The 144179-nt window shown below is 36.8% G+C and overlaps 1 protein-coding gene across 2 annotated transcripts; it reads left to right on the top strand.

Annotated features, from left to right (window-relative positions):
- Positions 1-55019: 55019 nt before the first annotated feature.
- Positions 55020-142526, top strand: TNPO1 (transportin 1). 2 transcript variants are annotated; one of them, XM_032848712.1, is made up of 25 exons: positions 55020-55143; positions 93174-93287; positions 95993-96068; positions 100047-100196; positions 103431-103537; positions 105030-105163; positions 109275-109356; positions 112449-112571; positions 114888-115006; positions 117902-117962; positions 118469-118637; positions 120509-120661; positions 121908-122133; positions 124390-124561; positions 125799-125885; positions 127003-127110; positions 127246-127404; positions 127485-127572; positions 130360-130458; positions 130671-130766; positions 133636-133711; positions 134592-134691; positions 137531-137605; positions 138445-138587; positions 141001-142526. In XM_032848712.1, the coding sequence occupies exons 1-24, from the start codon at positions 55129-55131 to the stop codon at positions 138550-138552; spliced, it is 2697 nt and encodes an 898-aa protein (XP_032704603.1). In that variant the 5' UTR covers positions 55020-55128; the 3' UTR covers positions 138553-138587; positions 141001-142526. The 2 variants fall into 2 exon arrangements, with proteins under 2 accessions (XP_032704603.1, XP_032704611.1); XM_032848720.1 differs by lacking the exon at positions 55020-55143 and adding an exon at positions 92906-93040.
- Positions 142527-144179: the final 1653 nt, after the last annotated feature.

The raw sequence follows: 144179 nt of genomic DNA, 5'->3' as shown, positions 1-144179 counted from the left end.
TGTGAGTGTCTCTACATAGTAAGTTGAATTTTGCTTATTTAGTAACACAGTGGAATACTATCTGTGTTTTTCTGTGCCTGCCTTTTTCTCTTAAAATTGTTTCTAAGATCTATACCCATTGATATCTATAGCTCTAGTTCGTTCTTTTCATTCTTGGGCTGTATCATATTCCTAGTATGGATATACCTGTTTGTTTTTCCATCCTCTCTTGATGGACGTGTTGCTTTCAGTTTTTCCTATTACTACAATGCTGCTATAATGATGACTTCCAACAACAGCTAAGACAAATAGAGCATTTGCTATAAGCCCAGCATTTTACATAGATTAACTTATTGAATCCCTACAGCCTTATGATAATTTAATAATTCTCCCCTCCTATAGATGAGGAAAATGAGGCACAGAGAAATAAGCAACTTGTCTGTCCTCACATGCCTGTGTCAGTGGTGGAGCTGAGATCTGACCAGGTTAACGGCATCCACTGTGGGCACGTATTGTCTCTTGTGAGCATTGTTGGACATGTATCCTCTGGTACAAATGCGCCAACATTTCTCTAGGTAAAATACCTAACTGTGGAATTGCTGGGTCATTACTCGATTTAGTAGATATTACTGGGCTAAAGTGTTTGTGCCAACTGACATTTGCAGTCAATGAGCGCATTTTGGATTCTTTTGGTTACGAGGAACATAAAACTTATATTTCTTCAAGAAAAGGGGATTTCTTGTATGTAAATATGAGGATGGGAACTGAAACTATTCTAGGTGTCTCACTCTTAGGACCCACTCTGTTTCTTCTGGGTTGCTCCCTTCTAACTGCTTCCTTCTCAGAGTTGCCGACAAGTCCATTAGATTCCACTTCCAGGAATACCACAGATTTTACCACAATAAAAAATAAAAAATTTTAGTGGGTATTTTATATACATGCATTGATATAGTCAGACTTGAAACTACCTTATTTAAGTTGGGCCCAGACAGAGGTTGCCAGCCATGCTAACGATTGACTGACCATGATTATATAGTTGCCCACCACACTGCCGTGGGTTGGCCCAAAAAGGACCTCAAAGGTCTACTAGGGTTCAGTGAATTACAGCCATTGGGTCAAATTTGGAAACAGCTCTTTTTTGTATGGTCCCACAAGCCGATAAGGTTTTTAAACTTTTATAGGGATATTTTAAAAGAAAAAAACAAGGATATTCAACAAGCCTAATGTGACCCACAAAGCCTTAAATATTTATTGTCTGGCTCTTTACAGAATAAGTCTCCACCTGTGGTCTGTCCAGTGCTGCTGCTTCTGCAGAGTTTGTGACGAAGCAAGTTTTCTAAAGCTTTTCTTCGGACACACATGTTCTGTATAAAATGCTTACAAAGGTGAAAAGTTCATAGTGGGCTTTTCGAATCATGGCAGAATGGGTAGTACCTAACAAATGTACTCAACAATTGGGGCAGCAGACTAACCATTCACAAAAACAGTCTTATTATAAATTGAGGTGTTACAGATGTATTAAGGGAACTAGAAGTTTCTTTATATGTTATTCTCTCTACTTCTGTTTTTGAAATATTTTAATAGAATTTCAAAATAGGATCAAGATTCTTGGTAAAAACTCTCTGGCATCGGTTTTGAGTCTGATTATAGAAATGTGTGTATGTAAAACTACCCACATTTTCAAAAGTTTTAACCATTTTTTTTATTGTGGTCAAATCTCTATAATATAAAACTTGCCATTTTAGCTACTTTTAAGTACATGGTCACAATAAGTCCATTTACATTATCAGGCGGCCAGCACCACCAGGCATCTCTAGTACTTCTTCATCTTCCCAAACTGAAACTTCATAAACATTAAACAATAAGTCCATATACACCCCTTCCCCTGTCCCTTGCAAGTACCATTCTGCCAGCTCTCTCCAAGAATTTAATGACTCCAGGAACTTAGTCTAATTGGAATTCAACAGTATCTCTCCTTTTGTGACTGGCTTCTTTCACTTAGCACAATATCTTCAAGGTTCATCCATTGTAACACAAGTCAGGATTGCCTTTCTTTTACGACTGAATAATATTCCAATGTATGTGTTTATCACATTTTGTTTATCTATTCATCCATTGGTAATCACTTGGGTTGCTTCTGCCTTTTAGCTACTGAAAATAATGCCACTATGAACATGGGTGTACACATGTCTCTTCAAGTCCCTGCTTTCAGTTCTTTCAGGTATATCCCCAGAGTTTCAGGTATATAACTCAGATGTGGAATTGCTAGATCATGTGGTAATTCTATTTTTAACTTTTTTGAGAAGCCACCATACCATTTTCCTATGATGACTGCTTCATTTTATAGTCTCACCAGCAACGCACAAGAGCTCCAACATTCCACAACCTCACCAAAATTTGTTATTTTCTGTTTACTGTTTTATATATGTATTGTGTATTGTAGTCATCCTAATGGTTATAAAGTGTTTTTGATTTTCATTTCCTTAATGATGAGTGATGTTGAGCATATCTTCATGTGCTTACTGGTCATTTGTACTTTTTCTTTTTTTTTTTTTTTAAGGTTTTATTTATTAGAGAGCACATGCATGTGCAGTGGGGAGAGGGGCAGAGGGAGAAGGAGAAGCAGGATCCCCACTTAGCAGGGAGCCCAGCATAGGGCTCCATCCCAGGACCCTGAGATCATGACCTGAGCCAAAGGCAGAGGCTTAACCACCTAAGCAACCCAGGTGCCCTGTACTTTTTCTTTATATAAATGTCTTTTGCCCATATTTAAATAGACTTTTGTTGTTGTTGAGTTGAAGGAGTTCTTTCTATATTCTGGTTATTAATCCTTTCCTAGATATAGGATTTGTAAATATTTTTCTCCCATTCTATGGGTTGTCTCTTCAGTCTGTTGATAGTATCCTTTGACACGCAGAAGTTTTATTAAATCTGCTTTGCCCACTTCTTCATTTTTCATTTTGTGTTATATGCCACTTAATATTTTTACTGCTCCTTTATGAGAAATTATTTGCAACATTTACATATATATATTTTTAATTTTGGAGTCAATTCATAAAGTCAACATAGCTTCTAAAATTTGAAAATAGTCTCACACTAGCTAACACATTAAGAAAGGGTAAAAAATATTTCAGTGCATAATTTTGACATTAATAGGACCATTTCACCCTTTTTTCAGTCTTGGACCTAGTTACCTGAGACATTTAAATGACAGGAAGACAAAAAGTAGTACACACTGTTAGTAGTCCCCCAGTATCCTTCTTCTCAGAAATAAGACCCCAATTTTTAGTTTGAGCTCATGGCTCCTAGGACAAAGTCTTCATTTCTAACCCTTCCTTTGACTAGTTGTGTCCATGAGACCAAGTGCAGATGAATGGGAAGGTATTTACAACTTCTGAAAAGTTTCCTTAAATACCAGCAGAGTTCTCTTTTCCCTTTTCCTCTTCTGCTAATTGGACTGAGGCTGTGAAAGTTGGAGTTGGTGTAGCCACCTTCAAGTAGGAGTTAAAACCTTTGTATTGAGGATGATAGAGCAGCAAAGTAAAAGAGCTTGGGCCTCTGATGACTGAGCTGCCATGCAGCCCAGGACTGCCTGTGTTTACATGAGAGAGAAATAAATTTCTAACTTGTTTCAGCCCATATTATTTTGGGTTTCTATCATTCATAGTCAAATCTAATTCTAATGTAGACATCCAGAAGATTACTGATGGCTAAACGATGTGGTTGGTCTCAAAATGATTCTACACTTATTAAATAAAAACGTAATAATCTATAAATGGAGGATGATGAATGTCTCATGTATTTACCAGAAGACATTTTTGTGAAATGAAATCTCATGCTATTTAGCAACCCTTTCTCAGAGATGGCTAACGCAGATGGCCAGAGCTTGCTAGCTTGCTAGTCTCTCGGACTCCTGTTGGATTTTGAAACACTACTTAAAATACAAAAATAGTAAGAGATTGAAAGAAAACAGGAAAGAGAATTTCCAACTAGGCCAGCATACCAACATACCAGTTCTATGGTAATTTGAAGATAGTGATCTATACAGTATCATAAAAGATGACTTACACCACCAGGAAAGAATAGTGCCAGTTTTATAATACAAATCATCCAAACAATAAAATTCTAGCAAACTTAGATTATCTTTCTAGGTTATTCTTAGATGTCCTTATCATTAGATAAGATACCTAAACTTATTTCTGAGTTTAGAAACCTTGTCTTGGAATTGAATAATGTAATCTCATATAAACATATGCTGTCACTATAATTATAAATATAAAGTCTTGCTGGGCACACTGCTAGCTTGTTTCTGTATGAACTAAATATGTTGGAAATTACTGCAAATTGAAAAGTACCATTAAGTATAATACTTTGCATATGGCACTTAGAGTTCACTTATATGTTCTCAGAAATGCCTCCTTCACAATAGATGCTGAGAAAACAGAGACAAGGTCCAAGCCTTTAAAAGCTTGGAATTGTATGGAACAACAAACTGAAACTAAAATAAATTATTGGGAACAGCTGACAGCATTAAGTCTAGGCTCTGAGTTAGGCATTATTTTAAGTACTCCATATATACCTCCTCAATACATAAAGCCCAAGATAACCACATGAGGCACCATTAACATTTTATAGTTAGGAAAACTAAGGCATTAAATGGGCTAAGAAACTTGCCAGAGGTCACAGAGCTAGTAATAAATGTGATTAAACCCACTTACTCTGGCTCTAGAACCTGTAACTTAAAGCACAATGCCTGCTACATCTCACGTGGAGAAAGACGGGTAGAAGACCCACGTGGCACATGGGAAGGGCATCTAACCCAGAATAGAAAGGGGTCTTACAGGAGATGACACCTGCCCTAGGTCTTGAAGTATGAGTAGGAAATGCACATAAGGCAGAGGGATAATGTTTGCAAAAGCATAGGGCATTAAACAGTATAAATTTAAGATAATTGCAACTTGAACGGCTGCCAACAAGCACAGGAGGAGGAGGGATGGTGGAAACGAGGTCAGAGAGGCAGGCAACCATCTGTGGGCTGTCTTATAACTTGAATATGATTCCAGAACCTGTGAGAAGGCCCATGAAGGGACTTGAGGCAGGAGAGGGGTTATCCCAGCAGCAGAGATGAGGGTGAGTTAAAACAGGGGACGACAAGTTTGTATATTGATTTCAGCAATCCATGAAATACATGAAGAATCAGTGGTGGTGGAAATAAGAAGGAACAGGTGGAAGTGGAAGGTACCTAGGAGGCAGAATTCCCAGAAGATAGGTGGGATTCCCAGGGCCCTGGGCCAGGCTACGTGACAAAGCCAAGACACGAAGCTCGGTTAATTTAGCACTTACACATAAAATGTCTAGACAATATGCAAGTGCCTGCTGTAAATGGTGCCCTGTGTGGGGCATCACAAGGATGCTCAAAGTGCAGAGGATCTGGTAAAAGTCAAAACAACCTTGGGATGGATGGTTAACCCTTGTTTAAAGCTGAGCTAGAAGAGGACAGCATAAATTTTTAATACTTGTGATCAGTTCTTATCACTGCCTTGTGCTATGCTGCGCATCATGTGTTGACAGATTTGCTTAGCTCTGACAGCTGATTTTGGGGAAGACATTTGGCAAGATAGGGAGAACCCAGCAGACTATGTAAATCACGGGCGAAGTAGCAGCCTATAAATACCAGGTGGAAGGTTAGTTATATTCAAGACGCAGAGCACTGAAAAAGAAAACTGCTGCGTGTCCTTGTGTGTTCTTGGGGGTGAGTTACTCTGAAGCAAAGAGAACCTGTTTTCATGAAAGACTCTGTGCTGGTCAGAGGGACATGCTGTGCGGCTTCAGGGTCCTGGCAACTCAGTGGGACACGAGAGGCGGACCTGGGACCGCAATCCCCAAGTGGAGGCTGCAGAGAGGGCCTCCAGGAAGCTGGTGGGGAGGACGGAGAAAAAAGCAGGGTCCTGTGAAGTTTATTCCCATCGGGCTGGCTTGTGGGCTTGTGTGAAGCCGGGCCTCCTAGGGAGAATCACAGACATTTCCGTGGGGAACTTTGCCAGAAGGGTGAGTTCCAGAAACTTGGAATTACTGGGTTTTAACTGGAGAGAACTTAAGGTTTTACCCCACATTTATAAGTCTTTCCAATGAACAGCTCTTTTATTTATTTATTTATTTATTTATTTATGGTCTTCATCTTGTGGTTTCTGCAGAGAAGGCAGAAAAATCATTTGACATCAAATTAATCTTTACAGGGGGTGCCTTTGCCGGGGCATGGTTCAGTAGGTTAAGCACCTGCCTTTGACTCAGGTCAGGATCTCAGGGTCCTGGGATCTAGCCCCACAGTTGGCTCCCTGCTCTGCCGGGAGGCTGCTTCTCCCTCTCCCTTTGCCCCTCCCCATGCTTGTGCTCTTGCTCTCTCTCTCTGTCAAAATGAATACATAAAATCTTAAAAAACCTAATCTTTGCAGAGTTGCATGCTGATCCCCAATCAAGTCAGCCTTTTAGAATATTATGTTTAAAGCGAGTCTGACATATTTTCATTTGGGCTACTCCACAGTTAAAAGGCTTTCAAGAAAAATAAACAATATTACCTAATGTGGCAGTCAGTCTCCAGAATGGCTCCTTACTGGTTCTCTTCTGGTGTGCATGCTCTGGGTTGTCCCCTCCCACAATATTACGGTTGGTCTGAGTCACCAATAGAATACAGTACAAGTGACAGTGTGTGACTTTCAAGGCTCCCCCATAAAAAAAAAAAAAAAAAATTTTTAAAAGAAAAGAAAAAAACAGTGCTACTTCCATGTTTTCTCTTGGATTACTCACTCTGTGGAAACCAGCCACACAGTCATGATGATATGAAAGCAGCCCCATGGAAAGAGGCAAGTGGTGAGGAACTCAGGTCTCCTGCCAACATCCAGCATTGACTTGCCAGCCGTCTGCGCTAGCTGCCTTGGAAGTGAGTCTTCCAGCTCCAGTCCAGCCTTCTGAGGACAGCAACCGTGGCCAACATCTTAACTGAAAACTTCCAAGAGACTCTGAGGCAGAACCTCTCAACCAAGTTACTCCTGAATTCCTGAACCTCAAAAATATTATGAAATAAAAATCAGCAGGATTGTTTCAAGTTTGGGATAATTTGTTAAGTGGCAATATTTAACTCATACACTTAATTTAGAGCCACAAGAACAAAACAACTCACTAACGTAATGCCCCCAAAACAAAGAGATTGCCCCATAACAGGTTTTGTTGTCTACCTTTAGTCAACTCAAGCAAATTTCTGGCACTTTTCAAATTCACATTTTTGTCCTCACTTAAAGACAATAATGTTCAGAAATATTAAAACCTAAGTCCATAACACCCATTAGAGTACCATGTAGGTAGCTAGCTGGGCTGCGGAGTCTGCTAAATTAATTTCAAAAAAGCAGGCAAAAAATTAGTCTAGACAGTATCTATGGGTAAACAACATCATTACATTCAATTATCTGACTGGAGAGGGAAGGCAAAAATAAAATTCTGACAGTAATTTGATTTTAGGAAAAGAGAACTATGATAAAATGCTTTTATTAAAGAAAAACTGAACGTGAATGCTATATATTCCAAAGCAAAATGCCTACAGCAACAGGAACACATTCAAAATCTGTTATTGAAATCCCAGGGAAAATGCTGGCCTCTGCATAAGGTGAGGAGCTTGAATAGATCTCAGAGGACTAAGAGCAATGTTATAAGCAAATTCAAGCAAAAATTCAAGCAAAGAAACCAGGATGTTTCAATTGGCACAAAAAAATAATAATAACCAGAACTGGAGACAACACCCCAAGTTTGGGAGGATCTTGAAGATGAGGCTATGTGTTGTCATCGGGCATAGCTTTGTACTGTGGTTCATGCTTTTGTGTGTCTGTCTCTTGGCCTAAATCGAAAGCTCCTAAAAGGTAGGGACTCAGCATCTGTCTCAAGTCACTGCCCGTAATTAGTGTGTTCGTCTGAGTTCCCTAGGAAAGATGATTCTGAAGCAAGACTTTCTTGGCTGGTGCAGTCCCAGGGCAGCAAGAGTGAAAGGAAAGACTGAGTCAGAGGAGGGTGGGAAGAACATGGACAATAACGCACTGACCGTGCTGGTTACTCTTCTAGAATAAGCAATTGCCTGATCAGAGTTGTAATTTGACCATTCAGGGTATGCCTGGAAAAACCATGACTCGCAACAATCTATGGTAGGGGGGAAAAATGGAGAAGAAATTCATCTGCTAGCTCCATCCTGCCTTCTACTTTTCACTAATCAAAGTTTGTTCCATGAGGAGGCTATTTCCCTAAACACCCAGCTAGTGGCCCCTTCAGCAACCACTAGGGAAACTACAAATCTGGAAAGGTAAGAGGGACCAGAGATCTTGGGCATTCGTCTAGGGTAAAAGAAATGCAAGGACCCACAGAGAGTCCTTCACTACAGTGGCTATGGCAAAGATATAAAAGCCTAAGGCCTTAGGGGTTAGGTGAGTTGGAAAAACGCATTCGGTATAGCCAGTGTTGGTTGACATTAGTGGTTAGAACCTTCTTGTAGGAATAGCAGTAACAACCACAAGAATACTAGTATTTATCATTTTGGGAGTACCAGCTACTGGCTTAGAGTCTCCATATACATTACTTCCTGCAATTTTCACAACAGCCTTGCAAGGCGATAGTATTATTTCCCCTTTTTATGGATAAGAAAACTGAGGCTCAGACATATTAACTAATTGAGCCAAAATTACACAGCTAGTAAGTGCACCCTTAGTTCTGGACCCAGAGTTCTTTCCACTGTCCCAAACTCCCTTGTATTGGTAAAGTACGTTAAAGCTAAAATGTGTATATAAAGTGTTTATGTTCACATGTTTATTAGCTCTTTTCATCTTGATCATGACTTACTTTATAGATAAGGAAAATGAGGCTCAAAAAGTTTAGGTATCTTTTCCAAGTTCATACAGCTATTAATAGAGCTGGGAGTCAAAGCTTAGCTGGAGTTTTTGTTTGTTTGTTTGTTTTCAATCTTAGCTTCTCACCAGAAACTATCAAATGTTTGGTTGAAATCACAACTATCTGTGTTCAACTCAGTGTTTGCCAATCTATCATCATAGACACACCATCTAAAAATTAGTTTCCACAAATCCTATTAGAAAAAAAAATCACTCAGAGCAATTGTTTTCATAAGTTCCTACCCTCTGAATTAGTGAGAAACTTCTGTGTTCATTGATGTAAGTGTGATTTTATGCTGGGAACTCATGAGGATTTCAGAGGAGATAAGAATGGAAGAAATTATAAGACCCTCACAGAGACACTGAAAATAGGAGTATAGCAATAAGGACCCTCAAAGCAGCCGACATCTTAACAGGAAGCCTAAAAGATTATTGAGGGAGGGACTACAGGACTAAAAAGCTGGAGACGAACGGTAACAAAACACCACATCATGGAAGTACTTTAATACACTGAGGAAAATACAGAGAAAGTTTTTTTGGAAAGTTTCTGTTACTTTCTTCAAATATTTCTTAGAATGGGGCTTGGCTATGTAAAAACAGAAAGATCCACACTGACAGTGGAAGTAAGATGGAAGTTTGCATCTCTTTCATGTAATGACCAGATATTGGCCATTCAAGGATGGAGACCACTATGTGGTGTCCATCCAGTGTCAGAGACCCAGTATCTTCCCTTGTAGTCGCTTTGTGCTTAACAGCTTCCATATGCTAAGTCACCTCATGGCCCAAGCTAGCTGCTGGAGCTCCAACCATTATATTCACACTTCAGGCAACAGGAAGAAAGAAGAGGAAAGAAGGGTCTACGTCCTCCCTTTTATTGAGATTTTTCCAGAAATAACTCACAACACCTCCACTTAGGTATCATTGAGCAGAATTTCATTACAGGAGCCCATGGACACCTAGTTGCAAAGAAGACTAACTTTCAACTGAGTATATTGTCCCCATCTGAATGTAGGGTTATGTTACTGAGGAAGAGAGGGAATGGCTATTAAGGTGTACAGCTAGCAGATTCTGCCACAATGGGTAAAAGATTAATAATAATAATAATAATAGTAACAATAAAAATAATAAAACGTGTTCAACCTACCGACCTAGTTCCTCAAAGACATCCACAACAGCATATCCCAATGCCATCCATAAATTCTTAACACAGGACCATTTTTTATAGGATTTTTAAAGTGAAGTCAATTTAGAGACTTTTGTCACAAGATCATGGGAATGGATTGATGATAAAGCCAGATGTGAAAAAACTTGAATTTTGTATTTTGCTAAAATCGCAATATTTCTCTAACATGGCAGTTGGCTTTTGTCCTCAGGCTGCGGTGGCTGGCAGCATACGATAAGAAACTCTCTTACATTCCATGTCATCTGTATTCTCCCGTTGTTATGCTGCAGATCGCTTAAATTGAACTTGCAGAAGCCCTCTTTTCTACTTAACTGTATTCATATTTCAGGCAAACACAGCTCACATTTCAAGGGAAAACTCTATCAAAAATGATATTTAACTCCTTTGCATTCAAAACACTGCGCAGAAGCTAAAATTTTCCCCTCATTCTAAAACGGTAGAGAAGTAAGCAATCAAAAGAAAGGAAATCGTGGGGAAAAATAAGGTGCCTGATGCATTCCTGTGCAAAAATAAGTGTTCTTTTAAATGTATTTTTATTTCCAATGATGGTAATAATAGCTAACATTTATTGAACAGGTATTATGTGCCAAGAGCAGAGGGGACCACACTATTGTATTCATTCAGAAACTGTAAGAAGAACCTCAATTGTGTTTAGTTAAACTTTTGCTCCCTAGGCTCTGTCATTCATTCATCCTTCCGTAAACATTTGCCAAACATTTATTATGTACCTAGCACTATGCTAAAAGATAGGGAGACAGAAATTTTAAAAAAGCAAGGTACTAGCCTAAGGAAATTTGCGTTTTTCTTGAACGAACAAAGGGAAAAATAGGAGTACATTTTAATCCCTGCTTCCATGGGTTCTGGGAAGGGCCATCCGGGTTCGCATCCTGACCCTGTGAACGCTTAGCCATGGAACTTGAGGCAAATCACATAACTTCTCTAAGTTTCAGTTTCCCTATCTGAAAAATGGGAATATCAAAGTACTGAACAAAAGAAGCCATTTAGGCCCTTAACTCACTGTTTGGCACCACGTAAGCACTCAATAAATGTTAGTTATTTTAATTTATTTGTGTATTGGCACCCAGGGTGCTAAAGGAACACTAAGAAAGATGCTGAACCAGACTCTAGGCTGACGGGCCTAATGAAGATACCCGAGTTGAGCATTTAAGACTGTACAACTCAGATATTCACCTAAATTCTCTGGTCCTCAGGGGTCAGCCTTCTCTTCTATGCCCAAATAACCCTGACTGCACATGCCTATGAAAGTAGAGAGTCTCATCTTTCACTGGGTCACCCCTCAAGGAGAGCAGTGAAAACTTGAGGAATAGAGACCTGTTTCACAGATCCTCGGACTCCCCCAGCCAGACGCTCTCTCTAGATGATTCGTCTACTTAGTGCACAGGCTCTCTGCTCACACTCTCCACCTGGCCCCTCAAGCTGTTTCTGCTTTCCCAGGTTCACTCTTCCTCAAGCATGAGCAGAGCTGCCTCCATTGGATACTTCGAGGCACAGCTCAGAAGAAGCAGTCCCTTGAGAACAGAAACAGAGAAGGTAGCCCACAATGAGCGCTACAGGCTTTTGCTCTGAGAGTCACAGCCCAAACACAAGTTAACTATCCCTGTCCAGCCCACACAGATCTTTTCCTGGTGGGGATCAGAGCCAGCTGCTCCCCACCCAGAGGAATCTTCAGGCACTGTCATATTCCGGCATCCAAACTCAATCCCCTTTTTGCCGCCAGGGAAGATGGAAAGACTCCCCTCAGGTTGAAGCCCCTCTCTTTGCCACCTCACGATGGTGGCTGCATGCGCGCCCATTTCCTTCAGGGTGCCGCGGCCCTCTGCTCCAAGTCACCCCTGGTACAAATAGGTGAATCCTCAAAACCTAAATCAGGGTTATCCATCTGGATATCCTCCTGGACAGGAAACCCAGAGCCCAGTCTGTCTGGTGCTGCTTCAAGTTAATATATATCCACATCACAGGCTTCCCTTGGCCCCGAGACGAAAGGAGGTCCAGGCCTGCGTGACTTTGGTGGTTCCTGGTCTTGTATGGACACTGCTCGGACAAAAATCCACCTAACTCTACCAAACACATCGTTTCCAGGCAAAAAGCACAGTCTAAATCCAGATTTAGGAAATTTTGTTTACATTAACTTGCTAATATACTACATTTATATTATTAAACAGTACAATAGGTTACTTGAAGGTTTTGCATGTGGAGTTATTATTCCTACTTTCTAGGCTTCCCTGAGAAAAATGAATAGGTGTTTGCCTTATGGATACATTACCAAAAGGATTCATTCAAGTGGTCTGTTCTCAAACAAAGGGAAGTCTCACCCCCGAAGACAAATGTTTACCTGTCAAATGTCTCATTTCCTCAGAGCTCCGCTCTCAACCAGATTTTGTGTTAGATATACTTTGCTTTTCCATAAGTGTATGCCTCAGCTGTTTAGAATGGAAAATAGCCCACAGCACTTTATAAGACGTGGAGAGTTTTTTTATTAAAAGGCATTTTAGTATTCTATTGTTATTGAACACAATTAATACCTCTTGGCCAGAAACTCTTTCAGGGATATTTGACATATAAGGAAAAATCCCTCTCTAGAAATCAAGGAGAAGCACTTCCTAAACAGCAAGAATCATTTGTCATTTGAACATGTACCCAAACAGATTTTTATTAATACTAGTAATATTAATACTACTCATGCCTATTATTACTACTCGAGCAATCATTTAAAAGTTAGTGACTCTTACATTCCTAGAATCATGGAGCTAGAATGTATTATGCTAAGCTCAACAAATCAGTCAGAGAAAGGCAGATAGCAAATGACTTCGCTCATATGTGGAATTAAGAAACAGAACGGATGAACATTAGGGAAGGGGGGAAAAAAGAGAGAGGGGGAGAGAAGCAAACCATAAGAGACCCTTCACTACAGAGAACAAACTGAGGGTTGATGGAAGGGAATTGGGTGGGGGATGGGCTAGATGGGTGATGGGGATAAAGGAGGGCACTTGTGATGAGCACTGGGTGTTGTACGGAAGTGATGAATCACTAAATTTTACTTCTGAAATGAACATTACACTGTATGTCAACTAGAATTTGAATAAAAACTTGAAATAAATAAAAAAACCATCCACCATCATCTGTTCCCTGATATCTCTCCTCTGCTTTACGTGAGCAAGTTTAGACAAGTTTAGACTCTCCCATCAAAATGTCAAGTGTTTTCTTTCCTCTCGGCAGTAGGGAACTTTTAAAAATATTTCGTTACCATTAAGTGTTACTTAATGTTTAACTGAAATTTTAAAAATAGTATTTTGCCAGGAATTTCAATGGACCATTGGAAAGATCATTTGAGGTAATAGGGTAATGAATGCATAAAACAATTTTTAACACACTGTAGACTGTGTATAAATTACTATCGTTATTCCTTTGTTAAGGTCAGAGCAGGGTAGATAACCCTTAATTGGACAAATAGCATTTCATACATTGGCTTGGAGAGCTGGAAGGAAGAGGAACTAATTCCTATTGAGACCAAATCTGTAATCACTTAGTCTTTCTTAATCCTTACAACCAATCTACGAATGAAATATTTCCATTTTACTAGAAAGGAAACTGAAGATAGGAGGGGTCAATGACTTGTCCTATGGCCACATAATTAATAAGAGCCTGAATGGGAGCTATACTCAAAAGGGAGGGCTCACAAAGTATTAGGAGAAGAGCAGCAAGAATGGAACTGTCTAACCTGCATCTCACTGTGGCCTGGGCCAGCCTCACTTGGTTCCCCTGGCAAGTGGGAAATGTGAGGACTCTCCTCCTCCAGCCCTTCCTGCTTGGCCTCAGCCCCTAAGTTCACCCAGCCAGGCTGGACCCTGGCCAATCAACAGTGAGAAGAGGACCAGCACACAGATTTGGTGTTTGGAGTGCTTAGTGGACCTGCTCTTCTGCCCTGAGCGCCCACAGATTCATGGAGGTACAGCTCTCTCCTGCTTTTACTATATTGTCCAGGTTATAAAACTGGGCTTCTTCCAGGCTGTCTAACCTTCCCATTTCCCTGCTGAGGTCTGAGACTTACCCTGAGTTTCAGTACCCTAAATTCTCACAAGTGGTGGAACTTGTCCCATGGATTCTAAGACAAGCAGATGGGCCATCTTGAACCCAGGCATGGCCCCTTATCTGATTTGTATCTTGCCACCAACCAGAAACTCCTGTTGTGCCGCCCTATCCATTAGATGATCTCTTTGGGCAAGGATTCCTGGCTACGTCAGTTCTGCATTATTTGCTTTGGCTTTTCAGTTGTTGCATGTTGGCTAACAGCTAACGCCTTTGGGTCCAGGCCAACCTTGCCCTTCCTTTACTCTCTTCCCAAGTTCATGAAGTTTCAGTGTGCTTCATGGCTAAGGCATCCGAGTCAGGGCAAGATGAGGCCCTATAAGGGTTACCATAAGTGGAAAATGCCCATGCGGAAAATAGGCACCCCACCACAAACACCCAAGAGGGTCACAGTTTACCAAAATATAGCGTGACTGCAGAGTCACAGATTAAGAACAGAAGTTTGAGAAGAGGTAGGTATGAGGAGCTTGTTCCACTGGCTAGCTCTGTGATCTGTAGCCAGTGTCATTAAGGTCTCTGTGCCTGCTCTGCTTATCTGTGACATAAGCTCAAGGATACCCTTGTCACTAAGTCTTTATAAGGATTAATTGAGATAATGTTTGTCAAGGATCAGGAACAGACCTGGTAATAGTAGACACTTAGTGCCATATATAATTGATTCTAAAATGCACGTTCAGGGGAGCCGGGGTGGCTCAGTGGGTTAAGCCGCTGCCTTCAGCTCAGGTCATGATCTCAGGGTCCTGGGATCGAGCCCCACATCGGGCTCTCTGCTCAGCAGGGAGCCTGCTCCCCCCCCCCCCCCCCGCCTGCCTCTCTGCCTACTTGTGATCTCTCTCGGTCAAATAAATAAATAAATAAATCTTTAAAAAAAATAAAAAATAAAAAATAAATAAAATGCACGTTCATTTTTGCATTGCAACACTCTAAAATTGGAATGGATCTCCTATCATGTCACAGTTTAACCAACCATGATTTTTTTTCTTCTTTTTTAATGGACATAAAATAATGGTAGATCTTAGAATCAGTGACACATGAAGATTGATAAAATGCTGTCCAGATGGTCCCCAACTTACAACAGTTCAACTTATAATTCTTTTACTTCATAATGGTGTGAGAGCAATATGCATTCAGAAACTGTACTTCAAATTCTGAATTCTGATCTTTTCCCCAGCTGGAGACACACAGGAGATACTCTCCGGTGCTACTGGGCGGCAGCAGCTCCATCAGCCACACAAGCACAAGGGTAAACCACCCCCACACTGACAGTCACTCAGTTTCTCACTTTCCGTACAGCGTTCAGTGAATTATATGAGATCATCAATACTTTATTATAAAATGAGCTTGGGGCCCCTGGGTGGCTCAGTTGAGTGCCAGAGTCTTGGTTTCTTCTCAGGACATGAGCTCATGGGTCGTGGGATTGAGCCTTGTGTGGGGACTCCGTGCTCAGTGGGGAGTCTGCTTAGGAGTCTCTCTCTCTCTGTCTCCCTCTGCCCCTCACCCCACTCTTGCATTCATGCTCTCTCTCGAATGAATAAATGAATAAATAGAGCTTTAAAATCATAAGTAAGTAAGTAAGTAAAATAGGCTTTCATTCCAAGCATGTTTACAGCAGGCCAGGTTAAGCTATGATGTTCCATAGGTTAAATGTATTAAATGCGTTTTCAACTTAGGAGATCTCCAACTTATATTGAGTTTATCAGGATGTAATGCTAACCCAAGTCAAGGAAGATGTGTAATATCTCTCTCTTACCACAGTATCCAGGACCACACTTTACTCCCTCCCAAACCCTATGAGTCCCACAGCAAAACTAAAAACAGCGTTGTAATGGGTGGTGCCTTATAACCATGTAGAACGATTGAGAACAATTTTTCCCCATTTCGTCTGACAATTCCACATCTAAGGCTGAGAAAAGACCACTGAGACTTCTGTGAAATAACAGGATCTTTAGAGAGGGCTCTTCATTTTTGCATTTTCCACAGACAGGCCTTGTTTTTCCAAAAAAAATTAATTGCTAACTCTAAATAACACAACTCTACGAGAGGAAATATGTTCTCCTTATTTAAAAATGTTGCACAGAGACCATACTGGTTGGTTCTGTGAAATCATCAAACATTTCCAAACAGATTGAATTGTTTGGGTCCCCATCCTGAATTTAAAACTGATTCATATGAGGACAACCATGAGTGAATGAGCCCCACAAACACACTTACTCTCTTATTGGTCACTGGTCCCTTTTTTTCTGGGATGCCCTTTCTCCTCACCTCTCCATCTGCTGAATTCTTACTCAAGAGTAACAATGAAACAAGAAACCATAGAATCTTAGAGCTAGACTGAAGCATTCCCAGATATCCCCAACTCAAAACCAACTGTTTCTCTCCTGGGTTTCTATAACCCCTCGGCCTGATTTCCATTCTAGTATTTACCTGCCACAGTTGTAGTTTCAGGATATCTGTGTCTCTTTTCACTTCTCCTTCGCTTTAAAAGTCATGAAGGGCAGGGTCATATCTTTTCATCAATCTGTATCTCCACAGTGCTTTATGAAGTATCTTAAATATATTCATTTTTCTTTTTTAGCTGAAATGAACTTATGTACAAGTGCTTTTCACGAAATACAATAGACTTTTGTCAGTGCTGTTGTAGTATAAATAACATCAGAGAATCCGCATAATAACAAACGACTATGTATCCTGATTAAGGAATTGGACCTTCCCTGAAACTTGGTTGGTCTCGCCCACAGACTATTCCCAGAAAACCCTAGATCCTCCATAAATATTGAATGAAGGAATATCTACTCTGCCTTTCACTTCACTATCATCCAATTTTTCCAAATATTCTTCCAACTAGTTATAACATTTTCCTTTGTCTACTCAAGCAAGAAACAGCCAACTTTCAGGGTGCGTAGGTGGCTCAGTCATTTGGGTGTCTGCCTTTAGCTTAGGTCATGATCCCAGGGTCCTGGGATTGAGTCCCACATCAGGTTCCCTGCTCAGCCGTGAGCCTGCTTCTCCCTCTGCCTCTGCCTGACGTTCTGCCTACTTCTGTGCTTTCTCTCTCTCTCTCTCTGACAAATCAATAATTAAAATCTTAAAAAGGAAAAAAAAAAGCAGCCAACTTTCTTTAATCTCCACATCATGACCACTGTTGCTGTGACTGTCAGAGCCTGACACCTGTCAGAGCCTGACACCTGTCCGCAGCCCTCCTCTTCTCCTCTCACCCCACCCCCTGGTTCTACAGCTTCAGATTGTCACAGCTACTTACAAATTTTGCTAATGACCATGACCAAGCTACATATAGTAGATGATAGATAGATTGATATATAGAAAAATATATATATACATATATATATATCTTTTAAAATATTATAATAACTAGGGGAAAAATGGAATTATGAACCCAAAACTACAATTTAAAAAAAAAATTATCTGTGGGAAAAGGAGGAAATAGGCTAGAGACAGAGGCAAAAGTTACACTACTCAAAATACATTTTATTTTGTATGTTGGAATTTGAGGCCAAATTTTATGTAATTATAAAACAAAAGTAAATTTAGGGGCACCTGGGTGGCTCAGTTGGTTAAGCATTCAACTCTTGATTTCAGCTCAGGTCATGATCTCAGGGTCCTGGGAGAGAGCCCCACATCAAGCTCTGTGCCTAGCAGGGAGTCTGCTTGAGATTCTGTCTCTCCCTCTGCCCCTTCCCCAACTCTCGCATGCATGTGTACTCTCTCTTTTTCTCTCTCTAAAATAAGTAAATCTTTTTAAAAAATTAAATTTAAAAATTCCACAAAACAGACAAAAATCAAAAAATTAAAATTAAAAAGTATTTCAAGTGATTTCACAGCAAATAATTTGATTGTATAATCCTTGTAGGATAAAATGACCTATACAAACAACTGTAAAATTGTTTTCAGTAAATACATTGTGGGTATAGTGTTGATACTGTTATTGTGCTAGGTATGTTTTGTGGGACAAAACAAACGAGTAATGCTGCTGGTGTCACTGGGAACTAATTAATTGTGGGGTGGAAGAAAAGAGATGAAGGTGATATAAGATTGACGATGTTAAACAAGAATTCTGTATTCCTGAGTTTGAATTGGAAGTATCAGTATGAATTCATCATGTATTTTACCTTTACTTTATTTTATTTTATTTTATTTTATTTCTTTTCAGTGTTCCAATATTCATTATTAATGCATCATATCCAGTATTTTATCTCAAAAATTTTTTTGCCTAGCTCCGACCACTCAAAAAGCCTAGAAAGCAGATTGTATTTCCAAAATAACATTTTTACATTAAAAACACAGAGCTTCTTGAAGAAATGGCTGATTCCAGGTCTGGGGGGAGAAAATGTGCCAGATGAAGCTGAACTATTACACTGTTCCACAAGCAAGGAAGCTATAGAAGAGTGATAGGGTCCTGTCTAAAGGTCTCAGAGCCAACTTGAAGGTGCTCCCACTGGCCAAAGATGGGACAATTGAAGCAACAGTAAGGATGAAAAGTTTGAATCCAGAAATCCATAATGATACTGAAGAAAACAAACAAACAAACAACCTTCACTGGTCACACTTGAAGGATGCTGTCTAAACAATTCATGTTTTGAAAACCATCAAATACAGGGAAAGACTTAAGCATACATTTTGTCTATTTTATGCCTATCATACCTCAGACTACAACAATCATCTTTAGAGAGAGAAGTTTCTCCTTATAGAAATAGCCCAGGTAATAAGTGAAGAATGATACAATTCAAATATAACCATTTCATAAACCCTCATGAAATAATGGGCCTGAGAAAAGATTACTAATGGGGGCTAACACCACACAAAAAAGCGACATTACTTCCAGATGGAAGTACCCACAGCTGCTTATGAAGTAGATGCAACCAAATAGTCAGACTTGAATCTCTTAAGCCTCAAGGTTTAAATACCAAGTTATAGGAATAGGAGGAACAGCAGAACATGCTAACTCTTGGGCATGCAAGTAGCAAAATCCAGACCATGAGTCATTCTGCAGGACAGAAAGACCCAATTTCTTCAAGAAATCAATTGCAAAGGAGAAAAGGGGAGGCAGGGCAATTAGCCATGGAAAGAGACTTCAGAGGCATAACAGCTAATAAACAGTGAGGGGACATTGTTTGGGTGGAGATTCAAACAAATTCTAAAAAAAAAAAAAAATAACTATTTTATAATGCTAAAAACTGTTGCTAAATTTTTAGGCAAAAGAATGGTACCTAATCTTTTAAAGACACATATTGACACATTTGCAGATAAAGTGATATAGTGTCTGAGATTTGTTTCAAAAGAATCTAGGACTGAGGAGAGTGGGTGGAGGTACAGATAAAACTCAGCAGTGAAATTATTGAAGCTGAGTAATACGTACATAAGGAGAGGTTCATTATACTGTTCTCTCCACTTTCATATCAGTTTGAAATTCTCCATAAAAAAAAAATTTGTAACATACCACTGTAAAAAGTACTACATCTTATTTCACACTGAGGATGAGTGACTCCTGTAGAATCTTCAAGAAGTACTAGAGATGGCATGTGTGCCTATGAGTAAAGTCCTGTCTCTTCAAGGTGGTCAGATATTTCAAGATGAAGGACACCATAACCTGAAGGAAGTACCATTTAGGTTCACATAAACTCATTCTGCTCTACTTTTTATCCAAAAATGCACCTTTGGATAGATTGGCTCCAAACACACCAAATTTTTATGCCTCATCACTTGCAGAAGACTATCAGTTATCTCTTATACCAGCTATGTCATTGAAACATCTCAGAAACAACCGTGGGTCCCCTGGCACTACTAATGTTTTTCCTGGGTATCAGTAGCTTTGTCTGGGCCCCTTGATTTTATTTTATTTTATTTTAAAGATTTTATTTATTTATTTATTTATTTATTTATTTATTTGACAGAGAGAGATCACAAGTAGGCAGAGAGACAGGCAGAGAGATGGGGGGAAGCAGGCTACCCACTGAGCAGAGAGCCCGATGCGGAGCTCGATCCCAGGACCATGACCAGAGCTGAAGGCAGAGGCGTAACCCACTGAGCCACCCAGGCGCCCCTTGATTTTAGACTTACTGGTGCTAGCATCAGCTACCCAGTTCCCTCACATTTGGGGCCACAGACATCCCTTACATAATCTTCTCAAGAAGATAAATATCCCTGGATCCTCTTCTTCAGTATTTTGCTCATCTCTGCAAGTCCGTAGGCACACAAAATTATTCTATTGGTCTGACCAAGTCCGCTTGGCTGGTACAGACCCAAACTGGCAGCAGTGATGGGGACAGGACAGAAGCAGGGGGATCGCCCCTGTGGTGGCTGCCATGAAAGGAGGGGCTCTCCAGGTGGCCACCATGGAGACCCCGGGTGGGAGGCCGGCTTGCCCATCGGTCCCTGGAGCCTGGACTTGGCGTTTGCACAAATATTAACTCTGGCCAGAGGATGGGCAGGAAGTGCAGGAACCCAGCCAGTAAACTTCATCAGTAAATTATTACAAAATGAAAGTCTACACATTGACACTGCGAGAAAACATGTCAAGGAGTCCTTATAATCCTTTGAAGAGTTTAGAATCTCAGTTTTTAAAACTGCTTCAACATTGTAAAGCACATATCCACAGACTGAGAAACAGAAAAGAAACGTAAAGATTCAGAAACAGAAAAGGAATTTAAGGATGTTTGACCGTAAAGCAGACAGTGTTCATCTTCCCACTTATTAATAAGGAATAATAATTTTAAAATCCCTGTTTCCTTGCAGCTGGAGATGCGCTGATAGAATGTATGAACCAGAGTTTTGAATTCTACACAAATCGTGAAGCCACATTTGATTTCTTGTACAGCCTCCCCAAGTTACAGGAAATGTCACAGGAAACATTAAAATACCATTGCATAAATTTACATGTAAAATTAAATTTTAACTTACACAAAACAGATTTGTATGAAGTATGAAGTATTTTTAGAAAAATTGTTCCATGAGAATTATCAACTCTATAAGTATTAAAATTTTTATTTCAAAATAATTTATCAGAAATGTATCTGAGGGGCTCCTGGGTGGCTCAGTGAGTTAAGCTGCTGCCTTCGTCTCAGTCATGGTCTCAGGGTCCTGAGATCGAGCCCCGCATCGGGCTCTCTGCTCAGCAGGGAGCCTGCTTCCTCCTTTCTCTCTGCCTGCCTCTCTGCCTACTTATGATCTCTTGTCTGTCAAATAAAGAAATAAAATCTTAAAAAAAAAGAAATGTATCTGAAATGTTGTCACAGCCTATAAAATACTCTTAATAGTGTCAATAATAATTGCCTCAGCAGAAAAATCCTTGTCAGAATTTTTTTTGAAGAATTTATTTATTTGTTTGAGAGAAACAGTGAGAGAGAGAGAGAGCATCAGCAGAGGGGAGAGAGGAAGAGGGAGAAGCAGACTCCCAGCTGAGCAGAGAGCTCGATGTGGGGCTCGATCCCAGGACGCTGAGATCACAACCTGAGAGACACCCAGGCGCCCCTCCTTGTCAGAATTTAAAATGATCAAAAACTATTTGCAATCTTTCATGTTTCAAGAGCAACTGTCTCAACTCTATGAACTAAAAATAAAATTGCTAAAAGTATATATTTTAGTGATCTAGTACATAAATTTACAGAAAAGCAAGTCACAGAATAGTGATTAATCAAAATATCACATTAATAAAGTATTATTTATTATATTATATAAAATTATGACATCAAAAATATTTTTACACTTTCTGAGCTATATTGTTACTCATAAGTCACTATTATCTCTGTTGTATTTTATAAGGAAAATATTTTTATCTCTTCTCGTTATAAGCAAAACATTTTTAAAGGAAAAGCTTTATTTCTAATTTTTTTAAAAGATTTTATCCATCCATCTGACAGAGAGAGAGTATAAGCAAGGGGAGTAGGGGAGAAGCAGGCTCTGGCTGGCTGAGCAGGGAGCCCAATGTGGGACCCGATCCCAGGACCCCAGGATCATGAACTGGAGACAGACACTCAACTGACTGAACCACCCAGGCGCCCCTTTATTCCTAATACTTTAAATGGCATTTTTTCTCCTGCTTTTTCAACAAGGGCCCTGCATTTTCATTTTGCACTGGTCTCATCAAATTATGAAGCCTGCCCTATTCATAAAAAACAGGTGTTTTTATATGTTTCATCTGCTTAGGGGAACAGCTAGATTTCTAAATGTAATCATGGCCTTTAAGGTCATTTCTAAGCACTGTTACATGGGAGAAGGGAAGGATTATGATATGATATGACCAATTCTTCAAGCCCAGTATGACAGAAGGTGCTGGTTGGTTGGGGCGGGGGGTGGGGGGAGAGGAATCATTAAAGATCAACAATTCCATTATATCTAGCAAAACTGAGGCACCCAGGGGCACCTGATTGGCGTCATGATCACGTCATGATCTCAGGGTCCTGGGATTGAGCTCCACATTGGGCTCTCCACTCAGCAGGGAGTCTGCCACTCCCCCTGCTTGTGCTCTCTCTCCCTCTCCCTCCTTCTCTCTCTCTCAACCACTAGTAAATAAAAAAATTAAGAAAAATAAAAAACTGAGGCACCAAACTGTGATTGTTTTGAGGTCATAAGTGGTGTCGAATCAAACTTGGAACTAAATCTCAAATCTCTCCAGTCTGCCAAGTGCAATTTGTACCACCAGATCTTTCTGATTCTATCATGAAGGATTCAGGAAATCACAGTGCATTCTGGGTATTTCAACAGAATAACATGAGTGGTGACCCCCAAGAAGGAGGGTGTGTTCAAAGGGGATGGGGAAAGGAAGGTTGGAGACACAATTATTGCTGGAGCCACCTCCAGAAGCAGAAACGGAAGAGACACTCCGCCTTCTCCCTTCCTCTCTCCTTTCATCTTTCCCTGCACGTTCCCATGAGCAGAACTGAGCTGGAAGCCAGCTTTCAGAAGAACCTGGAAAATTCAGTCCGTAGGAGTCAGCCCCCTGCGATATTTAGCAGAGAAGGGCAAGGGTGAGAAGTGGATTTGAAAGCAAACCAGCAAATGACTGGCACTCCAAAGAAACCAGGAACAGAAACTTCTTCAGGCCTGAAGGCTACCTGCAAATCTAACAGGTGCCGGTAGCTGGATGTCCTTGGCCAACCTCAGTGATGACCATAATGCCGGTGAAGCCCTTAGCACAGAGCCCAGTAGAAGGCAAGTGGAAAATCATCACCATCGTCATCATCATCACCATGACTGTCACTATTAGTACTATTACATGGGAAGAAGTGTTAAAAATGAGAAAACGGATCAGGAAAGTTTGTCAAATGGTAATGAGACCGCAATTCAGCATGTGAAATAGAAGGACAAAGCCGGGTTTCTTGATGACCACGGAGGGGAGGCGCACTGCTGGCCCGACCCAGCCTCTCCACGCAGAGCCACCTGCTGACCTGATGAAAGGTCTCCGTAAGAGGAGAGCGAGGCATGCAGGGCGGTGTAAGTGGAATGACATCACCTGTTGCCCGTGGTTACTCAGGTGAGACAGCTGCTGATCAGTGGACACTCGCAGGTGTGTTTACTGGAGTGAGTCCACCCTGATTTGCTAACGTGCCTGAGGGGCTTACTGAGGCAGGATCCTCCATCAATGGAACGGGGTTTAAGACGGATTCTTCTGGTTACTTGTTGCCTTCACTAGAGCAAAAATCAGGTTCCCCACCCCCCTGAGTTTACAGGAACCTCTTTATTTCCATTTTTTCCTTCTGGTTCTTATCCAGGTAAAGCTGCAGGAGAGGCCTTCAAAGACCGTGCAGATCTTCACCGCCATCCATTTTCCTTGCAGGTGAGCTTTTATTGGGGAAGACTTTAAGTTTTCATGTCCATTGGCATGATTTTGCTGGGTTTGTTTTTTGTTTGCTTGTTTCTGGGGGTTTTGTCCTTGAATTATTTGTTGAATCGTCTATCAGGACAGGGCTGCACAAAAGCGATTAAGACTCGGGAAAATATTATAACAACTGTGAGATAAATAAGTGTAACTGGAAGGAACTAGAAGACGTTTTAAAACGCTGATCCAAAACTTCCCCAACGTGGTAGTGAAAACAAGTCTCAGAGATTCTCTAAGTCTTTTTTTGATAGCTAGGTCACCTTTTCTTTTAGCTTAGGTATAGATTATCCCAATTCACTTGTAATGTGTAGGTATAATACATAGTGTTAGCCGTGGTTCAGAATCCCCCCTGGTTAACAACAACAACAACAACAACAACAACAAAATAATAATAATAATAAAATAAAAATAAATCCAGGGCCAATCTACTATCCATAACTGCTTGGTTTAAGGACTTGTAACTGATTTGTTGTACACCAGATTTTAAGCTGTATTGTTTACAACATCAATCAAAGTAATGGAACAAATTTTTAATGAATGCCTCTTGTAATTTAACTCCTATGGGTAGGATCATTTTTCAGAAGGATTTTCTCCCCATCAAAGGTTTACACTTTTGGTTGCTGGGGGGAGGGGGGTAGGGAGAGGGTGGTTGGGTTATGGACATTGGGGAAGGTATGTGCTATGGTGAGTGCTGTGAAGTGTGTAAACCTGGTGATTCAAAGACCTGTACCCCTGGGGCTAATAATACATTATATGTTAATAAAAAAATTTTTAAAAATTTTTAAAAGGTTTTCACTTTTGTACTCTTTAAAAGGAGCTCTAACCCATTTAGTATGTTGGGGAATTGTATTAGTTATCTGTCCTTTGTAACAAATTATCTCCAACTGGGCAGGTTGAAAACAAGAATATTCAGTATCTCCCATTGTTTCTGAGGGGCAGGAATCTCGGAGTAGCTTGTACAGTGGTTTGGGGTCAGTATTTCTCTCGAGGTTGCAGTCAAGATGTCAGCTGAGGCTGCAGGGCTCTGAAGTCTTGACTGGGGGTATAGCATCTGCTCCCAAGAAGGCTCACTCACACGGTTGTTGACTGCATGCTTCAGTTTCTCACTGGCTGTTGGCAGGCTGTCTCAGCTTCTCACCACTTGGCCTCTCCATGGGGTTTTTCACAACATGGCAGCTAACTTCCCCTAGAGTGAATGATATGAGAACAAGACAGAAATCACAGTGTCTTTTATAACCTAACCTTGGAAGTGACATGGTGTCACTATTGCTATATCTTCTGTTGGTCACACAGATCTACCCTGATAAAATGTGGGTGGGGTATTGTGTAAAAGAGTATCAATTCCAAGAGGCAAGAATTACTAGGGACCTTCTTGAAGACCGCTAGTCATTCAACAGAATAATTCACCTTGGTCCTAGATTGACATTGAAGATCCTGATTCCTTTAGAGGAAAAGAGCAAAAAGCCATATATGAGATAATTCAATTTTGGTGGACTGCAAATATATTGTCTCTGAGTATCATGTGACAAACCATTACTGTTTGCATTTTGTAAGAACCCCGGTGCCAAGATATTTTCCTTCATTAATGGATGGTATGCAAATAGTATCATTCCTGGTAAAGTTTTCGCCAGATCTTACTTTCATGGATCCCATAATAGATCATTCCCAGTGTTTCTTTTAAGAATTTAAGGATCCAGATTTTTCTGTATCCATCACAGAATTCTTGACCTTCCCCCTGGACTTGTTATTTTGTTGTTGTTGTTTATATGAGGTCCCTATATAAGGACTTTAGTCAGTCTGTTCAGTGTGCATTTTGTGAAAATATTTCAATAGTATTTCTAAAGTATATCTATTGTATCTATTGCATGATGTGCTTGCTTCTGTAAGACTTCTTTTACTGTGAGTCTCTACTTTTAATATAGCAATTATTTTAGATATCATGAAGCCCTCTCATAATTAATGTATTTATTGCTTATTTGTTGTTTACTTTTAAAGAGTACCTAAGTAAGATTTTAAAACCTGTTTTTTATAGCAAATTTTTAAAAAGTAAACTATTTTAAAAGAATACCAAGTAGTGGGGTGCCTGGGTGGCTCAGTCCCTTAAGCATCTGCCTTTGGCTCAGGTTGTGATCCCAGAGTGCTGGGATCGAGTCCTGCATGGGGCTTCCTGCTCAGCAAGGAGTCTGCTTCTCCCTCTCCTTCTGCTGCTCCCCCTGCTTGTGTTCTCTCTCTTTCTCTCTGTGTCAAATAAGTAAATAAAATCTTTTAAAAAAATAAAATAAATAACATAATACCAATATTGATTTATATACTTATTATTTTACTTTAGTAATTTGAAATGCCCAGGAAAGACCACAGTTCAGTCATTCGCACAATTTGAACAATTGGTAAGGAATGGGATTTTGTAAGAGAAAATGGTCTATGTATTGTGAAGGAAGCCTGGTCTTTTTTTTTGTGGTAAAAACACATAACATATAATTTACCATCTTAACCATTTTTAAATGGATAGTTCAGTAGTCTTAAGTGTATTCACGTTGTTGTGAAACAGATCTTTACAACTTTCTCATGTTGCAAGTCTGAAACTCTATCCCATTAAACAACAATTCCCTTCTTGCCTTTCTCCGTGGCTCCTAGTAACCACCATTCTACTTTCTGTTTCTATGAATTTGACTACTTTAGATGTCATATAAGTGTAATCATACAGTATTTATCTTTTTGTGACTGGCTTATTTCATTTAGCATAATGTCCTCAAGGTTCATCCATGTTGTAGCACACAATAGGATTTACTTCCTCTTTGGGGCTGAGTAATATTTCTTTGTTTGTACATACTGCATTTTGCTTATTCATTCATCTGTCAGAGGACTCTTGGGTTGTTTCCACCTTTTGGCTCTTGTAAATAATGCTACTGTGAACATGAGGAAGCAAATATCTCTGCAAATACCCGGAAATGGGATTGCTGGATCATGTGGTAGTTCTATTTTTAATTAATCTATTTTTCCTTTTCTGGGAAATCTCCATACTGTTTTCCTTAGCTTTGTATCATTTTGCAATCCCAGCAGTACGGCACAAAGGTTTCAATTTCTTCACATTCCTACCAACACTTGTCTCTTTCTTTCATATATAGCTATACATATATATATGTACGTAATTTATATATATCATATATATTTACTATCATATATTATCATAATGGATGTGAGGTGGTAGCACATTGTGATTTTGATTTGCATTTCTCTGTGATGATTGTAATTAGTGATGCTAAACATCTTTTCATATGCTTGTTGGCCATTTGTGTATCATCTTTGGAGAAGTGTCTGTTTGAGTCCTTTGCCCGTTTTTTAATCAGGATATTTTATTTTTTTGTTGTCAAGTTGGAATTCTTTATATATTCTGGATATTAACTCCTTATCAGATATACAATTCGCAAGTATTTTCTCCCTGTTCTTTGGTGCATGGAAGTTTTTAAGTTTGATGTAGTTCATTTGTCTATTTTCTCTTTTGTTGCCTGTGCTTTTTCTTGTGTCGTATCCAAGAAACCATTGCCAAATCCAACATCATGAGGACTCTCCCTGTGTTTTCTTCTAAGACTTTTATAGTTTTAGGTCTTACAATAAAATTGTTAATCCATTTTGTATTAATTTTTGTATATGGTTTTAGACTTCATTTTTTTGCATGTGGATAGTCAGTTTTCCCATCACAATTTGTTGAAGAGACTGTACTTTCCCTATTGAGTGGTCATGGCACCCTTGTTGAGCATCATTTGACCATATACATGAAGGCTTATTTCTGGGGTCTCCATTCTAGTCCATTGGTCTGTTTGCTGGTCTTCTTTTTTAGGCCCATCAACAAACAATATTGTCAGCACTTACTAGTAGAGCAACAAAAATATTAAGTCAGCAGTTAGTACTTGAGGGTCCAAATATTCTATTCTAAGCCTGAAATTAATTATCCTCTATTGGATAAGGGTCATAGAAGTGCCAAAATGAGATTATTCCACTAGTAGATGATAATAGGAGAAAAAAGAAAGCATCCATATTTTATAATTAGTTAATTGACTAGCATAAAAATGCTGAGAGTTTTTCATTATCAATAAGAACTTACTATATATAATATGAGATATAAAGGTGATCACAGTATAAGGGCTGAAGATTTTTTCCAAAGATTGGTTGATTGATTTGTTTGTTTATTTATTTGAGAGCAAGAGTGTGCACCAGTGTGGGGCGGGGGGGTGCGGTAAGTGGGGGTAGGGAAAAAGCAGATGTCGCACTGAACAGAACCCCTACACAGGGTTCAATCTCACCAACCCAACACCATGACCTAAACCAAAATCAAGAGTCAGACATTAACTGACTGAGCCACCCAGGCGCCCGTATCTGAAGATGTTTTAACTTATTTGGTTGAGGTCCATAACTGTTGGAGGCAACTAAGTGAAAGGTTGGTTACTGAATTAAGGGACCAGCTTTAATAGGCAATAGGTCTTAACTGCCATGTAGGTGAGTTAAGACCTTTGGAGCATGCCTTTTCTCTATTTGTACAAAAAATGAAGAGTTTATATAATCCAGGAATACTTTGAAGAACTCTGTTCTAGTTACTCTGCCTGCATTCATAGAATGTGTTGCCCATTGGAATTCTGGATACTAGTTATTCCTTGAGTGATTTTTCAAACCATGCATAGTATAGCTATATTATTAGTCACATCAGCTATAATTTTATTGTGTAAGAAGTTTTCTGACTTTTAAAAAAATTGGCTTTTTGCAATACATTTTATATAGGCAGATCCATTTGCAAAGAAATCCCTAGCCATTACATTTGTAGGAATTGTTTCACAAAGATGAAAGGAACGTCCTGTTGATAATTTTTAAGTGTCAGTTACAGGTTGGGACCTGGGAAACAACTTGGGATTTTTAGAAATTTTCATATTTTAGTGCTTCCAGGAAACTAAGGGGGAAAAAAAGCTTGTTTTTGCTGACACCATCTGCAATGTACTGTATACCCTCAAATTTATCTTTTATTATCTTCTTTTACCATCCGGCACAACCAGTCATTTTTACTTGAAGATAAAATTTCTGTCTTCTTTCTTATTGAAAGTCTTTCTCAGTTTTTAAACAACTTTAAAATTTTGCTCTAACAGATCTGATGTTCTACAGGAAAGAGATCAATGGTCGATGAGTGACCTCCATAGCAATGATAAAACCACATTAGTCCCTCTGAAAGTTTAGAAGGAGAAAAGGGAAGTGTTGGGGTTCTGGGTCACCCTTGGAGCAGCATCAATGGACATATGTGGATAATTATCCTTCTGTTTCTTAACCAATATAGAATATTGATTCTTTCAACAATTGTTATCTTTACAGTATCTACAGGCATCTTTATCCACAGACTCCCAATTTTTAGAGGACAGACGTTTTAGTGATTTTTTTTAACTAGAGAGCCAAACATTCTATTGAGTTTCAGCTTACTTACTTCCAAAGGTTCTGGAAAATAGCCATATGTTTAATAGTTTTTAGATTGGCAATTTTACATTTCAATTTATTTTTTATTATCAAATTTTCTCTTTCAGACTTGATCCCATTTATAAGAGAAGACACATCTCTACTTTAGTTGTGGGTATACTCCAGCTTCTAGACTAATTCTTGAAGTCTATTTTTCTCATCTTTTGTTTTATTTATAATTTGAACCTTCTTACAATCTTTCCCTTAAAATAATCACCTCTGAAATTACCTTATCATAGTACATTTTTTATTTTTATTGCTTCTTTAAGTCAATTTTTTAAAAGTTCATTTAACTAAGTGACTTAAATGTTTAATTTCCTATCTTTCCACTCTTATTAACAATTTTTCCTATCTGAGAGGCGAAGTGTTGGCGAAACATGTCTGCAGTAGAAGAAATGAAGTATAGAACAAAATATGAAATTCTGTAACAAACTTCTGCCTGTATTCTGAAAGTTTAGGAAAATCCTTAATTATGTTCCTTAACTTGGATCGACAAAAATCCTAATTCAACCTTCTGGTCTAAAATTTTACAATATAACTGTTCTTTGCCAAAGAAAACCCTGAAAAAAGAATAGCTCATTGAGAAGACCAAGTAAAGCTGACTAAAACAAAAACAAAAACAAAACTGCAAAGTGAACAGTTTTCCAAAGATTAAAAAGTCTTTAGGAGAAACTGTCTTTCAAGTTAGAGGTTTTTTGTTTTTGTTTTTGTTTTTTGAGGCCTTAGCATATCAGTTAAAGAAACTAATTACTGATTATTTGAGACTTTGGCTCTTATTATTTTTAGAGTTCCTCTTAATGATATCAATTTAGAGATTTGGACATCTGAGAAAAATGCAAAAGTTAGAATTGCAGCACTTTTTTTTTTTTTTTTTTTTTTTTTTACGTATAATCTATTCTTTGCTTCAGGGGTACAGGTCTGTGAATCGTCAATCTTACACAGTTCACAACACTCACCATAGCACATACCCTCCCCAGTGTCTCTAACCCAATCACCCTCTCCCTACCTCTCCCCCGGCAACCCTAGTTTGTTTCCTGGGATTAAGAGTCTCTTATGGTTTGTCTTCCTCCCCGGTCCCATCTTGTTTCATTTTTTCCCTCCCTTCCCCCCATGACCTCCTGCCCTGCCTCTCAAATTCATCATATCAGAGAGATCATATGATAATTGTCTTTCTCTAATTGACTTATTTCGCTCAGCATAATACCCTCTAGTTCCATCCACATCATTGCAAATGGCAAGATTTCATTTTTTGATGGCTGTGTAGTATTCCGTTAGGCATAGATACCGATATAGATATAGATATAGATATAGATATAGACAGCATATCTTTATCCATTCATCTGTTGATGGACATCTGGGCTCTTTCCACAGTTTGGCTCTTGTGGACATTGCTGCTATGAACATTCCATTGCATGTGCCCCTTTGGATCACTACATTTGTATCTTCAGGGTAAATACCCAGTAGTGCAATTGCTGGGTCATAGGGTAGCTCTATTTTCAACTTTCTGAGGACCCTCCATACTGTTTTTCAGAGTGGCTGCACCAGCTTGCATTCCCACCAAAAGTCTAGGAGGGTTCCCCTTTCTCCTCCTTCTTGCCAACATCTGTCATTTCCTGGCTTGTTAATTTTAGTCATTCTGACTGGAGTGAGGTGGTATCTCATTGTGGTTTTGATTTGTATTTCCCTGATGCCAAGTGATGTTGAGCACTCTTCCATGTGTCTGTTGGCCATTTGGATTTCTTCTTTGCAGAAATGTCTGTTCATGTCTTCTGCCCATTTCTTGAGTGGATTATTTGTTCTCTGGGAGTTGAGAACTTCTTAAAGGAAATAGACTCCTTCCAGAAAGAGGATGAGAATTTGGCAAAGGTAAACCCATAATCCACAAGGAAGACTAACCTTTTGGACAGTGTTTTGGACAGGCAGAGACTAGAAAGGGGCTGTACAGTCAATAACCTTGACAACCCCTGATTCCTGAATATGGATAAAACAAAGTGAGCTTCTTTCACAAATTGACCAAAAAAAAAAAAAAAAAAAAAGGATACCCTCATGAAGGTTTTTTGGGGACCCTAAACAATGTTTGACAAACCCTTTTTTCACACATTGATTGTTGCTCTAACAGACCTCCAATCATGAGTCCTCAACACTGGCCTGCCTTGAGCTGGAAACTTACCAAGCTTATGTTTCAATCCATTCCCTTACACATTCAAAAGAAATAAAGCAAGCCAAGACAAAACAAAAACACTTGAAACAAGACTTTGTCCAGATAGCTGAGAAGGAGCAAAAACAAGGCATTCAGCAGGAGAAGACACAGGTTAATGGCAAAAAGATTTCTCAAATGGCATACCTCCAAAACAAAAGTCCAATGATCTTACACAAAGATGTCCATTTAATCATTTACCAAAAGGTGTGCCTCTAAACCAAGAAGTCTAATTGCTGCGCACAAACATCTTGGCCTAAACAAAGACTTACTTTGGTTACAAATCCTGGACTAACAAAATAAGTTTAGCAATATGAACTCAATGAAGCTAGTGGAGATCGGTTTGTTATTGAAACTGACTGACTTGAGAACATATCTGAAGAGTAAAGCGAATTTGGGCACAAAATGCCCATGAGTGCACCAGGAATGCTGGAACCCGGGGTTCCCTGGAATGCTGCCAAATGAGGGTCTTCAAAACAATCTTGGTAGAAATTCCAAAAACATCTAATGAGACCTTTACTCAACACTCAAATAAAAAAGGTAAAACTAACTTATTGCTTATTATGGTAAGAGACGCCGGTCAGACACAGTCTGTTCAAGCAGAACAAATTGCCAGTCTTAGGTAAGGTTTAGGGGAAACATGAGGTTCAGGAATTGGTGGACTCTCAGAGGCATGAGTGAGTTGACATCATTTGTAGAAGCCTGGTTATGCAGGTGAGGCTATTGTTGGTTAGGTTCCACTCAGAGGTGTGCTGTTGGAGTGAGTCTGTCCCTGACTGGCTGAGTTTCAGGAGTGAGAGACTGACAGAGTGGATGGCTTATAGAAGTGTATTTACCAAGGTGAGCAAGTTTCACCAAACAGGTTTAAAATCTTCATGGTGGTCACTTGTTAATGACTTCAGAATCATCAGTCTTTTCTGACACTTGTAAATTTTTTATCCCCAAGTTCAAAACTAAAATAAAAGAAAGAAGAAAAGATAAGAGAAATATTGGAAGGTACTCATGATATAAAAAAATGGTACAGTTTAGGGACACCTGGGTGGCTCAGTGGGTTAAGCCTCTGCCTTCAGCTCAGGTCATGATCTCAGGGTCCTGGGATCGAGCCCTGCATCGGGCTCTTTGCTTGGCAGGGAGCCTGCTTCCCCCTTTCTCTCTGATTGCCTCTCTGCCTACTTGTGATCTCTTTCTCTCTCTCTGTCAAATAAATAAATAAAAATAAAAATATATTTTAAAATGGTACAGTTTACCACAGTGGAACAGGTGCCATCCTTTAAGTTAGACAGTGAAGTCTTTGGTATAAGTGATATTTCCATGTGTGTGGTTGTACTTTATATGGTTGACCAATAGAAGAAGGAAAAAGGGGGTGAGTCTGGAAAATAGATTGTGATTTCAGTCAGTACATACTTACATAATTTCAAATCTTCATTCTCTACTGCCATCAACGCTTATTTCATGAAGAAGAGAACCCAATACTCTTCTTTATGAAATATATTTGTAAAAATATATGTATATTTGTTGAGAGGGTGTTCTGTATTCTGTTTCTACATTCCCTTACTTGGTTTTTCTTCTTTATTTCATAATTACAGCAAGATTCTCCTTAGAGAACTTCATAACTTCACCTGTTTTTCATATTTAATATTAATATCATCAGCCACTTCTAGTTTTAATGTATGATACCCTCTTCATTTCCAAGGCAACCAGTTATAATGTTATTTGCAATCAGAGAGAACTTCATCATAGAGCTAAACATTAGAGAAGGAAACTTTAAATTTATTTTTGGAAAAGAAGAGAAAGAAAAGACAGTATCAGTATGATTAACAGGTTAATCTCTGGTTTTAGACAGATCTGAGTTTAAGTCCTGGTTCTTCCATTTATGAATTGTGTGAGGTGGGGCAAGTTACTCAACTGTGGCAAGCTTTGTGTTCTCATCTGTAAAATGGTGATAATAAATAATGCCTACTTTATATGGCTATTGAGGGGATTAAAAGCAGTAAATTATTTAAGGAGCTTAGCCTAGTTCCTGGTACATAGTAAACATCTAACAAATGGAATGTATTATTTTTATAATTAATAGGAAAACACATGAAGAACCATGCTAAAATAGAGAATTTGTGTTTTTCTTCTCTTGTTTCAATGCTGTTACTGTGTAAATAAAAACTACTTGTAGTATTTTGAAACTCTTCCTAACATTTGCAACACAAAACGCTATTTAGATCTTCACAGTCCTTTAAGGTAAGAAATATGTTGATAATTATGTTAATATGTTGATAGTAAGAAAAAGCTTTACTTGGGTAAGGTAACAAGGGTGAGAATATGAGGCCAAAGAAATGTATGAGTTCATTAAATGTGGCTAAGATGTCCAGGGAAGATGGTCATTTATACTCATAAAGAACTTTCATTCCAGCCACATTCAGCCCATTCAAAGACATTGTATGTGGAGTCATGGGCTGCTGCAGGAGAACATAACAGAGTGCCTAATGAGAATAGGGCCTCCTGGTCCTTATGAACAGCTCCAAGATACAGGGACAGAGAGAAGGCTTGCAAAAGGCCAAGTAATGTTTTTGTGACATTGGTGGCTTGTTCCATTACATCCTAGGAAAATGAAAGGTCTGACCAACTCTGGTTGAATAATCATCCTTTGAATGGATATACTATAATATGTGTAACAATTTCCCTTGTGAACATGTAGTTTTCCCCCAATTTTTTTAATGTTATAAATGATGACACCGCAAGCATCTTTGTAGATAGAACTTCTTTTCTTCCATCATGATGCAGTGATTATGAGTCCAAACCATGGACCTTCCAGTTTCAGCTCCGCCAAGAGACAACCATGGGATCTTAAGCAACTTGAGCATCCCTCAGTCTCCTCGTCTGTAAAATGGGGAGTAATAAAAGTACCTACTTCATATGGCTGCTGTGAAGAGTTAATTTATGTGAAGCACTTAGAAATGTCCTTGCCACAAAAAGACACTCTAGATGGTAATTACTATTAATGGTGAAATTTTGTCTAAGGTTGAATCTTTGGTTGTAAAGGCTTTTATGTTTTTATGCTCTTGATATTTAATGCTAAGTCACTTTTTTTTTTTTTAAGATTTTATTTATTTATTTACTTGACGGGCAGAGATCACAAGTAGGCAGAGAGGCAGGCAGAGGAAGAAGCAGGCTCCCCGCTGAGCAGAGAGCCCAATGCGGGGCTCAATCCCAGGACTCCAGGACCATGACCCGGGCCGAAGGCAGAGGCTTTAACCCACTGAGCCACCCAGGTGCCCCAATGCTAAGTCACTTTTTAAGAATTAACTGTTATTCCATTAATTTATATCAACAATAGGGAGGCCTGAGTTGTTATTTTTCTATAGCCTGTTCATAGTTTTGAGGTATTTCTTATACTTTAAAGCTCATTAAATGTGAGATGTTACCTTATTGTTGTCTTTAATGCAAATGTATTTAATTGCCACTGAAGACATTTTTTACATTTTCTCTTGTTTGAATGCTGTTAGTGTCCTTTTGTTCTTTTCGGGATTTGGTGTTAGTTTGGTGTTGACTAAAGACTGATATATTTAACAATTTTTAGCTCATCTGTCATATTTAACACAAACAATTCCCTGCTTATTTTCTTTGTTAAATTCTTTTACTAATTATCATTCTATAGAGAATTAAAATGTTCGTATAATCATATAGATCTATCTTCTATTTATTTTTTTCATTTCTGTTTCCTCGTCTATTTTTCTTATTTTCTTCTACTTGAGTTTGTTAATATTTAACTTCCTGGAGTTTTCTCCTAAAAGGTAGAAACTCAGTTCCCAGCACAGGGTGACCAACCTGTAAATATTTGTGGGATGAATGAAGAAGTGAAGGGGCAAGTGAATCAGCCACAGTAGTTCACAGACCACATAAATCTGGGACTCTATACTAAGGTCACATTTCCTTTAGTAGCCAAATGACAAGAACCATGAACCATTTCATAGGCTGTAAGAAACTCATTCTTCCTTGGAATTTGTCTCCCACAGACCTATTAAACGGTCCCTTAACCAGTCCTCAAGATCATTTATCACCATGGTTGAAGCCAAAGGGTCTACCATTTAATGGACCCAGAATGCCATTCTCCCCAACCAGTTTCTCTCCCAGGATAGGCACTCATTTCTCCCTTAGTTCACCAAGGGATAGCCAAGACAAGACTGAAACAGTTAACAAAAATGTACTCTGGATTCAGGGATGCAATAATGACACTCAGGATAGATTATAAGCACTGCTAAAAGGTGTTACTTTTAGCACACTGAGTGTGGCAACGCCCAGCTCACCTCCACCCATAACAAAAAATCTCCAGGCATTGCTACACACTAGAATTCTGGCCCTAAGAACCCCTATGGCGGGAATGGGAGTGTGACTGTGTATGTGTTCATGTGTGTGTGTGTGTGTGTGTGTGTGTACAGAAGAAAGAGAGTTAGAGACAGAGATAAGCAGAGAGAGAAGCCTCCTCTCCAAATCCATGCCCTGCCTCCTATGGTTGTTGCAAAGATCAAGTTAAACAAATTAACCAATTGACAGTGGGAATACCCACACATTCAGAGCTTAATCTGGCTTCCACCCTCACACAAGACAACAATAAAGGTCAGCAGTGCATTTCCCAAGGTGGAGCTCTTCTGTCTTAAGTAATACTATGGGAAAGGCATGAGTGGTCCAAACCAAGTATTCTTATACTGAGTCCAGTCTTGCTGATTTCCCTTTCACACCTTTTATCTCTAGCATGAAAAGATCAGACCTACCCAGCCCTCTTTGTATGGTCCAATATCACAATCACCTGTAAGCAATTAGTTGAACAAAACACACACACACACTCTATCTCTCTGTCCATCTATCTCTTCCAAAAAAATAAATAGTACTTTGCAAAGACCATTCAACCTAAACCCATATTCTGGGGTGCTATAATTTGAATGTTTGCCATCCCCCAAAATTCACATGTTGAAATCCCAAGACCCAACGTGATGGTTTGGAGGAATTGGGGCCTTGCTGAAAGTACATAAATTAGAAGGCTGACCCCTCATGAATGGGATTAGTACCTTATCAAAAGAGGCTCCAGGATACTCTAGGCCTTTCTACCATGTAAAGACATAATGGAAAGTCCACCAGCAGGAAGAAGGCCCTCATCGGACAGACCAGGCTTGGCACCCTGATCTCTGACTTCCAGTCCCCAAAACTGTAAGAAATAAATTTGTGTTGTTTATAAGCAACCCTGTCTGGAATTTTCTTATGGGAACCTGAACAGCCCAAGACACGGTGTTTTTCCCCTCTGATTTTAAAAGGACATACACCAGTCAATAAAACCAATTCATGCTTCGAGATTAAACTTGTCAACTTAGTGGAGACTTCAGTTTCCTCCAAAAGCAACAATCGAGTACTTGTTCCACATTCATGTAATTAAAAGGGTCTATTCTGGTGCTTTTCTCAAAACTAAGGAAGGATTCTTAGAGGATGAATTGATGACTCCATCTCTACGAGAAGAAAATTGGAATCTTTTAAATAGCCAGCTTTCAAAAAACAGTAAAATCCTGATGTGCAGCCTCTTGCAGAAGGGATAAAAGTGTAGTGTGAGGTGAGGGCCCAAGTTGATTTTTCTTCATATTAATATCTAGTATTCTTACTAGCTCTTAAACCATCCCCATCATTTGGGTAGGCTGTGTTTATATATTAAGCATTTATATAAAATGGGGTTTTAAAAAATATTTTATTTATTTATTTGACAGACAGAGATCACAAGTAGGCAGAGAGGCAGGCAGAGAGAGAGAAGGGGAAGCAGACTCCCCGCTGAGGAGAGAGCCGGATGCGGGGCTCGATCCCAGGACCCCAAGATCATGACCTGAGCCGAAGAGGCTTAACTCACTCAGCCACGCAGACACCCCTAAAATGGATTTTTTATTCCTTTTGAATACCCTTTTCTTCATTTTTTAACTAATACAATATGATTTCCATTCATTTCCTTTAAAATTCCAGTATCTACCACATATTGTTCTTCTTTATTGTTCCCTTTTTTTTCTTTAGAGTGCTAGGGTTGACCACTGAGGGATAAAGCACTGATCCCCCACACAGCTGAAAATCCACTGTAACTTTTGGCTTCCCAGAAATTTAACCACTAATCGCCTACTTTTGACTGGAAGCCTTACCCATAACATAAACAGTTGATTAACACATATTTTGTATGTTATATGTATTATATACTGCACTCTTACAATAAATTAAGCTAGAGAAAAGAAATATTAAGAAAATCATAAGTGAGAGAAAAATACATTTACAGTACTGTACTATATTTATTTCTTCAGTTTTTATTTAAATTCCAGTTAATTAACATACAGTGTAATATTAGTTTTAGGAGTACAATTTATGTACTCTATGTACTTTAAAAAATCCATGTGTAAGTGGATCCACCCAGTTCAAACCTGTGTTGTTCAAGAGTCAACTATATTTGATAATTCTGTCCATTTGTTTTGTCAGAACAGTTTTGGAGTCATTTTGTTGAGTTCTATATTCTTTAGTTTTTAATGGGAATACATTAAATTTATATTTTAATTTGGGAAATATCATCCCTGCTATCCACAGTCAGGGTGTGTCTCTGTATTCATTGTGTTTTTTAATTCTTTCATTAAGGTTTTTTTATAGTTTATGTGCCTTACACTTTCCACATTAATATCCATGTATTTTATAATTTATCAACATTGCTAACAAGATATTTTCAGTTATCTTCTCTAGTTTGCTTTTACTGATATGTAGCAAAGATTTGTATGTTTATAGACTTGTATTTGTCCATTTCACTGAATGCTTTTAACATTTCAAATAGTTTTGTGGAGGGTGGGAATGGCTTAATTTGGGTCTTCTATTTCTTCAGTTAACATTTCCGTTTCCCCTCCCCCACCCCACCAATATTTAGTTCTCATTTCTTTTGAAGATCCTATAAAAATAATTTTCAGGGGTGTGTGGCCGGGTCAGTCACTGGAGCACGCCACTCTTGATCTCAGGGTCATGAGTTTGAGCCCCACGTTGGACATAGAGATTACTAAGGCATGTATGTATTTATATGTTTATAATTTTTGCATTATAATAGAAAATGCTGGTGACAGCTGTGTTTTGCTTTGTTCATTTTTTTAAAGGGAAATATTGTTGGATTTGCTCTACCATTTATAAAATTGACTCCATTTTAAATTCTTAGCTCTTCCTTTTTTATGTTAAGAAAGAGCGAGCCTCTATCTCACTTTTAAGGTGTTTAAGACTAGATGTTGAATTTTATCAAATATCATTTGGAGGGGCGCCTGGATGGCTCAGTGGGTTAAAGCCTTTGCCTTCGGCTCCGGTCATGATCCCAGGGTCCTGGGATTGACCCCTGCTTCCCGGCTCTCTGCTCAGCAGGGGGCCTGCTTCCCTTCCTCTCTCTCCGCCTGCCTCTCTGCCTACTTGTGATCTCTGTCAAATGAATAAATAAAATCTTTTAAAAAATATATATATATCATTTGAAGCTTTTTTTGCTATGACCTTATATGGTCTTATTATTGAAATTATTGATATGTGGCTTCTGTTTTGATTTTCCTTTGATTAAATCATTCGTGAATTCAAAGAGAATTTCTTTAATTTCCCAGTGTTGAGTAGCCTTCTGTCTCTGTGTCACATTTCTCATTTTATTCTCTCCATGGCAGTTACTGCTATCTCGAATTCTCTTGTTTGTTTGTTTATGTATTTATTGTCTGTCCCCTGTGCATTGGGCCCTTACTGGGATTGTTGTTTTGAAGTCCTTACTGGTGAGCTCGTCATTGCCATATTAAATTGTCACATACTCTGATCTAACATTACAGTGCCATCTTGGAGCTGATGAAATCCAAAGCTGTTCCGAAATCCTGGCTTTTCCTACAGATCTGTTTGCAAGTCATGTCTGTGCAGAAGTGGCCTTTCACTCAAGAGAGAGTTCTGCATGGAACTGACAGTTTTCAATTTCTGAGCTAAAGTTATAAGCCTCTGTTAAGTCTTGATGCCACTGGACACAAGAAGATCAGGGATTTACATATACTTTTATTCAGAGATTGTACAAATAAGACGTCATCCTTAAGCTTTTCTAGCAAAACAGAAACCATTCCTAAGCAAATAATAAGAACAAGATATCAGCACTAGATAAGAAAAAACATTTGGACTCCAGCCCAGATATTTTCATTTATTTACTAAGTGACCTTGGTCAAGTTATCTATACTCTTAGATTTCTCCTCTGTAGAATGAGGGAACTGCATTAGATTTATCAATGCCTTCTAGCCACAATTGAAAATGAATAATTTATTAGAATTTATAAAATTAATATTAATAAACTACTCTTTTTATCCCTAAGTACTTACAATAAAGCTTGGTAAACCTTTAGGTACTGTCATCTTACCAGAATATGGCGGTAGCTTAGTGGGATTTTTTTTTCTCCCTGAACATCAAATCATCTCTTCAAATTAAATCACATGAATCAAGTGATTTAGAGATCGACTACTGTAGTGGAAACTTCTAAGGTAATCTCCTGGGCCCCACTTCTTATTCTAGAAACTGCTCCTCCCTCTCTAACCCCCCCTCCCACTGCAATGTATCCACAGCAGGACAGTCCTATTGCAACATGACTCTTCCTTATGGCCACAGTTAATCAGCGGTGGTCCAAGTTGGACACCACATTTCTTCAGGAACAGTAAGTCCCATCCTCAGGTATTTGGGTCTTAGGGGGAAAGAAAATGGAGAGTTGGTCCCTAATATTTGAAGCTACAAAAAGTAAACCTTGCATATACCAGGTAGCCGTGTTCCCCACGGGAAAGAGTGTCTACAGAAACAGGAGGCAAGCAGACAATCTGACATCGTTGCTCCAAGGACGAACTATATTACAGTCCCTAGAGTAAATTGTTTAACTCTTCTTTGAGATATACTTCAGCATACATTCAGTAAGCTACTTTTGCCTTAGTTGGTCAAAATCTGGTTTTGGTGCCTCGCCCTCCCCCCAAATCTAACATAACATAACTCCGATCCAAATAAGTCAGAATCTCTAGTCTTCAGTTAATCTCCCTGCCAAGTATGACTACTTCGTTTCTAGCCTTGTTTATCTCTGTGACTTCTTTTAGAAGTCTTATATTGTCTTTAGTTATCTGTTCGTGGTACTTCTTTGAAATTGAAATTGAAAGATTTCTATTAGCCTAACTAGTAAAAGATGTACTTTCTAAAGTACCCCTAAAATGAGCTGTATGACTTAGAGATATTTTCACCTTGTTTCTTTCACTTCTGAGCCCTTCTCCTTCAGATTCTGTTAGAGCACTATAGTTTCCTATAAAAGAAAACTCTATAGATCCAGATCAATAGACGGTATCTATATACTTCTATACACTATCCACATACTTCTGTTGCACCATAAGAATGGCCTTAATTTCATTTGCTCAGATCTTTATGTGAAAGAAAAAAATAAAAGATCTGTAAGAAATAGTTATTTGAGGCAAAACAACTCAAGATACATTAGAATCATGGTAAATTAGAATCATGGTAAATCATCCAAATGGCAATGTGATGGCATCCTGCCTCTTCAGCAATCCAAATTCCAGTAATACATCCATTTTTAACAGAGTAATTATGTACTCCCTACATTGGAACATACTTCTGAGGAAGGAATCCAAATTATTTGAGCATAATTATTACTAACAGGCATAGAAAAAAGGGTTAATGAGGAAATGGGAAAGGTGTTAAGGGATATAAATTAATGGCTTACTATTGAAATTTTCCTTTGTTTTGATTTTTTGGATGTCTTATCAGCTTGTGTGTTCTTCATAATTAAATTCCCTAATCGTTTTTCTTTCTAATTTCTGCGAATCTGCATCCCTCAGAAAAATCCGATTCCAAGTTAGAAAGCTTTCCTTTTGTTTAGTCCTTAGAGACCATAAGATATGTTTTCCCCCACAGGCAACACAAGTCCTGTGAGATGGAAGCACAGCTTTTATGCCTTAAAATTCATTTATCTAAATTACAATCATGACCAGTATAGACAAAGCAAATCCAAATTACTACTTCCACTTTAGGCCAAGTAGCAAAGAGATAGCCCTTATTTCAGAAATCTTTACATTTTCTCTGACAGGAGTACTAGGAAAAGCATAACATACAGAATCACAAATTGGTCTTTTGACAAACTGCCAATCGAGTGACTCTTAAAGGAAGAACAACAGTGAATACCACGGACAAGACAAAAGTAGTAGCTGAGAGATGCAGCTGAAAATTGAACTAAAAATGCAGAGAAGGGCCTGGGGGGGAAGAAGTCAGTCCAGCATATATGTAACTTCAGAGCCCCAAAAGAAAACTTCAGAAGGAAATCTTTTATTGCTTTAAAATTTATGAATAAATATAGCAGAGAATCCCTGTGGTTTGGTGGAATCCTTCGATATTATAACCCCAGAATTTCTGGTACAGAAATTAAAAGTTAGAAAAAGAGTTTCCTATTTTCTGTTTCCAGGGATGATTTATTAGAAAAGATTTGCATATATATTTAATTTGCAAGTTTTGCTATGACAGTCTATGTTTAAAAACATAAATCTTTCTGGACAGAATATCTTCCTTATATGAGAGGTGAAGATACACTTGTAAATTAATTTTGTGAGGAATTTTCATGACATACAAAACATGAAAAATTATAGGGCTATTTATTTGGATTGATTTAATGTTATCCTCCATGGGCTATAATAAAATCATAACAGGATTCCTAAGATACCAGTGGAATTACACGTAATTTTTTTAATACTCAATTCCCAGTTGCTAACTTAATCTACTGATTCAAATTATATACATTGAAATACTTCATCTCTTCCTCAAAATTTAAAATGAAACTATGTCCAGTATATTATCTACCATTTACTTTTTTTCATATCTTTTAAATTATTATGTTCAGTTAGCCAACATGTAGTACATCATTAGTTTTTGATGTAGTGTTCAACCATTCATTAGTTGTGTGTAACACCCAGTGCTTATCACCACACGTGCCCTCAGGTTTTTTTCCCCCAGTGTCCAGAGTCTCTCATGGTTTGTCTCCCTCTCTGATTTCTTCCCATTCAATTTTTTCTCCCTTATCCCTATATATATATTACCCCCTTGCTATTCCTCATGTTCCACATACCATTTACTTTTTAAAAACAGAATCAAATTTTCTGGTTTAACCTGTTAGATGTATTTTTCTCTCCTCTCCTGTATTAAATCCCCTGAAAATGTCAGTAAAGGAAATTTTCTAAAATGTGTAAGTCTACAAGCACAAGGAGAGCCGGAAAGACACTACAACAGACAAGGAATGTTAACAAATTTGTGAAGATGGAAAGCAGACGAAGAAGTGGAAACTGGCTTAGAAGAACAGAGAAACCTAAAATCTGAGTGCCAAATACCAAACTGAGGCATGCTGATTCTCTCTGTAGAGCCGAGGAAGGGCTCAGGAATCAGATGTATTCAAACAGGCATAGATGCCGAATTTCACTGACAATATTGAAAATGTTGAAAAGAACTCTGGAACCCTACCTGGGAAGCCTGACCAGGACTCCTGGCTCACCTTAGAAAAATGGGAGGTTTATTCTCCCCAGTAACCAAACTAGAGAGGCCCTAGACCTGAGGATTCTAGACCCGGGAAAGGGCAGAGATGAGGCACCAAAATGAAAATAAATCAGAGTTAGCATGATGTCCAAGGCAAGCTCCCATTTCCATGCCTGGACCCCCTTCCAGATCCCGGAATACCCACAATACCCACAACGAGGCATGCTCATTCCTCCCAGCCAACATATCAGAACACTTGTCAACTTAGAAGTTGTCTCAGTGCCCACAATGAAGTTGCCCACTTGTCCATAATTTCTCCATCAAAACAGAGCTTCCAGTCTGCTTTTCAGTGCCTTACTCTTAAATATGCCTGAATGGTGAGCAAAGTCTCACCAGACATTTAAGAAACCTCCAAAGTGAAAAGATGAAAGGTGGAGGCAAAAATAAAAAGAATTTGGGGCAAGGGGAAGAATGCAAGCAGTAGAAGAAAACTTCACTTTTAAACTTTGATCAATATCCCCCAAGAGAGAAAACGAAACCCGAATGTTTCCTGCCATGCTCTCCTTAAAAGAGCTGGATTTGAGATGCCTTTAGGTACCGCTCTCACTGAGTTCTACCACTATTTGCCACTATTTCTGCTTTGTCGGGGCTAGGTAACCTGCCCAACTCGTCTTTATCTTTAGTAGAGTATAACACAATTACTCAAAACATTTATCAAAACAGAGACATTCTTACAGGAAAAAAAAAGTTCTTATCCCTCTATTATATGGTTAATAATATTAGAGGAATGAGTATTATTTTCAGTTCACTTAGCAAAAATCATCTCCCATTCCAAGCAGTAATAATAATAATGAGAAGGCAGATAGCTGGTATGTACTGAGTGCCTCCTTTGTGCTGGGCACTGTGACAGACTATGGACAAGGACAGTCTCTCATCACGCTCTCCACAGCCCTTGTTGGTGGCTACTGCTGTTACTCTCATCATACAGATGCAGAAACCAAGGATTCTAAAGGTTGCTCAACATCTCCAAGATGGCAAAGAATTTGAATCTACCTGTGCCCGGCACTAAAGCTTTATCTCCAACCTCCATGTTCACTACATCTCAACGAAGGAAAAGGAAATCAAAGTTGTATTGCAAGCATGCAAATGGAAGGGGATTAAATGGTAAACTGGTGACTTATGTCATTTGATAGATGTCTTCCTCTGAAGTCTCATAAGCTGGGGCGTCTGGGTGGCTCAGTTTGTTAAGTGTCTGACTTCAACTCAGGTTGAAGGGTTCTGGGATAGAGTCTTGTGTGGGGACTCCATACTCAGCAGTGAGTCAGCTTCTTTCTCTCCCTTTGTCCCTCCCTCCCCCCACTCATGTGCACTCATGCTCTCTCCCTCAAATAAATAAATAAAATATATATATTTTAAAGTTTTGCAAGTTGAAGATAAAAATAAACCTAAAATGTTACAGAGGAAGCAGAGCTGTTCTCCTAGTCAGGGCCTCACACAAGGCCTTTACCTTGATAGGGTTACCACGGCCCAAAGTTGGAGGTCCCAACTGCTATTCTAAGAAAAGGTCCCCAGCAAGATCAGGGTCACCCAGCAAAACTCTAAACACAGAGGTAGATCTACTTCTCAGGAGCAAATTCTCATTACCCAAATGCAGGGAGACTTATGCATGAAGAACCAAAATGTCAGTGTCTAAACATGCCTGGAACAGTTTTTTCTCCATTAATCAAATTTGGGTGGAAAGCTAAGTTATAATCAGAAAGTTGCTTAGCTAGCATGGAAATAAAGCCATTTATTTATGGATTCTCTTAATAGCTAGCTAGCTTCACCAAGTGTTAGAAGGTGGAAGGGGGACAGTGAAGATTCCTCCAGACTGAGAAGGCACTTTGAGGCAAAAAATGAAGCGAACCACCCATACCATTGAGGGAGAGTTTTACTCAAGGTCACTTGCTTGCGGAGAGGGAGAGAGGATCAGGTGGACGGCGATCTAGGTGCTAAACCACTGTATTTTCTGCAAAGTTCTGATCTTAATCCACAAATTTTTAGAGCAAAGAGATGTGGTTATCTAAGGTGACATAATCCATGTGCCAAAGGAGAGGAAGAGGAAGCTGGCTCTACAAGTTATCTAAACAACTTTAGGGAGGATCAGAACAAGCCTTCCTGCATTCTGGTCGGGGCATACGTTAACCTCCAATGAGCCTGGAACACGCACCGCCAAGGGAGGTCATGGGGAGGACATGAACAAGATGGAGGGCCAGAGCTGGAGATGGTATTGTCAGCACTCCTACATCAAGCTGGTCATCCATTCATCCACTCATCCGCTCAGTTACTGTTTATTTAGTTCTTACTTTATGCCTGGCATTGTTATTAACACTAAGAATGTGAGTGTTGATAAGAGAGACAGAAGTCCCTGTTCTAATGAAGTCTGCATTTTAGTGCAAGACATGCACAACCTCAAACAAATACAGAATATGACTTCAGATACTGATAAGTGCAATGAATAAAATTTCATGGTGAGAAGATAGAGGTTTAATAGGTTGGTCAAGAAATATCTAGCAGGATGCTTGCAACCTGAAGGGGGACAGCAATTCAGCAGAGAAAACAGCAGGTGTCGAGAACCAATGGTGGAGATGAGCTCAGTATGTTTGCACACAGTATGGCTGAAGTCAGGTCTGCAAGTAATGGACAGGTGGGAGATGAGGTCAGAAAGTAGTCAAAGGCCAGATCATGTAGGGCTTCATAACTGTGATAAGGACTGTATTCTAGGAGTTATGGGAAGCCCTTGAGGAGGTTTTCAGAAGAATGGCAGAATGTGATTTCTGAGAGGCCTGGAGCAGAGTGAGAGGTAAACATGTACTTTTCTTTGAGAATGGAGTAAGGCCTAGATGCTAAGCTAGGTATGTGACAAGTGAAAAAATTCTAGCTGATGACAAATGAAATCGGTGCTTGCACCTTTCTCAAAGGAAGGCTCATATACCTCTCCTTATTTTTTCCCCTTTCCACTGGCTGGGATGTGGTTATAAATCTCCAAAGTAAAACCTGGGAATTCATACTGAACCATGAGAAGGGAGCTTCATGCTAAGGATACAAAAGCAGCAAGATGGAAGAACCTCCAACCCTGGTAATTTTGAACCTTCCAGGCCAGCTGTGAACTGCCTATGAGAGATATGAGAGATAAATATATATGAGAATATCTATATGCGATATATCTCTATATGAGAGATAAATTACTATCTTGTTATGAGTTTTCTGTCACTTGCTGCTGAATCAAATCCTAACACACTCTGTTCTTAGCTTGCTTAAGACTGCATAATGACTAGAATTTAGGGCCAGGACACTTAGAGGAATCTTCCCAGCAACACTGATGCAACATACTGAGCCCTATTTCTAGTTTATGGTAGAGAGGTCAGAACTTGGCAGTCTGCTCATTGTGGCACCCAAACTCCACGTAGTAGGCAGCCCCAGTCTATTCAATGAAGTCTGTGTCTTCTATTCCGGTGAACCCCTTGGCTGAACTTTGTGTTTCTCTGACATAAGATATGCAAACACATTCTCCTTCCAACCCTAAAAAAACTTTTGAATTTGATGGAATCTTGCCCTCTTTCTTAATGTAGGACACCTCAACTCTTACTAATAGTAAAATCATATCCAGTTTAAATTAGCAAAAGTTGTAGATCCAGTGGAGAGGGAAAGGTTGAAGATAGAGGAAAGAGAAGCCTGGAAGGAGATCAAGCAGATAAATGTTCTTTGCTAGGAGAAACCTGGGGTAGGCTTTTGTCACTGAATGTTCTACAAAATCCATCTAGGTTGTTGTGTGTATCAATAGTTTGTTTCTTTTTATTGCTGAGCAGTATTCTATGGTAACCATTTATCTATGGAAGAACATCTGGGTTGTTTCTAATTTGGGGCTGTTACAAATAAAGCTGCTAAACATACAGGTTTTGTATGAAAGCAAGTTTTCCTTTTTTCTGGGATAAATGCTCAAGAGTGTAATTGCTGGATTACATGGTAATCACATGTTTAGTTTTTTGAGAAAGTGCTAAACTATTTTCCAGTATGGCTATTCCATTTTATCTTCCCAGCAGCAATGTGTGAGTGATTCAGATTTGGCTGGTGTGTTTTGTTGTTGTTTTTTTTTTTTTTCTTTTTTCACTGGTCATTCGGATAGGTGGATAGGGATATCTCATCTCTTGTGGTTTAATTTGCATTTCTCTGATGGCTGATGATGTTGACTAGTTTTTATTTTTGTTTTTTAAGATTTTGTTTCTTTATTTGAGAGAGAGAGTACACGCTCGCACACTTAGTGTTTTTCTCAGTCTTGCTAGAGGTTTATCAATTTTACTGCTTTTTTTTTTCCCAAGAAGCTTTTTGTTTCATTGATTTTTCTCTTCTGTTTTTCCAATCTCAGTGATTTCTGCTCTTATCGTTATTATTTCCATTTACTTTCAGTCTGCTTTTACATTATATTTGAAGTGAGTCTCTTGTAGATGACAATTGGCTCAAATTTTAATCCACTATGCCAATCAAAATACAATGATGTTTATATACCATTTATGTTTAATGTAATTATTGATATGTATGGGCTTTTAGTCTGTCATTTTACTTTCTGTTTATTGTTTTTTATTTTTGTTTTTCTACCTTTCTATGAGTTATTGTACATTTTTTGAATTCCATATTGAGTTATCTATAATGTTTTTGAATGTATCTCTACATAACTTTTTGACTGGTTTCTCTAGCTGGTACATTATATATATAGTTATAGTTATATATTGTATGCATTACATATAATACATATGTGTTCTATTTAATAAATATTATGAATGTGTAAGTTATCCCAGTATATTGGTAGTGTCATTTTACCAGTTCAAGTAAAGTGTAGAGCACTTGTTTCCTTTTATGTCTCTTTACCTTCTCCATTTAATACTATAATTACATTACATATTTCCTCTTCATACATTTAGAATCACATTAAGTCAATGTTAAAATTTTTGCTTCAACCATCAGACATCATTTAGAAGATTCAAGGAAAAGGAAGGGGCACCTGGCTGGCTCAGTCGGTTAAGCATCTGATTCTTGATTTCCACCCGAGTCATGATCTCAGGTCTGTGACATGGAGCTTCACCGTCAGAGGGGTGTTTGCTTCTCTCCCTCTGCCCCTCTCCCAATCACATGCTCTTGCTCACCTTCTAAAATAATAAATAAATCATTTCAGAAAAAGAGAGAGAAGGGAAACTTACTATATTTACCCATATTTTTCCCTAACTTATTCTTTCTTCCTTCTCAGTGTCCCTACACTCTTTATTTTATGATTTCCTTTCTGTTTAAATACCTTCCTTTAGCCATTCTTTTACAAAAAATCTGCTAGTTACAAAAACCTTTTAGTTTTCCTTTTTCTGAAAATGTTATGATTTTCACTCCTAAAGGATATTTTTGCCAGATATAGGATTCTGGGTTGATTGTTCCTTCCTTTCAACACTTGAAAAATGTAGTGTTACTTCCTTTTGGATTCCATGATTTTTTTTTTTAACACAGATATTATTTATTTATTTGAGAGAGAGAGAGAGAGTGTATGTGCATGAGTGGGGGGGGAGGGGTAGAGGGAGAGAGAGGAGAGGGAGAAGCAGACTCCCCAGTGAGCATGGAGCTGACATAGGGCTCGATCACAGGACCCTGACATCATGACCTGAGCTAAAGGCATATGCTTAACCAACTGAGCCACCCAGGAACCCCTGGTTTCTGATGTGAAATCATTGTCATTCAAATTGCTTTTCCCTTACAGGTAAAATGTCATTTCTTGCTCTTGTCTTCGAGGTTTTTAGTGTGCAGAAGTTGTTTTTAGTGTGCAGAAGTTGAACAGTGGGTCCTGTCATGAATTTCTTTGGGTTAATCCTATTTCATTTGTTTATTTTTTTAAATGATTTGTATTGAGATATAATTTATGTACTATAAAATTTGCCCTTTTAAAATGTACCATAATGTGGTTTTTAGTATATTCACAGACTTGAACAACCTCCACTATCTAATTTTAAACTGCTTTCATCACCCCCAAAAGAAACACTATATCTATTGGTAGTCACTCTCTATTTTCTCTCTTCAAATCCTTGGAAACCATGCATCTACTTTCTGTCTCTGTAGATTTGCCTATTCTAGATATATATAGAGAGAGATATGGTCTTTTGTAAGTGGATGCTTTCACTAGGCATGTTGTCAAGGTAGCATGTATTAGTACTTTATTCCTTTTTAGTATTAATTAATATTCCATATATGGATATAATATATTTATCCATTCATCAGCTGATGGACATTTGAGTCCATCATTTTCCACTTTATGGCTCCTATAAATAATGCTATTGTGAATATTTGTGCACAATTTTTGTATAGACATATGTTTCCATTTCCATAAGTGGAATTGCTGGATGATATGGTAAATCTATGCTTAATTGTTTGAAGAAATGCCAAACTGTTTTCCAAAACAGCTGTAGCATTTATATCCCTACAAGCAATGTATAAGAGTTCCAATTTCTCTACATTTTTGCCAATATTTGATATTACCTGTCCTTCTTATTAGAGCTGGGTATGAAGGGGTATCTCATTATTTTAATTTGCATTTCCCTAAAAGCTAATAATGTTGAGCATCTTTTCCTATACTTATCAGCCATTTGTATAGGTTCTTTGGAGATATACAGATTCTTTGCCCATTTTTTAATTTGGTTATTCATCTTCTTTATTACTGAGATTTAAGAATTCTTTGTTCCAGACACAAGTCTCTTATCTGATAGATTATTTGCAATTTTTAAAAAATTCCATGGGTAACCTTTTTACTTCCTTTCTTAATGGTATCCTTTGTAACACAAACTTTGAATTTTGATGAAGTCCAGTTTATCTAGTTTTTTCTTTTGTTGCCTGTGCTTTTAGTATGGTATCTAACAAGTCTTCAGTTTTCCTAACTAAAGGTCATAAATATTTACTTTCATGCTTTCTTCTAAGAATTTTATAGTTTTAGCTCTTTCATTTGGTTTTAGCTCTTATACTTAGCTCTTACATTTTGAGTTAATTTTTGTACTATTACATGAGGTAGAGATCCAGCTTTATCCTTTTGCATGTGGATACTCAGTTGTCTCAGGACTGTTTGTTGAAAACAGTCTTTCCCCATTTTATTGTTTTAACACCTTTGTTACAACTCTATTCAGCTTCTTAAGTCTGTAGGTTTATGTCTTTTGTCAAATATCTTAAGTTTTCAGCTATTATTTTTAGTGTCACCCTCTTTCTTTTCTTCTTCCAGGACTCTGTGGACATGAGTGTTAGACCTCTTGTTAATTCCATGGGACTCTATTTTTTTTTCCCCAATTTATTTTCTCTCCATTGTTAAATTGAGTAATTTCTATGGTTCTATCTACATTTTCAGTGATTCTTTCCTGTGTCTCCTCCACTGTGTTGTTGAACCCATCCACTTTGTTTTTTATTATGGTTATTGTATGTTTTAGGTCTAAAATTTTATTCAGCCATTCTTTACATCTTCTATTTTTTCCATTTGTTCCAAGTGTTTTTGTAGTTGCTTACTGAAGTGTTTCAGTTCTGCTTTAAAATCTTTGTCAGATAATTCTAACAGCTCTGTTGCCTTGGATTTGTCATCTATTAGTTGTTTTTTTGTTTGTTTTTTGGCTTTGTTTTTGCACAGTTTGAGATATTTCTGGTTCTTGTTAAGATGAGCAGTTTTCAGGGCGCCTGGGTGGCTCAGTGGGTTAAGCCACTGCCTTCGGCTCAGGTCATGATCTCAGGGTCCTGGGATCGAGTCCCGCATCGGGCTCTCTGCTCAGCAGGGAGCCTGCTTCCCCTCCCCCCCCCACCCTTCCTCTCTCTCTGCCTGCCTCTCTGCCTACTTGTGATCTCTCTCTGTCAAATAAATAAATAAAAAAAAAATCTTAAAAAAAAAAAAAGATGAGCAGTTTTCAAATGAAACCTGAACATTTGAGATATCATGTTCTAAGACTTTGGATTTTATTTAAATATTCTATTTCAGCTGGCTTTTTCTGACAAAGCACTGTTAGAGGAAGTCGGGGTGGGGAACAGGCACCACCTCCTTACTGCCAGGTTGGAGAGTAGTCTAAGTTCTGCACTTGGCCTCCATAGACACCCAAGTTTGTCTGTCTGTCTGTCTGTCTCTCTCTCTCTCTCTCATTACCGGCCAGTGGAAAGAAAGTCCTGGCTGTCTACCTAACTTCTTTGACACCATAGGATGGGAGATGGGGTTGAGGCACCTTTTTACAGTCTGGTGAATGAAGAAGTCCAGGCTTTCCACTAAACCTTTGCTGACTTGTGTGAGGGATGAGGAGGAGTGGTCATGATTTTTTCCTGTAGTTTGCTTTTCTTTAGTTTTATTGGTTATTGTCTAAATGGCTTTTGTTTGTTTGTTCGTTTTTTTGTTTGTTTTTGTTTTTATTTTTGTTTTTTTTTAAATCTGTTGTATTGCCTCTTTTCTCGTTCTTCAGCTAAAGTGAACATTATTTTGTTGGGGATTTCTTTGTCTGAACCACTGAAATTTTCAGGTTGCCAACTCCTTCAATTTTAAGTCTGAGGTAGAGGAGGCAAAAAACCAAAACAAACACACACCAAAAAACCCAGGGAACTACTCCTTATGTTGTTGCTTAGGTCTTGAGGTCCTTGCTGGTCTGTCTTCTCTCCATCTTTCAGAGTCTTCATATGTTTGTTTTACATGTAATGTTTAGGGGCACATAATTGTACTTACTAGGAGGAATAGGGAAAAGTAGGTCTACTTCATCTTCCCAGAAGTAGAAGTCTAAGTAGACCTTTTTATAAATAGACTCATATTTTAATCACTGAGAGACATTAATAGTTGAGGGAACTTTGAAGTTAATCCTTTCCCAGATAATAATAACTCTCTAATTTATCTTTTTTGTACATTCAAACAGTATAGTGGGTTTGCTTTAAATGAAAAATGGCTCTAGATTATTTACACATTTCTGAATACGTAAATAACTGTTCTCTTTCAAAATTTGAATTAAATTCTTCTAAATAATTACTTTAAAAAATTTTTTTTTCCTTAATGCCGATCTGAAGATACTGCAATGGAAGGCGATTCCTGAAACTGTCTAGTATTAAAGATTATAATGAGAATTCCCACATCTTTCCCAAAGTATACGACGGGAATATTTCCAGAAGTATTCTATTTTAAAAGATTGCCGGTATGTAAAAGATTATTTCACTTCTTTTACTGTGTATCTATATATTCACGAACAATTTCCTATTAAAGATACTTAACAATTTCTAGATTTCCAAACCTATAATTTTTTTCAATCACCACTCCTCCTTCTCAAACATCTGTTCTTTTATGTATATTAATACCTAGTAATACTATCTTTCATTGTCCTTTAACTATCTGCCAAGCACTCTGCTAATGAGCTCTTAATATACTTTATCTTATTTAATCCCGCTTAAGACAGGTGAAGCTCAAAAAGGCTGAATGGGAAGCATTCATAAGTGGTAAAGCTAGCATCTGCATATAGGCCCTCTGCCTCCCAGCTTCATGCTTGTTTTGACAATGCTGCATTGACAGAGTAAGCATCTTTTTCTTCCAAGGGTAAAGTTTATAGGTATGTTTCTCCCTTAATAGTATTTTATAATTTCTACCATTGTTTATTTTTATCTTTGTCAATTTTTTTCACCTAAGAAAACTAATGCAGAAATTTTAAATATAGGGTATGTGTACTAGATTTGGGGGTTAAAAATTTAAGTTATTTACCGCTTTTAACTTAAGTATATGTCATTAAAAAATACTGACAAAGTTTTACTGCAGGAGTTCTGCTGCTTTGTATTTGGGCATAAAGAGAAAATATTACTGAATAGCTGCTATTTCATGTGCAAAGTATGCAAAGGGTAAACAAATAACAGAAAAAATAAAATAAGCCATGTTAATAAACCCTTGTTAATGGTAAGAAGATCTACTGTTTAAAACATCTATTTTTAATTTAACCTAGAAGGTAGAGACAAAAATGCTTTACATAGAATCTTCTCTTCATTCAATGCAGAACTATTTCATACTAAATTTTTAATTCGCTTTCATTTAAATTTCATAGAAGTATGTACAGTAATTTACTCAGTCTCAATTTCACAACATTTGATAATCAATATTTTTTCTTTCAAAAGATTTTGGTCAATAAATCCTTTTACATACACCAAACAATACTTCATTTTCTTAAGTTAATTTCAATTATTATATATAATAATCCAAAGTATTATTCAGGTGAATTCCTGAGTAATTGCTTTGTCAGTAGTTCTTTACATCCATCATTATTTGAATTCCTATTACATTTCTTTAGCAAAGTAAAATGCAGATACCACACAACTGATTTGTACAGATCAGGGCTCCCTTGATGTCCCAAAGTCCCACAGTGGGACTTTTCAAATGCAGAAATAAGCCCTTTTTGTTATTTGGATAAATACACATATTCTGGATAAATGTTCTTGCAGATACACTAAACAACCATTTCAGAATGTTTGCATTAAGTATTTTTTCTTGCAATCTGTTCCCATTTAGAGATCTCTTTTTGCTTCATGCTCCTGTAACCAAGTGCTATCAAATTAACATTAGGAATGGTGGGTTCATAATTATGAGCATTTTAGTTATTTAAAATATTTTTCTTACTATGTCCCATTTCCTAATGATAAAAATAGTCCTATACTCAAAATTTAAGTGAAATAAACTGTTTTGTAAAATGACTTGTTGCAAATGGAAATTATTAGCAGGTTTGTGAACAAATAACCTACACCAATATAAATTTAAGAAACTTTCTAGTACCAGTACTGTACTTTTACCTAGACTATGCCTGGAAGACAACAACTGCTACACATTTTCAAAACGTGATATACACAGCACTTGCAAATAGGATAGTCGAAACTGCCGGCATTTTACACAAGTTGATCTTATGAGGAAGAATATTATCAGCGGCATCATCACCGTAGGATATAATGATTATCCAGCTATGCAAATAAAAAATATTCACATATAGTCCATTTATATATAAGAATAATGTGGGTAAGGGAACTGTTATTTACCAATTATTACCATTATCATAATTGAGTATAAAAATAGGCACCCCTCCCATTTTGAATTATGTTCTGTTCAGAAAACCGAAGACATTTTAATTTCTCGTGATGGCTGCTTACGGAGAGAAAGGCTTGTTATTTCTAAGAGAAAGAAACTAGTTTTATTTGAATACACACTAGGACAAGTAAAAATTTTATAAACGCATTAATTTTAACATACACAGCAGTTGACATGCTAGGTGCAGTAGACCTCAAAAGTCAATCACGCAACATTAGCAAGCAGCCTTCTGCCCATATCCATCTACTGAAGTCGTTTGTTTGTTTGTTTGTTTGTTTATTTTTACCGGCGACTTTGGAACTGTATTATTGGGGACTGGTGGCATGCTCCGTGTTAAGTAGGCTCCCGGGGTAGGGCTGTCACTTGGGCGATTCTCCTGGGGTACGGAAGTTCGCTGGCGTAGGGTCGTCATGCTAGGAGGCCCTGGACAGGCCCCAAGCATCCACACTTCCAGGGCCATTTTGGTCGAGTCCTCACCGCGCTGAACAGCCGGCGGTAGCGCGGCTTGAGCAACCACAGCCGCGCGCCGCTCTGCGCAGGTCCGCAGGCCTCGCAGGCCCAGGCCCTGCTTTTCCCAGCCGCGCCGCCGTTGCCTAGGCGACCGCCGCCGAACGTTCCCGAGGCGGGCCCCGCCCCCCGGCCAATCGGACCCGCGCTCGCCGGAGCCCAGATTCTCTTTGTTCCGCAGCCATTTCAGGCCTCGGACGGGAGGCAGCGCCGCTACGGCAGAGGGCCCGAGCGCCGGAGGCCTCTGGGATGGTGTGGGACCGGGTAGGTGGCGTTGAGGGTGCGCGGCCCCAGACTGGAGGGCGGGAGCGGAGGCCAGCTGTTCCGAAGCTGCCTGACGGGCTGCGAGGAGAGGCACCCGACCCGCCGCCCTCTCGGCCGTTTGGAGCCCGGCGGCGGCGGCGGCGCGGTTCTAAGCCCAACAGCTGCCGGCCGGGGCGTCCTGCGGGACACTGGCAGGGGTCGGGCAGCGCTCCTCAGGTGTCCGAGGTCAGGGCCTGGGCCCTGTGGGGGCGGTGCGAAGAGGAGAGCCTTCTCGTCGGGACGCTTTTTTGTTAGACGCGGCGTTTGAGGGCCCTGGTGTCGCAGTCGCTACCCCAGGACGGCTGCTTCCCGCCGGTTCTGAGCGCTTTGGGGGCACTGCCGGGCGCTGCCCCGATGGCCCGTCTTTGTCCCCGCCCGGCCCTCTCTGCCCTGGCGTCCCGGGCCCGCACACACCTTCGCCTCCACACTCAGCTGGCTGATCTCTTTCTCTGGGCTCTTTTTGCCCCTTGGGGCCTCTTGGCCTCACGACATGTTTACATAATTTTAAGGTTTGTACGGGCTTCGCGTGGGTTTGTTTTTTGCACTTCCACCCTTTTGTACTTCTCCCACGCGAACACGGAACAGGGAACAGCTGCTGAGGAGCAGACCGGCTACCACGATTAAAAAGAAACGGCTTCCTTCCTTTAAAAATGATCGATTGTTTGTCTACCGGCTGTAAAAACCAACTGGATGTTGCAAAGATTGCTTAGCCTTTAAGTCCGTTATCTTAACGATCACTAATCACTTTGGTCCATCAACAGATGTAGAAATTTGAACTTGGCGGCTGTCCACAAATTGATTTTGACAGTTGTATTAAGAAGCTTAATAACAGTCCTGCCCTGAAACAGTTTTGACTTCAGTGATGAGATTATAAATAGTACTTTATTTTTCAGCCTAAAGATTTTTTTTTTAAGTTTGTATGGCCTAATAGCTATTTGGAAATGTGAGATTATAAGATGGCTATCCTGATCTACTCATTTTTAGGATAACAAAAGTACCTTTCGGATTTTAAGTTTCCCTGTTACATCAGAGCTTTCCTATTTGAATGGCAAATAAGTTATACTTAGTGAAAAAGGGACGCATTCCTTTTTTTTGGAAAAAGTTATGTTTTCTCCTTTTATCCTACTCTGCACACCATTCTTAGAGAATGTCTCCACCGAGTTGAAAACTTGTAGCCGCAAAAAGGGGATTGTAGTTCAAAGGTGCAGATCCTCCGCATCTGTAGTCATAAATGCATAACAGTTTAGCAGTCCGGTTTTTACTTCACCTAATTTAATGTTAGCCTGATGAACTATTAGTGCTCCGTTTTCTTTTTCCTATAAGGGGCCTCCACCTCGATCAGCCTTGATCAGTTACATTTTTGCCCTAGGTACTCAGGGAATTATTAAATTCCTTCTGCTGAAATATCTGTAAAAATCTTTCAAAGTAATCAAGCTTATTACCATTATATATTATGAGCAGAATAAGATTTTAGCAAAAATATATATGATCCTGGTTGTACATATTTCTATTATCAACATTTGATACTGTATTCATTGTTTTTATGACCAATTTTTCTTTTTTGTATAATGTTAAAGCCTTCACATGAACTCAGTTTTTCTAAATACTGTAAATGAACTGCATTGAAATGTAAATGTACTTTCTTTAGAAGAATTGCTGGCTTTTATCCATGTTGGATTCTGCAAATAACTGTTTTTAAGAAAAGAAATTTGGTTAATAAAGGAAGGCAAAACATGTGACATAGGTCATGAAATAGATTTATCAAGTGTAAAATGCAGAGAGGAGCACAGCAATTAAGTGGGAGTTGTTTTTATTGCCGAGGGTATAAGTTGTGAATATTTCTTCCTGGGATTGATATTGAATACATATATTGGTGCCCAAAAGTTCTTGTTCCAAAATATCAATTGGGTTTACCAGCAAAAGGGTGAGAAAGCTGAAAGAATCAAAGTGATTGATTAACTGATAATTGTTTTCAAAAACAGTAGAGAATAATGCCATTTTCAAAAATAGGGATCAGAGACAAAAAAAATTCCCCAAATCTTTCTCAGTTGGTCCCATTCATCCAATCCTATGGTAGATATCCAGTGAGAGTTGGCAGGTGAGGGATGTCTCCTAGGTCACAGGGTGAGTGAACTTTATGATGGAAGATGGATGTCTGTAAGGCTGGTAACTAGATTTGTAGTTATATGGATGGGTGTAGGTATGCTCCTAGAAACTTTGGTTAACTCTGGACCTCCTTACTAGAATTCTTTGGAAGTACTGAAAGTAGGTGTAATAACTAAGAATGGTTAAATGAGTCTTAGTGGTTAAATTAGATAATGGAATAGGAAATAGGGATGCAGATTTGTCTTGGAAGTTTCTGGAGTACATAGAACCTATAGAGGAATGGTGGCTACGTCTTAACTCCAAAATGACACCTGATGCAGAGCAGTTATTTGATTTCAGAACTGAAGGAATGCCTAAAGCTAAAAGAAAGCTGGTAACTGAAAGACCGTAGGATTTGAGTTGACATGTGCCTTTTTAATGGTTAAAATTTAAAAGCAAAGCAAATCTTTGAACGTTGCAGTTAGGAATAGGAGCTCTAGAGCCAGACTTTTTGGATTCAGATCGTGGTACCTTCTGAAATTAGGTGTGAATTTGAGCAAATTATTTAATCTCACTGTGCCTCAGATTTTCTCATCTCACAATTCTGTGAGGATTAAATGAGTATGCTCTTAGAACTGGGCCTGATGTAGTAGACACCCCATAAATAATAACTGCTGTTATCATCATAATGATCATTAATATGTTAGAAAACAACTCATAAAATTATAATCACTAGTATCTAGATTATGAGATAACTGCTGTGAACCCTCTGATACATTTTCTTCCAGTATTTTTTCTCAGTTTATTTGATTTTTACATAGTTGAGACTTTACTATATGAATAACTTTGCATTCTGCTTTTTTCATGTAGCATCATAAGCAGTTTCTCATGCTATTAATTATTTTGTCAGCATCTTTGAAAATGACCGCATAATGGGACTTTCTCATGATTAAACATTTTCCTATTGGACAATTGGCAAGTTTCTGATTTTTTTTTTTTTTTTTTTTTTTTGCAGTTCTAAGAAACACTACACTGAACATCCTTGTACATGAAAAAATTTCTGGGTTTTAGATTATTTCATTAAGATAGATCCTTCAAAGTGAAAATATTGGGTTGGAATATATGAACATCCAAAGCTCATGGTCCATATTCCCATTTTGCTTTTAATTAAGGGAATTTAATAATGGGCTTAAGATAAATTGAGGAGCACAGCATTTATTGACCTTATTATTGCTTGAGATGGGAAAGAAGAGGGAGTAAATTAACATTTTTTCCGTGTAATATGCAAGGCATTATTTGTAGGCATTTATCATCCATTGTTACTTTTACATACATTCTGCTCCTTATCATAGCCCTGTATTATGCATGGCAGTTACCTATAGATAGGTGAGTACTTCCAGAGTTTTCAAGGTGAATCTGAATATAGATCTGCCTGGTTGCAAAGCTTATGTCCTTTATTTGTAAAATTTTAGATAATATACATATTTGGAATCTCATAATGAATACATATATCAAATGAATACAGAACCTTATAATGAATTTTATAATTTACTATAATTTAATGGAGCTACTAATTGTAGATCGTAGACCATATTACAAAGATAGTAAAATTTGACCTGGAAGTAATGAATGGGTAAATGACATAAACCAGACATGGCTTAAGTATCTGCATATATTTACAAAGGGAAAAAATACCCTTACGTGAATGAGATGTAATTGGTAATGAGTATTTAAAGCTAATTTCTAAAATGATTTGTGGGGAAACACTCTCAGTAACTAGCTCAACACAAATAGGGTAGAAAAAAATCCCATCAGATTTGGGGCGTCTATGTAAGAAGTGACAATGGCCTATTAAGTAACCAAATTGAAAAATAGTTTAGTAAAAACCCCTTTCAAACTTAGCTAAGGTCTTAATAGAGAAATAACAACAACAAAAAAAAAATCATAGAGATATTTCAGTTAAGGAGAATAAGATTACCCACAAGCTGTTGGAAATTATATACTGAAAACTAAAGGGAAAAAAATTTAACTGGATTTTATAGTTGACTTTGAAGTACTCTGAAGCCATTAATTAGTAAAATAATATTTGGCAAAGCCCCTTAGTCCTCAGGTGCAGAAGTGGTTGCCATAGATAAAAAGGATCATCTCAGAAAAACAAAGATTTCATTGCTCTTGTCTTTACTAAGGAGGGAATTAAATCAGAGAAATACTTCACAAAATTGTGAACATTCTAAATAGATACACATGAATGATTAGAAATAGGTGGTATTCACCAAAACTGTAAAGAAAAAGTCATAAAATTAATATGCTGCCATTAAAAATAATGTTTTTGAAAAATACTTAAGTAAAAATTAAAAAAGTTTTGGCTAGAGCATAAGAAAACAGGAAAATGATGAGAAAGATGGCAAATTATGATGGATTTATAATGTGGCCATTTATTCATTTGCTAAACATTTATTAGTGCTGAGATTGTCCCTTTTCATTAAGAGATTTAAATACTACTGGAGAGAGAGAAGTAAATGAAAAAGTACAACAAAATGTAGTTACAGCTTTTATGGTATAAATCTGGAGGTATCCAGCAGGACTAGTAATAGGTTCCAAGTGGAGAGTGGGAGAAGTGACTTAGGCATTTCAGGAGAATAGGAGCGGCATTTCAGGAGAATAGGAGCAGCATTTCAGAGACTATGTCAGCTAAGGACCTACTGTGTTCCCGAATCTCCCAGTAGTTCAGGGGCCCTAAAAGGTACAGACCAGGAATCCACAAACTTTTCTGTAGAGAACTAAATACTAAATATTTTCCGCTTTGTGAGCCATACCATCTCAAATGTAGTACAAAAACAGGGACAGTACAGAAACTAAAGGGTTTGACCAATTTGACTCCTGGGTCTTAATTATCTCTAATAAATAGTAGAGGGATTTGAGGAGGAAATAACCTACTGGGCCTAGCATGAGCCATTGGAATATTTGAAACAAGAAATTCACAACACTGATTTGTGTGAACATTTAGGAATGGAATAAAATAGAAAAACAGGGTGCCTGGGTGACTGAGTTGGTTAAGCGACTGCCTTCAACTCAGGTCATGATCCTGGAGTCCTAAGGTCGAGTCCTGAATCAGGCTCCCTGCTCAACAAGGGAGTCCGCTTCTCTCGCTGACCCTCTCCCTTCTCATGTGCGCTCTCTCTCTCTCTCTCTAAGTAAATAAATAGAACCTTAAAAAACAAGAAACAAAAAACCAAAACCAGTTTCTTTCTAAGCACTATAAACCATTAGGAAAAGACAACTCAATTTCTTAAATGGCCGGAATCACAGAGGAAATACAGAGAGCTAACATGAAATAATGCTCTCCCCCACCAGGAGGGAAGTGCAAAGTAAAATGGTGAAAATTTTGTTTCCCATTATATTTGCAAAAGTGAGAAAGTTTTGCTAGTATGTATTGGCAGGGTTGTACCGAAACTTGGACATTAAATAAATCAGTAAAGCCATGTTAATTTTCAAGCAAAAACACTTTGACCCAGCGATTTCCATTTCTCAGAGAAGCATGTGGGTGTATCAGGAGACATTTGTGTTCAAGGATCTCTCAGTAGCCACAGAACCTCCAGACTTTCAGGTCACCTTTCATCATCCACACATTCATAAAATGGTCTGTATTTGTCTTTTTTTTTTTTTTTTTTAAGATTTCATTCATTTGCTTGATAGAGATCACAAGTAAGCAGAGAAGCAGGCAGAGAGAGAGAGAAGCAGGCAGAGAGAGGGAGAAGCAGGCTCCCTGCTGAGCAGAGAGCCTGATGTGGGGCTTGATCGCAGGACCCTGGGATCATGACCTGAGCTGAAAGCAGAGGCTTAACCCTCTGAGCCACCAAGGCACCCCTGTATTTATCTTTTAAAAGCAAACAAAAAGCAGGGGCACGCAGGTGGCTCATTCCGTTAAGTATCCGACTCTTGCTTTTGACTCAGATCATGATCTCAGGATCCTGGGATCGAGCCCCATGTTGGGCTCTGCTCTCAGCAGTGAGTCTGCTTGCTTGAGGAATCTTCTCCACCCACCTCTTTCTCTCTCTCAAATAAATAAATCTTAAAACAAACGAACAACCCAAACTCTTCTAACTCTTTATACCCTTCTACTGCTCCCACTGGTACAGTCCAACATCTGCAAAGTCCAACCTCAATATATTCTTAAAAATTCCCTTCACTTTCTTGCTCATATGGAAACCTGACTTTTGTACTGTGTGGCTGTGGCTGTTTTTTGGTTTTGTTTTGTTTTGTTTTTTCCTTTCCTGTAACTCTCCCTATCACTATTTCTGGAGGTGAGAAGGGTGTCTGCTATGCATCTCTTGGCTGCTTTTGGACTGTTCTCCCTCCCTTCTCTCTCAAAATCCTCAGATTATGTAATCCATTACCCCTTATGATTGTTACCAACTATTGATAGCATAATTGATATCGGTGACTTCCAGGTCATTCCTCTTCGTTCTTTAGTTATTTTAGCTCCAGCCTCATTGCCCTTTCTTCAGACTGCCTGTCTTTATAATGAAATTGAAAAGAATACACATAACTAATCTTTCCAGTACCCTGTCCTCTCATTCCTAGACCTTTCCTCCCAGACTTGTCTAGCCTGTCTCAGTTACTCACTCCCATCGTGATGCCCCCTTGCCTTGTTAGTAACTGCAGTCCTTCTGTAGTTACAATTTTATGTGTTCTACTATGACCCCAAATCCCCCATTTCTGTCAGTGGCAACTCCATCCTTCTTGTGGCTTGGGCTAAAATCTTAGTTATACTTGACTGTGGTTTTTCTCTGACTCTTCAAAGTGTCCCACAAAGGCTTTTGTACTAGATCCCATCCTCTCTAATGTGCTCAAAGACATTGATTCAGCTTCTCGTATGCCATGTCGTCTTTATTGAATTATTTCTATCAGCAAACAGGCATGCTGTTATTTTTCCCATTATTTAAAAAGCGAAAAACAAAACAACAAAATACCTTGATTCACTTTTCACCCAGTTTCCTCATTTTTCAGGTTTCTTTTTGCAGCATTATTCCTCAAAAGACTTTTTTCTACACTTGGTATGCCAAATTTTACCCTCCCATGTACTCTCCTAAACCCATTGCAGTTCGGCTTTTGTCTGTAGCATTCCTGCCGGAGCAGCTTCTGTTCTCCAGTAACTTCCATGTTATCAAATGCCATATGCCATTGATTCTGTTCATCTTACTTGGCCTATCAGCAACATTTGACAGAGCTGTTTGTTCCCTTATCCTGGCAACACTTTCTTCTTTGCTTTTCAGTATACCACACACCCCTGCTTATCTTCTACCTCTGTCCTGGCCTCTTGTAATTTTCCTTTCCTTTTCTCACAGACTTATGTTGGAGAACCCCAGGGCTTGGTCCTTGCTTTTTGTTTTCTATTCTTTGTTTTTCCTATCATTGGTTATTTAATTCAGCCTCTTGGCTTTTATGCCATTTAAATACAGGCAACAGGCAAAATTAAATCTTCAGCTCTTCTCTCTGATTCCGGTCTCACATGTTCAGCTCCCTATTCATCCTCTCTACCTAAATGTCTAATAATGTACAACAAACTCAGCATGTCCAAAACTAACCTAAACTTCCTCCCCAGTGCCTACTTTACATACAGATTTTCCCCATTTCTGTCGGTTGTAGCTCATCCCTCCCATTGCTCAGGCTAAAATCTTAGCATTATCCTTGACTTTGCTTTTTCTTTGACTCTTCATATCTGTTCTTTCAGGACAGACTGTTCTTTTCTATGCATCAAAATACATCCAGAATTTTACTGTGCCTTGCCTTCTCCAGTACTACCAACTTGGTCCAAGCTACTGCTGTCATAAATACTGTTTAAATAGGTTACTCTCTGGTCTCCCCATTCTACCGTAGTCTGTTCCAACAGCCTTTTCTCAATATAGGGGTGAGAACTAGCCTTTTTCAATTAAGACAGACCCTATCGCTTCTTCATTCAGAGCACTGCATTGGCCCTTCTTTTGATTAGAAAATCTAGTGCTTACAGTGGCCCACAAAGGCTCTGTGATCTGCCCAACCCACTCCCCTTTCTCCTTACCTCCTTGACCTTATTTCCTGTTACCAGTTCCCTCCTTGCTCACTGGCCACCTTGCTATATCAAAAACATATCAGTCATGTTCCTACTTAGGACCTTTGCTTTAGCTGATTCAGTTGTCTGGAATCTCCTTTCCCCAAATATCTACTTGGCTTACTGGCCTTACCTTCTGTTCTTTGGTCAGGTCTTTCCTCCTCTAAACACCCGTTTTAATACTGCATCCTACCCTCTCTCATCCCCCTTATTCTGGATTCTCTTTTTATTTTTTGCATAATACATACCCTTCTATAATGCTATATCAGGGGTCAGCAAGCTAGAGCCCCACTGCCCTCTGGCCTGTTTTTGTACAGCCTATGAGCTAAGAACAGTTTTTACATTTTAAAGTGTTGTAAAACAAAAATCGATAATATATAACATGTGACTTGCAAAACCTGGAACATTTACTTACCTGGCCCTTTGCAGACGCAGTTTGCATTGTATATTCTGTTTATTGTCTTTCTCCTCCCACACAAATGTAAGCTCCAAGAGGGCAGAGATCTTTTGTTTTATTTATTGCTCTATCTGCAGCAGCTAGAACAGTGCCTAGAATATAGTAGGCATTCAGTAAATATTTGTTAAATGAATGAATTGCTTATAATAGTACAAAATTATAAATAGGTTAAGTGTTCAGTAACTCATATTGCAATTAGTAATGAAGTAGAGCTATATATAATGAATAGGAAAGCGAAGGCATATTTTGAAAGGGGTTTTGTAATTATTTATTTATTTACTTAGTCTCTGTAGGTACAGTCTTATAGGCTGTGCTAAGAATGTGAGGTTTTATTTTAAGTGTGATGAGAAACTATTGAAAAGTTTTGATTTTTGGAAGACTTGATTTAATTGCAGCTTTGACATCATTTTTGCTGCTTCATCTCAGAGAATGGGCTGTAAGGGGACAAAACAGAAAGGCAAGGAAAACCCATTTTAGTAGAACATTCCCTTGTAGAACATGCTAGTATATCTTACATACCTCGACTTAGGGTAGCCTGCAGGAGGTGAGAATTGGTCAGATTCAGAGTATATTTTAGGGTAAAACTTGATAGCACTGACTGTTGATTTGGATGTGGAACATAAAGGAAAGGCCTGAACAACTGGATGAACACTTAGTGACATAGGCAACTAGAGCAGAAGCAGATATGAATGGGATGAGGAGAAGTATCAAGAATTGTGGTTTAGCCAACAAAGTTTAAGATGCCCATTTCACAGACAAAGGAGTATGTCTTGTAAAGTGTCGATGCTTAAGTGTGGAGTTCAGAGTGCTATTCAGTGACACAGACTAAATGAAGATTATACAGACAGAGAAAAGAAAGGGACCTTGGGTATTTAGAAATAGGGGGCCAGCAAAGGAGACTGACGAAAGAGCAGCCAATGAAGTAAAAAGAAAACCAGTGAGATGTGAGGCTAGGAAGGAAAAGAGCGGTTGCTTGTGTTCAGCACTGTGGAGGAATGGTGTTAACGCCAGGAAGAAATCACTGGGTTTGGCAACAAGGAAATCTCAGTCTCACTGGAGTGAAGATGGGGAGATGATGACTGTAGAGAACTTTCAAGATGTTTCTGTGAAGGGCGCGTGGGTGGCTCAGGTCATGATCTCAGGGTCCTGGGATCAAATCCCGCATTGGGCTCTCTGCTCAGCAGGGAGCCTGCTATTCCCTATCTCTCTGCCTGCCTCTCTGCCTACTTGTGATCTCTGTCAAATAAATAAATTTTTAAAAATCTTTAAAAAAAAAAAGATGTTTCTGTGAATGGAAGGAAGTGGAGAAATTGAGTAATAGTGGAGGGGATTTGAGTCAAAGCTGTTTTTTTAAAGATACTATTTTAAAATAATTCTAACATAGAGGAAAATTGTGGGAATAATTCAGACAGTTCCCAAATACACCTTACCTGGATTCACCAGTTGTTTACATTTTGCCACATTCTTTTCTCTCACTACCCCCCCCCCCACACACACAACTTTCCTTTGATCATTTGAGAGTAGGTTTCATACATCTTGCCTCTATCCCTTCAGTACTTTAACGTGTATATCTTAGAAGCCAGGATGTTCACTTCTGAAACCACATATAGTTATCAAATAGAGGAAATTTAAGTTTTTTACATTCTGTGTTACAGTTTTGTCACTTGATCCAGTAACTTTTTTTTTTTTAAAATAAAGACTTATTTATTTATTTACCTATTTTAGAGCAAGAGAGCATGCACAAGCAGGGGGAGGGAGGGAGAGAGAGAAAGAATCTCCAGCAATCTCCCTGCATCATGAGCGTGGAACCCAATGTGAGGCTTATTCTCACGACCCAGAGATCATGACCTTAGTCAAAATCAAGAGTTGGGTGCTTAACCAACTGAGCCAGCAAACTGCTCCTTAGTAACATTCTTCATAACATTTTTTCCTCTAGTACAGGATCCAGCCCAGGTTTTATATTACATTTAATTGTCTTTTTTTAGATAGAGGTTTTTTGGTTTGGGATTTGGTGGGTTTTTTTTGTTGGTGGTGGTTTTTTTTTTGAAACTTGGCTATTTTATCCTCATAACTACCCCATGGTTAATTATTCTTTCTCTGACCAATAAATGGCTGGACAGGAATGCAAAGTCAGGCAGAGAAATTCTGGGGTTTGCACTCTTTTTTTTTTTTTTTTTAAGGTTTTATTTATTTGTCAGAGAGCTAGAGAGAGAGTGCGCATGCATGGTCAGAGGGCCCCCTGCTTAGCAAGTAGCTCTTGATGTGGTGAACTGAAGGCAGATGCTTAACCAACTGAGCCAACCAGGTGTCCCTTGGGTTTGTGCTCTTAAGCTCTGTATACTACAGTGCTTCTCAAGCAGTGCATGGAAAAATCTGAAATTTCCTGTTTGAAGTGGACAAATAAGTCAAATATAAAGATCAGAGGCAATGAGCCTTCTATCAAAAGGATGATTTTAACTTTCTAGATCTGCATTATAATTCTTTGTAGTAGTGGATCGGGTTTAATACGTCACCCTGATGAGCTTTAGGACTGAAGAAAAGGCAAGAAAAGTGAAGATATTTAAACTTTGTATGTAAAACCTGGGCGCCTGGGTGGGTCAGTGGGTTAAGCCTCTGCCTTCGGCACAGATCATGATCTCAGGGTCTTGGGATCAAGTCCCGCATTGGGCTTTCTGCTCAGCGGGAAGCCTGCTTCCCCCTCTTTCTCTGCCTACCTCTCTGCCTACTTGTGATCTCTCTCTCTTTCCATCAAATAAATAAAACCTTAAAAAAAAAAAACCACCAAAAACTTTGTATGTAAAACTTTCCAGCCTTTGGCATAAATTATATGTCTTTAGAGTTATTGGTGCTGATTGTTTAGAAATGCAAAATAAAATACTTGGTTAATTTCTTTTGTGATAGAGTTCAGTTGGAAGTATATGGGCATGATCTAAAGAGCCCTGATGTGTTTCAAAAAGAGTTTATTTAAGCTCATAAAATGCTACTTGTTTAACCATTATTAGAAAATATTATGAGACTTAATTTAGGAAGAGAGCATTTAACAGTGGCTCATTGACCACAGGTACTGCAGAACAGGAATTAGAATGCTCCATTGGATTTTTTTTTTTTTTTTAAGATTTTATTTATTTGAGAGAGAGGGAGAGATTGAGAGCATTCACAAGCAGTGGGGAGGAGCAGAGGAAGAGGGAGAAGGAGGGGGAAAGATTCTCAAGCTGACTCCACTCTGAGTGCAGACCCTGACCTTTGCAGGGCTGAATCTCATGACCCTGATTCATGACCTGAGCCAAAACCAAGAGTCCGAAGCCCAATGGACTGAGCCACCCAGGCATTGGATTTTTAGTTGAATAATGCTTTACATCATCTCTGTTAGAGTTTTACAGGGTTAATGGGTAAAGACTTCTGTTGGGTAGAAACCCAAGTTATGATAAAACATTTTCTGACATTTTCAACTAAAAATTGTTCTTGCTATTGAATGTGACTTCTGTAAGAAGTGCCCTGATACAAGAGCCCAAGTATTTGCAGAAAGAATCAAATGACATGTAACTTAGTAGTCCCATAACTACATTTGAACACTTGAGTTGAATACAAGTTTCACTAAAGGCTTGGAGAGCTTTCAGTAGCAAGTATAAAGAAGAAAATCTTGCTTTTATGTGTGGAATATGACCAGACTGTTTATAATCAACAAAATGTTTCACTTCTAGAAGCTGAGAGGACCATGGTCTTTAGTTGCTGTATAGCTGGGGAAATGAACCAAATGAGTATTAAGTAATTTGTGTAGGATTGCCAGGCAGCTATTCTCCCTATAGGGAAGAAGTGAAACAAGTGCCCCAGATCTCTGACACACCTTTTTTCCTGATGTTATTTTGGCTCTTCATGGCATAGAAGGTTTAAAGACCCATGGTCTGAAGCAGTTGGTCCTAAAGCTCCATGAAATTACAATGGGTTTGTTAGCTCCAGAAAGGCCGTAGCTGTGATTTCAAGTGTCTGTGTCACCCATCCTTCTCCTGGCCTCACACTTCATCCTTCCATAAGTCAAGGATGAAACACTTGGAAAAGCTGTAAAAGTAGGAGGTTTTCCTGGAGTCTTGTTTTAGTGCAAATAATAAGCTCAGATTCATGAGTGTGATATAGTAGTTTAAGATATAATGTAGGAATTTGATGGGGAATCTTAAAAGCTGGTAGAGAAATAAAAGGTTGAAGCATAAAAAGGAAATGGCTCTAATAAAAATCCCAGCTTTACTTTCCCCTTACATCCTAGAGGGCAGGGGCTTTTGTTTTGGCGTTGGTGCTTGCTGATCTGGTACACAGCAGACAGTTTTTTATTTATAAAACAGAATTGATACATTCATACTTCCATGAGATTCTAATAGAGTTTCAGTTGCTCAGCCATCAGGACAAAATTGTGATTTCAGGTAAAATTATCATTTTCTGAATCTTGGAGATACAAACTCCTGGACATCTTAAATGTTTTGAATCAGATTCCTCAAATGCCTTACAATGATTTGAATTGTTGAACTTATTAACATAAAGAAATCTTGGGAATTTGTGTTTGTAATTTCCAGCTATAAAATCCCACATTTATCAGTGCTTACTGAATGTTTGTCTATTGATTTAATTTCTGGAGTTCCTTCCTTCTAGAATATGCATACTACTGTAAGAAAGCATAATGAAGAGTTGACTGGAGATTATGTATTTTATGAACTGTAAATGTGGATTAGTTGCTGTATGAAATTTTTTTTTAGTGGAAATTCTTCATGTGACAAAGATTTGCTTTCTTTGCACCCAGCTGTACTCCAAGAAAATAATGTAGGAAAAGTGTTTTGTTCTGTTTTTTATAATAAATGAATTTATTTTTTTCCCTAAGAATCAGTTTAGTGGGGGCGCCTGGGTGGCTCAGTGGGTTAAAGCCTCTGCCTTTGGCTCAGGTCATGATCCCAGGGTCCTGGGATCGAGCCCCACGTCAGGCTCTCTGCTCCGCGGGGAGCCTGTTTCCTCCTCTCTCTCTGCCTGTCTCTCTGCCTACTTGTGTTATGTGTCAAATAAATAAATAAAATATTTAAAAAAAAAGAATCAGTTTAGTGTAATGGAAAAAATGTGTGCTTTTGAAGCTTTCTTTAGACTCCTTTGTCTACCAATTACAAATGTGTGCTTATGGATGGTTATCTATCTCATAGACCACATAGGTACACAGAACTTTACCATTGGTTTCAAGTGAAGATGATTTATAAACGTGTTTGTTTTCCATCCCTTCTTAGTTATTACATTAACTGCCTTAGGCAGAAAAATATATAAAGAATCCATTGATGATTCTAACAATTTTTTAAATCTTGAATAGTTTTTATTTACTATTTTCTGAAGGTTTTAATTTTAAATTATTTATGAATTATTTTCTTAAGGAGTAAAATGATACATAACACAAATGATTGACTAGTAAAATGAAAAGAACCAGTACTCTAACCTTTATCAGTTTAGTATATGCTTCATGACAAATTTAAATTATTTGTATTATGTGCTCACTTATTTCTGCAGTTGAAATTTTCTTATACATTAATAAATTTTGTATGTAATATTCATTCTTGTGATTACTGAGAGACTCTTTAGAACTTTTTGCCACGAAGGTCTTAAGAACTATTGTAGAAGAATTATCGACCCTCTTTTCTAAGCTAAAATTTATTTTAATTTACTTTTGGCTTTTATATTTTTGTGGGATTTTCTTTTCTTCTCGTTCCACATAGGGTTTACTCAAGATATTTATTGATTTTTTTTAAGTGGTACTTCTAGAATTGTGTATCAGTGTTTTGAAAAATTAGGAACTTGATAAGAAGTGATTGAAATTTTTAAGTAGTCTCCAGGCCTAACGTGGGGCTTGAATGCAAGACCCTGAGATCAGGTGTCAAATGCTCTATCAACTAAACCAGCCAGGTGCCCTGAAATTTTTTTTATATTAAACAAAATGTTGGTATTCTTGTTTCAAATTTTGTAGTAGTCTTACTTTTTTGTGTATCCATTACTAGTATTTCATTTAAACATTTAAATAAGTCCTAATATTAATTTGTTACCATAACATTAAAACTTCTTCTGTGCATATGAGATATTTAAACTAATCTAAAAAACTAATCAGAAATGTAGAAACCATAGTAATTCCCATCATCTAAGTAAAAGTAAAACTTCCATTCTTTTTGTGAGACTAGGTCTCTGGAATTATAAAACAGCTTCTTTGGTATAATTCTTTTGCTTTGCAGAAACTGAGTTTTTTTCCATTGCTATAAAGATTTTTTTTATTTCCACTATCTTATAAGTGTGTGTCTACTCATTTTAATGGCATAATCGAGGAAAAAGTTTTGCAAGTATTTCAATTTTCTATAATTCCACAAAGTTTAACCCTTTAAGTGCCATAACCTTTAAGCATTTTCATATAAATCTTTCTAAATTATATTTCACAACTTGACATTTTAACAAGTAGACAGGGTGTGATTGAAGCTTTTTGATGATTCTGTCATTATTGTGAACATTCTCTAGGGTTTTTGCCCTGTCCTATATATGACTTCAAACAATTAGACTTTTGGAGATTTTTATTACTTATTTTCATTTTCAAGGTAATAAAACCACAGTATTGAAAATTTTTTAAAAAGAGAAAAGGTCCATAATCTTAACACTAGTCCACTGCTAGCTTTTCACTGTTTCCTTCTAGTCTCTTTAATTTAACAGTTCTGTCTTTATCTTATACATCTTTTACTTCTTTGTAGTTGTTCTCTACATACAACTTTTTATCACTTTTTTCACTTTCTAATCATAAACATTTTCCATATCATTACAGAAATTAACCATCTTTTTGAATAACTGCATAATAACCCAACAGTTGAATGGTTACGCATATATTTATTGCTGTATTAGAAATAATCCCAGGATAAACTCTTTGAGAATAACAATTTTTTTTCTTTATTTAGGATTCTTAAGATACAGTCTAAGAAGTGTAATCATGAGGACAAAGGGTAAAAAAATGTGTATGGCTCTTGCTACAGGTTGCTGAGTTCTGTCAGTTTACCTTCAGCAATTTGTTGGAGTTGATTCATCATATCTTCAGCAGCAATAGGGTATTATTGTTATAAAATTATCTTTGCTAATTAGTCTAAAAATTCTATCTCATTATTCAGTATTTTCCCAGGTTTATTTGCTCTTGTATTTTGTGCATTTTCTTTCATGTGTTGTCTGTTGGTGCTAAAATAGTTTTCTAGATAATTAATATATTACTATCTTGTTGCATCATCTAACTTTGTATTGCTCTGATATGCTAGGAGCTCCCTTTTGTATTTGTTCAAATAAGTCATGTGTTTATCCACCATATTTCTAAATTGTGGTGCCTTCTGGAAATGTGTAAGAGATACTATAGGTTCTTTGACATGCAGACTGTGCTAGTCTTGGGAAACCAGTATTAATTGAAAGCTAACATCATAGTGAGAGTAAATTACCACTCGTTCTACATCTCTCACAGGGGTAAAGTATTCAGGAAATAAATATTACAAAGAATTTTTTCCCTTGATGGCAGCAGGGGCAGTGATTGCCAGTGTTCAAAACCAAAATTGTATAATTTGGAAAAGGCAGGGAACAGGCAGAAGTAGATGAGTAAGGAATTCTGCTGTCTGTAAAAAGGATGTACACCTGAACTGGCAGCTGGCTTTATTCTTGGTTTTCTCTGTCTTCCTACTCGGTTTATTCTCCACCCATTTGGGTATCTCTCCATATCAGCTCTCCAGTTTAGTCTGGTTGTTCAAGCTAAGGAAATTTATTTCCATAGTAGTCATCAGCCTCATTGTACCAATCTTACAGTTCCTAGATAACTCCCTAAAAAGTTTAGTTCCTTCCACTTAAAGCAAATAGAATTTGGGAATAGCTTGTTATAATGTAACATTTAACATATATAATGTGATTATATACGTGGTAGTTACTTAATATTTCTATTATAATTAAGCTCTTTTGGTTCCAAGGAAGAGAAATGCATTCTAATTGTCTTAAGAGAAACAGAGAGGTTTATTTTAAGTCATTTGTGGAAGTAGAAAGCCATCAGGAAGCAAGGCAACTCCCAGGAGTAGTTACTGTCTTTCTGGTGGTCTATATAATCTTGCTCAGTGGTTCCCTGCTTCTCTCTGTGCTGTCCATTCTCGTCTCTGCATGCTTAGAATTTCCACCCCTTTGTAATTTGTCTTGCATGTGCAGTCTAATGATGGCCCTGTGCCTACGACATCGTAACATTTTAGCGTCTTCTTTGAGAACTGTTAAGTGGTCAATGATCCTAGTACTTTCTATTCATATTTATGAGAAAGGAAATCCAGTTTATTTAGCTCTTCCTTTTGTGCCAGGATTCATCATCATGTACCTGGTCTTTGTTTAGCCAGTCACATTTAGGAAATGCAGTCACAACTTTGCCATTAGACCCAACACTTGGGCATGGGCTGAGGGCTACCCAATTCCCTTCAGAAAAAGGTTTTGGTTTTACTGGTAGATAACTAGCAGAAAATCAGTATACTATGAAAAACTGAGGGGGTTAAGAACTTCACGTTAGGAGCGCCTGGGTGGCTCAGTTGGTTAAGCGTCTGCCTTTGGCTCAGGTCATGATCCCAGGGTCCTGGGTTCCAGCTCCTCATTGGGCTGTCTGCTCAGCAGGGAGCCTGCTTCTCCTTCTCCCTCTGCCTGCCACTCTGCCTTCTTGTATTCTCTCTCTCTGTGTCAAACAAATAAATCTTTAAAAAAAAAAAAAAAAGAACTTCATGTTATAGAACTGAATCTTCTGTGTTTTTAAAAGTTGAAGTCAGATTCTTCCTAAAATTCATTTGTAACGTTTCTAGGTCTTGATTCCAACCCCCTTTTTAAAGGATTGGGAGCACCTGGGTGGCTCAGTTGGTTGAGTGTCTGCCTTCGGCTCAGGTCGTGATCTCGGGGTCATGGGATGGAGCCCAGAGATGGGCTCTCTGCTTGGAGGGGGTCTTCTCCCTCTCCCTCTGTACTCTTCCTCTCTCTCAAATAAAATCTTTAAAAATAAAATAGAAGGATTAGATAGAGGTCTGTTGTTTTCATCCTGAAGATGAGATGTTATGATTACCTTTCTGAGTACAGTTAAAGTTGATGAATTCCAGTTTCATGGGCTGAAGGGGCTGGATGGTGCTAAGGATGTTATTATATTCAGTTGGCTAATAACTCAGTATCTCTATTTGGAAGAGGACAATAAGATTTTAAAGCCAAGATTCAGTTTTAAGGGTATATTCTTATAAGCTGAACACTTTGTTATTGTATATAGTAGATTAGCATTATTGTGTTTGTATCCTCAGATTTCCTTACCATCTCACATTTCATTCTAGGTTTTATATTCATTAATTTTTTTATTCTTCAGTCTTGGTTGAGTCTCATTGTCTCTTTGTCACAGTAAGAGATAAACAGACTTGAATACTCACAACATGTATGCTTTTGTTTTCTGTGCTAAATGGTTAGCTGTATAGTACCACTTGTCCTACATTATTTCTTGCTATTTTTTTCCATTTGTGGAAAATGGAATTTTTCACCTCTATGGAATTTGTTTTGTTATATTCTTTTCCAATCTCTTTGTATACTGTGAAGACTACCCTCACTCAACTAAATTTTTGCCCTCGTAAAATTTTTATAGATTTACTACATTCATATCTGATTTAATTATTCAACATTTGATTTCTGATGCTTTGTTCTTCTTATTATTCCTTTAATATTTCTGTTTAAATGAGAAGTCATACAGCCTATTTTGTTGAATATCCTTTTATCATACAAAAATAATTTCATCTTTGGGGTGCCTGGCTGGCTCAGTCAGTGAACATGTGACACTTGATCTCAGGGTTGTGAGTTTGAGCCCCATACTGGGTATAAAGATTACTTGAAAATAAAATCTTAAAAAAATAATAATTTCACCTTCTTCTTAATGGTGTCTGATGGCACAAACTGCCATCAGTAGATCTGTCTTAATGATAATTTTAGTGGGAGTTGAAGTGCAAAGGGAATGAATGAACATTAAGGACCTACCATTGTAGCATTTTGCATTCTCATTTAATCTTCCCTTCAGCCCATTTCACAGAAAACTAAACTGTCACTTAGAAAGTCAAGCTACTTTTCTCAAAAAGACAGTGGGAAGGACTGGGGTTTGAACTCCTGTATATAGGACTCTGGAACCCATGCTTCCTTTACTCTGTCTTCTAGCTTACCAACAATAAATAGCATAGATCAGTATTCAGTTTAGGAACTAAAATTGCAAAAATTGATTTCCTTTTGAAAATCGTTTCTCCTGTCTCTGCTTCCTACAGTAGGATATGTGCCTCCGTTAAGTGTGAGAAAGATTTCAATGAACAAAGGAAAGATTAGATAAAAGCTAATGATGATCAGCCTACTAACCACTTAACTATTTATTACCTTTCTATTTTATTGGCTAAGGTACTCTGACCCTTTTCCAATTCAGCTCTTGCCAGTGAGCATAGTGCTATGTTCCTTTTCCTGTTTACACTTGAAAATGTGAAATAGTGAATCAACTCACTGCACCATAACAATCAAGGATATAGACATGAATGTGAAATTCTTAGGGCCCTGTCACTTTAGAACTTTAGGAGCAATCTAACCACAATGACAGAGTACACTTTTAGTTACCAAAATGATGTGTAATGGTGGTCCTAATTTTTCTAAAAATTATCAACTTAGAGTCTGTCAATATACAGTATCTTACTTTATAAACACATAGATTCTAAAATACTGGGGCACCTGAGTGGCTCGGTGGGTTAAAGCCTCTACCTTCGGCTCAGGTCATGATCCCAGGGTCCTGGGATTGAGCCCCACATTGGGCTCTCTGCTCAGCAGGGAGCTTGCTTCTCCTCCTCCTCTCTCTGCCTGCCTCTCTGCCTACTTGTGATCTCTGTCAAATAAATAAATAAATAAATAAAAGTCTTTTAAAAAATAAAATACTGGCTCATGCCTTGTATTGACTGACTTTATAATTTCACATGTGTTACACAGAAAAATGTTTTGACTATTTGCATCATAGCCCTTTTTTATCAACTCCTTAAATATAGAAGTGTAGCTATAATCAGTAACTTGCCTGGTGCTGATATATTTTAAATCATTCAGTACCAGGATTTTACCAAGAGCTATCATAGTCTTACTAGAGTACATACAGATTTGTCTCTGTCTTGCATACATGTTCACACATAATCAAACAGTGTAGAGAAATGTTATTTTAAAACAAGCTACTCTTCTTTATACTTAAATATCTTATGAACCATGAATTAAAGGAACAGTTCAGAGTAGAACAAGAATTGGAAGAATTTGGAACAAGAATAGGAAGGCTCCCATTCCAAACCCAAGTCTTTTTTTGGTGGGGGAGAAATAATAGTAAAACTTTCTTATCCACCTACTTATTTAAAAAAAAAATTAGCTTTATTGAGATATAATTGACATACGACATTGTGGAACTTTAAGATGTACAACATAATGATTTGATATATATATATATATAATGAAATGATTACCACAGTAAGGTTAGTTAACATGTCCATCATCTCACATGGTTATAGTTTTTTAAATTACTATATTATTTTTTTGGTAAGAACCTTTAAGACTTATTTTCTTAGCAACTTCAAAATATATATATATTTCAAATATAAATATATGTACACACACACACACACACACACACATATATATATATATAACAATATTGTTAACTATAGTCACCATGCTATATTACATCCTAGAACTTAATCAGCTTATAATTGGAAGTTTGTATCCTTTGACTGTCTTAAGTCATTTCCCCTCTCCACTTTTACCCTGTCAAGACCAGTCTGCTCTCTGTTTCTGTGAGATTGGGGTTCTTTTTATTTCTCAAATAGGTGATCCACAGTTTTTGTCTTTCTCTCTGATTTATTTCACTTAGCATAATGCCCTAAAGTTTTATCCAAATTGTCACAAATGGCAGGATTTCCTTCTTTTTTTTATAGTGAATAATATTCCATTGTATATATATATATACAGTTGACTTTGAGTAACATGGAGGTTAGTGGTGCTGACCACTGTGCAGTCACAAATACACATATAATTTTGACTTTCCCCAAACTTAATTACCCATTGCCTACTGTTCACTAGAAGCCTTACCAAAAACATAAAAAGTTGATTAAAACATATTTTGTATATATTCTAAATACTTTATTCTTAAAGTGAGCTAGAGAAAGTGTTACTAAGAAAATACATTTATAGTATTTATATAAAAAAAAAAAATTTGCACCTAAGTGAACCCATATAGTTCATATCCAAAGTGGTGTTCAAGGGTCGACTGTATATCACATTTTCTTTATCCATATATCTGTTGATGGATACATTTATTTCCATGTCTTGGCTATTCTAAGTAATGCTGCAGTCAACATGAGGGCTTAGTTATCTTTTCAACATAGTGATTTTAAGTAGAATGCTGGATCATATGGTAGTTCTATTTTTAAATTTTTAGGAACCTCCATCCTATTTTTCCATAATAAACTGGCTGCACCAGTTTACATTCCCATCAATATTAGTTCCATTTTCTCCACATTCTTGCCAGAATTTGTTATCTCTGTTCTTTTTGATAATAGCCATTCTAACAGGTTTGAGGTATTATGCTATTTTGGTTTGCTTTAATGGTGTTGGGCATCTTTTCATGTACCTTTTCGCCATTTGAATATCTTCTTTGGAAAAAATGTATATTCAGGTCTTTGCCCAGTTTTTTTTTTTTAATCAAATCGTTTGGATTCTTTGCTATTAAGATGTATGAATTTCTTACATATTTTGGATATTAACTCCTTAACAGATAATGCTTTGCAAAACTTTCTCCTATTCTGAAGGGTACCTTTTCGTTTTGATGATGGTCTCCTTTGCTATGCAGAAGCTGTTTGGTTTGATGTAGTCAAAAGTTTATTTTTGCTTTTGGTGCTTGTGCTTATGGTGTCATACCCATGAAATCATTGCCAAGACCAGCTTGTGTTTTCTTCAATTTTTTTTATTCAGTGTCTTCAAGTTTTCAGTGTACAGATCTTTCCCATCCTTATTTTATTCTTTTTATTGTTGTTATAAATGGAATTACTTTATTTTTCAGATAATTTATTGTTAGCGAATAGAACTGCAACTGGTTTTTGTATGTTGATTTTGTATTCTGTAACTTTCCTGAATTCATTTATTAGTTTTTGATAGAGTCTTTAAGATTTTCTATGTATAAAATCATGTCTTGTGTGAATAGAGACAATTTAACCTCTTCCTCTCTGATTTGGGTGTATTTTATTTTATTTTACTTTATTTTATTTTATTTTATTGCCTGATTGCTTTGGCTAGGACTTCCAGTACTATGTTGGATAGAAGTTGTAAGAATGGGCTTCCTTATTTTGTTCGTGATTTTAGAGAAAAAGGTTTCAACCATTCACTGTTGCATGTCATTTTACATGTAGTTTTGTCATAGATGATCTTGTTTATGTTGAGATATGTTCCTTATACACCAAATTTGTTGAGAGTTACCATGAATGGAAATTGAATATTGTCAAATGCTTTTCTGCATTTCTTGTGATCATATTCTGTCTTTTATTTTATTAATGTGATATATCACATTGATTGATTTGTGTCTGTTGAATTGTCCTAGCATCACAGGGATTAATCCACTTGATCATGGTATATGATTTTTTAATATGCTGTTGAATTCATTGTGCTAGTAATTGTTGAGAATGTTTACATCTATATTCATTAAAGATAATGACCTATGTTTTCTTCTAGTGTCCTTATGGGACTTCACTACCAGAGAATTGCTGGCTTTGTAAAATGAGTTTGGAAGTGTTCCCTTCTCTTCAATTTTTTGTAAGAGTTTAAGAAGAATTGATGTTAATTTTTCTTTAAGTATTTGGTAGAATTCACTAGTGAAGCCATCTGGTCCTAAGCTTTTCTTTATTGGGATTTAACTTTATTCATTTTCCTTACTTATTTTAAGTCTCTTCAGGTTTTCTTCCTTCATGATTAAATTTTGGTAGTTATATGTTTGTAGGAATTTATCCATTTCTTCTAGCTTGTCCAATTTGTTGGTATATAGTTGTTCATAGTAATCTTTTGTGATCCTTTGTATTTCTGTAGTATCAGTTATAATAGCTCCTTTTTAAAAATAATTTTATTTATTTTGTTTTTCCCTTTTTTCATTAGTCTACTTAAGGGTTTGTCCATTTTATCTTTCCAAATAATCAACTCATAGTTTTGTTGATCTTTTCTATTGTTTCCTTAATCCCTATTCCATTTATCTCTGCTCTAATCTTTATTATTTCCTTCCTTTTTCTAACTTTGGCCTTACTTTGTTTTTCTTTTTCTACCTCCTTGAAGTATAAAGTTATGTTGTTTGATGTATTTTCTTGATATATGTATGTGCTTATGACTACAAACTTCCCTCTTAGAACTGCTTTTGCTGGGGTGCATGGGTGGCTCAGTCGGTTAAGCATCTGCCTTTGGCTCAGGTCAAGATCCCAGGGTTGGGGGTCGACTCCTGCATCAGGCTTCTTACTTAGTGAGGAGGCTGCTTCTCCCTCTGCCTGCCGCTCGCCCTGCTTGTGCTCATGCTCTCTCTCTCTCTCTCTCTCTCACAAATAAATAAATAAATAAAATCTTTAAAAAAGACCAAAACTGTGTTTGCTGCATTCTATAACTTTTGAAATGTTGGATTTCCCTTTTCATTTGTGTTAAGATATTTTTTTATTTCTCTTTTGCTTTATTCTTTAATCCATTGGTTGTTCAGGAGTGTGTTGTTTAATTTCCATGTACTTGTGAATTTTCCATCTTTCTATTACTAATTTTTAGTTTCACCATTGTGATCAGAAAAGATACTTGATATAATTGCTATCTTGAATTTGTTGAGATATATTTCATTTCATTGTCTAACATAAGATCTGTCATAGAAAGTTTTCTGTGTGCGCTTGAGAAGAATATGTATTCTGCCTCTTTTGGATGGAACGTTTGTTAGGTCCATTTGTTTTATAGTGTTGTTCAGATCTACTGCTTCCTTACTGATTTTCTGTCTGGATGATCTATCCATTGTTGAGAGTGGGATGTTATAGTCTCCAGCTATTATTGTATTGCTGTTTATTTCTCTTTCTAGTTCTGTTTGTATTTACATTATTTATAAGTGCTTTGATGTTGAGTGCATAAATATACAGTAATTATATAACTTCTTAATAGATTGACCTTTTTATATTAATGTAATGAGCTTCTTTGTTTAGACCATTTTTAGTTAAAGTCTATTTTGTCCAATATAAGTATTGCTAGCCTGCTTTGTTTTGGTTACCATTTACTTGAAATATCTTTTGCCGTCTCTTCAACCTCAGTCTGTGTATGTCCTTAAAACTGAAGTAAATCTCTCATAGGCAACATATTGTTGGATCTTGTTTTTTAATCTAGTCTCCCATTGTCTTTTGATTAGCAAATATAATCTACTTACATTTAAAGTAATTATTGATAGGTAAAGACATATTGTTGCCATTTTGATAATTGGTTTTTGACTGGTTTGTAGATTGTTTCTTTCTTCCCATCTTGCTATCTTCCTTTGTGATTTGATGACTTTTTATATTGGTATGCTTTAATTCCTTTTTCATAATCTATCCGATTTTTCCTCTATGGTTACCACAAATCTCACATAACAGTGTCTTATAACAAAGTTTTTAAACTAAGCTGTCCTTCAGAATAGAAGGAGAGATAAAAAGCTTATAGAACAAACAGAAGCTAAAAGAATTTGGGATCACTAAACCAGCCCTGCAAGAAGTATTAAAAGGGATCTTTTAAGTGAAGGGAGATCCCAAAAGTAACATGGACCAGAAAGGAACAGAAACAATATACAGAAACAGGGACTTTACAGATAATACAATGACCCTAAATTCATGTCTTTCAGAAGTTACTCTGAATGTAAATGGGCTAAATGCCCTAATCAAAAGATACAGGGTATCAGATTTGCTTAAAAAAAAAAAAAAAAAAAAAGCAAGGCCCATGCATATGCTGTCTGGAAAAGACTCATTTAGACCAGAGACACCTCCAGATTGAAAGTGAGGGGATAGAAAACCATTTATCATGCTAATAGACATCAAAAGAAAGCTGGGTGGCAATCCTTATATCAGACAAAATAGATTTTAAACCAAAGACTGTAATAAGAGATGAGGAAGGACACTATATCATAATTAAAGGGTGTTTCCAACAAGCAGATCTAAAAATTGTAATTATTTATGCCTCTAACATGGGAAAAGCCAATTAACAAAATTAAAGAAACACAGTGATAATACAATAATAATAGGGGAGTTTAACACCACCCCCTGCAATGTACAGATCATCTAAGCAGAAGATCAACAAGGAAATAGGGGCTTTGAATGATACACTGGACCAGATGGACTTCACCGGTACATTCAGAACATTCCATCCTAAAGCAACAGAATACACATTCTTCTCAGGTGCACATCGAACATTCTCCAGACCACATGACATACTGGGTCACAAATCAGGTCTCAACCAGTACCAAAAGATTAGGATCATTCCCTGCATAGTTTCAGACCACTGCTTTGAAATTGAAACTCAGTCACAGGAGGAAATTAAGAAGGAAATTAGGAAATACAAAGAAGCAAAAGAGCTCCTACTAAAGAATGAATGGGTCAACCAGGAAATTAAAGAAGAATTTTAAAAATTCATGGACATAAATGAAAATGAAAACACAATTGTTCAAAATCTTTGGGATGCAGCAAAGGTGGTCCTGAGAGGGAAATACATAGCAATACAAGCCTTTCTCAAGAAATGAAAAAGGTCTCAAATACACAACCTAACCTTACACCTAAAAGAGCTGGAGAAAGAACAGCAAAGAAAGCCTAAACCCAGCAGGAGAAGAGAAATAATAATTAGAGCAGTAATCAATGAAATAGAAACCCAAAGAACACAACAGATCAATGAAACTAGGATCTGGTTCTTTGAAAGAATTAATAGGATTGATAAACCCCTGACTAGACTTACCAAAAAGAAAAGAGAAAGGTCCCAAATAAATGAAATGAATGAAAGAGGAGAGGTCACAGCCAACACCAAAGAAATAAAAACAATTATAAGAACGTATTATGAGCAAGTATATGCCAACAAATTAGGCAATCTGGAAGAAATGGATGCATTGCTAGATACGTATGTAAGGATAAGCTACCAAAAGTGACCCAGGAAGAAATAGAAAACGTGAACAGACCCATAACCAGCAAGGAAATTGAAGCAGTAATCAAAAATCTCCCAGCAAAGAAGAGCCCAGGAATTCCTAGGGGAATTCTACCAAACATTTAAAGAAGAATTAATACCTGTTCTTCTGAAGCTGTTAAAAAAAAAAAAAAAGAAATGGAAGGAAAACTTTCAAATTCTTTCTATGAGGCCAGCATTTGTTCCAAAAATGAGACAAAGACCCCAACAAAAAAGAGAATTACAGACCAATATCCCTGATGAACATGGATGCAAAAATTCTCACCAAGATACTAGCCAATAGGATCCAACAGCTCATTAAAAGGATTATTCATCACAGCCAAGTGGGATTTATCCCTGAGCTGCAAGGAAGGCTCAACATCCACAAATCAATCAATGTGATACACTACATTAATAAAATAAAGGACAAGAACCATATGATTCTCTTGATAGATTCAGAAAAAGCATTTGGCAATGTATAGCATCCTTTCTTGATTAAAATTTACTCTTCACAGTGTAAGGATAGAGGGAATATATGTCAATACCATAAAAGCCATCTACGAAAAGCCCACAGTGAATATCATTTTCAGTGGGGAAAAACTGAAAGCTTTTCCCCTAAGATCAGGAACACGGCAGGGATGTCCACTCTCACCACTGTTGTTCAACATCGTACTAGAAGTCCAAGCCTCACCAATCAAACAACAACAATAACAACAAAAATAAAAGACATCTGAATTGGCAAAGAGGTCAAACTCTGTCTTTGCAGATGACATGATACTCTATGTGGAAAACCCAAAAAACACCATAAAATTGCTAGAACTCATACAGGAATTCAGCAAAGTGGCAGGAATATAAAATCAATGCACAGAAATCAGTTGTATTTCTATCCACTAACAATGAGACAGAAGAAAGAGAAAGAGTCAATCCCATTTACAGTTGCACCCAAAGCCATAAGATACCTAGAAATCTTAGCCTAACCAAAGAGACAAAGGATCTGTACTCAGAAAACTATAAAACACTCATGAAAGAAATTGAGGAAGACACAGAGAAATGGAAAAATGTTCCATGTTCATGGATTGGAAGAACAAATGTTAAAATGTTTATGCTACCTAGAGCAATCTATGTATTCAATACAATCCCTATCAAAATACCATCAACATTTTTCACAGCACAGGAACAAACCTAAAATTTGTATGGAACCAGAAAAAGCCTGAATAGCCAAAAGAGTGTTGAAAAAGAAAAAAGCTGGTGGCATCACAATTCTGGACTTAAAGCTGTATTACAAAGCTGTAATCATCAAGACAGTATGGTGCTGGCACAAAAAACAGACATAGAGATCAGTGGAACAGAATAGAGAACCCAGAAGTGGACCCTTAACTCTATGGTCAACTAATCTTCAACAAAGCAGGAAAGAATATCCAATGGAAAAAAGACAGCCTCTTCAACAAATGGTGTTGGGAAAATTCGACAGCCACATGCAGAGGGATGAAACTGGACAGTTTTCTTACACCATAAACAGAAGTAGACTTAAAATGGATGAAAGACCAAAATGTGAGGTGGGAATCCATCAAAATCTTAGAGGAAAACACAGGCAGCAACCTCTTTCGACCTCAAGCGCAGTAACTTCTTGCTAGACATGTCTCCAAAGGCAACGAAATAAAGGCAAAAATGAACTTTTGGGAGTTCATCAAGCTTTTGCACAGCAAAAAAATAGTCAACAAAACTAAAAGACGATCAACAGGATGGGAGAAGATATTTGCAAATGAAATATCAGATAAAGGGCTAGTATCCAACATCTGTAAAGAACTTCTCAAACTCAACACCCAAAGAACAAATAATCCAAATAATCCAATCAAGAAATGGGCAGAAGACTTGAACAGACATTCTTCCAAGGAAGACCTACAAATGGCCAATAGACACATGAAAAAATGCTCAACATCACTTGGCATCAGGGAAATAAAATCAAAACCACAACAAGATACCACCTCACACTGGTCAGAATGCCTAAAATTAACTAGTTAGGAGAAGACATGTTGTGAGGATTCAGAGAAAGAGGAACCCTCTTACACTTTGGGTGGGAATGCAAGCTGGTATGGCCACTCTGGAAAACAGTGTGGAGGTTCCTCAAAAGGTTGAAAATAGAGCTACTGTATGACCCAGCAATTGCACTACTGGGAGTTTACCCCAAAGATAACAGGCGTAGTGATCTGAAGGGGCACCTGCACCCCAATGTTTATGGCAGCAGTGTTCACAATAGCCAAACTATGGAAAGAGCCCAGATGTCCATAAACAGATGAATGGATAAAAAAGATGTGATGTGGTGTGTGTGTGTGTGTGTGTGTAGATAAGTGTACATATATGTGCATATATACACACACAATGGAACACACACACACAATGGAATACTACTCAGCCATCAAAAAAAGAAATTTGCCATTTGCAATGACATGAATGGAACTAGAGGATATAATACTAAGCAGAATAAGTCAGAAAGATAATTTTCATATGAACTCATTCATATGTAGAATTTTAAAAAATAGGATCATCAGGGAAGAGAGGAAAAAATAAAACGATGAAATTAGGGAGACAAACCATAAGAGACTCTAAATCATAGGAAATGAGCTGAACTGTAGGGAAAGAGGGGGTAAGGTGGATGGGGTAACTGGGTGATGGAATTAAGGAGAGCATGTGATAACGGTGAGCACCAGGTATTATATAAGACTGATGAATCACTGACCTTCATCTCTAAAATTAATTATAAAAATAAATAATTTTCCATTTTGAAAGAAATAAAAAAATCTTCACAAGGACATCAGACCAAAATATGCAAATCAACCATATAGTTTTTTAAGGTCAATATTAATAAACAACCCCCATGGGCACATTTTGCATATCATTACTATACCAATTAATTGCCAACTATTTTCAACTAAAAAAATTAACCCAAATTTTATGTATAGACATGATTTAGTATGGAGAACCATAGTTTCCTGATCTGTATAGACAAAATTTAAGAACACATTTTTGTGCTTGGGCTGTGAAGTAAAGATGATAGTTATTTATTAAAGATATTTTGATATAGTGACTTTATAATAAACCAGTCCATACATTTAAAAAATAATAATAATAAAAATGAATACTTTAAACTCTCTGGAGCGCTTGACTGGCTTATTTCAAAGAGTATGTAACCCAATCTCACAATTATGAGTTCGAGCTTCATATTGGGTATAGAGACAGCTTAAATAAATGAAACTTAAAAAAAAAGAATAGTGTAAACTCTGGAAAGAAAAGTTTAAACTCTGAAAAGCAAGGTGCAGTTACCATACCTGACCTGAAGAAAGTAAATACTAACTAGTAGAGCTATTGAATTTTTGGTTATGTTTGGAATAGAGAGGAAGAGAGAAGTCTCCTCAAGAAGTCTACCCAAGAGTTCAGTTAATGGTTAGTCAGGTGTTCATGAAAGTGGCAGAATGAGAAAAATACAATGGCATGCTTCAGTAGACAGGCCCTGAAGTCAGGTATGGCTGGGCTTAGGTGCCACCTTTGTTCATTATGACCTCTGGGACCTTGGATGCATTCGTTAACTTGACTTAAGCGTGTACCTTTTCTGGAAAATGGAAATGATAATAAATTCCTATTCATGGAATTCAGTGAGATCATGCATTTAAAGCACTTAGTATAATAACTGGCACATAAGATGTGCTCCATAAATGATAACAGGGTTGCTATTATTACTAGGCACAGTTGAAACTTCAAAATCACACAGATTTGGTTTTGAATGCCCAATCTGCCACAAACTGGCCAGGCAAGTACTTAACCTCGCTCAACCTCAGTTAATATAAAATGGAGTTAATATCCACCTCCTACTGCTGTTGTGAATATTAAATGAGCTGAAGTATCTAGGAAATACCTGGTTGTAGATTGTATTGGATTTTGAGATCAGGTTTTCCTTCTTATCACCTGTTCACTTTGATACTAGACTCCTTTTTTTTTTTTTTAATGTTTGTAAAGTATTTGAGTCATATGTCTAGTCATCTTTAAAGGTCTTCCTGAAAGAGGAACTCTAAGAATGTATTTATTTAAATTTCCCTTAGTACCTGTTTTCCATTTTCTTTTTTGTTGTTAATCTTTTTTGCTTTTAGATGACAATAAATTGTAGTGCCTAAGGATTATAATTTTAGCCTTTTAGCATAATTCTTCCAAGTAGTGAGCTAGATCATTCACTCCAATCAATCAGGGATGATTTAAAACCTATTACGTGCCTCACGCCTTGTAACATCAGAGAAGCTGTATGCTATGGTCCCTCCCCTTTACTCTGTTCCAGCACCTTTCAAACAGCTTGGGCTGTACAGTTGGGTTTTGCTTTTCTCCTTTTTGTTCTTGAGCCTTGATCGCTGATTACTTTATAGAATCTCTTAAAGGACTTTGTAGTTTCACTGATAGCTATAATTTTTTTTTTTTTAAAGATTTTATCCATCCATTTGACAGAGATCACAAGTAGGCAGAGAGGCAGGCAGAGAGAGAGGGGAAAGCAAGCTCCCTGCTGAGCAAAGAGCCCGACGCGGGGCTCGATCCCAGGACCCTGGGATCAGGACCCGAGCTGAAGGCAGAGGCCCCAACCCACTGAGCCACCCAGGTGCCCCTGATAGCTATAATTTAACAAGCCAGTAGACATTTTGATTCTTTGACATTAAAACACCTCATTTTTAAAGTTATTAATAATTTGCTACCTTTAGACTTTGCCTTTTTTTCTTTCATACCTGATCTTTGATTTGATTTCTCATAAAAGTTTTATTAGGTATCTTTATTTTCCTTGTAGCCCTTTGGATATCTCTGTTTTTTTTTTTTTTTCTTCCTTGTTCATCATAGCATCTTTTTGTACAAAGCCAGTGTAAGAGACATTGACTTTGGAAGTCTACAGATCTGATTCACATTCAGCAAATGACTTAAGTTGTATTTTGTTGTATCTGTTTGTCAAATGAAGATAATACTTACCCACCCAGTTACAACAAAACATTGTTGTAAAGATTAGATTTAGAATATCTTGAATTCGTGTACTCAGCACTATTGAAATATTCCATTTTATTATGTTTCCGATATATAGACTGCTTTATTTATTTATTTTACAATAGTGAAATATGATTTTTACTTTTCTCTTTTACCTCATGACCAAGGTATCAAGTATATGTTATTCCTTTAGCATACAAATGGTTTTATTTATGATTAACCAGTTTACAGAAATTGATGTTTCTGTTAGAAAGGCAGTATATCAGAGGCTTACAGACTGGACTCTGGAGCCAGATTAGATGGGTTTGAATCAGGGCTTTGTTTATTATATAAGTAACCTTACGCAATAAAGCAAGTAATTTAACTTCTTGGTGCCTCAATTTACTTTTCTGCAAAATACAGGTAATTTTAATACATCATAGAGTTCTAAGGATTAAATTAGCATATATGAGTGCTTAGGACACTGGTTCTCAGAAACATTAGCTGTTGGTATTTTTTAAGCTATTGGTATTATTGACAAAATAATATATGTGTTTATCCTTTTAATATATAAGTACCAGATATTTTGGTAGTATTCTGGCTCTGTGTGAAAGATGACAGCCTTTCCCCTAACAAACTGGAACTATATTTTATTTTATTTTATTTTAAAGTGTATTTACTTAAGTAATCTCTGCAACCAACATGGGGCACAAACTCTGAGAGATTGGAACTCCATTTTATCTATCTATCTATCTATCTGTAGAGAGTGAGATAGCTAAAGTGGGGAAGGGAAAAGGCAGAGGGAAAGAGAATCTTAATTAAGCAGGCTCCCCGCGCTCAGTACAGAGTGCAAGGTGGGGCTCGATCTCATGACCCTGAGATCATGGCCCGAACCTAAATCAAGATTTGGGCTGTTTAACCCACTGAGCACCCAGGCTCCTGGAACTCCATTTTAAATTCAGATTGGACAGTTAGATCTCCTGCAGCTCCTGCCTTCCACTGATTTCCCACTTTGATGGGTTTTATGTAGAAATCATTTTTTGTTAGGAAAATATTATGCTTATTGTGAAAGTTAACGTAATACTGAACAGCAGGAAGTTAACCTCTCCTTTCTCATTTCTACTTCTTAGGAAGAGTAATTCTCTTCCATATTTTTATTTGATCGTGTCTTTTATTAGTTTATAACCCCTTTCACAAGCTTTCTGTTAGCCTTAGTATGTATGCTAACCCTTAACATGGCTGTGAGGTCCTCTTAGCCCCTGCCCGCCTCTCACTTTCATTTTTGGTAATTCCTGTTAGAGTCTCAGGCAAAAAGTCATTTCTTCAAAAAGTCATTCTTTTCTGACTTCCTAAAGGGGTAAGTTTAATGTCCCTTATACTTGTTCTGCCATAGTCGTTCTCCTACCATAGTGCTGCTCTCTGGGGTGGGAGTTGAGGAGGGTCTTAGAATTGATGAAGTGCTCTTGGCATTTAGTTGGTGGGGCTGAGGGATTCTAGATGTTCACCATTAAGAATTATCTTAAGCCCCGAATGATTTTTGACCATCCCACTAGATGGCCACATAGATGAAAACAATGTCAGCCTAAAGCCTAACATAATTTTACATATACATAAGGAATTTTTTGCAGGATTTTAATTAAATGCTGAGTTTTCCAGGAATAAAACTACTGTACTATTGAAGGAAGACTATGTCTTGTTTTCTTTGGAGTTGTTCACTATTTTGGGAAATTATGTCAATGACAGCAGTATTTATCACATTCTTGTAATTCACCATATAGGTGGAAACATCTGACTCCTCAGTAAATATTTTTTTGAATGTAATTGAAATTAGAAGGGAAAAAAAAGCTCTGAACCAAAGAGGGGGTAAAGCATTTTTCTCTTCCTGGCCAAATATATTTGTGTTCCTCTCTCTTACTCTTACGCCTTATTCATATCATTCACAGACCACACATCTGTCTCTCTCATTAAACCAGAGTTTAGTGGGGGTAATAACAGTATTTTACATACCTTTGAATCTTTGTTGCTCATTGAGCACATGGTAGTTGCTCAGCTTAATATTCAGTTGAATTAACTGCAACAGCAATAGTATATATTCAGCAAATATTTATTGAATCAGACTCTGCTAGGCAAAGAGGGCAAAAAGATACTGTCCCCCTCAAAGAACACATGATCTATTGCCAAGACAGACCTGGAAATAATTATAATATAATATGATAGTTTCCAAAATGGCAATAGCTATAAACTTTAGATCTGTAATGAAAAAAACATGTAAGTCTTATGGGGAGGTCCTGGAATAATACCATGAAAGAAAAATAGTACCCAGTATCAATCATAGTGCCAAGGAAGACTCTCAGTAAATATTAGAAATTGAATAGATGAGCATAGTTCATCTGAAGAGTGCAAAGGAGTTTGCCAAATTGTCAAACGTAAAGAGAACATTCCAGTCAGAAATCCTATTCAGAGGCTCAGAGGTATTGGAGACTCAGTTGGTATTGGTGGAGCATAAAGTTTGAGGTTAAGTCAAAAGAGAGAAAGCTGTTCCTAGAGGCGATGGACCAGATCATGAATGGCCTCCTCCGTGAAAAAGAAGTTAGATTTTTATCTTGCAAGCAGTGGAAAACCAATGATGTGACAAATAAAACTCCTGTATTTCAGGGGCACCTGGGTGGCTCAGTCAGGTAAGCATCCGCTTTGGGCTCTGGTCATGATATCAGGCACCCTGATGAGCAGGGAGTCTGCTTTTCCCTATCCCTCTGCTCCTCCCCCTGCTCATTTTCTCTCTCTCTGTCAAATAAATAAATCTTTAAAAAAAAACACTATATTTCAAATCATACCATATGCCAGGCAGGTACGTATAATCCTACTACAGAGTTGATACAGTATTATTTTATAGTTGAGAAACTGAAGCTCAGTGAGATTAATTAACTTGCCCAGGTTTTCACAGCTACTAAGTGGAAGAACTAGGATTTAAACTTAGGTTGGTTGAGTCCAGACCTCCCATCTGCTTTTTAAACTGTATTTTACAGCCCCTCCAGCAGGGAAGAAACTAGATTTATTTTTACTTTTTTCAACCGGTGTCTTTACCTCACATGATTTTCAACTCTGGCAAAATTCAAAATTTTTATGTACTTTTAAGTTCTTAACGGTTTGGGAATCTTTCATTTGCTGAAGGCCCCAAATGATATCTTATAGTAACTTAGCAGACTACTTTCTATTTTGGTGTTATCTTCTATCTAGCTAGTTCAAATAACTGTCTTGACTAATGAAGAGCCTTTGGTTGCTGGGGGGTGTTCACTATGGAATGCCATGGCCCAATCAGCATGATTTGCATACTCTAAAAGAGAAAAATTTGAAGCACTACTTCCCTTTTTTGAAATACATAGATCATAGTCTTAAGCATATATAAAGAATTATAATTACTTTAAGAACATCCAGTGTTAATCTTGATATTCTATTTATTATGGATGTACTTTACTATTTAAATAATGAGTTCTGCCTCAGAATCTGGTGTCCTTTAAGCTTTAAGTGCTTCTGATATTATCTAGATTTGTGATCCCTCTGGCCACCCTAGCAGAAGATTCTTCCTAATTTTAATGGCTATTAAAATGTGGTAAGTTCTGGAAATAGGGGTTGTGATTGCACAACAATGAGAATGCACTTAATGCCCTTAAACTGTACACTTAAAATGGTTAAAATGCTAAATTTTAGGGGCACCTGGGTGGCTCAGTGGGTTAAAGCCTCTGCCTTGGGCTCAGGTCATGATCCCAGGGTCCTGGGATCGAGCCCCACATCGGGCTCTCTACCCAGCGGGGAACCTGCTTCCTCCTCTCTCTCTCTCTCTCTCTGCCTGCCTCTCCGTCTGCTTGTGATCTCTGTCCGTCAAACGAATAAATAAAAAAATCTTGGGTCACCTGGGTGGCTCAGTGGGATAAAGCCTCTGCCTTCAGCTCAGGTCATGATCTCAGGGTCCTGGGATCGATCCCCGCATCTGGTTCTCTGCTCAGCGGGGAGCCTGCTCCCCCCGCCCCCCACCTACTTGGATCTCTGTCAAATAAATAAATAAAATCTTTAAAAAAAAAATCTTTAAAAAATGCTAAATTTTATATCATGTATATTTTACCACAATAAGAAAAATATGGCATAGAAGTTCAAAATGACTTCAGATCTCTCTCTTATCAAGCAGTTAACCACATATTTTTGAGAATCTTTTGTTCCCTATAACTTGAGGTAGGTGTAAGGGAATGGTTTATCTTCGTTCTACCTATCCCATCATCAAATTAAATGTTCTTAATACAAACTTAGGGAAAAAAAAGGACTTTACTTACTTTGGTGCAGGTATAAAGACAGAAGCGTGATAATGATATTATGAGGCACTCATCCTCCTGATGGATGCCTTTTGGACTGGCTGCTATTGGCCCCAGCTTCCCTTTATTCAGAAGGGTGGCTAAGGAGTTAAGTAGGCTATCCAAATGTCACCTACACTGGTGTGAGGTGCATAGTTGCAGCTCCAGCTCTCTAAAGTTCAGATTTTTAGGTTCCCTCCTCTTAACCTCCCCCTGTCCCCATACCCCAGTATCAGGAGAAATTAAATTTTCACCCATTAGATTCCCCAAAATTAAAAGAATGTGCTGGTGAAGATATGAGAGACATTCATATTGTTGGTGAGTGAATTGCATAACTGTTTTTAGAAAATAATGTGGTAATAACTGTTAGAAAATTTTAAGTTCACATACTTTTGGTTTAATAATCCCACTGAGTTGCCACTATTGTGTACAGACATTAGTACAAGATTATTTTGTGTGTGTGTTGTTTATTGTGGTTAAAAAAGAAAAAAAAGTACAAGCATCCTGGAAGCCAGTTAAGTGGTTGAACAAATGTTCTACCATTCTAAAGACCCATATTTAGCTATTAAAAAATGAGTTAAATCTATATGTTGGCTGGGAATGAATGGTATATTATGTGTTTAAAAGTTGTAGCATTAATAATTTGTAGTATGATCTTAAAACAAAACCAGAACTATATGTATGTTAGAGAATAGAGAAAAGTGTAATAGGATTCATATCAAACTTAAAATGGATTCTGTCACGGACATAAGCTTAGAGGTAGGATTGATTAACTTTATGTGTACAACCATGTTGTTTACAATCTTTGTAATTTTTTAAAATATTTTTTTAAGATTTTATTTATTGACAGAGAGAGAGAGAGAGATCACAAGTAAGCAGAGCAGCAGGCAGAGAGAGAGGGGGAAGCAGGCTCCCTGCGGAGCTTGATACCAGGACCCTGGGATCATGACCTGAACTGAAGGCAGAGGCTTTAACCCACTGAGCCACCCAGATGCCCCCAATTTTTGTAATTTTTAACAAGTTTCTGAAGTAAGAGGGAAGGAGAGATCTATAATGATAGAAATTAATAATAGGGATTTCTTTGGATGACTGAGAAATGGGTACAGTGGAAACCTTGGTACTGGTAATGATCTATATTTTGATGTGGGCTTTGGTTACACAGGCATCTTCAGTTTGTAATAATCCATATAGTTGTATGCCTGTGATTTGTATAGATTGTATATATATCAAAGTGTATTAAAATTATGTCACAGCAATACAAGGGAATATGATCATGTTTTTAAAAAGCACTTTGAGTAAATATAATGATATATGAAGGTGTGCAAAAAACAGGACAACCCCATTATTATGAAATATAAGGTACATATAAGTACACAGAATGAAGACTGGAATAAACTACAATATTAACAGATATCATGTCTAGATTATTTTTGGTTTTGGGTTTTCATTTTGGGTAGTTGAAGGAGTCTGTAGGAGGTGGTGAGCAAAGCTGCACTACAGGATATTAACCAGAAAATAAGGGTGAAGGAGAGAGGAAAGGTTTAAAAAAAAAAGGAAAAAAAAGGAAAGAAAGAAAGAAAAATGCTAACTAGAGACATGAGGTAAAGTCAGGTAACTTTAACCCCTGCTAGGAAGGGACTCCTACTAGGAAGGGACTAATTTCATCGGTCAAACCATCATGTGGTAATAAAGCCATATGAAATATTCTTTCATCATACTGTTTTCGATTTTTACAAATAATTCATACTTGATTCTCAAGTTCTGTTTTTGATTAAGCATGTTTTAATGAAACTGTCATTAATATAGTTTCAACTGATTGTAGCAAATGCAACTCTCCTAGTAGCTTAAGAAACCTATACTTTGCCCAGTCTTCACTAATTAACTATGGTAATTTGCTTAGATATTTTTGAGCCATAGGTTGATATCGGGACTAATACCTCCCCAGGTTGGCTTGAGAATGAAATGAGAAAATGTATGTGAGAACACTTCAATGGAAGTAAACACGATCCACTTATAAGATTACATTATTTTTGTTTTTCCTTCGCCCCAAAATACTTAGTTGTAAAATGTGGTTATTTCAGATGGAATTTATTTCACTTGAGATCAGAAGTTTATGAAGAATGCAGTTTTTTCAGTCACGTTCTGCAAATGTCAGTGCAACATTTAGTGTTTATCAAAGTGTGGATTGTGGTTACATTTTTAACATTTTAGACCAAATATTAGTGCTATGTATGACAAATTGAAATGTAAACTTTTTTTTCTAAGTATTGTTGAGTTGTCGGGAATTATCAGGCTCTTTTCCCTATTCTTCATTTTTCACCATGTTAACTTAAAATGACTAATACCCAAAATCAGATCTCTTCAGGTGTTTTGCAGGGGTTTGGATAAGAACTCAACTTCTGATGAGTCGTTAAATCAGTAATAATCTGGACAGAACTCCATTTGGGTTGGGTTGGAGAAAACTGCGTGGCACTAGGACCCAGGGGGCTCCCGTGAGCGGATCTAGGGGCCAGATTGCAAATTCGCGGTGACTCAGTCTGGTCGGTTCCTTGCGCTCGGCGGCCGCGGCGGCAGCAGCAGCAGACGTTGGCGGCCGAGCTGCTAGGATCAGTTCCCCCCGGGTTTCTCCATCCGAGACTTCTTTCGGGGCACCCCAAGCAGGTCCGAGGCGTCTGGGGAGCAAAGGGGTCGTTCTGGAGGGGAAAGGGGGGTTGCTCGGCGCGGGAAGCCCTCGGGCCTGTGCACGGGGAGTAACATTTGCTCCGTCTCTTCCTGTGTCTGGCTTTATTTGCAGCAAACCAAGATGGAGTATGAGTGGAAACCTGACGAGCAAGGGCTTCAGCAAATCCTGCAGCTGCTGAAGGAGTCCCAGTCCCCAGACACCACCATCCAGAGAACCGTGCAACAAGTATCCTTTCCGAGGCCTTGCCGCCGCCCGCGCAGCTCGCCCCGCGCGGGGCCCGCTCCCGGCGGCCGGGTGGCTCCCGCCGCCCCTCCCCCTCCTCCCGCTCCCCAGATCCCTCCGCCCTCCGCCCGCCGGCGGGGAGAGGCCCGCCCGCCGCTGCAGCTCCTGCCCGGCGCCTCGCGCACGCGGCCCTTGAGCCCGGGTCCGGGGTGCCGCCGCTGCCGCCGGCTTCCGGCCCGCGGGAGGCGGGGGCTCTCGGCCGCCGCCCGCGATCGCGACATGTGCGCCCGCCGGCCCGCCACGTCCCCGCCCGCCCACCGCTGACCTGCCCACGGGGTGGAGAGAGGCGCGGGCGGGCGCCCCGGGTGCGGCGCGGACCCCGGGCCCCACACAATGCGCCCGGCGCGGAGGGGCGGCAGTCCGAGCGAGAGTCTGGGTGGAGGGCTCTGTGTGCGAGACGGGACTCGCTGGCCGAGCGTCGAGCCAGAAATGGGGTGGAGCTGGCGCGGGGTTTAAACTGCAGCCGCATTGGTTTGGGGTTTCTTCGAGGCCCCTGCTCTCAAAGTGTTGGAGGACCTGCAAGTGGGGGGGTCTCAGGTCTCACCCCGGGGCTGCTCTTGCTCACACCTGTTGCAAGTTTCCTGGCTCCTGAGGGAAATAGTCTTTTTGGCTCAAAGGCTGACTGCTCAGTTACTCCGTGTTTACCGAGTTTGCTGGGGTTGCAGTCATAATTGCTACGGTTTTAGAGCCCAGAAAGGTTAAAAGAAGCAACAAAACCTGTGCTGTGTGTGCTGTCTGTGGTGCCCTGAACGGTGGACAAATAAAAGCTCTTTTTGGATACGATAAAGGAGACAGATTCACTCAGTCACAAATAAGCTTTTTATCCCTGTTACTTTGAGGCTAAAGAATTCTTTAAAAAAAAAAAAAACTTAAAAGTCTGCTGTTTTTACAGAAACAATTTGATTTTTATTGGTAGTGAACAGAACTATAAAATTTGGTAAGTAAGCTCTTTAGTGTAGTTCGGGCTTATTTGAATATAATACGCTGTTGAGGTGAAATTACGTACAGTTCCGACAGAAACTCTGGTAAGTAAGTTGAAGTCGAAGTACTGCATTGCTACTCTAAGTTGAAACTTTAAATAGGCGAGGAATTACATAACTTCTTAATTAATAATACACTGCTCATTTAAAACCAGAGAGGATAATGTGCTAGTACTGAGGTTAAGAGTAGTAGCTATGGAGTGTGTTGGACCTTGTATCTGAAACCTTGCTGTAGCCCAGTCTTAATTTCTGTTGTCATGGCTGTAGGAATGACCAGATATTTAATGAATTACAGGTAATTGTATGACACAGTTATTTCTTAAGTTAGCCAAGCCTGTAACCACCTTGTAATTTCTTCTATAGCACTGTATATCATTATTTTCTATTTTGGTACATATTTATTAAATACCTTTTATATGCCCGGTACTGTGGTTGGGCTGACAATTTATTTTACAGTTTATTCTGTGCCTGGAGCATGATATGCCTGCTGTATAAAGAACAAATTAAATTTCAGTACGTGAATCGTATTTAAAAGTACACATTGCTTTGTATTTTCAGAGTGCGTAATGATGAATGACTTTGTTCTTTTGTGTGTCCTTAGGAAAGCATTTATTTTATTGTTGTTTCTGTATAGGCTTGAGCACCTTTTGCAAGACTATTAGTAATATGGATAGATGGCCCAAGTTGTAAGAAAGTAAATCTTACCAGGAAGTATTTTTGAAAAGTTAGTGCATCAGCTTGTTAATATTGGCCATTCACTAAAGAAAGAAACCACTGGGTTTTTCTTTGTCAAGGAAAGTAGACTTTGGAAATTTTCTAGAGAACGTCTTTTGCTAGTTAATTCTGACCATTACTATTGAGGGTATTTTAGTATGAAATAAATAGCTAATACAGTGTACCTAGAGTTTGTACCATAGGATTAATTTTAAAAAATTTAGATCTCAGTGAAAACATTTGAATATTTGTCTAATAAAACACAATTAGGAGTGTTATTAAGAAGGGTATTAGAGGTTAAAGGGGCGTGAAGAAAGATATAATAGAACATTACGTTACTGTTGACTGCCAGCAGAACGAAATACCTGCAAATTTAAGTCACCAGAAATGGTAAGTCTTGGGGAGGGGGAACAATTTTAGAACTGTTGCAGTTCAGTAATTTTGTACTGACTTTATGTAATAAGACTTGATATGTAGACTTGTGTGTGAGTGGCATTTTATAGTCAGTTTTTTAACTCTGGAAAAACGAGTCTAGTAAAAGCACTTTTATAAAGTTAATTTCTCTCAATGATTTTATTTCTTTGGAATGCTTTTCATTTTTGTCGTTATTTTTGTATCTAAATACCCTTCTAATTAAGGTATTTAAAGTTCAAATAAATCCAGAATTCTGTTTTGAAAGTTTTTTTGCTATGTTGAACATTCTAAAGGTGGAAGTTGGCTTATGTTGTAATGAATATAATTGATATAAAGTAGTAAGTTTAATATTTCAGTCATAAAGCACCTAAGAAATCTCATGGTGAGGTTGATGCTTTTAATAAGATAACTTTATTCTTCTTGAGAAAAAAAATGCTGGATTGAAAATACCATGAAAGGGATTCTTGATTTTAGATTTAAAATGCTTAGTTTTTTCCTTAGATTACATTGAGAAGTTTCCTTAACTACTGTTTGTTCTAGAAACTGGAACAACTCAATCAATATCCAGATTTTAACAACTACCTGATTTTTGTTCTTACAAAATTAAAATCTGAAGGTAAGTAAGGATTGTATTGATAAAACTACTTGGAAAGGTCTTCAAGACCTATTAAAATAGGCTGAGAGTTATTTAATTTAAAGGTTTTGCATTTTCTAGTAACCGCTACTTTACATATGTGGAATGAGCAGAGACTTGAGTCTAAGTATTTAGATGCTTAATAAGCATTAGGTTGTTAATTGGGTGTTTTATAATAAATTCCCTCATATTTTGTGACTGAAAAGAGTGTTTCAAAGTCTGCTTTGGTGTTTTGCTTGAATTCTTATTCATGGATGTCTTAAAGGTTGATTTAATACACAGATTGAATGTAGGATTTACTAAGTTTATGTGGGTACAGAACAAAAAAATTGAAAGTTCATATAACCAAAATTTAAATTAACTTAGTCGTGTCTCCCAGAGAGAATTATTATTACTCTTGATTAATGAATTCTACAGTCTTGTATGGCTATATACGTTTTAAAATTTAACTATAATAGGGATCATTCTCTTCATAAACTTTTGTGGTGGTTTTTTTTTTTTTAACTTCTAAGTATACTGAACAGTGTAATGAAATTTTTTCGTTAACTGTTCTTCTGCAATAGTCTTAAATTATTTTTATGCCACTTCAAAGCCTGAAAATTAGTTTTATTTATTTATTTTTAAACTAGTTTTATTTTTTAAATGGTGTGGTCTTTTGATTGTTTCTAATACAGGTCATGTGTCCCAGTAGATTTTATTCGTTTCACAAATATTGTTGAGCACCACTTCATTTCCAGGCTCAAGGGCAATAAAAGTAAGCAAAATAAGAATCTCTGCCCTCATGGAACTTACACTGTAGTGAGAGGTGTTCTTCATAGAGTTATTTGATTATTGAAGATTCCCTTACTGAAACATTGTCAGATGCACAAAAGGCACTCAGATACTATGGAGTAATTGGCCTCTTACATGTAAACATCATACGCTGTTCAGTGATTAGTGTTTCAGAAGCCACAGAGCAATTAGTTAAAAAGAAAAAAAACCAAGGGCACTTGTAGTTGGGAAGCAAGTCTTAGTGACACTGCTTCACCTGTCTTGCTTTTCTCATCTATATAATGCCTGTGTTAGACTACCAAACCATTTGTAAGGGTTCATCTCCAAGGCTCTAGGGGGTTAACGGCCTCAATGTGTAGTAAAATCTCACTAATTTTTTTTTTTTTTTTTTTTAGATTTATTTGTTTATTTTACAGAGAGTCACTGGCATGAGTGGGAGGAGGGGCAAAGGGAGAGGGCTGGGGAGGATCCTTAGGCATACTTCTTTCCTGCTGACCACCCAGGCTTAATTCCAGGACCTGGAGATGATGACCTGAGCCTAAATCAAGGGTTGGCCACTCGACTGAGTGAGCCACCGAGGCACCCCTCATTGATCTTACTTTTATTAAGATTTTGATAATTTATAGAGTACAGTGATTTGTTTTTAATTAATTTTAAATATTCTGGTTAACTTGAGTGATTTTAATTTGTGATTGAGGGATGTAGTGGAAACTAAAACTTTTCCTAAATCTAGGTTCTAAGAAACTAGAAATTCCTTCAGCATATATTTAAATTCAGCAATTAATACTCTGTTTTTTAAATATACTTAATACTTTTTTCTTAATATAGAAACTTTATTTTTCCTACATAATAATTAATAATCAAATTAGTGTTACTCTTTTTTTAAGAACTTTAGTATTATTATTATTTAGTATTATTTAGTATTTAGTATTATTTAGTAAATGAATTTTTCTAAAATTGTTCTACTTGAAAATTTTTAAACTTATTTTCACCAAGCCATCTACTCTGTCATGTTGTGTGCACACCCTAAATTCCAAATATTAGAGATTGTTAGAATATTATACTCTTTCTTGAAGTTTTGGGGATATAAGAGTAAGTATTTTTAAAAGGAACCACAGAATTCAAAAAGCAAGAGAGGATGGGTGACTACCTTCATTTCATTAGTCACCTTTTCTCAAAGGACATAGGAGCTTAACATCTGTGTAATATAATATTACTTGTGTCTTGTTTGGAACACAAGTTTACTATGTCTTTTTTTATTTTAAACAAAACTGGCATTGGGGTAATCATATTATTGAAGGAACATAAATAACATCTTTAAATGGAAATGCTTACTTAGTAATCTGTCCACCATCCTCTTGTGAATTTTTTATACTGAAGTATGGAGTAAAATTTTTAGGTCTGGAAGAGACTTCAGAGATAAGCTTATCTAATAGCAAATTGAGGTCCAACAAAGTAAAGCCTTAACTTTTTTTTTTTTTTTTTTTTTTTTTTTTTTTTTGTAGTAAATGGTTGATCGGTGGCTCTTTGGATTTAGGACAGGACATGTTTTAGCTTAAGTAAATATTTTAATGTAAAAATACTTTTTAATTTTAAACCATTTCTGCTTTGTATTTGACTTACTAAAACTCTTCATCTTACAGCATTTATTGTAAAAAACAGTAATGATGATTTCTTATAAAACAAATACATGCCATTTAAGATAAAATTATATGACTGAATTACTAAGGGCTAATTTAGACAAAAGGATTATTGCTCGAAGAAGTTAAAAATCTGGCTATTCATTTATTTTATGGCAGTTTTAAACTTGCAAGAGAATTTAGAACTGTTTCTGTTTTGTTTTTATGTTATTCATTGGAATGGGTTGTAATTGAAACCAGAAAGAAGTTTTTAAACGGTGACATAAAAGGTTTCAGAGTATATTGCTGTGATGACCTGAATGGGGTTTATGTGCGGAGAAACTTTGTTATCCTTTTGCCTGTCGGTATACATCACCCTGGAATATTTCAGTGCCAGTCAGACTATGGGAGCGTACTGCAAACTAGAACAAACTCAGAGTATTCAGTTTTTTAAATAGCGTTTGTAAAATAGTAGTGCTGTAATAGCATATTCTGTTCCCCACACCAGCTCTTCATGTCTTCCAGTCTTTTAAGGAGGGTGATATTGCAGCATGCATTGAAGTCTAGGCTTGAGCCAGGCTCCTGAGATTCATATTTTGGCTTCCCCACTTAATAGCCTTGTGTGACTTTGGCAGAGCCCTCAGTTTCTTCATTTATGCAGTGGGGATAATAACTCCTGTCTCATGAGGTTGTGAGGATTAAAAGCACACTATTTGAAATGCACTTAGCAGTGTTAGTACCTGATAAGCTTCAAAAGATATTAACTATTACTAATACTGGTGGTGATGCCAATTGGTAAAGCATCAGTTACATTCTACTGGTATTAAATTTCTTCTTAAAAATTTGTTGACGCCCATCTGTGGACTGAACTTTCTTATGTAAATTCTATTTTTAACTTCTGAAAATTTTAAAACTGTTTTACCCTTTTTTTTTTTTTAGCTCAGAGTCAAGTGAAAAACATGATATAAATGAACATCATTTATTTGTATGTGAAGGTGATCCCATGTATTCTTTGTCCACTTAATTTTTTAATAGGATATTTGTAGTCACTAATACTTTCAGATCTGTAATTTGATGTTTGTATCAGGTCCAATAAAGCTTGAGTACAGTGGCCATATATAAACTAAATTAACTCTTAAACTGAGTCAGTGGTTCTCAACCAGGTGCAGATTGCCCTCCTCCCCACACCCCATTGCAATCCATTCCACTTCTCCAACAATCCAGACATTATCTGGAAACATTTTTGTTGTTAGTACCTTGGGAAGGTGATACTGGCATCTCTGGCCAGTAATACTGCTAAACATCATAGAAGGCACAGGACAACACCCAGCAAAGAATTATCTGACCCAAGATGTCAATAATGCCAAGGTTGAGAAACTCTGAACTACAAATCATGGAGCTAATCTTCCGATAATCATTTATGATACTTTTTTTTTCCTTTTTCCTGGTTATAGCAAAATTACTGGAATGTTGCAATCAATTTTTGAATATAAGTATTTTAAAAGTTACTGTTCTTCCATATTTTGAAATGAAAACTACTTTAAAAGTCAATAATGCTGTTTTATTACAGATGAACCCACAAGATCATTGAGTGGTCTCATTTTAAAGAATAACGTGAAAGCGCATTTTCAGAACTTCCCAAATGGTGTGACAGACTTTATTAAGAGTGAATGTTTAAACAATATTGGTGACTCCTCTCCTTTGATTAGAGCCACTGTAGGTAAGTTACATTGTTACATAGTTTTGCTTATCTGGTTTGTAACTGGATTGTTTTTTGAGATGGTAGACTATTCTCATAGGAACTTTTGTCATCCGTTTCATGTTGAATTTGAGGAGAGGGGGGTTTTTCATTGCCACTTTTAAATGCTTTGGAAATAATGGTCATTATTATAGTAAAAGCCCTTAATTAGTGAGATCAGAGTCACTGGTAGTTGCTTATTCAAAGTTCATCAAGTGGGACATAAACAAATGATACTAATTTAGGACTATGGCCTTTTTTTTGAGTTCCTTACTATCTGACTTCTGTGTATAATAAACATGGGATTCACAGACCTGTACCCCTGGGGATAAAAATATATGTTTATAAAAAATAAAATTAAAAAAAAACACATAAAATTATTTAGAATAAAAAAAAAAAACATGGGATATAATTTCGTTGCACCTTCTTTACTTGGAAAGAAAATTTCGTAAAACAACTTAAGAATAGGACATTAGGGGGCACCTGGGTGGCTCAGTGGGTTAAAGCCTCTGCCTTCAGCTCAGGTCATGATTCCAGGTTCCAGGTCCTGATTCCAGCCACATCGGGCTCTTTGCTCAGCGGGGAGCTGCTTCCTCCTCTCTCTCTGCCTGCCTTGCCTCTCTGCCTACTTGTAATCTCTGTCAAATAAATAAAATCTTTAAAAAAAAAAAAAAAAGAATAGGACATTAGGTTTTGCTATTTTCTATCCTTGTTTTTAATAATTGCCTTGTCTGTATCTAATTACAGCAATTTTTGAGTCTTCAGAGTTTTCAACTTAAGTCAAAGAACTATCAGTTTATGTAATACTGAATTAAAATGTTTATAGCTGGTATAAATAGGTTTGGGAGTAAACACAATTGACTGTTGGTGATAGTTGGTGATAGCATTCATGGACGCAGAAATAGGCAGGAGGTCTTAAAAAGTGGCCTACTAAAGGGCAGCATTCAGTATGCCATGGGACTTAAAGCAGCTACATTTCACAAAGAGTTGGAAAGCTTCCGTTAATCTAGCAGGTTGGTTGAATGGAAGTCAGTTAAGAACCTCCATAATGATTAAATCATTTTCATTGAATGTTCTTTACTTTTGTATTTTTTGTCTCGTGGTGGGTTTGAAAAGTACCCAATACATCTTTTACTTAAAAAACAAAGGCTCTGTGACTTCTCCCAAAATATGCAAGTCTTAAATACTGCCATTATTAACACTGATTTTAAATGGGATGGATGAAGGGCATTTGTGATTTGAGAAAAGGGAATTCCTGGTTTATTCTGATGGACTCTCTTATACCTTCCTAATGTTTTGCCCTCCTCTTGACAGTGGTAAAAAAGAATGGTGAGTATATGCCAAACTTCTCAAATCTTTTTAATCTTAACTACATATTAGGAATCTTGCCGAGGAAGTTTATTTGAGAAGACTACATTTTGTTGACTGTGCGGTAATCCATTAGACAAATGTAAAATTGTTTCTCCTGTTAAAGAGTATGTGGTTGGTTTGTAATTTTATTATTTTGGTGACTATCCTTTATGTGTGTTTACATAGTATGGGAAAAAGATTTTTCGGGGAGTAGATGAAACTATATGGGTCAGTTAAATTTGAATTTGTTGGTCTATCAACATTCTCTAATGTTCTTCTAGCAGAAGTAATGCATGTCAGCAGTCTGTTAGTGCCAAGTTGTAGCTTGGCATTTAATTTTTGTTACTGCTTTTTTTTTTTTAAGACATATTTAGTTTTCTTTAGGCAGATCCAGAGCTTGCTTTTACCCTTAATTCTTAAAAATTTTAACTTTAGGAAAGAAAAATGGGGAAGAAGGAGCAGCTCTGCCCTTGGCCTTGATGCTTTTTGATCTTACTAGAAGACTGTTTTAAGGGTTATGTCTTAAAAATGCTACCAGTCCATTGACTCTTACCATATAATTGATGGGGGTTTGGGGGGGGGGTTTGTTTTTAGTGCAGAGTACATATTGGCTAACAACGTTAGGCTTTTTATTGCTTTGCCACTGGGAGCAATCTTCTTAAAACTAACTGTGGAAAATTCAAAGACAATTTATACACAGAAACAAGAAGAATTCACTGTTTAGTAATTGATTATTTACTGTATGCCAGGCAGGCATTTTGTTTGCGTGTCTCACTGTGAGTTCTCAAAATAGCAAGAGAACACTTTTTCTTTTTCTCACTTTTACAAATTAGTATTTTGAAGTTTAGAGTGCATATAATTTGCCTACTGTCAGAATTTATACAAATCTTAATTATGGTACTAAAAGGTCTATAATCATCAAATGAAGTATATTATCTTACTCATGTTAAATTTGCCAAGGCAGAGAAAAACAAGGATGATGCCAGTGATTCATCCTTGATCCTCTAAGTGGGAACGGATGGAGGACTGTGTGGGTCTTTCCACACCAAAAGGGTTGTTGCACACAGGATTGTTAGCCATTGATGGTTCATCTACTTTCATTTTCCCTACCTTGGTCCTTGGCTGTGATCCGTCCTAGCTTAGAGAGCTCATTTTCGCTTTATGCATTTTTGTTAAAAACTACTAGATTTGGATATTCACCACCCAGTGATAAGCTCTGCTAATGTTTTGGTATATTTTCTTTCTACTATTTTGTGTACAATTTCTATAAAAGGAGGAACACGTTTGACCCTTGGAACAGTACAGGTTTGAACTGCGTGGGTCCACTTACATGTGGAATTGGTTTTTCTGTAGATACAATAAATGTATTTGTATTGTGATTTTTTAATAACATTTTCTCTAGCTTTATTGTAAAAACCATGTAAAATATATGTATACAAAATTTGTTAACCAGCTATGTTATCATTGAGTCTTTCAGTTAGCGCTAGGCTGTTAAGTTTTGAGGAGTCCGCAATTCCATGTTGATTTTCGACTGGGGGTGTAGCACCCCTAACCCGGCCACATTGTTCAGGGATCACCTATAATGAGTGGAATTGTTCTTATTATTGTTGGAAAAGAGCGAGGCGTATAGTTTTTTTTTACAGATAATTGTTAAAAGTACAAAAGAAGGTAAATGAAGTGTTGGAAAACAAGATTAGAAACCTCTGATTTATGCTGTGGTTTTTCTACAGATGTGTTGGGGTGAAAAGAGGTCCTGGGCTGATGTGGGCCATTTAAATGAGCGTGTGTGCATGTGTGCATTCGTGTGGCAGTATCTGACATAATGCAGTCAGTCAGATTCCCTAATGGTATGTGTTTCCTTTCAAGGTATTTTGATTACAACCATAGCCTCCAAGGGAGAATTGCAGAATTGGCCTGACCTCCTACCGAAACTCTGTAGCCTGTTGGATTCTGAAGATTACAACACTTGTGAGGTAAAGAAATATGCTTCTCACATTTTCTTCTCTATTTTTCTTGTCATATTGTGTATTTTCAACCTTTGGAAAAAATACTTGCTTTGAAACATACAACTTCAAAAACTTGAAAGCTTCAAGTTACCCTCTTATTTTACATTAGTGACCATTTATCTTATTGTTTTCTATAACGACTGTTGAGTTATGAAGCCTCTTTACTGTAATTGCTACAAGGACGTATAATCAGTCAATCCATTAATGTGCTGTTTTTCGAAGATAGGCTTAAATTTACCAACCTTGAGCACTTTCAGCCTTCTCTAAATTGTTTCTGTGCCTCTTATTTTATGACATGGCTGAAGTATATGTAATCTAGCTTTAATCGTGTAATGATTATAATCTCCTATTTGCCAGTGATAAATAGCAACCTTTCCGTATGGGAAAGGAAGTCTATGGATTTCTCACTATTCATGAGTACTTTTAAATATCTCTTTCATTACCAGGCCTCTAGTTTGTGTAGAAATCTGTTTTGAATGGAAACCAGTTTAGGTATTTTGCTTTTTCTAAATAAATAACCTAAAAAAAAATTTCAAGTGGTCTTTTGATTTGGCAGTTTGTTGCCAGATCTGAAAGAAGGAAAGGAGGGACTGGAAAGAGAGGGAGTAAGCAAAGGGGTCTCTAAAGTTCCACTTCTCCCCGCCCTCCCCCCAGAAAAAAAAATTACTTTCTCATATATACATTTTCCATTAACACCTAAGAAATACACTAAGATTACAGAGAAACTAAAATAATAATAGTGTTCAACCATCGAGTAAGAGTTGATTAAAATTTAAATTGTGCTTTGGTATAGTGATAGTAACATGAAAGGAGATGAGAATTTTTAAAAACAGTCACTAACCAAGAATAAAAACTTAAAACTGCAGTAATCATGAAATTATGGAGCTTCTACATAAGTCACATTTTGAAAAAGAAAGTATTCTTCAGTTAACTGTACCATGAAAAGAAGCACCAGGTTTCTCCTCCTGGTGGAATTATAAGCAGTAAATTAGATGTTTGAGGTAATTAGTAGGTTGCGTATTGTGTATAGGAGCTCTAGGTTGGCTTCTTTAGTGTAAATTTTCTGCCCTTTTAACTGATATTGTCACCATGATCCAGTGAATAGTTTACATATTAAGTAATTTTTAAATGATGTTAAGACTTTCTGACTTCTAAAATTCACCAGAATATTTCGGGAGAAGTTAGCTTTTTTACTGTAGTTTCTGCCAACCAGAATATCCTCTAATTGTAAGTCATTCAGTGCTAAGATAAAACATACCATTACATTTGAACTGAAATTTTAGATAACTTAGTGGTATAGTGATTTCTGTCTTAAAATTGATGACTGAATTTATGGATTTTATGAGGCAGTATTTGATGGGGACTGAGAACATTAATTCATACAAATTCATCAGTATTCTTCAGTTTGCTTTTCACATGCCTTCATTTTTAGTTCTAATGATATAAATGTCTTTCACAGGGAGCATTTGGCGCCCTTCAGAAGATCTGTGAAGATTCTGCTGAGATTTTAGATAGTGATGTGTTGGACCGTCCTCTCAACATCATGATCCCCAAATTTTTACAGTTCTTCAAGCACAGTAGTCCAAAAATCAGGTACTTGTGTAGCCAGTATTAAATTAACTCACCCTCCAATATGACATCTGGATTATTTAGTAATTTTAGATTAAGAGTTTTACATCTAATTAAAAACATTTGGAGCGTGAAGGTGGAAGGATTTTTTAGAACACTGCAATCAGTAGGCCTGCTTGGGCAGAAGTTAACCTTGGGCTGCTCTATTGTCCTGTATATATCCCTAGTTTCTTAAACGGTGCCTAGCATATAGTTGTTGCAAGATTATATTTAAATATTAAGGTAACCTTTGACTAACTTATCATCTGTTATCCTGTCAAGCTGTAATTATCAAGATGCTTTCACACAGTTTAAGTGTGTAAGACTCCTGTCTGTAACTACACCAGAAGTTCCCCCAAACTGCTGTACTTTTTTTTTCCCCCCTCATCTCCAATTAATGTGTTTTAATCTAACTTGTCTTTTGTTTATTGCTATTGTGGAAAAGTCATTGCTCTTCTGATTGGTAGTTGCTTTGTTTTTTGTTGTTTCTAATTTATGTAGAATGACCAAAAACCATATTGCTATTTAAAGTAGAAGTTATGAGGGTTCCTAGATGTGGTTGTTTAAGGATACCCATCCAGGGGCACCTGGGTGGCTCAGTGGGTTAAAGCCTCTGCCTTTGGCTCAGGTCATGATCCCAGGGTTCTGGGATCGAGCCCCGCGTCGGGCTCTCCTCTCAGCAGGGAGCCTGCTTCCTCCTCTCTCTCTGCCTGCCTCTCTGCCTACTTGTGACCTCTCTGTCAAATAAATAAAAAATATCTTTAAAAAAAAAAAAAAAAAGGATACCCATCCAACAGCATGAACTTTACTGCATATGCTGTGATTGTTCGTTTAGATGTCCTTTGGAGCTTACCCCCAAGATCCCAAGCTGTATTCAAAGGATTATAGTTTAAACAGTGTGACCAGAGGGTAATCAGGCATCTTTCTCTCGCATAAATTCTGTATTTAGTTCTTTTTCTTTTACCTCGATTTAATTTTAGTTATTTTTCATCTTAAATGGTACTTAATGCAGTGTTGTTCTTAGAGAGAAACATGCTCATTTATGGTAGTGCCATGCAAATAAGTAGTAACATTCCCCAAATAAGATGTTACTCTTCCTGAAATAGTTAACTAGATAGAGTTCATGTTCCCTAGGAAGTTGTCTATTAATCTTTAAAGTAAGGTGATGAAAGAAAGTGTGGTAATTTGCCTACTTTACTTCTAAGAAAGAAACGCACTTTTTTGTGACCAGGTCTTAGCAAGTAAAAGAGTAACAGAAAAATCCAAATAACATATTCCTGGCAATTGTTTACTATTGCTGGACACACAGGTTTTTTGTAATTTAATACATTTTTGTAGCTGGTCAGTTGTTTAAACTTTACTCAGTAGAAATCAGTACTACAGAAATGATCCTGTTCAGTGAATGTTCATTATTACCCATTTGAGAATCTGTTCTACATACCCGTAAACACTTTTTTCCATTTTAATGTATACTTGGGTAAATGTATCTGCTGTATGTTTTAGCAATACACTGAACTCCATCTTTATAGGATTTTATTCTGTATTACTACTTATTATATTATTTATACAGCTTAACTGGTATTCGTATGTACTCTTAAAAATGTTTTTTCCATCTCAATAACTGTTGAACTTTGAGAATACAGAATGAGGCAAAGGAATGTAGTTTTATCCATCACATGACTAAGCAATTGAAAAATCAGAGGCATTTTATTTTTTAAACCCTACCAGGGGTACACAAAGATGGGGTATGATTTTTGCCTCATGATGTTCTCATCATGGCCCACTTCCATTTTGTCTTTAGTTACCTTTTAGGTATTTTTAATAATCACTGCCACCTAGAACAAAAGCTAAGATCTTGATGACAACAACCCACATCACATCCCAACTTTTTCCTTCCCTTGCATTGTTAAAAATATATATATATTTTAAAGATTTTATTTATTTATCAGAGAGAGCACAAGCAGGGGGAGCGGCAGGCAGAGGGAGAAGCAGGCTCCCCACTGAGCAAGGAGCCCGATGCTGGACTTGATCCCAGGGCCTTGGGATCCTGACCTGAGCTGAAGGCAAGATGCTTAACTGAGCCACCCAGGCATCCCTAAAAAATAAATGTATTGCATATATATGTAAAACGCATGTCTTTGTGTGTATGTCTTTGTTTTTAACTTTATAGAAAGTATTTAATGAATTTAATCTTTGCGGCTTTTTAAATTTAATATTCTATTACTAAGGTTTCATCCATATTTTGTCGTTGTAGCTCACTTGTTTTGACTACTGTATACTACTTGGCATGGTGATTAAACAATTTATTCATGCCATCCGCCCCCACTCCCCCTCCTTTGCAGCTTTTGGGTGGCTTCCACGTATTTACTGTTGTGGATAGTACTGCTGAAAACATTTATTTCTTGTCTCCATTTGTGTATTTGCAAGAGTTTCTCTAGGAAGACATAAAACCTTTGGGGAGGAATTTCTAGGCCAAAAGACAAATAACAAGAAAAGAACACCAAAATTTTTCCAGGGTGGTTGCATCAATTTATACTCTCTATTAACAAAGCGCAAGAGTCTCTGGGTGCACAGCATTTAGTATTGTGATGTATTTTAATTTTCACCAGTCAGATATAAAATTGTATTTCATTATGAATTTGGTGGTTTACCTCTCTGTCATTAATCATGTTGAACATCTTGTCATAGGTTTATTGTCTGTTTGTAGTACCTTTTTCTTTTGTCTTTTTCTCTTGGGTTATCAGAAAAGGCAGACAGAACAGACAATTTCATGATGAATACTGTGGAAAATAATAGAATAAGGGATTAGACAGTGATTCACAGGTATTGTATATGGAAGGTTTTCTATAAAGGTAATGTTTGTGCAGAGACCCTGAACAAAGTTAAAGTAGCAAGTCTTTGAAAGGTCAAGGAGAAGGATATATAAGACAGGTAATACCAAGTATAAAGGTCCTGGAGTTAGGGACAAGCCTTTTACAGTGACAAAAGAAGAAAACTTTGTAGCACAGTAGAAATGATATTAGGAGAGTAGGAGTAACCACAGCATAGTGGAAGGTCTAGGCCTCGGCCAGTAGTCAGCAAACTATGACCCATGGGGCCACATTCAGCCCATAACCTGAGCTCAGAATGATTTTATACTTTTAAAAGGTTGTGCTTGGGGGATGGGGGATGAAGCTGCCACGGAGGTCTTGTAATATTTACCATTCTTTTGTAGGAAAGTAGATTGTGTATTTTCAGAGTAATCTGATCAAGGGTGTAATGTGATGTTATTTATGTGTGTCTAAAAGGTGGTGGGGGCTTGTAGTAGCAGGCCATCCTGCTAGTATTTTTGTTGGAAAATTAAAAGAAGAAAGGGGGGAATGGTCTCATTTTTCCTCATCACTTAAATTGACAAGATTGTGTCCCACTTATATTTACCATTTGATCTTTTGTAGGAAAAGTTAGATGATGTGTTTTGGAGCAACCTGAACATGGGTGTAATGTGATGATGTTATTCATGTATGTGTAAAAGGTTGTAGTATAGTCTGTAAAGGATGTCAGGAAACCAGTTAGAGCCTGTTGGAGTAATCGGATAGTTTGGACTAAGGAAGTGATTGGTTTACGGGTGTTTTTAAAGGTAGTGCCATTAGGAATTGCTGTGGAGTTGAATTGGCTACATCTGAACACAAAAACTATAGACTTCATCATTTTTAGTTTTAAAAGGAATAAATAGCCATGATTTTAAAATCTGTAGGTATATAAAATAATTTTCCAGTATGCCTCCATCCACCGTCCCACCCTTCAGAGGTATCTACTATTAAAAATGTGGACATGCCGTTTCTCACACTTAACATTTTGAGAGAAGTATTAATGTAATCCTCTGGAATCTGTGTTTTTCACTTAATATATCATTCATTTTCTGTGTTAAATATTCAAAGAAATTTAACTCATTCTTTTCAGGGTGTGTATGTATATATACATATATATGTATGTACAAACACGTTTATGGCTATACATACTTCATAATTTATGGAGGAATAGTTAAGTTCTTGTCCGTCTTCTGTAAATAGAAAAAATCTATAGTGAGCATTGTTAAAAGTTTAAATTTTGTTTCTAGGTCTCATGCTGTTGCATGTGTCAATCAGTTTATCATCAGTAGGACTCAAGCTCTAATGTTGCATATTGATTCTTTTATTGAGGTAAGATTTGTCTCCCCCCCCCCTTTTGCTTTTGGGAAAGTTAGAAAATGTTAAATTTTTTCTGATAGTATTAAAATTGGATACAGTGTAGACATTGTGATTTTCGTTAACTGAAAATAAAAGAATTCTCTGTTTAATTTTTTTACTTACGGTACAAACATTGATTATGGTTTGTGGGTGCTTAATATCTTAACTAGAAATTTTTTATTTGAATGTACTATTCAAATTCCAGATGTAAATTGAGTGTCCCAGTTCATTTGCAGTATTTGAAACATGAAACATTGGTGAGTCTAATAATCTTAAACTTGTTCTTTATTAAGAATCTGAAGGCACAGACTAATAAAAGGTTGGTGCTTCATTTTCCATTGGTTTCCATTGTAGAATTGGAGGTGTTGGGAAAAATTTGACTCCTAAATCTCTGTAAGCATTTAAAGTCCCTTTTACTTTTTTGATAAAAGCAGAAGGTCAAGCATCATTTTCTGGCCATGAACTCAAAGCAATAGAATTGTTTTTCAGAATTACTACCACTTGATAACAGCAATTGTGAACAAGTTAAAGTTTTTCAAGCACTTCACTTTGATTTTCATTAAATGAAAGTTGTCTTTTTCCTCTCCAGCTTTTTTTTTTTTTTTTTTTTTAAGATGTATGTATTTATTTTTAGAGAGTGACCCTGGGTTGGGGAAAGGGAGAGAAAGAATCTCTAGCAGACTATCCACTGAGTGCAGAGCCCAGTGTGGGGCTTGATCTTATACCCATGAGATGATGACCTGAGCCAAAATCAGGTGTGGGACACTTAACTGAGCCACCCACGCATGCATGCGCCACCCACTCCCCTCCCACCCTGGTTATGCTTAAAAATTTTAGAGGCCATCCTGCTAGTATTTTTGTTGGACAATTAAAAGAAGGAAGAGGGGAATGGTGTCATCATTTTTCTTCATCACTTAAATTATCAAGCTTCTTTCTGAGCATTTCTGACCAGTAGACTATGAATAGTAGGATCATCTAGCCATTTAAATGTTGAGACTACAACATGAGTCTTCATTGGATATTTACTGAGTCATACTATAAATGAGGCACTGTGCTTGGTGCTAGGATTACATAAATAAATTTTCTGCCTTCAGTCTACCTTGAGGTAGAGGGCAGTGGATAATACTAAAAGTCTGGAGTAAGGCTGTCTGGGTTCAAGCAAAGCTCAGGTCCACAGCTGCTAACCTTGGGCACATTATTTAACTGATATTTTCAGTTTCAACATCTATAAAATGAAGGCAATAATAGATCTACCTTGTTGGATTGTTATAAAGACATTTGCTGTAACTAAATTGGAACAGTGCTTGCTACAGAATAAGCTGGTCTACATGTTAGCTATAGCTATTATTCTTAGAAGTAGTAGTTGTAATAATATTTCCTCTTAGTGTTTCACAGCTTAAAAAAGGAATAGGAATAAATAGCCCAACATCTTATGTAGAAATGTAATTCAGAATAAAAGAAATAAAATTCTCTCTGAAAACAAAAATTCCCCAGGACCATACTCAGCAAGTGGAGTAAGCATGTTTCTCACCATTTTAAAGTATTTCCCATTGGTGTTAAATACCATGTGAACACTTTCTTGCTCCTTGATAATCCTGTAAGACTCAGCCAGTTCTCCATCCAAGAGGAGTAAACCTCCATAGGAGGTGCCTGACACATAGTAGACCCTCGAAAGCTGTTGGCTAAATTAATAAGTGGATCATTTGTTTCTTTAATTATCATTGTTTTCATTGGGGGCGGATATTTGCTGAGTGTGACAGTAATGAATGAAAATGTATTGGTTATTAGCATGCCTAAGATGTATCTTGACAAAGCTAGATATTTTTATGCTTAAGACATCATCAGATTTAATGAAGACTATCAAACATGTAAAATACATCTGATTAAAAAAAGGAACTACAGAGTTATGAAAGCGTCAGATGCAGGGGCAGGACTTGTAGAGGTCGAAATTTTTAAAACTTCACAACAGTACTTCACATACTGTCACATTTGGTATTTGAATTTCTCCATTGTCTTACCCCTTGTAATAAGCTTTCAGGTTCCTCAATTTGGAGATGTTTCTGTGATTTTTTTTTTTTTTTTTTTTTGAGAGAAGATTGTGGGACACTTTGGATTTTATGTATCTTTTTAATGATCATTTTACTACTTTTAAATAACTGTAAGTGTGTGTGTGCACATGCACAGAGAAAGAAAAACTCAAGAATGAGATGGGGGAAGGCTTACTGTATCTTTTCACATGTCCACTTTGCAACCTCTACCAAAGACAACCTCTTCTTCTAGTGGAGGCTTGTAGATATAGTGAATGAGTGTGGACTTAAAATTCCATGAAAATCATATTCAGATTCTCCCCTGCCTAGCAAGTTAGGTAACTTCTAAATTTCCTTATCTGTAAAATCAAATAATAGTGTCTTATAGATTAAATGAAACAGTCTGTCGTTTATTCAGGCGCTTTTCTTCCCCCTTAACCTTGGTGACAAACTTGTTAAGAACAGAATAAGATTAATGGCTACTTTTACTGCTTATTCAGTAGTTGACTTGGTGAACAACAGCAGTTTGGGGTTAAGTTGTTGGAAACTCAGCATCCATTTCCCCATTATCGATGCTTTTAAAGAACTTGTACCTGTTACTACCTTAAGAATCGGATTGGTAGAAATAATCTCTTGACACACAGTACTTTTGAAGGAAAATAAATTGTATAATTTTTTTAAATAAATTGTATTTTAAAGATTATCTTCTTCTAGGTGAGCTAGATGAGTGTCCCATGTTCTAATGACACGATTATATTCTCAAAAACCTAAAAATTACCTTAAAACACAATTAGTCATAGTCTTTCCAAGAGAATGACTTTAGATTATTTACCAAGTCATACTTTTTGGCAGTTACCATCTTATGTTTAATTGTTTTATAACCTAGTATTACAGGGCAGTTAATACAGTGTTTATTTGTACCATATCTTCTTAGGGTTTCTCCAAATGTTACTAACTTATAGATGACTTGTTATTATGTATAAACCTTTCTAATACACAGGAATGCTTAACTAGGAAAAAATTTTTCTCATTCACTAGAACCTCTTTGCTTTGGCTGCTGATGAAGAACCAGAGGTACGGAAAAATGTATGCCGAGCACTTGTGATGTTGCTTGAAGTTCGAATGGATCGCCTGCTTCCTCACATGCATAACATAGTTGAGGTAATACAGGTGACTTAAAGGCGCTCTCCTCCTTTTTCTCCCAAGAAAGATCTTGAGAACAAAATGTAAAATGTTAAATTTGTTTATTTAACACATTTGTTGGCAGTGATCTATGAAAAACAGCTCATGATTGTCTTAAAATTATAAGTTCTCTTTATGGTGACTTTTGTGAGATTGAAAATGTTTATGGGGGGAAAGTTATTTAAAGGAATAGACAGCTTTTAACAAGAATAACTTATGTAAATTTTTTGTGTTCACTAGATACATGTTAGGCTAAATGATTACTAGAACTGTGGTAGGTTAAGTGGCACATTCTTGTGTCGTTGGAGTTGGAATTAGAAGTGTTTGCTTTCCACCCATTACTGGTAAAGCTGATCTGATCCACTTACGATTTATGGTAAAAGTGAAATTTCTGAGTAGAAAATACATAATTGTTACAGTTAGTTCCAACAGAACATTTAGATTTTAAAAGACTCCTTCAATCCCTCTGCAATTATAATAATTTTACTAGAAAATTCTGAGTATGTTGATGATAGGTTAGTAGGAGGTAATATGTAGTAACAAGATAAAATTATTATTAGAACAAAATAACTTGTTTGGGCAGTACTCAGTCCTGCCAGTGGCAAACTGTACCACCTACTTTTCATATTACTGGATACATTTGTATGTGAGTAGTATATATATAGCTTTCCAGTTGCATTAAATAGTACATTATTTAGATCCTCCCTTTCACCTCCAAAGAATTATATGGTCTGGAGAGGGAAGATCTTTGCTTAAAGGGTGGGAATCTCTGACCTGTTAGAAAAAAGCTAGCATCTATAGTGTGCAGCAGCTCTTTTTCTAAAGCATAAGAGCAGCATTAGACATTTTCTCTGATGAACCTGTTCTCTCTGAAGTGCCTAGAAGAATCGGGTCAAGTTTGTTGAAGGTTTAGTGAAAGTTGGAGCTAATGGGAAAATTAAAAGATATTTTATCATTTGCTGGGGCCATGTCACCTGTGGGGAGCCTAACTTAAAATGGTATAGTTATTTAGTAGTACTCAGCATGGTAATAGGACATGGTGTGGAATGTAATAGGGATTGGCCTGTCACAATTCTTGTGTTGCCACATTTTGTCATGTGAGATGTTTTAGTCTGGAAGAGAATATGTACAAAGGCTTCATCTAACACTTGACCCCATTTCCAGGCCCAGGTACTGTAGGAAATCATATACGTACCTTTGATTATATTTATTTATTTTTGCACATAAAGGTTTTTTAAAGAGGGGTAGACACTGCCTTTGGATAAATTTCAGGTTGATGTTCCTTAAGAATGAATTTCGTTAAGAATGTTATTTGAAGTTAAGAATAAGAAATAAGTTAAGAATGAATTTGGCTTGGCATGTTAGAGACTACAGATTATAGTTGCTCTAAGAAATATCCCTACTTCCTTCTAAATATAAAAATTTAAGTTTTGTAATTGTATAATACATGTATGTCACATATGTTACATATGTGAAAATACATGTAATAGGTTAAATAATTATGTTATGAAAAGATTCTTCATTTTTTTTTTAATTTTATTTTTTATAAACATATTTTTTTTTCCCCAGGGGTACAGGTCTGTGAATTGCCAGGTTTACACACTTCACAGCACTCACCATAGCACATACCCTCCCCAATGTCCATAACCCCACCCCCCCAACCCCCCTCCCCCCTGCAACCCTCAGTTTGTTTTGTGAGATTAAGAGTCACTTATGGTTTATCTCCCTCCCAATCCCATCTTCTTCATTTTTTTAATGAAAGGTATAATGGACTTTATTTTGGTATTTCCAAGAAGACTGATTATTAATACATGTTTAACATCTCAGTGGTTTCATAAAAGAAAATACACCTCTACAGAAGCAGATATGCCATACATAGTTTGAACACTTTTCATTAAGCAGCATTCCAAAGTTGTTCTTAAGTTTGGCTGGATTTTAGAGTTGACTCAGGAACTTCTTAAAAAAATCAAAGCCAAGGGGCGCCTGTGTGGCTCAGTGGGTTAATGCCTCTGCCTACAGCTCAGGTCATGATCTCAGGGTCCTGAGATCGAGCCCCACGTCGGGTTCTCTGCTCAGCGGGGGGGCCACTTCCCCCTCTCTCTCTCTCTGCCTCCTTGTGATTTGTCTGTCAAATAAATAAATAAAATCTTTAAAAAAAAAAAATCAAAGCCAAGGTTAAGAATCACTGTAAAGTTCAAGGCGATAGCAGAGGACCTTTAACTTGCTGAGCAAGCATTAGGTTTACTTTTATTTTATGATCTAAACCAATTAATATTAATGCTTCTTTGTTTTCAGTACATGCTACAGAGGACGCAAGATCAAGACGAAAATGTAGCTTTAGAAGCCTGTGAATTCTGGCTCACTTTGGCTGAGCAACCCATATGCAAAGATGTACTTGTAAGGCATCTTCCTAAGTAAGTGTTCCTTCTTTTGAATGCTACCTTTTTCTTAAATTTATAGTGATTCCTCATTTTTGCATTTTTATGTTGCATTCTGCCATCAGGGAAGGAAGTTCTAAAGAAGCCAGACTTAATTTTACTTGGCATAAGCATGCGTTATAACTAAAGAGATTTTTCAGGAAGCAGTTGTTTTTTGGGATTTTTTTTAAATTGCAGATGGTTTATTCTAAATCATAATCTTAATTGCCCAAACAAGTTATTTGGTTCTAATAATAATTTCATCTTTTTACTACATATTACTTCCTTTAAATAAGGTTAACCTATCATCAGTGTACTCAGTATTTCCTGGTAAGATAATTTTAATTGCATAGGGTTTGAAGGAGTCTTTTAAAATCTAAATGGTTAGCATGATTTTTACTTCAGGGACCTCACCCCATCAAATGGATACATTCTCTCTTCGAACTTTCTCTTCTTCATAACTTTATAATTTTTTCCATCTTAAAAAGGATAGACAGGGCTCACTGTCTTTACTTCTTTACCTCATGTTAACTGCAGAATTTTATAGTCTTCCATCTGTCCTCACTATTTCCCCCCAAATTACTGACAGAGATGATAAATGATTTCATTGTTGGTGAATGAAATAAATCGGACTGTGCTGCAAAATGCCTGTAGCTTATGAATAGGGTTTTATTTATTATAAATTGGATATAGTTCTGTTTCATTAGCTGTAATGTTAAATTACTATTAATCTGTATTTTAGAATTTAGAAGGACTTTTCAGCTTGAAAATTTGGCCATCTCACATTTTTATATCTGTCTAGGGGATTTTAAGTTCCACTGCTTTCCCCTGTTTGCTATCCTTTAGTTAATAAGGGTTAACAAATTTACTGATGGTAAGGTTGTACTCAGAATTGGTTTTGCACATATTTAATTGACATTAAAGTGTTTAACTCTTTGAAGTAAGGCCTCTGCAAAGGCCTAACACATGAACGTGGAGAGTGAGAGTTTCTTATATCTGGTGTGGGGAAAGAATTATTTTGGAGGCAGGCCAAACTGGTCTTGAATTCTGACTCTCCCATTACTTAAAATTAATGACCTTGTAGAAGTAATGTAACCTCTCCAAGCCTTAGTTGACTCATCTATAAAATGAAGATCATAATACCTTCTCATTAGATTATAAGGAAAGTGCTTATTAATAAGCCCACATGGTAGTCATGGGTATGAATTTCCTTTGGGGGTTCACATTTCCCAAGCCACCCAGAACAGTTAAAGGTAGAATTCAGAAGCAGAGAACAATGGACTTTTTTTTTTCTTTTAAGATTTTATTAATTTATTTTGAGAGAGAGAATGTGCCAGCTGTGGAGGGGGGAGGGGGCAGTGATGCAGAGGCATGGGAGAGAAAGAATCCCAAGCAGCCTCCCTGTTGAGTGCTGAGCCTGGAGGTCTGGGTGGGGCTTGATCTGCTGAACGTTCATGACCTTTGCATAAATCAAGAGTCGAATGTTCAACTGACTGAGCCACCCAGATGCCCCTAGAACTGTGGACTTTTTAAATGCTTCCTAAGTTTTCTCAAAACCTTTTATCCACAGTAGACTCTTAAACGTGTTAAGGGCCCAGTGAGAAAAGAAATCATCAAAACTTAAACCAGTCAAAGCTTAAACTTCTCATAGCTACAAAGGGAATTGAAGTCATTAGTATTTTGACCTTTCCTTGTGTGTTTTGGTAAATTTTTTTTCCTAACTACTCCAGGATAGCTGGGATTCCATGTTTACAGACATCTTGGTTCTGGCTTAATGATTATGTTAATGCTTCAGATTAGACATGATATCCTGATTTAAGCATTTTCTTACTGGAAATTTAAGTTCTTAATTTCTTAAGAAATTAAAATTTCTGGGGTGCCTGGGTGGCTTAGTGGGTTAAAGCCTCTTCCTTCAGCTCAGGTCATGATCCCAGAGTCCTGGGATCAAGCCCCGCATTGGGCTTTCTGCTCAGCAGGGAGGGAGCCTGCTTCCCTTCCTCTCTCTATGCCTGCCTCTCTGCCTACCTGTGATCTCTGTCTGTCAGATAAGTAAATAAAATCTTTAAAAAAAAAAAAAAGAAATTTCCTAATTTCTTCTTTGAAGGCTATAATATAATAACCTTATTGATAGAGCTCTTTTTCCATTTTTACATTATTTCTTTTGAATAAATTATTTTAGACTTACTATACATTTTAAACACTGTCATCTCTTTTATTAAAAGGAATACAAATAATGTAGGCTAATTGTAAAAGTGTCACACTCTTTAGAAATAAAGTAAATGATTAATTTTATCCCTTTTTAGCCTATCCAGTTTTCCAAAAATACCAGTTTCTTTTGCATATCCTTTCTAGATAGTAGTCTGTTTATACAAGTAATTACATGGGTAATCTCATTATTTTTAACTCCAATAGAACCATGCTAAATGTGTTTTACACATTTGTTTCATTTTTAACTGTACTGTAATTTATTTTTAATCAAGCCCTAAATGACATACATTTAGATTGTTTTCTAGTTTTGTTACTTCATCAAGAAACATTAAGTCTTAAAGAACTGGGAATGTTTGTTAGGATGTTCAGGATAAATTCTTAGGGGAGAAATTACTAAATTTTTTGTTACTAGTTTTATTTCTAACCACTCTTGATAAGCTACCTTATTCTTACTAAGATTTCATCCAGTAGATCCCATATGTGAATATGTTAAGGGGGGCCTGGGATATGTATTAGGAATACTCAATATTTGAAAAGGACAGACATCACAGAATATGCTTCAAGACCAGATTAGCAGTGGTAGTTGTCTCTTTGGTATTTCTAGTATGCGTAAGGTCATTAAGACTTCTTACTAATTCTTAGAAGATTTTTAGATCTTTGTTTCATGAATTTATTCCTTTACAGATTGATTCCTGTATTAGTGAATGGGATGAAGTACTCCGATATAGATATTATCCTACTTAAGGTAAGGAAACTTCTCAGATGAATAGGTAAGGTTGTTTTTTTATTGATTTTAGAGAATCTTTGAATTTGACTTATAGCATATTTATTTAAAATCAACCCTGTGTAAGTATGTTTCTTCTTATATATTATATGCTACAGAGTTTAAAGGTAGAAGCCAACAATGAATTTGGGTGCTAATGTACTCTAACTTCATTGGAACCAGATGGTGACACTGGTAGAGTTAGCATAAATTTCCTGTTGTTTCAAATTACTTGTAGTTTATTTTAAAATTTTCAAATACAGTCTGAATTTTATACAGATAGTCTGGATTATAACAGCTGATGGGAAACAATGTAATGCAGCTACAGGGCCTGAACCTAATATGCAGTGAGGTAGTTTTTTCTCCCCTCGACAAAGATTTCTTTCCTGTGCAGGGGAGTGGTTCTTAGGTACACTTTCAGAACCACGTACATGGCGTCATCTCTCAATAATGATAATTGAATATCATCACAATTTTTCTTTTAAAAGGGTGATGTTGAAGAAGATGAAACAATTCCTGATAGTGAACAGGATATAAGGCCACGTTTTCATCGATCAAGGACAGTGGCTCAGCAGCATGATGAAGATGGAATTGAAGAGGAAGATGATGATGATGATGAAATTGATGATGATGATACAATTTCTGACTGGAATCTAAGTAAGTCAAAAAGAAAAAATGGAGTTGCCTGCTTTGGTAGCAACTATATTGAGAACTAAGTCATATATTGTACAATGCCCTCATGAACGACTACAATTCAGTGGTTTTTCATATATTCACAGAGTTATGCAACCATCACCACAGTAAATTTTAGAACATTCTCATCACCCCAAGTAGAAACCCTGTTTTGTTTTGTTTTGTTTTAATATCCCATTTAATCTTTACAACAGCCTTAGGTTGGTAAGGGAACTGCAAAAAGAGAAACTTACCAAGGTTGGTTATTTAACATGGCTAGTACTAATAACACACTTAATTTTGGAACCCAAGTTTCCCATAGCAAGAGAGCCCAACGTCTTCACCTCTGTCAGATTGTAGTAGCCCCTGTTATCTGCAGCGGGGTATGTTCTAAGATGCCCCCTGAACCCAACCAAGTGGTGCCTGAAATCACAAATAGTACCAAACCCTGTATATATTGTTTTTTCTAACGCGTAACATACCTACAATAGCGTTTACTTTATAAATTAGGTACCATAAGAGATTAGCAATATTAATTAATGATAAAATAGAGCAATTATAACAATATACCATAGTAAACACTATGTGATGTATTCTTTCACAATTTCTTATTGTGCTGCATTCACCTGTGTGATGATATATGATGATAAAATGTTCACATGATGAGATGGGAGGGGGTGTTAACTGAATTAGACATTATGGTATAGCAGTTAGGCTACTGTTAACCTTCTGATGATACATCAGAAGGAGAAGCATCTGCTTCCAGACTGCACCTAACTGAAGGTAACCAAAACCATGGAAAGCAAAACAGCACAGTGGGGGGCTAGTATACCACCTCCTTGTATATCCCTGCTTTTAGGCTGGAGGCAGGATACAGGTAACTTTACAAAAGCACTAATGTAAATTGAATTGGGGGAGGGAACTACTCCCTCTTAACATCCCACCCATTTTCATACCCTTCCAGAAGTTTTTCTGTGCACATGCAGAAAAAAATGTATGTAAAAAACATTTTTTTTGGAGACAAGGCTGACTTTCCAGCAGTGAAATGAGATTACATGTACTCTGTTGGTTCTTTTCCATTTATCATATAACTAACTCATTCTGTATCAGTACATTAAGATTTCTTTGTCTTTCATGGTAGTATAGTACTCATTTGTATGGTTCCACCATACAATATAACCAAGACCCTTATTGATGCGAGTAAGGTGTTACTTCTAGCCAATTTAACAACCTTTTTTCAAAAAGGATTTTAATATTGTTTAATGATTTGTGGCCCACTATTTAGTATGCCTAATCCCATTTGGAAAAATTTTTATGCTTAATTATATTTTTGTTTTCTTAATTATTACATTAAATGAAATCTTAATTGATCCATAGTTCCATGGCTAATAGTTCCTTTATCTGGAAGGAATGTTTTCTGGCGTGTTTTATGCTTCAGGTGCTAGTGACTTGGTAAGATTTCTTTGCCTGATCTCTTGCTGAGTCATTACGTATTTGATTTGAAATTATCTACCACTAAAAATATTAAGTAGAAATAATAAACACATTTTACTGCAGGTTTGTAGAAGTGGGTATCATATCCTAGAAGCACTAAATTGAGTGGAACAGTATGTATTTTGATTTTTCTCTGTAGACAAAAGAATCCTAGTGTGGCAGTCATACGCAAAAGAGAATACCTTCATGATTAGGTTTCTAATTCTTAGCGAAAAAATATTTTTTGTTGACAGATTGCTTCCTAATTAATTGAATTCTTTGAAACTGTAGGTGAATAAAGTGTTGTACATAGAACAAATACGATAATAGGGTTAATGATAATAGAGTTTAATGTAATGTTTTTGAATTAAATATTTGTTTAGGAAAATGTTCTGCTGCTGCCCTAGATGTTCTTGCAAATGTGTATCGTGATGAGCTTTTGCCACACATTTTGCCCCTTTTGAAAGAATTGCTTTTTCATCATGAATGGGTTGTTAAAGAATCTGGCATCTTGGTTTTAGGAGCAATTGCTGAAGGTAAGTCTAAGTCAAAACTGAACTGTGAAGTCTTTAATAGGCTCTAATGCAGATGGACCACTTTAAGGAATGTTATTTCTAATAAGCAAAGATGATTCAGTCTGGAATTCACATACTTTTTTGCTCTCTTGTGTTGCTGATGTGGAACAGACAACACTGTGATCTACATTAACCTTAAAAAAGATGTTTAAATCCAAAAGTCCTGTTACCAAGATCAGAGAGGGAGGCAAACCATAAGTCCTATGACTCTTAATCATAGGAAACAAACTGAGGGTTGCTGGAGGGGAGACTGTGGGGGCGTGGGGGGGGAGATGGAGTAGCTGGATGATAGACATCTAAGGAGGGCATGTGGTGTAATGAGCACCAGGTATTATGTAAGACTGATGAGTCACTGACCTCACCCTCTGAAACTAATAATACATTATATGTTCGTTAATTGAGCTTAAATTTTAAAAAAACAAAAGGAATGAACTGGAAAAAAAGAAAATACCTATATAGCAGCATTAGTAAATGATACTAATGGATAACTAACAAAAATGGAAGAAAATACCTAAATAGCAGCATTAGTAAATGATGCTAATAGATAACTAACAAAAATGTAAAGACAAATAGGCCTTAAACACATGAAAAGATGCTCAGCCTCACTCAGAGTAAAAGAATGCAATTTAAAAAAAAAAACCTGTCAGGACAAGTTTTTACCTTGAACCAGTTAATTATTATTTAGCCATAGGCTTACTTTTAACCCCATCATGATATTTTACAAATGCTTCTGTTACAATAAAGGAAACAGAATGAGAAGGCTGATGTTAGAAGCATCCCCACTGCTAGAAAAACAATTTTCTCCATTGGTAAGTGTTAAAAACATGGTAGGAGAGTCGCATCAACCCCCATAAAGGGTTACTGTGTCTTGGAGATAGGCATATATATACAAGAAATTGAATTATTTTGTAGGCACTTCTGAAAGCTGTAATTTGTGTAGCAGAAGTAAAACAAGCTTTCCTAACTACTAGAAGATACTTAGGATCAATTAACTTTCCTTTCTTTTTTCTTTTATTTTCTTTTTTTTTTTTTAATTTTGGAACAGATTATTAGAGAATATTTATTGGCGATAGAGATCTCAGTATTTTCTATTTTTTTGATCTGAATATTTTTCATGGCTGCATTTATCAGTTTAGTATTCAACTGAAATAATTTTGATTTAACTGAATTTTAGCACTTTCTGAGAGATTTGTTACTTTTTTTTCAGGTTGTATGCAAGGCATGATTCCATACCTGCCTGAGCTCATTCCCCACCTTATTCAGTGCCTCTCTGATAAAAAGGCTCTTGTGCGTTCCATAACGTGCTGGACTCTTAGCCGCTATGCACACTGGGTAGTCAGCCAGCCCCCTGATACGTACCTGAAGCCATTAATGACAGAATTGCTAAAGCGAATCCTCGACAGCAACAAGAGAGTACAAGAAGCTGCCTGCAGGTGGGACAAATCCATAACATTGTTGATTGTGGGAAAAGGGAGTGGGTATTTTAGTGAGAAACTAATTTTCAGCTTTGTGGTGGAATGTTGGTTTTAAACTGTTAATGGAGCTTTTATTACCTGTAGATTCTGTAAGTCAAAATGTGAGTCAACTAGGTGTCAGCTGTTCCTTCAACTCATTTCCTTTCTCTGTGCCTAGGATAACAGTAGAATTCTCTTTCATCTTAATTCTTGCAGACATCTAGAGTGGTGATAGTGAGGGTCTTGCTCTTGAAGGAATAACAAAGTTTGACCAGACTCATATCATTAGTTTAAAGATCAGCTAGAAAAGTCCCACAATGACTTAGCTTTCACTTAGTGAATCCACTCCAGTGGCTGTATGTCGTTTGGGTTTGGGGCTGTCTGTTTTTCTATCAGATCAGCAGTTATTTTCATTACTATAAATATTCCAGTTTTCTGGAACAAACCTTTTGTGTTCTGAAAAGTCCTGACATATTTACAGCTCTTAACTTTTTAATTAAAATTGCTTTACTGTTGACTTTGTTAATAAGAAGAAAAAAGGGAAATGAATTTAAGTGGAGTTGTACTCTTTACCAGATGAGAAGCAAAAACACCTGAAAGCATCTAATCCTTAATAAGAGGAAAGAACATTGAACCAAAAGGGCTTTGGCACTACTTTTTTAATGAGGGGAGGATACATATTATATTTGGTTTCCTTAAGGTGTTTTGTGGGTTTTTTTTTTTTAACTCTACTAGTCATTAGGCATGTATTAAATGCTATGTTTACAGTCCCTGCCATCTTAAATTTAGAGGCTAATAATAGAATACTAAACAACTGTATAATTATAATTCATGGCAAGTGCTATAAAGGAAATACATAAACAATTTAAGACCGGGCTTTCACTAACAAATGGCTTAAGCCTTTTGTTTTGGGAAATTGCTGAGTGGGTAGAATAGAAAATAATACAAACCTTAATTTTAGAAATGAAGAGCCAGGTACACCTTAGAGTCCAGACAAAATTTGGGCCTAAATTGAAGTAACTACTCAGTCTCTGGAGTGTTTGTTTTTTGTGTCTTAATTTGTCTTAATAGGTAAGCCATACATAAGGCAAGTTTGTAATAACACACTTTGCATCCTAATGCATGGTATAGAATTTAGACCAACATTTTTAAGCTTTATTGAGGAAAAGTTGACAAAAATAATCCATGTATTTAAAGTGTACAGCGTGGGGGCACCTGGGTGGCTCAGTGGGTTAAAGCCTCTGCCTTTGGATGAGGTTATGATCTCAGGGAACGGGGATCAAGCCCCACTTCAGGCTCTCTACTCAGCAGGGAGCCTGTTTCCTCTCTCTGCCTGCTTCTCTGCCTACCTGTGATCTCTGTCAGATAAATAAATAAAATTTTTTTAAAAAAAATTAAAAAGTATACAGCATGATGACTTGGTAAACATACATTATGGAACAGTTAGCAAGATAAAGATAATTAAGACTTCCATCACCTGACATAATTGACATAAGTAACTCTTTTGTGTGGTAAGAATGGTTAACTCTCAAGTATACAACACTGCATTTTTTTTTTTTAATTTCTTTTCATCGTAACAGAATTCATTGTTTTTGCACCACACTCAGTGCTCCATGCAATGCTTGCCCTCCATAATACCCACCACCTGGTTCCCCCAACCTCCCACCCCCCGGCCCTTCAAAACCCTCAGGTTGTTTTTCAGAGTCCATAGTCTCTCATGATTCATATCCTCCTCCATTTTCCCTCAACTCCTCCTCCTCTCCATCTCCCCATGTCCTCCGTGTTATTTGTTATGCTCCGCAAATAAGACGACACTGCGTTATTAATTACAGTCACCACGCTGTACTTTAGATCTTCAGAATTTATTATTAAAACTGAAAATTTGTGCTCTTTGACCACCTGCATCATCCCATTTCCCCTCCTGCTAAGGGAAACATTTAGGAGGTCACAACACTGCTCAATTTGTTGAATGATAGAATATTAAGAACCAACAATAATTTTAGTTGTTAGTATTGTAGTGAAGCAAATGCCTGTAGGTGACAGCCTCTTTGAAAGAAGTGATAGGAAATGGGGAATGAATAATAAAAATAAGCCTCTAATATGGTTAGGTAAGGAGATAGGCATATAAAGTATAAATAGATGTTCTATATACTGCAGACTTGGTTTCCTATCTCTATGATAAACTGCGGCAGTAATAATCTCCCTCTCTTTCTGTTTTGTTTTTTTAAACTCTAGTGCCTTTGCTACCTTAGAAGAGGAAGCTTGTACGGAACTTGTTCCTTACCTTGCTTATATACTTGATACCTTGGTCTTCGCTTTTAGTAAATACCAGCATAAGAACCTGCTCATTCTTTATGATGCCATAGGAACTTTAGCAGATTCAGTAGGACATCATTTAAACAAACCAGTGAGTATCTGTGATTAACTATTAAGAAAAAAATACATACCATATTTAAGATCAAAAGGTTAACATATATTTGGAAATGCAATTAGGGAGATATGAACACTTAGTGTTGGTTACTTTAAGAAGGTAGATCTTAAGTCAGCAAACATACTTTCTAGATAGTATTAAAAGTAAATATGTTCTTGGTGCGGAAATCATATCAGCATATCACATGAACGTACCAACACTTTTTAGAAAAGGGATGATAAAGGTCTTGTGGGTTTCAGCTTTTACTTAATTCCAGGTATTTTTATCTACCACTTCATAAATATTAAAGCTTTAGAGTACCACATTTAGACATCTTTGTTTTCTCACTGGAACTTAGAGGTGTGGGGGGAATGAACATACACTAAGATAAGACAATTAGAAATTGGGATGATAAGTTGGAAGTACTGAATAGTGGTATAGAAGAAGTATGTGTGTATGGCTAAGGAGCCAAACTCTGTTTTTAGTAGGGTTAAGAAGAGTATGATGGAATTGGATTTGTTTGAATAGGATTTAAATAATAGAATTTCAGGCTCAAAATTCCCAGTGGAGGAATAGATGACATGTTTATGATAGCTATATGAAGTCTTTAAAAAATTGTGTTTAGAAGTTAAATTTAAAGCTTAGTGCAAGACACTTGGTTTGTGGGTTTGCTTTGATGTTGGTTAGTTTTGTTTTGTGTGCAGGGGGTTGGAGAGAGTTCTTCTGAATGTGTTAGACCCTTTGGAATCTGTGCCCCTTGTTTACATGATTACCATTGTTTATTTAGTATTTATTTATTTATGGATTCTAAAGTTTAAAGATGCTTAAATGATTATGAATCTTCTTATACAAATGCCTCTGTAAGTTTACCTGTCATTTATAACATAGTGTACAGCAAGGACCATATTATATGTTAAAAGCTCCAGGACTGAAAAAATTCAGAGTAAAACTTAAACAGATTATCCCTATTTTAATCAAATAATTTTGGGGAAGTGGTATACTTGTATACATTTTATTTCAGAAAGGATATACGATGACTTAAAAATAGAACAAGGTTATAAAAAAGCAGAAAATAAAAATTTTAGAGCACTAATTAGGAGAGCAGACTGAGTCTTTAAAATGCATTCTGTAATGATTTTACACGATTACTCTAAATGGATTTTAATTTTCATAGACCCAAAAAGGACTTGTATGATATATGATAGTGGAGCTTTTATGTGTTTTTCACAAATAGGAATATATTCAGATGCTAATGCCTCCACTGATCCAGAAATGGAACATGTTAAAGGATGAAGATAAAGATCTTTTCCCTTTACTTGAGGTATGCTGAGCTGGTAACCTTTAGTTAATCTAATAGCGTGTTTCATCAAAATACATCTGTAGATAAAAAATGTGGGAATATGTGATGAGTAAAATGTTAATAGATGAACATTTTGAATCACTTCTATTAAAATGCTGAATAAGTAGGTAACTGCCCTTTCTTAATTATGGTACTTCCATACTAAGAAATACTGTTAAACAGAAAACCCACAATGGATGTTAAGTTGGTTGGTTTTTGTTTTTTCTTTAGGTCATCAAAGGATTATATTACATGCTTTCTCACCTGCTCTGCTTCAGTGTTAATCAGTTAACTTGGAGATGTTTCCATATCAGCTTATAGGTCCTCTATTAAATTGCATTTCTTTATATAGATACATAGCTATACCATGACAGTTGATATAGTTTAAATTATTTTGTGTGTTGTATACCTATTGTATATACACACATTTAGTCATATGTGAAGTAGCATTGAGTCTTGGTGCTGATGAGGGAAGAACTTTGCTTCATACCCTTTCTGTCCATTTTGAGGTTTGATAGTTGATATGTTATTCAAATAACTGAACATGCAATCAGATATGATAGTTTAAATGAATTGATGCTGGTAGAGCCATTTCAGTCATTGCCATTCTTGTTTCCCCTGTCATTTCAGGGGTCATCATTTCTGCCATGGTTTGTTTGTCCCTAGCCAGAGAAGTCAAAACCTCCATGACTAAGAGCAGTGGCTGATTCTGGGCCCAGCAAAACAAGAAAAATCATTATGCTTAAATAGATTTACTTTCTGGCAGGCGCTCAGGGTATCCTCATTAAAAGTCCACCCATATCATTAATCATGAAAGGATGAACAAATATCTTACATTTGATGAAAAAAATAAGCATATGTAATACCTAATCTGGTTCTCCAAGGATAATGTTCCTTACAGAAACTTTTTTGAGGAAACCTCCACAAACTGAACAGCAGTGAGTGGCATCCAAAGAGGAGAGGTCTGAAAAGATAACCTGCCATTGTAGAATAGTAGAGCAGGCTCACAAATGACCAGAAACTTACTGAGTACTCTTGTAAGCATTTATCATAATTTTAAGTATGTCCAGAAATTTACATTTTCCTTTATTCTTTCTAGTGCCTATCTTCAGTTGCCACAGCCCTGCAGTCTGGTTTCCTTCCATACTGTGAACCTGTGTACCAGCGTTGTGTAAACCTAGTACAGAAGACTCTTGCACAAGCCATGGTATTTTTAAAAAATAGTTACATCTACTCTCCCTCCCATCATAAGCATTTTTTCTAAGGATAGGCATAATGTATACAAATTTTTTTCATCTAATTGATTCAAACTAAATTTTTTAAAACTTTTGTCTAATTTCAGCTGAACAATGCTCAACCAGATCAGTATGAGGCTCCTGATAAAGATTTTATGATAGTGGCTCTTGATTTACTCAGTGGCCTGGCTGAAGGGCTTGGAGGCAACATTGAACAGCTAGTAGCCCGAAGTAACATTCTAACACTAATGTATCAATGCATGCAGGTGAGACTTGTTAAATTAAAATGTATTAAAACCTGATTCTCTGTGTCACATTGGGGTTAATTTCTTCTTATTCCTTGTAGGATAAAATGCCAGAAGTTCGACAGAGTTCCTTCGCCCTGTTAGGTGACCTGACAAAAGCTTGCTTTCAGCATGTTAAGCCTTGTATAGGTATGAACATTTCCTACTGCTATGATGTGCTTAATATTAGTTTTACATCAGTTATATTTCTCTATTATTAAACTGAAATGTCATGGAATCCCAGCTTTTATAAATACATATTATACTAGTTAAAGCTGCTCTGAGTGAAACAGGTAGGATGAGAATGTCCTTGCTCCCTTAAATTCATGATCACTTGAGCTGCTCATGAGGCACTCATTTATAGTATGACTGGAGAAAAGCTGGAAAAGTATTATTTTAGTGTGAAGGACATGCCACCTGTGTAACCTTGGTACCATATGCTGCTAGTTTACTGGTGACTTTTGAGTAACCTTCTTTTGCGGGGGTTAGAGGTACCCACAAGTAATAATAGCCTTCCTCATAAACCAGTGTACTTTTTCAGATATCATAGGAAACTTTCCAAAGCATTTACTTTAAGTAACAATTTCTTTTTGTTTTAACATTACAGCATCGTCTTAGCCTTTTGTGACAATAAGGGATTCCTTGAATAACGTAAACTGAACTGCTCTCAAAATCGTGGATTAAATGGCTTTTTGGTTTTCTTTAGAATCTATATCCCAGCGTTTTGTATGCTAATTTCTTAAATACACGATTTCGTGGACCATGGTTTAAAACATGGACCTGAAATGGTTTTTTCATTTGATAGAGTTGTACTTCGGGTTTTTCAGCTTTCTGCCCCCAGTTATATTGAGATATGATTAACATATAACACGTGTCAGTTTTGGCTATATGACCTAATTTGATATAGGCATATATTGCAAAATCACAGTAAGTTTAGTTAACATCCATCACCTCATGTACTGAAAAGATTTTTTTTTTATTTTTCTTGTCTTTTCTTACTATTTCTCATAGTAACTTCCAAATATACAATACAGTATTGTTAACTATAGTTATCATGTCATATAGTGCAACCCCAAGATTTATTTATTTATTTATTTATTTATTTTTTTTTTTTTAAAGATTTTATTTATTTATTTGACAGACAGAGATCACAAGTAGACAGAGAGGAAGGCAGAGAGAGAGAGGGAAGCAGGCTCCCTGCCGAGCAGAGCGCCCGATGTGGGGCTCGATCCCATGACCCTGAGATCATGACCTGAGCCGAAGGCAGCGGCTTAACCCACTGAGCCACCCAGGCGCCCCCCCAAGATTTATTTATAATTGGAATTTTGTACCCTTTGACCAACTTGACCCAGTTCCCAGTTGTGCTTTTGAATAACAAGTGTATTTCTGAACTTTGAGTAATAACATTAATTATGCTGTGCTAAATCCTCAGGTTTAAGCCTAACTACTCTAAATGAAAGTGTAATGAATTCTTACTTTATGGAAAGCTTGTTCTACCAATACTTAACACCTGCTTTAGTTTTTATGAATTTAAACTTGTATGAAGGATTTTCTTTCTTTTTCAGACTTTACAAACCATGTGTATCTTCAGGAGGTACACTGTGTCTAGTTACCTTTTTTTTTTTTTTTTTTAATGTTATTGGCCATGATGGTTATTTTCTAGATCAGGGTTTTTTCAACGAGGGGCAGTTTTAACACTACATTGGGTAGTGTCTGGAGACATTTTGTTTAACCCTGGAGGTGTGTTACTTGTACCTAGTAGGTAGAGGCAAAGAATGTTGCTAAAAATCAAACAAATGCATGATACAGTGCCCTTCATGTGCACCGCCCTCCCCCAATGGCAGAATGATCTGGACAAAATTATTGTATTGCTGAGGTTTAGAAAAAACTCTGGCTTAAGTCTACTAACTTAGGGTGCCTGCGTGGCTCATTCAGTAAAGTGTTTGCCTTCAGCTCAGGTCATGATCTCAGGGTCCTGGAATCAACCCCCACATAGGGCTGTCCGCTTAGCGGCCAGTCTGTTTCTCCCTCTCCCTCCGTGAGTTCTCTCAGTTTTGCTCTCTCTTAAATAAATAAATAAAAATCTTTAAAAAGCTTACTGGGGATTTAAAAAAAGGATGCTACTCTAATTCTTGATTTAATAGTGAGAATATATACATAGAGACATTTCTCATACCAGTGTATTATTACCATGAGGTACAAACCATATAGGGGAGGTAGGATAATTACTTGATTCTTTCTCTTTGTTTACCAGTTTTCAAAATAATGAATTGATTCCCAGCATCTTCCACAGGTATCTATATTGTGTTTCAGAGTTCAGTTTTTGTTTGTGTTTGGTTCTTTTTTGAGTGTCAGTATGAATTCATGATGCTCAAATTGTCCTACCACTGGCAGTGGGAGCTTAATCAAATTGGCTCCTTATTCCTTCCTGGTATGACAAAATAGTCCAGGCTTGTTTTGTACATTTCCTGCCTTTAGCCTGCAATGAGACATTTCTCTGAGAGCCCTCATTCCTTTTAAGTGGAAAATGATATTTAGAGATCACAATCTGAACACTAAGGTCAAAGTTCTTTAAAAGCCAAAATCATTGATTTTTTTTTTTTAATTTGTGTGTGTGAAAAACTAGCTTTGAAGAAAGTCATATCATGTTTTCCTCATTTTTAATTTGAATTTTCTCTGATGAGCGATTACTCTGACCGACTCATTTTAATGATACCTAAAATAGGCCAAAATTAATGTTTCCTGGTCTACTTCATAGAAAGTTCAGTGGCCAGATAGTGCCTTTTTTACTTTCCTAAAATTAAATACTATCAAAACCTTTTAAAAATTGGTATTTCTTGCCTAGATTTCAGTTTCCACCTAGTAGATTTCCTTTAAAGCACAATACACTGCTGTTGAAAAGTTTACTACATAGTTGTTAAAAAATTTTTTTTCTAGCTGATTTCATGCCTATATTGGGAACCAACCTAAATCCAGAGTTCATTTCAGTCTGCAATAATGCCACATGGGCAATTGGAGAAATCTCCATTCAAATGGGTAAGATCTTTCTCCCCTTTTAAAAGCACTGTAAATTTTTAGATACCTTAGTATTTTTGTAATTGCTTTTTCTTTTTAACCTAAATGAGTTTTATACATAAATATTTATTATTAACCTATGTCACAGTTAATAAAGGGAACAGAATATTTTACGTTGATATTTTAACATTAAAATTTTTCTCTTTTGTTTTCTTTTTTTGGGGGTGATTTAGGTATAGAGATGCAGCCTTATATTCCTATGGTGTTGCACCAGCTTGTAGAAATCATTAACAGACCCAACACACCAAAGACGTTGTTAGAGAATACAGGTACCATATGACTGAACTGTTATGGTGAAGAAAAAACTATTTGCCTTTTAAAGTTAAGATGCGTAGAGAAACCAAAGCAAAACTAGCTTTAGAAACCCAGCTTATTATTAACAGCTGTTTGAGATTTTAGTGACAGTATGTATTGTTTTAACTGTATTGCATAACCAATTTTCAGAGACTTTCAAAAATACTTCTCCCCTATTATGTGTTTAAATACTCCCTCAAATGGACCCCAGCTAAAATAACTATTGAACAATATGAATTTTAATTTATATTAATTCAGAGAGTAACTGGCAGCTGGGAAGTAATTTTTTTTTTTTTAATCTACAAAATTGTAGCCAAAAATAGACATCAGTGTAGAGACTAATTGGTTAACAATGGCATGTGTATTTTGTATTTCATTGTATTATTTTCCTTCAAATTGGGAACTTAAGGCAGTACTTTATGGGATTTTTATTCAGGAGGCTTGTTTCTCTTTTGCATTTATAGAGAGCATGTTGATACTAAAGAGTACCTTCCATACTATAGAACACATTTCAGGGTGATTTTTTTTTTTTTTCCACCCGCCCTGATTTTTGTTAATAATGATAAAAGATGTGAATTTTGTTTTCAATCAGGCACATCCTTTTCTTTATATAACTAAGATATAATTCCAGTAAATCTAGTCAGTGAGGGTTTTACCAAAATACTATGTGAAGATTAAAATGAGGTCTTCTAAATAAGAAAATTGGTTTTCAAAGGCATTTTAATTTTATATTTAATTATAGAAGGTGAATATTTTAATGTGATTAAAGTTGATATGTTTATTGGTATGGAAGGAAATCTTTGAATTAAGAAACAGTTATATAGCTGTTTGGCTGTATGGGTACTGTTTATATCGTGAAGTGAATTAGATTTTCTTGCTGAAAAGTACAAAAACCTATGTATTAGGATGGTTATGAAATCTCGTCAGGTTTTTATCTCTTTAGAATGCAGTACCGATACATGACATTCAGATTTGGAACACTTGCCATTATAAAATTACTGTTGAACCTAAAGAAACTTCCTATTTATTTTTAAATGTGAATGCATAACTGCAAATAAATGTTGAATGTAATGTATATTAAAGTTTCTTGTGGGATATCAGCTTGTGAATTTGTTAAGATAGTTCCTTTAACAAATTGGCTTTATTTATAAGTTTATATTCTAATTATTATCTTACTGTAAACCAAGAAGTTGATAATGCCCATCAAGTTGACAAATTAAATTGATATGATTGAAAAGCACTTGGGATTCACTGGATTAATCTTATCACAAGTGGCTGCAGAAAATGTTCCCATTATTCCTTATCCAAAAGGGGGAAGTGGGTGTTAATTAACAAAAATAAAACCATTGTCAATGGCTAATGTCTGTAGATTTTATCAACTTAATTACTGTCTTCTTAATATTTCATAAAGCCAATTCTAAGTATATGCAGTTATTTGCTCTTTTTCCAATTAGTATATCCTACACTGAACTTTTTCAATGGACCATCATCTGCTTTATCGCATGTTTCATTGGATTGTTCATACTTGCCTGTTTAATGAGAATGTTGCATAGTTTGTGTCTTTTGAACATAGGTTTTCTTTCTCTTGCTTCATATGAATCTGCTGGATTTTAGTATTATCTGTGTAGTTTGCTTCAAGTAATCCTTAAACATTTTTCTTTACCCTCCCCCACCCTTTTTTTATGAAAGGTTAACCTGTAAGTTTTTGAGAGAACACCATTAAAGCACCTTATGGTTTGTTTTCTGTTTGTATTTTTTTTTCCCGTTGTGTATAAATGTATTTATATGTATGTACCTTTGAATTGCAGAATGCAGTTCTGAGTTGCAACTTCTTTTAGCTCTTCGTAAGTTTAAGGACTTCCTGAATGAATTTTGATGGTGAATATGTTTGAGTAATTCCCACTTCGAAATTTTTAAGTAAAATTCTAGCATGTGATCAATATAATGTCTTACCTATTTTGTGCTATGCCTTTTATAGCAAAGACAGATTATGTGTTTGTTCCTTTTGTCCACATATCACGTCATTACAGTGGACTGTAAATTTTCTTAATGTCAAATAATGGTTTGAAATTAGTGGGCTATTATCTGAGTTGCTACCATAATCATCACCATCAAAGGTTAATTGGAATGGAATTTGACAACAGCACAGCAATTTTCCAATTCATTCATTTGGTGTATACTGTAACCCCTAAAATTGATGGTTGATTTTGATATCAGGCAACAAATGGTCCACTGGTTCATTTTAGAAATGCTAACAAACAGAACTACTTAAATTGCGATTAAATTTCTAGATGATTTTGAAAGATTGGAAATCACTTATTTAAAAAGACGTAGAGAAGTAAAGAAATTTCAACTGTTTTAACTTCTGAGAACTGTGTTTGAGTAAACAATTCAGAAATGTAATCATTCGCATTTACTAATAATTATTGGGGGAAAAAACATAGATTTCATTATTAAATTCTGAAATTTCAACTGGCTTTGAATGGAGAATCTCTAAATCCATGCATTTTAATCGCTCATCTTTTTATTAACAGAATTTCTTCTTACTTGATTGAGCGAGAAAAGCACTTCATGGTTTTTGGTGTTCTCTCAATCTTTAAAGTTTTTTTAATTCCTTTTGTTTTCCTTTTTCCAAGAGTATGCCATATATGTTGCTGCCCCTTATTTTAGGGGGTGGTAATAAACAGCACTGGTGAAATCTTATGTTTATTATCATACACAAATTCTGTTGGTTTCTGTTTCTGAGTTATTTGTTGTTTTTTCTTTATTTTTTCTCCTTCCCCCTCATTTGCTCATGTCTTGGTTGGCGTTTGGTGGTGTATAACCGTGATTGCGTTACCTTAGCAATAACAATTGGTCGTCTTGGTTACGTTTGTCCTCAAGAGGTGGCCCCCATGCTACAGCAGTTTATAAGACCCTGGTGTGTATTATTCAATCTTTTTTTTTTAATTCATTTTTCTTCACTCTTTCTTTCTCTTTCTATCTCACTTTTAGATATATTTTCAGTTGGTTACAAAAATCACAATCCTTAATCATTGCCAACCATGTGACTAATCTTGTCCTATCAGGTTTGTGAGGTTTTTCAGTAGCATCGTCATGTATATTTATTTTATGTTGTGGCTAACGACTAATTGATGCATGGGATAAGATTGTCACATGCTTGCTGTGTTAAAAAGCTTGATTATACATGAAAAGCATTTAAATATCCAATAAAATAAAGATGCATGCAAATTCTATAAATTTAGGTTTTTGCATTGTTTCTTTTTTAGAATTAATTTGAAAACTTGGATTGCATTAAGAAATACATGTTTAAATTACGTTATGTATAAAAACTTTATTTGCTTGTTAATGTTAAAGTTAAAACATCTACACCATAAGTTGTGTAATAATAGTTTATATTGTGGCAGTATATCCTATGTTCTGCTTCTTTCAATTGATAATCTTTCAATTCAAGTCATTTTTAGTAGTGTTTAATGGAATACAAGTTATAATACAGTTTTAAAAATTCATAACATACTCTTGGCTCAACCTCATTAAGTTTAAATGGGAGATTAAAATCAACTGTCCATTTTATAGATGCAATCTGTTAATAAGAAAATGTGAATTACAAGGCTTCCACTATATTGTGATTAGAAGATGAGCCAGACATAAGGGAGAATGAGAAACTTAAACTTCATGAAAATTCTTTGAATCTAGACATTATCCATACTATGTGCTTATTCCATTAAATACTGTCCATTAGTATTGTGATTGAACCTGCTTTTTACTTAAATGCTAATCTCAGTTCTATAATTTAATAGGTGCACCTCTCTGAGAAACATAAGGGACAATGAGGAAAAGGATTCAGCGTTTCGTGGGATTTGTACCATGATCAGTGTGAATCCCAGTGGAGTAATCCAAGTAAGATGTCACAAAGATTTTTTAACTTTTAATCTTCTGAATAATGAAACTTTACAGGGTGAATTATTTTAACACTTTAATTATGAAAGTATCACATATTACATATTTTTCAAAGATAATAAAAACAGGGGCGCCTGGGTGGCTCAGTTGGTTAAGCAAGTACCTTCAGCTCAGGTCATAATCCTGGAGTCCTGGGATCGAGTCCCGCATCGGGCTCCCTGCTTGGCAGGGAGTCTGCTTCTCCCACTGACCTCTCTCCTCTCATGCTCTCTCTCTCTCTCTCATTCTCTCTCTCTCAAATAAATAAATAAAATCTTTTAAAAAAAAAAAAGATAATAAAAACAAATTATGTGTTGTTGTTTAAAGATTTTATTAATTTATTTGACAGACAGAGATCACAAGTAGACAGAGGGGCAGGCAGGGAGAGAGGGGGAAGCAGGCTCCCTGCCAAGCAGAGAGCCTGATGCAGGGCTCGATCTGAGGACCCTGAGTATCATGACCTGAGCTGAAGGCAGAGGCTTAACCCACTGAGCCACCCAAGCACCCCAAAACAAATTATAGTGTTTTGTTTTTTTATACTTATTAATATTTTGAAATGATAATGCTTGTTTATGATTTCCTAAATCTTTGTTGTGGAATAAATAACACATTAGGGTACTGGAGTTATATTCTTGACTCTGATTAAGCTGGAGCATCTTCCACTTTGTACATGTCTTTTTTTTTTTTTTTACTTTTTAGAAACACAGGGAGAGAGGGAACACAAGCAGGGTGGGTGGGAGAGAGAGAAGTAGGCTCCCTGCTGGGCAAGGAGCCCAGTGTGGGGCTACAATCCCAGGACTCTGGGATCATGACCTGAGCCGAAGGCAGATGCCTAACCAACGGCAGATGCCTAACCAACTGAGCCACCCAGGCGCCCCTTGTACATGCCTTCTTTTGTTGAGTATCAGGGAGTAGAATTTTCAGGTGTCTGCACTTAAGAGAGTGACCGAAGGAATTAGAATTAAACTTAGAAATTCAGTAGTTAACAAAACAGAACACCGAATTAACAATTAAAACTGTTATAACTTGGAGAGGTTAGGATTTATTTCTCTTGTTTCCTTAGTTTAGATAGTATCTGGACATTTTTAGCATTTAAAAAATGATTTGGCGGAAGTATCAGATATGAATCTGATAACCTGGATCCAAGTGTCATTTTGCAAGACACACACACCGGAGGAACATGTTGATTGACACCATGTGTATGAAATCAACAAAATGCAGGCTGTGGAACTCTAGGTTAAGTATCCCAGGTTACTCAGCAGGTGAATGGTAAGGAAAAGAAATTATGGGACATGTTTTCAAGAAAATAACCTTTCATTTCCAGGAGACACATGCTTTGAACATCTTTCAGTCAATACTCTCTGATACCTCTTGGCTTGTGTTAATGACTGTGTTTGTTAATTTGTTTAGAAACATTATTAATTACCAGCTTAAAAATTCAAATTAATGTAGTGATAGGCATTGAAAACTTGTAAATTAGAAATGGAAAAAGTCTTTTGACTTATTTCACATTTGTAAAACAATAACTTGTATGAAAACAAGCCGGTGCCATCTTTGGAAATAGTCCCTAGTTGCAAAATAACCTCCTGCGATTTTTTTTCAATACTTAAGAACTTTATGTCATCTTAAATGTGTTTTAGAGTTATCTGATACAATGTATATTATATTAAGAAGAAACATTTTCCCATCAGGATTTTATTGGGTTTTTTTGTTTTCAAATTAACATTTAAGACGGTGAGAGTAACACGTATATATGTGGTCCATAAATCACTACCAACTTTAGAATTAGTACAAATCTCTGCTTTTTACATATTTTATTTGGATGTGGTTAGAAAAAAATATCTTAAGTGTTATTTTTTATGTTTAAATTTTCATCACAAATTTTAGATATGTAAATATTTTAATTTTTAACATGAGACTTTGATATTTGGAAGAAAATCCTAATTCGAATAAACCGTGAACCTCAGGCACCTGGAATTTTAATTGCTTAAATGTGTGTTTTATGCACATACTTCAGTCAGTAAATTTTGAAATTAAGAAAGTTCTCTGACTTTAGTAAAATTTTAAATAGTTGACATATCAGAACATAAGCAATAATCTTAAGTGCTCTATATTGAACTGCTGTTTCAGTATGATAGTCAAGATCAAAAAGTATTTAAATGAAACACTTAAAGCCTATACCTTTTGTCAGCTTGTTCTTACCATGAGAGTAATGCAGTTTTTCCTAGTAATTGAGCATTGGATTTTTTTGTTGTCTTTTGTTCACTCTGGGTTGGGTTGCGTTAGGTATTATAACTGTATAAGTAGTTTTTCTTCTAGCTTTTGGTCATTTTCTTTAAATTTCATTCTGAAATTTAGATCTATTAATTACTATAGTTCAAATCAAGCTTATTTGACATATACTTAACTTGCTTTAAATTCTTTCTAGGCCAGTCAGAACTGTGAGATTATTGAATTTATGTATTTCTTTAATTCAGTAATTTGATTAATGAATGAATTAATTAAGATTTTAAGATTGGTGCTCATTTGGTACTTTAATTCCATTGTTGGTGCTACATATTTACTAGACAGGGGTTCTGTGGTGTAAAAAGAAATTTAAAAAGCGTGCTAAATTCCAACATAAACTGAATGAGTAGAGATTCCTTGATGGTGGAATAATAGGGACAGCCATTATTTTATAATTTCTTATCATACGTGATTTTTAAAAAAAAATTTTTTTGAGGTAGGATTCTTTTGTGATAGGTACGTTTTGCTATGTTTGACAAATAGCAACCTAAGGTGTATTTCCTGCTTGTTACAGGATTTTATATTTTTTTGTGATGCTGTTGCATCGTGGATTAACCCAAAAGATGATCTGAGAGACATGTTCTGTAAGGTAAGGTAACTATAAAGCCTCCATGATAAACATCTTGGGACTATTAAAAGACTAGTTGGAAAGTTTTAAATTACGTTTACATTTCATATAGAACTAGACTCTTTGCTTCAAATCAATATTGGTAGATCATCTATATTGATCTTTTTTAAAGGTACAGCAGTGACTCTGTATCAGAAGAGCACACACTTCAAAAATATTTTCTCAAGCAATACTGCTGATTGATGTCCCATCATCCACCTACCCAAAGCAGCATATATTTTCAAAGACTGCTGACTGAGATTTGGAGTATAATGTAAACTGTTGAATAAAGTAAATCTGAAATGGTTTCCATGGGGATTAAGTCTATATAGTTCTTTGTTTTAGTAGTGTCCCTTTGGATTCATTCCAGTCAGTACTCAACCATAACAGAATAAGAATAAAATGTTGTTACCCGTTTGAATCCTCTTATACTAAAATTAGTCAGCTTTGATTGCAGACATGAACTTAAAGCTTTATATATTTCCAATTTGAAAAAAATGTGACATAAAAATTTTATCTGTTGGATGAATTCTGTACTTTGTTGTCCATTAGTAGTAAGTCAGAGTTTTCTTAGCATCCATCTGTTACTAGGACACTTGCTTGAATTCTAAACTTTTCAAACAAGGTTTAGAATATATTATGTGGTGCTTTTAGGTAAGACATGTAGTGGTATAACATCCAACAGAGTTTGAGAACCATTGATTTAAAATTGCTAAAATTTTAGAAAAATAAAGTCAGTAGTGTTTTACTTCGGAAGCTATGCAGATTGGAATTTTTCTCCTGTTAGTGATGAATTAATGGTGTTTTTTCACTTTTTGCAGATCCTTCACGGATTTAAAAATCAAGTTGGGGATGAAAATTGGAGGCGTTTCTCTGACCAGTTTCCGCTTCCCTTAAAAGAGCGTCTTGCAGCTTTTTACGGTGTTTAATCTCATACACTTAAGCTGCAGTCCCATAATTAGGGGTAAGTTTTAAGAAGTTTGTGGAAGTTTTTCAGGATAAAGAAACTTAGGTCTGCAATCTAAAATTACTGAGTAGAATAAAAGCTGTATGTTTTCTGCAGAGGTTGAGTAAAACTCAGGCTATATTAGCCTTGAAATTTAAAATTAAAGCTAGAGAATTTTCTTTAGAAACTAGCAAGCAAGGTAAAATGCATTGTTTTACTTCGAATCCTGAGTAAAAAGAAAACCAAATTGGTATGCTGTTTGGATTACTCAACAGACTAATCCCCGTTTTTAAAATTTTTGCCCTGTAAGAAGTCACCCACATTTACTTTGGTAGGGTAAAGATTATTTTGAAGTGTAAATTTATAGTCTCTGATACATCAAGGACTTCTGTGTTGTGAGCTTTTGAGAAAAGCCTGCTAGAATTGCAACTAGTTTTGGGCTCAGCAGATGGGAATATTTAATATTCATTTTTCAACATGTATTTTATTGAGCACCTACCATGTGACCTGCATTGTATTTTAAAATGGACAATGGATGAGTCTGTTTGGATTTGGGGTAGTAGAGGGGTAAGTCCATTTGGACTCTTGTTCCTTCAGTTTTTCTGTACTTAAGTCAAACTAACAATCCTGATCTCATAGCTTCAGTTCTTTCGTTGTTTTGAAGATTAAAACTATATGTGATGCCAGAACTAAGTATATTACCTAACACACTAAGTTGGCTCAATAAATGTTAGGAATATGGGTCAGTACAGTGAATAAGGATACACTTCTTTAGGTTTTGAACATAAAACTGAGATATAATTGACTGGAGGGCTCAGAGAGTGTACTCAGTGTGTGTCCAAAAGATGTCCACCAAATTTAATTACCTCCTTTGTTGGAGTTTTTGTTTGCTCTCCTGCTCATTTACTTGGAGCTAGATTTTAAACCTGAAAAGGTTTCCACATCCGTGCTGTATAACCTACAAGGCAGTAAAAATGGACTTGCAGCCTCTGGAATATCTCAGAGCCCTTTGTGTATTGTCCCCCTGTAGTTTTGAATACTCGTGGCTATTTTGTGGCTTTAGCATTTTGAAATAGTGTTTAATTGTCTTTATATTAAATCATGAGAATGTAATGGATGAGAATGACTCTTAATATCAAGGGCCTGAGAGATGATACAATAGTGAGCTGAGTCTTGAGCACTTGCAGATTTGGTAACTTCTGTATCCCTATCATGTCACCAATTACGTTGATTTATTGAGTTGATCATGTTCTAAGACGCATAAAATAGTTACCTGTTTTCTAATTAGAGATGAAAGTGGATCACTGTCTTCTATTCCTGCCTTTTTTCAGAGGCAGGGAAAAGGTGCTGCTTGCACTTTCCCACAGATGGGCTAATCGTTCTCTGTGAATCCACATCAGTCTTCAGATATGCCCTGTATTTGGCTTGAGTGGTTAGTAGATTTTTATTGAAAGGACCAGCATCAGGCGCTGGTTACAATATCCTAGTGATCTGATTCTAGTTCTTAATGTGGTTATCATTAAAACTGCTAGTGTTGAAAGGTTCTTTACAGGAATATCAAGAGGTCTGAGAACATAGGAAACGATTGTGTAGGATAGGGTCAAAATAATTATTTGTAAGGAACATCTAGAAGGAGATGTTAAAATTTACCTTTTTTAAAGATTTTATTTATTTATTTGACAGAGATCACAAGTAGGCAGAGAGGCAGGCGGGGGGGGGAGCAGGCTCCCGCTGAGCAGAAAACCCAGTGTGGGGTTCGATCCCAGGACCCTGAGATCATGACCTGAGCCGAAGGCAGAGGTTTTAACCCACTGAGCCACCCAGGCGCCCCTAAAATTTACTTTTTTGCTATTACTGAATCTAGTAAACTTAGTGTATTATGAACACCTTTAGTGCCTCCTAAGCTAGAACGTCAGACAACCAACAAGAAGTAATGTTCCTTTATTTTTTGATGGATTAGATTTTTTTGTTTGCTTAATATTGGACATACTGGGGGGGGAAAAAGAATAATGTTTTCATTCTCAACAAGTTAAAGGATTGTTTTAAAGAAAGTATTACTTGATTTTTGCAGAAAGTAAGGCATCTTATTAAACAAGTGAGGAATAACCAGTCGGGGGGTAAAGAATTAGATTGATAGTATCCTACAGGGCATCCATTGAATTTCATCTGTGTAATGTAGAGCTCCACATGTCTCTCTTCGTGTCCTCAGTTTGGTGTCACTTTTCATATCTGACACAGATGACTGTTGAAAACCGTAGGGAAAGGTACTAACATGGGTTATCAGTGACTGCTGGCATGATCTTAGGCAATTTGTCCAGTTTTCATTTTCTTTGGTTAGAGATAACATTCTTACTTGATTAATTTTGTGTTTCGCTGGCTTTAAGAGAAACTGTTGTTAAAATATAAAATTGTTTGTTTTGTTTTCTTACAGGTCCTTCAGTCTTGGAGACTATGAGGGAGCCTCTGCACCCAGGGAAAATGTTACCCTTTACAGGGGGGAAGGGTAAACCAGTAGGGAATACAGTACAATCCCAACCCTACTGGGAGGGGCGGGAGGGAGGTGTTGCCGTCACTGTATTAAGTCGATGTTGGGAAACGTTTTAACATCTGGAGCCTTTGTGGGTGGAAATCTGTCTCCAATTACAACTCCGCACTGGATGTGAAGAAGCAAAAAAACAAACAAAAACAAAACCTATTCAGTCTACTCACAAAACAGTACATCCTGGAATATTATGGGGAATTGTACCAAAACAAGAACCACATAAATGATGCATAGGGATAAGAAAGAGGAAAAATTCTATAGCGTACAATAAAGGAAACCTAAGAATGGGGGTTACAAACAGTAAAGAAGCTTTTTTTTTTCCTTAATTTAAAGATTTTTATAAATTTTCCCACATGTTGGGGCCTTGTTTTTGCATGCTGTTGAAGAACTACACAAATGAAGCTAATAGAATTAAAATCAGCTTGCCTACCCATAGTAGAAGCAGGTTCTTGGAAGTTACAATTTAAGGTACCCCAAAAAAAGTTGGAAATAAAACAAAACAAATTTAAACAATGAAGCACCCTGTGAAATGCCAAATGAGTCACTCCTTTTACCTTTGTGGGGTGGGCAGGGAGGGAGGAATAAATGGGGTTGGGCATATCAGACTAAAGATTGACATCTTGATTTTGCATTAAAACATTAATGTAGTGGATATAATTTGATGGTTGTACTTCATTAGATTTAATTTCTAGGCCAAGACGTTCTTTTTAAAGTGCAGTTTAAGGTTCAGGCATGCATTCTGGCTCATAGTGATTGAAAGTACTTTAAATTAGTGGGAAAGTAGCATGCTTGCATCGCATAGAGTGAGATTGGTATTCATTTACCTCTGTGGCGCCAGTTTGTGTTGCAGTTTACCAATTCAATATAGCCCTGCATTTAAAATTCCTTTTGAAGATTTGTGGATTTTTTATTTTTATTAAGAATATAGATATAAAGTACTGTAGTTTACAGCTAGGCCTTGAAATATCTTTTTAGGATCTTGTTAGGAGTAAGATTGATATTGTATTGTGTGTAACCTGCACAATGTGGAAAGCTGATATACCTGTGCAAAATCTTTGCCTCTGTGCTGTCAGTGTGATGTGCTTTCTGCATGGTTATATACTACTAGTGATTTTATCAAAACTTCTAAAACTTAAAATACATGGTAAAAGATCTGTAAGAGGCTGCGTAAATGTTAGTTGGCACATAAAGACAATTGTAGAAGTTGAAGACATGATTGCTATATTTCAATGTTTATTCCCACTCAACATATTGCCTTCTAAGCTTTCTTTTTTTTGTTCAAAGCATGATCTTAAAGATATGTTTAAGTTAATGGATGTAATGCAGGGTTCCTACACTGTATTGGCGCATGTTGGTGGCCCTCTGTGCCCTAGATATATGCACACAGGGTGCAAGTAAAAAGCTACAGAGTGAAAGTTGGTTTGGATCCTCTTCATTTCATTTGTTTAGCTTTTCTGTTATTTTTCTCTACTTACATGTATTCCTGTGAATAAATCCTTGTTAAGTTAACCCTTTACTTTTCCTTCCATGTGTATTTTCTTATATACTGTGAATGTGAAATCCTAACTGGTACACTTGATCTTGTGTGCATATGGAAGTGCAAGTCTTTATTAATTCGGATTGCCTGAACAGTGTATCCCATGATGATGAAGGAAAATGGAGAGCTTTTTTTCTTTTTAACTCTGCTGGTCAGAGATGAAGCCACACCTTTCCATTTTTCAATGCTGCATATTTAATCTGCAACAAAAATGTTAAGCCATAACAACCTTTTTATATTTTAGTTTGTCACCTTTGCATTGCAGAATAAATCCTGAATAACCATTTTTATAAGCAGTTGCTCCTCTTTGCATGGTTCTGTTCTTCTAAAGGTGTTGAATGATACAGCCATTGCACTGAAGTTTGAGCTGTATGCGTGTGAATTTAAAAATAACGTTTCAAAAAATTTCAGATGCATGGTAGCATGCAGAAAAGGTTTTTGTTACTGTGTGTATGTGTATATGTGTGTATTTTTTTAAACATGTTCTTTCACCTTTTTTCCTCTACTTTGGCTTTGCAAATTTCAGTCTGTAGAGCCTGAAATTAAATCCTATTTTACAATGTCCAGTTTTTTGGGGTTTTTTTGTTTTTTGTTTTTAATTATAAGTTGGATCCAAAGGGTATGTAGCATTTTGCTTTCTAGTACCTGGCTTCGCTGGAAGCTCAAAATTTGCTTCATAGTCTTCAAAACCTGATTAGAGTAGCTATTTTATCCTTAAATCCTAGTGATAGTCTGTAGTTTTTCAAATATTCTTTAGAATTTAATATGGGAGGATACCTTCGTATTCTGGAATAAGTAAAATTTAAGTTGGAGAAAATGGCAAAATGCTTCTCTAAACACTTTACTAAAACAAACATATAAAAACAACCTTCAATAAAGTTATCTGGACCTGTGATTGACAACTCTCTATTGACTGAAAAGCAGTTTGTCACCAATTTGATTAAAAGTTGGTTTTTAATTAAGAGATAAGGTAAGAATGTGCCCATTTTTGTAGTCACTTAACTGTTTTTAAATTAAAAGGAAATTTAATTTAAAAATAGAAAGTAAAATTAAGTAAACACGATTGGGTTGGGTTTTTTGTGTACCCCCCCCATGAGGTTATTGTTTCTCCCTAATTTATATTTCAGATACATAGTATAGCATAGGAATTTGCAGAAGCCATTTAAGTTATCTTTTGAGGTAAGCTCTGATTTAGCGTTTATTCTGATAAAAATACATCATGGGATATATATAAAGCAACTTAATTCTTGTGGTGTAGTCTTAATAGTTTTGAATGTTGACTGAATGTCTATGAACTTGTGTTTGTCTTTGTTACATTCCAGTGTTTCTGCCTCTTGGCATGCTTAAAGCACGGCTTACTTCATCTGCTCCTTACACACTAAAGTGCTGTTAGTGTGCTCAACTACAGAAATAGCCGCTGCTAAGTGATGTAGATTTTCTACTTGAATATTTTTATGTTGTAGGAACCTCAGGAGGTCAGTGTTTACTGTTTTATATATGCCTTCTTTTTCCTGTTCGAGCTTCTCTCTTT

This window comes from Lontra canadensis, unplaced genomic scaffold (assembly GCF_010015895.1).
Source record: "Lontra canadensis isolate GAN:19392208 unplaced genomic scaffold, GSC_riverotter_1.0 scaffold4, whole genome shotgun sequence".
In the NCBI taxonomy this organism is placed as follows: Eukaryota; Metazoa; Chordata; class Mammalia; order Carnivora; family Mustelidae; genus Lontra; species Lontra canadensis.
This window is presented reverse-complemented; position numbering and strand designations above follow the sequence as displayed.

Excerpts from the sequence above, each read along its gene's own strand:
- TNPO1 (XM_032848712.1), top strand. Across the intron at positions 117,963-118,468 it reads TAGATATTATCCTACTTAAG|GGTGATGTTGAAGAAGATGA; the intron begins GTAAGGAAACTT and ends TTCTTTTAAAAG. Across the intron at positions 134,692-137,530 it reads ATCCCAGTGGAGTAATCCAA|GATTTTATATTTTTTTGTGA; the intron begins GTAAGATGTCAC and ends TGCTTGTTACAG.